The following is a 134,984-nucleotide window of genomic DNA, read 5'->3' as shown; positions in this document are numbered from 1 at the left end:
TGTTCAACTCCATGAAGAAGTAACTTCTAGTGCCACACCTATCACCATCATTAGGGTGTTGTATATGCCATTTTCAAGAAATTATATGAAGAGTGATATCGCCTACTTTTCACGTAATAGTTATCTTTTTACATATATATGGATTTAGCGTGTTCTAAAAAAACACCCAGTAACTGAGGCCTGTGAACTCCTCCCTTGAAACAACAAGGGCAAAAGGCGCACCCCCTGCTGCTTTAGCAGCGTCCCGAACACAAAGGAGACGGGCATCGTAGAGGTTACTTACTCACAAGCCTTTGCTTGAAAAGTTATAATGTTTGGATTGACCACCACCGTGAAGGAATATTTTCCAACATTATGGTATTAAACGTTAGCTTGATGATAGAATGTGCTGTTATATGGCGGTGCAGCCCAGGAGCAAAAGGTTTTCATAGTGACTATTTGGCAGAAATCTTGACTTAAAGCTTTCGTGACTGCAGGAATTAATATTATTGGGTCTTTCGGAAAAGTCACGAAGATCGGTTGAAAGAAAAATAATGTTTTTTGATCACAACACAAGCAATCGTGATCAGGTGGAGGAGAGAGGGGGAAAGCTGCTGATGCAGACTGTTTTAAAAGGTTTGAAATGGGTGTAGCCCAAGGGTCATAAACGAAGTGGGCAGGGCTAGTTATGTTAATGTGACCGGACAGTGGCCTCCACAATGAGGGAGCGGAGGCGGCTATGTTAATGTAAGATATTAGAATGTTAATGGCAGATCGCAGAGCAGCAATGTCGAGCTCGGCGTGCGAGGTGGCTGTGTTAGTGTGGGAAATTTAACCTGACCACCCAGCTCGACGACGCTAACTGACTGCATAGCTGGCTGACTATCCAGCAGTGGCGGCGTCGGGCGATGACAAAGATGACAGCAGCGACGACGTCGACGACGAGGACGACTTCCACGGCGAGACGACCCTGATTCCCACGGACAGCCCCGAGCTCCCTCTCTCGCCCCCTTTTATACTTCCAGCGGGATCTGGCCACGCCCTGGCCACGCCCCCCTTCTCGAACCTTCTAGCTGGTTCTGAGAGCTCAAACATGGATCGCTTCCATGACCCTTGACCCAGTTCTTCCCCTTGGGTGGAAACACCCGCAATTGCTACTTCTAGTCGCCAGTCGGCTCTGATACACTACATTTGCATGGGCAATATTGTTGGTGTTTTGATGATAATGTGTTCGGGGAAGTTGACATTAAAGTTACTTAGATTAAAAACAGGTTTCTGTGTGCTTCTTTCCTAAACTCGTGCATCATTGTCGTAATAACGAACTGTATCCTGCGGTGAGATCTGAATCCCAAGACCTGACACAATTGCACAGGTAATTGTTAAAGCGAAGAACCAATAACGTTAAAGCAAGAATCGTACATGTTGAAGCAAGAATCATTGGCATTATCACGATTGGTGAAACATAGCCCGAGACAACGAGAGAGCCAATAGTACATTTTTATTTCATAATTTTACCTATTTTTTATTTATTATATTTTTTAAATCACAATATTTGCAACAGGGAAAAAAGGTGATATGATCTACGACCCCCAGGAACAGGTTTGTAGATTTGCTGAGCATTTCTGTGAGGTCTTAGGGGAGGGTAAGTCCCTCAGCCTGGAAAACATCATCGGGAAAAATAGGAATGACCATGCTGAGGCTGTCGTGCCTCAGATATTGGAAGAAGTAGTCATCTTGATTTGATGCTTTCGTGACTGCAGGAATAAATACTGTTTGGTTATTTAGGTAAAATCACGAGCAATAGTCATCAGATATTCACCTGATGACGATTGCATGTGTTGAGATCGAAACGTCGTTATTTATTTTGTTTTATTTCCACCTACGTAACTTTACCGAAAGAACCAAAGAGTATAGAAGAAGTCATCTCCTGTGAGTGGCTGGCTAAGGTGCTATCTGTTGAAGAAGTACAGAAGGTGATCCAAAATCTGAGAACAAGAAAAGCACCAGCCAGAGATGATCTCCCAAGCGAAATTCTGAGGGATGGTGGCGTTTGTGAGAAAACTTACATGACATCATAATAACAGTCTGGACAAGCTGACGGGTTCTGCAGGATTGGAAGGATGCCCTACAGGGGCAATTCCCTCTTCAGTGTTGCGGGAGAGGTCCTGGCAAGGATTAATCAGCCAGGCATGCTGAGGTGAGGCTTGTGGAGCCCAATGTGGTTTCAGGAAAGGGCCGTATGCACAGATGCTATATTTTCTGTCCGTCTGCTACAACAGAGGTGTAGGGTATTCCAACAAAACCTACATCTCTCCTTAATTGACCTGGTCAAGGCCTATGATACTATCAGTAGGCCTGGGCTCTCGGTTGTTCTTCTATGCTTTTGAAGTCCGTGACTCTCTGCTCAAAATTATTAAAGGTCTTCATGAATGTGGGCAGGCCCTAGTAAAACTACGTGGCCAGGAGTCGGAGCTTTTCGCTGTTCACCTTGGGGTATGACAGGAATGTCCTCTGGTTCTAACATTATTTAACATCTATTTCTACCACGTAGTTTGTGATGCCAACGATGGCCGTACCGGAGGAATTTCTCTCTGGTACAGATACAATGGGAGGCTGATCGATGCCCACGTGAGGTCAAGGGATGGCTCCCTACTGGTCAACCATGTTATGTATTCCGATGATCTGGTGATTTCTGCTTACTCAGAGAAGGAGTTGGAGGCGCTGCTGCTTAATTTGGAGCTTGCCACTAAGAGGTGGGGCCTTACCATCAGCCCCACCAAAACTAGGCACCTGCCTGGCTATTTTGTGCAATTGGACAATTCACCCCCACAGCTCGCAATTGTTGATGGGGCAGTTGTGGAGAGAGTGGAGAGTTTCCCATACCTGGGCAGTGAGCACATGACCAGCTTCGGATTCACAGCAGATGTCTCACTCTGAATCAGTCGAGCGGCATTATCTTTTCATTGGTTATGTAATGTTCTGTGGAAGCTACCTGGTCTGTTGCTCCACACGAACCTTCCCATCGGCTCGGCCAGTCATGCCATCCCTTCTTTACGCTTGCGAAACGTGGACCCCCCCTTACGGAACATCTTGCCAGGTTAGAAACATAAGGCTGACCTGCCTATGATCCATCCTGGGTTTAAACAGGGTGGATTGTGTGAGGAGCTCACAAAAAATCTTTAAAGATCTGGAAAAAATCCATCGGTGAGCTCTTCTGGCACGCAAGGCTGCATTAGCTGGTTCATGTAGCCCGCATGCCCAGCCACCAAATGCCTAAACAGCTTTTATTCGGCCGGATAGAGGAGGCTAAACGGCGTGGCAAAGGTGAAAAAAGAGATCGAGTCATGTGGTACAAGAGGATGCGGAGCTGAGTGGACTTGCCGATGGCTGGTACCAGCGGTGTCAAGATGGGCATCTAAGGAGGAGGCTTGTTAAGAATGCTATTGGGCAATTGCACTCCAGCAACAACGGAGGGCAGAGGAGCGATGCTCACAACAACACGCGGAGCACTGGGTGGCTCAAACACAAGAAGCTTGCACATAAAAGGGCACAGATGGTGCATCAGCCAGTCATCTCAGTTAGTCGACCCATGGCACCCACTGGATCTGCCCCGTGATCACCTGCCAGCGGGAGTTCGAAATTTCACGTGGCCTCAAGGTGCACATAGCCTGGCGCGAGCGCGGTGGTGATGTCACCGCCGCTTAGTGGCGAAAGGCGGTTGTTGTTGTGCACGTGCAAGCACACGTGTGTGTGTGAAAGTTTCCTTCCCCCGCACCTTCGATTAGCACGGTTGACTACGCATGGTGCGAAATAAGTTGAACGTGCATACACACGTGTCACAGCATGGAAAGAGGTGGCGGCGGCTGATTACAGAGGCCTTCATCCAGCAGCGGATAGTCCCTGGCAGATGGTGATGATGATAGCAGTAGTGGCGAGGGTGAGATATCACACACAAACGCACGCACGCGCGTGCGTGTTTTGGTTCCAAATCGAGAAATGCAATAAGCGGACAGGGTCACACTAACTCCATCACGTGTTCTCTGTGTTGCTGTCAAAGTGAGCGCGTGAGAGCGCGATAGTGTAGCGGTTAGCTCTACGCCACGCTGCGAACCCGACGACCCGAGTTCAAATCACGGCCAACATTGGCTATTTCGAGAATCTAAACTGGCCCTGAGCCTCCGCGAAGTCGCCTCAGTCTCAAATGAGTACCTGGGACATAAAATCATCGCTGCTGGGGAGACAAAGGCGACCGGGAGTGGTGCTGACCACCCACCCCCTCATGTGCCATGCCGGCCTTCATACGTGCTCGCGAACAGCTCTTGCCCCTACAGTCTATTACAGGCTATACAGGGGCAGTCATGTGCGGTAAGGCGAGGCAGGGGAGTCAGAGCCTCACCTGTCAAACTGCAATGAAAATAGCTTCACTTCAAGTACAAAAAAATCATGAAATAGAATAAATAATATGATTTCCACACTGATCTGTGTTATAAATATAATTTCTGTATGAAGCCAATAATTTTTATAGTTATAATCGCCAATTTTGCTGAGCTCTGCTGCAAATGCAGGAAGAGACGAGATGTGAGGCAGCGACGAGCTCAGCCTCCCCTCTGATTGCGCAACCCCTCAGAAACTGGATGGAGCGCAGGCAATAAGCGCATGCCTGTTACTATCTCAGTATGTCACCAATGTAATGTTTGTAGACCCCTTCATTGTATGTAACCTTTCATAGTCCAGGTAACTTATTTCACGTATTATGTGTATAAAGATATTTAGGCTCGCTGGTCTCGTCATGAAACTGCATTGAAAAAGCACCAGGGGAGGCAGCTATCACATCTGCCTCACTGAGGGGGACGTGTCAGACACGCCCCCCTCAATGATGACACGCCCCCTCACTAAGGACACGCCCTCCTCATTGAGGGCACGCCCCCTCGGTGAGGATACGCCCCCCTCAGTGAGGACACACGCCCTCAGTGAGGACACTCCACCCCTCAGTTTGGAGATCTGGCACTGATACTAGCCAGTGCCTCCCCACCCATTGACCTCACCGCACGTCACTGCTAAATATCACCACTAAGGGAGATGAAGGCGGGTGGGCGTGGTAGTGCTGGCCACCCACCTCCTCGTGTGCCACAGTGCCGGCCTTCATAGGCGCTGCTACTTCTCGCTCTAACAGCCACTTGACCCCGGCAGTCTGTTAAAGGCTACACGAGGGATCTTTGTCTTTCTTGTTTGTGCTCGTGCGTGTTGACTGTGACGTCACATGTGGGAGGTCTGGACCAAGTTAGAAATAGAGGACCACGTGACTCAAGTAATGTTTAAAAGAGGAGACGGGGGAGAGGATTCCAGTGACTTGGTGACGAACGCTGAGCACCGACAACCTCCGATTAGCAGGACGCTCAGCTGCTACATACGGTGGTCCGAAAGAAAATTCAGCGTACCGTAAGTATAAAGACTCACACAGAGATCCATAGAATCATCACACCAGACCCAAAGAATCATCACACGCTGACCCATAGACTCACAAAAAGACCCATAGACTCACATAGAGACGAGTAAACTCACACATAGACCCACAAACTCACATAGACCCCCAGACTCACACAGACCCATAGATGCACACAGAGATCCATAGCTTGACACAGAAACCCATAGACTCACTGGGAGACCCATAGACTCATCACACATACACCCACAGACTCACACAGGGACCCGTAGACTCACACAGACCTATAGACGCACACAAAAATTCAAAGTCGCACACAGAGACCCGTAGACTCACATAAAGACGAGTTAACTCACACATAGACCCACAGACTCACGCAAAGGCCATAAACTCCTCAACCAGTCGCACAGACTCACACAGAGAGCCATAGACTCACAAAACGACCTTAGACTCACAAAGAGACCCATAGACTCAAACAGAGACCCACAGACTCACAGAAAGACCCATAGACTCACAAAGAGACCCATAAACTCACATAGAGACGAGCAGACTCACACAATGACCCACAGACTCGCACAGAGACGAGTACATTTTCACGTGACGATGATAACACTACATCATTGAACTTTCATTTGTGAGGGGCAGTGCGCTTGTGAAAAAAAGAGCGACTATATAGCAGCTCATTTGTAATTCACTTGGTAAGATAAAATAATAGTTCGTAGTTTAGATCCATCCTGTATACCGGGCAAGCTAGTTAACATCTCGCCACTGCTGTCCCCAGATGTCCATCTCGGCCCTGCCGCTGTTGCTGCTGCTGCTGGTGGTGGGAGCCCAGCAGGAGAGGACCATCTGCGCGGGCATCAACGGGATCCCCGGGCAGCCCGGAGCCCCAGGGCAGCACGGGACTCCTGGGGCCCCTGGGAGGGACGGCAGAGACGGTGAGGGGTCGGGTCCCAGAGACTCCCCACGGTGCGCTCGTGGTGCGACGCGATCACTCGCTCGCGCACTCGTTCACTCGCTCATTCATTCACTCACTCGTTCGCTCAATCGTTCACCCGCTCACTCATTCGCTCACACGTTCACTCACTCAATAGTTCACTCACTCATTCACTCAATCGTTCACTCGCTCATTCTCGTAGGAGAGTGGTTCGTGTGGAGTAGAGTGAGGTGAGAGGGGAGAGGCAGGAGAGTGCGTGGAGGGGAGTGGAGTGAATTGAGAGTGGCTTGAGGAGTGGACGAGCCATGCTTTGTTCTTCTCGCAGGCGCTACCGGAGCACCCGGAGCCAAGGGAGACGTCGGGGCTCGAGGCTTGACTGGGGACCCAGGTGGGACTGTGACACTGACTCGTGTGCTCCTAGCAGCTGATTCCATATACTTATTTGATTTACCAAGTAATCCTCACTGAGCTATGTGTAGTGGCATAACGTGCGCAGAGATTGCAAACAACATTTGCATTTATGTACGGGTTGCAGACAGTGAGGTCACCTCAGGACGAGCAGGTGCAGGCGCGTGGCCTGGGTGACAGCAGACAGAGAGACGCCAGCAATTAGTGACCGAGGCAACGATTGGCTGGCTGCAAATTCAAACGCGGGGTAGGCGCTACGGAGGCGCGAGACAGTGGCGATAAGGTGGAGAACACTTTCAAGAGACGCCAGAGGACGCCGGCTTAATGAGGGCCATCTGAGGGCACTTAATGAGGAGGGCGATAAATGGGGAACGTGTGAAGCAACGGGGTTAAGTTGGTTGGAGATGAAGCAGTGAACACTTTTCAAGAGAAGTCCGGGACCTTGCCCTCCACACCTCGTCCTCGCCAGCGGTGATGGCTGAGCCCCCGCTGGTGGGCACGGGCAAGACACGCTAGCAGAGGAGAGGTGAGCAGAATCTTTAGCCTGAGTGTGATAGGCTAAAGGGGTGAGAAGCTATCAGAGTATACAGATAGAGTGCCCGTGACAGGCTAGGAGAGCGGGGAGTAACAGGCTAGTGGAGCAAGAGAGAGTAAGCTCGAAGTAGCAGGCTAGCGGAGGAAAAAAGCAAGAGTTCGCTACAAGAGTGCGTGTTGCTGAACGTGAGGAGCATCCGTGTGGGATGCTGCCAATAAAGTAACACAGCAAAAATAGACGAAGTTTTAGACGTGAATAACCACCACACGACAAATGTAACTCTTGTTCAGAAGCGACCTGGCCACACGTAATGATAGCTCGACGAAGTGGACTCATCATCACGTGGACATTTAGTCAACTAAATCAATTTCTAAATATGGAAGGAAGAAAATTCAGAGGATTCGGTGAAAAATTCACACAACCACGGGGAGAGACGCATGCAAACTCCATTATAACAGCAGGTGTCAGGATTGTGATCAAGCACACGACGTCCTGTAAACCAAGTGAGGTAGTTAAGATCTAGCCACCGACAGGCCGCATGTGCCACGGAGCGATTCATCACTTCTCTTATTATTTTTACGTGAAGTTAAAAGACACGAGAAGGGGCCAAGCAACTCAATATAATCGAGGTAGGAAATAACCGAGCTCACTGCTCTATTTATTTCACTGCGGTAGCTTGGAGATGTTAACTCCCTCGTCTGGTACACAGGAGGTCGTCGATTCGATCACAACCCTGACAATTCCTGATGTTAATTCGGTGTTTGCATGTTCTCTCCGTGGTCATGTAATTTTTTCTTCGGGTCCTCTCGTTTTCCCTTCAACGTTTAGACTTCAGAGTATTTGGCTGCTACAAAATGCCACGTGATGATATCAGCCTTTTCATTGTCGACAGGCAGGTCACTTCTAAAAAAATGGCAACACAGCAGCTCAGTGGACCTTACACCTGGTAAAATAACAAATAGTTTAGTTCCAAGTTTAGTCATGGGTCTCTATGTATCTTCATGTTTTGGAAATTAGAGCTCACTCGGTATACCGTGTATAGCTGTAACATCACCCTATGCTCTGGAAAATATACCTCATTAGGTACACCGTGTATAGCCAGAACATGACCCACATATTCTGGAAAACAGAACTTACTCAGTACACCATGTAGAGCTGAAACACGTGTTCCATACAGACACGTCATGCAAGGTTTTCCTGTAAAAAAACAAAGACATTTGTCACAGGACACGACTCAATTGTTGGGATAAACACACAAAAATCAAAGATCCTCTATATAGCCTTATCAAACTGTTGTCGCAAGTGCTGTTCGTGAGCACCGATGCGTTTGGACCGTGTGGTCCACCTAGGTCTGCCGGGAAAGCTGGGCCCTCTTGGCCAACCGGGGCGCGTGGGGACTTCGGGAGTCCCAGGTGAGCAGGGCGAAAGAGGCGAGAAAGGCGAGCGGGGAGAGAGCGGCGTGGGGCCCAGGTCGGCCTTCTCCGCGAAGGTGGACGCTTACACGCCGGCGGCCGGCTCCCCCGTGACGTTCAACGTCATCATCACCAACCCGCAGGGCCACTACAATGCCGGCACGGGGAAGTTCACCTGCGCTCACCCAGGCGTCTACTATTTCACGCTGTCCGCGCATTCCCAAGAACACTATCTCGTGGTTATGATCATGAAAAACGGGAAGGTCATCTCTAAGGTGTGCGGTGAAAAATACGACGCAATAAGCGGCAGCGTCGTGCTGAGTCTCAAGGCCGGAGACGAGGTTTGGCTGGAGTTGGAGGCTCCGTACATTAATTTGTTCTTCAACGTGCACAGAGACGCCGTGTTCAGCGGCTTTTTCCTGTACCCTGAGTGAATCGTTTTTGTTTCCATCAGCGCATCTGAGAAAACAGATTGGGAACACATTCACTCACACGCACACGCATGCACCCACCCCCACCCCCCCCCCCCCACGTATTAAACAAAGCTTTTGGGCAATATCTCGGAAAAATACCCAGCAAAAATCTGCAAATGTGCTCGGCTTGCCCAATGCTGTGGTAATGACTGCTAATTTTCGGAAGGGAAATTTTCTCACCAGAGGAAAAATAGGCCCGGCACTTTTCTCAGCCACCTTTCTCCTTGTCCTCCAGGGTGTCTGGGCGATATATTAATCGGTTAGACAACGCAGAGAGGCATAGCAGCTTGCACCAACTGAAAAAGTCCTGAAACCTCAGCAATTTTCCCATCCGGCATCGGCAGTGAAGGAGGAAATATTTCAATTCCAGCTGATAGCTGTGAGGGTTGCTCATTTCTAACAAGGGAGAGAGAGGAGTTCGGATCCATTTTCTCTCCCGTGCAATTCCTCAATTTTTTTTATTTCACGGCAACAGAAAGAAGGACAATAGCTTGATCTGGAATTCTGATCATTTTAACAAGATTTGGAATGTATTGATTATGCCTTGGTTCGTTATGCACAAGGACGTGAACAAACTGTGGCGGATAATACTTCATTGACAACCAAGTACAACCAACTCTTAAAACTCTCAGCGACTGTAATAGCACGCGAGTACAAAACCCTGCAGTTCACCGACTTCACCCAACGACCCCGCGTGTCGACAATGACGGAACACCGCATCGACTTAAACAGATAGAGACCACCGCGAGGAACGTTCACAACAACCCTGACGCACGCCTCCACTCCTGGGTGACGAGGCAACGCACCAGAAGCCCAGGATATGCAAATTCACCGTCGAGGTCGACTACATAGTCATGGGTGCGACAAGGATGTCCTCTCACTCCCACATTATTCAACATCTATTTTGAACACGCAGTTCATGAAGCCTTCAATAGCTGTACCGGAGAAATTTAAACTTGGTAAAGATGCAATGGGAGGCTGATCGATGCCCGGGTGCGGTCAAGGGATGGCTCCCTGTTGGTCAACCACGTTATGTATGCCGATGATTTGGTAATTGCTGCTCATTCAGAGGAGGAGTTGGAGACACTGCTGCTTAATCTGGAGCTTGCCGCTAAGAGGTGGGGCCTTACAATCAGCCCCACCAATACTAAGCAACTGCCTGGGTATTTTGTACCATCGGACACTCCACGGCCACAACTCCCAATCGGTGATGGGGTAGTTGTGGAGAGAGTGGAAAGTTTCCCATACCTGGCGAGTGTGCTCATGACCGGCTCTTGTTTAGCAGCAGAGGTCTCACTCCGAATCAGTCGAGCGGCAATATATTTTAATCGGTTGCATAACGCTGTGTGGAAGCTACCTGGTCTGTCGCTCCGCACAAAGCTTCAGGTCTTCTCGGCCACAGTCATTCCCTCCCTTTTCCATGCTTGCGAAACGTGAACACCCCTAATGGAACATCTTCGCCCGTGATAAATATTTAGGCTGGCCTGCTTACGATCCATCCTGGGTTGAACCAGGCTGGATTGTGTAAGGAGCTCAAAAATCTTTGAAAGATGTGGACAAAGTCCCATCGGTGAGCTCCTCCGGCAGGCAAGGCTACGTTGGCTGGGCCATGTAGCCTGCATGCCTAGTCACCGCATGCCTTAACAGCTTTTGTTCGGCCGGATAGAGGGGGGTAAACAGGCGTGGCATGGGCTAGAGAAAAGATGGAGTGATGTGGTACAGGAGGACGCGGAGCTGAGTGGACTTGCCGATGACTGGTACCAGCGGTGTCAAGATCGGCCTCTGTGGAGGAGGCTTGTGAAGGACGCTACTGGGCAGTGGAGACAATCACCCTCTTGCAACAACGGAGGGTGGAGGACCGATGCTCACAATATCGAGCGAAGCACCGGGTGGCTAAATCACAGCAAGTTGGCATAGTAGGGGGCATCAGCCAGTCGTCTCAGTCAGTCAACCCGTGGCACCTGCTGGGTCTGCCCCATGACCTCCTGCCAGCAGGCGTTCGACACTTCACGTGGCCTCAAGGTGCACATAGCCTGGCACAAGCGTCGTGGTGACATCACCGTCACTTAGTGGCGAATGGCGGTTGGTGTTGTTGTGTGCATGTTCATGTGTTGTGTGTATATATATGATATGTGCATGTGTATGTATCTGTATGTTTCTTTGTTCCTGTGTGTGTACATGTGTGTGCATGTTCATGTTTCCAGCAAAAACCACCACCTATCTCCTCACTGGTGCCAGATGGTAACGCTGTGGTGGATGTGAGCAATGCCATCCAGGAAAGGACAATTCCAAAATTGCCGATACCCGTTAATGGTGGTTGTAGCCACCATAGGTCCAAAACCAGGGTTTTGGACGGGTGTGAGGGGATGATACAATACATATACCACTAAAATACATGTAAAAAATCTAACTAATCTTGTTCCGGAGGTCCCGGGGGGAAAAGTATCTATGACAACTCCTGGCCAAACCCAATTTGTTGGAGCCAGAGGTCTGAATCATTACCATTGGGGTTCCTCCAGAAACAGCAAGAAGCCATTGCGAGTGGCCACGTGGAATGTTCAAACGCTCACTGTGGAGGAAAGGCTGCCACTCCTCTGTCGGGAGCTGGACTGGTACCACCTGGATCTCTGCGGCATTCAGGAGGTCCGGTGGACTGGCTCCAGCCACTATGAGGGGTGGACAGTCCTCTACTCGGGGCAGAAGACTGCCAAACAACAGGGAGTGCATTTTCTTCTGAACAAAAGAATGTAGGGGGTATGGGAGCATAGAGGTGAGGTGTGGGAAACTGGAAGCCCCAGGCCACTGTGAGCTCTCCTTCCCTTCAATCAAAGGCAAGGTATGGTGGTCGTGGTTATTTATGCCCCCACCAAAGATGAACATCAGTGGAGGGATGCAGGCAAGGCCGATGAATCAGATGCCTTTACAGACCTCCTGTTACAGGTGCTAGCTAAAGTGACCCCTTGAGATATAGTCTTCTTGTTAGGTGGCTTTGAGTCACGAGTGGGTCATGATGCTGGCACCTGGTCTGGAGTGATTGGAAGTCATCGGACAGATCATCTAAAAAACAACGGTTGGAGGCTGCTATTTTTTTGTGCAGCCCATGGGCTTGTAATTACCAACACGCTGTTCCAGCATCGGTGCATTCACACAGCATCATGGATGCATACCGGGTCCAATCAAGAACATCTGCTGGACTACATAATGATGGAAAAGTGGATACGCGCCCATTTCCTTGACACCAGGCCCAAACGTGAGGCTGATCTGCCTACTGACCATCGGCTTATCATTTCTAAGATGTGCATGCTATTCTTCCACTCCGGTAGTGGGTGTACATCCAGGGACCTATTCGAACAAAGAGCGGCCTGGTCTCAGCTATCTCATGAAAGTTGCAAGTGAGAATTTCATGATCACTTGTAGCTGGGGTTTGGACCTTCCACCATTCCTGATGCCGAGGGGAAATGGGCGAGTTATTGGACTGTGGCTCATGCAGCTGCAATGGCTGCTTTGGCTGCACTGTCCAAATCTCCCCAGAGACCCTGGCGGACAGAGGAGGTGTTCAGGCTGGCTGAGAGAATGAGGAGGCTTACCACAGCCTTCTCTCATAGATTTGGAGAACCATACAGCGCTGCAAAGATGGGTGTTGGTCACGGGTTGCTGAGGAGATGGAGTCTGCCTCAGTAATACCCGATCACAAATAACTGTTCAACTCCATGAAGAAGTAACTTCTAGTGCCACACCTATCACCATCATTAGGGTGTTGTATATGCCATTTTCAAGAAATTATATGAAGAGTGATATCGCCTACTTTTCACGTAATAGTTATCTTTTTACATATATATGGATTTAGCGTGTTCTAAAAAAACACCCAGTAACTGAGGCCTGTGAACTCCTCCCTTGAAACAACAAGGGCAAAAGGCGCACCCCCTGCTGCTTTAGCAGCGTCCCGAACACAAAGGAGACGGGCATCGTAGAGGTTACTTACTCACAAGCCTTTGCTTGAAAAGTTATAATGTTTGGATTGACCACCACCGTGAAGGAATATTTTCCAACATTATGGTATTAAACGTTAGCTTGATGATAGAATGTGCTGTTATATGGCGGTGCAGCCCAGGAGCAAAAGGTTTTCATAGTGACTATTTGGCAGAAATCTTGACTTAAAGCTTTCGTGACTGCAGGAATTAATATTATTGGGTCTTTCGGAAAAGTCACGAAGATCGGTTGAAAGAAAAATAATGTTTTTTGATCACAACACAAGCAATCGTGATCAGGTGGAGGAGAGAGGGGGAAAGCTGCTGATGCAGACTGTTTTAAAAGGTTTGAAATGGGTGTAGCCCAAGGGTCATAAACGAAGTGGGCAGGGCTAGTTATGTTAATGTGACCGGACAGTGGCCTCCACAATGAGGGAGCGGAGGCGGCTATGTTAATGTAAGATATTAGAATGTTAATGGCAGATCGCAGAGCAGCAATGTCGAGCTCGGCGTGCGAGGTGGCTGTGTTAGTGTGGGAAATTTAACCTGACCACCCAGCTCGACGACGCTAACTGACTGCATAGCTGGCTGACTATCCAGCAGTGGCGGCGTCGGGCGATGACAAAGATGACAGCAGCGACGACGTCGACGACGAGGACGACTTCCACGGCGAGACGACCCTGATTCCCACGGACAGCCCCGAGCTCCCTCTCTCGCCCCCTTTTATACTTCCAGCGGGATCTGGCCACGCCCTGGCCACGCCCCCCTTCTCGAACCTTCTAGCTGGTTCTGAGAGCTCAAACATGGATCGCTTCCATGACCCTTGACCCAGTTCTTCCCCTTGGGTGGAAACACCCGCAATTGCTACTTCTAGTCGCCAGTCGGCTCTGATACACTACATTTGCATGGGCAATATTGTTGGTGTTTTGATGATAATGTGTTCGGGGAAGTTGACATTAAAGTTACTTAGATTAAAAACAGGTTTCTGTGTGCTTCTTTCCTAAACTCGTGCATCATTGTCGTAATAACGAACTGTATCCTGCGGTGAGATCTGAATCCCAAGACCTGACACAATTGCACAGGTAATTGTTAAAGCGAAGAACCAATAACGTTAAAGCAAGAATCGTACATGTTGAAGCAAGAATCATTGGCATTATCACGATTGGTGAAACATAGCCCGAGACAACGAGAGAGCCAATAGTACATTTTTATTTCATAATTTTACCTATTTTTTATTTATTATATTTTTTAAATCACAATATTAGCAACAGGGAAAAAAGGTGATATGATCTACGACCCCCAGGAACAGGTTTGTAGATTTGCTGAGCATTTCTGTGAGGTCTTAGGGGAGGGTAAGTCCCTCAGCCTGGAAAACATCATCGGGAAAAATAGGAATGACCATGCTGAGGCTGTCGTGCCTCAGATATTGGAAGAAGTAGTCATCTTGATTTGATGCTTTCGTGACTGCAGGAATAAATACTGTTTGGTTATTTAGGTAAAATCACGAGCAATAGTCATCAGATATTCACCTGATGACGATTGCATGTGTTGAGATCGAAACGTCGTTATTTATTTTGTTTTATTTCCACCTACGTAACTTTACCGAAAGAACCAAAGAGTATAGAAGAAGTCATCTCCTGTGAGTGGCTGGCTAAGGTGCTATCTGTTGAAGAAGTACAGAAGGTGATCCAAAATCTGAGAACAAGAAAAGCACCAGCCAGAGATGATCTCCCAAGCGAAATTCTGAGGGATGGTGGCGTTTGTGAGAAAACTTACATGACATCATAATAACAGTCTGGACAAGCTGACGGGTTCTGCAGGATTGGAAGGATGCCCTACAGGGGCAATTCCCTCTTCAGTGTTGCGGGAGAGGTCCTGGCAAGGATTAATCAGCCAGGCATGCTGAGGTGAGGCTTGTGGAGCCCAATGTGGTTTCAGGAAAGGGCCGTATGCACAGATGCTATATTTTCTGTCCGTCTGCTACAACAGAGGTGTAGGGTATTCCAACAAAACCTACATCTCTCCTTAATTGACCTGGTCAAGGCCTATGATACTATCAGTAGGCCTGGGCTCTCAGTTGTTCTTCTATGCTTTTGAAGTCCGTGACTCTCTGCTCAAAATTATTAAAGGTCTTCATGAATGTGGGCAGGCCCTAGTAAAACTACGTGGCCAGGAGTCGGAGCTTTTCGCTGTTCACCTTGGGGTATGACAGGAATGTCCTCTGGTTCTAACATTATTTAACATCTATTTCTACCACGTAGTTTGTGATGCCAACGATGGCCGTACCGGAGGAATTTCTCTCTGGTACAGATACAATGGGAGGCTGATCGATGCCCACGTGAGGTCAAGGGATGGCTCCCTACTGGTCAACCATGTTATGTATTCCGATGATCTGGTGATTTCTGCTTACTCAGAGAAGGAGTTGGAGGCGCTGCTGCTTAATTTGGAGCTTGCCACTAAGAGGTGGGGCCTTACCATCAGCCCCACCAAAACTAGGCACCTGCCTGGCTATTTTGTGCAATTGGACAATTCACCCCCACAGCTCGCAATTGTTGATGGGGCAGTTGTGGAGAGAGTGGAGAGTTTCCCATACCTGGGCAGTGAGCACATGACCAGCTTCGGATTCACAGCAGATGTCTCACTCTGAATCAGTCGAGCGGCATTATCTTTTCATTGGTTATGTAATGTTCTGTGGAAGCTACCTGGTCTGTTGCTCCACACGAACCTTCCCATCGGCTCGGCCAGTCATGCCATCCCTTCTTTACGCTTGCGAAACGTGAACCCCCCCTTACGGAACATCTTGCCAGGTTAGAAACATAAGGCTGACCTGCCTATGATCCATCCTGGGTTTAAACAGGGTGGATTGTGTGAGGAGCTCACAAAAAATCTTTAAAGATCTGGAAAAAATCCATCGGTGAGCTCTTCTGGCACGCAAGGCTGCATTAGCTGGTTCATGTAGCCCGCATGCCCAGCCACCAAATGCCTAAACAGCTTTTATTCGGCCGGATAGAGGAGGCTAAACGGCGTGGCAAAGGTGAAAAAAGAGATCGAGTCATGTGGTACAAGAGGATGCGGAGCTGAGTGGACTTGCCGATGGCTGGTACCAGCGGTGTCAAGATGGGCATCTAAGGAGGAGGCTTGTTAAGAATGCTATTGGGCAATTGCACTCCAGCAACAACGGAGGGCAGAGGAGCGATGCTCACAACAACACGCGGAGCACTGGGTGGCTCAAACACAAGAAGCTTGCACATAAAAGGGCACAGATGGTGCATCAGCCAGTCATCTCAGTTAGTCGACCCATGGCACCCACTGGATCTGCCCCGTGATCACCTGCCAGCGGGAGTTCGAAATTTCACGTGGCCTCAAGGTGCACATAGCCTGGCGCGAGCGCGGTGGTGATGTCACCGCCGCTTAGTGGCGAAAGGCGGTTGTTGTTGTGCACGTGCAAGCACACGTGTGTGTGTGTGAAAGTTTCCTTCCCCCGCACCTTCGATTAGCACGGTTGACTACGCATGGTGCGAAATAAGTTGAACGTGCATACACACGTGTCACAGCATGGAAAGAGGTGGCGGCGGCTGATTACAGAGGCCTTCATCCAGCAGCGGATAGTCCCTGGCAGATGGTGATGATGATAGCAGTAGTGGCGAGGGTGAGATATCACACACAAACGCACGCACGCGCGTGCGTGTTTTGGTTCCAAATCGAGAAATGCAATAAGCGGACAGGGTCACACTAACTCCATCACGTGTTCTCTGTGTTGCTGTCAAAGTGAGCGCGTGAGAGCGCGATAGTGTAGCGGTTAGCTCTACGCCACGCTGCGAACCCGACGAACCGAGTTCAAATCACGGCCAACATTGGCTATTTCGAGAATCTAAACTGGCCCTGAGCCTCCGCGAAGTCGCCTCAGTCTCAAATGAGTACCTGGGACATAAAATCATCGCTGCTGGGGAGACAAAGGCGACCGGGAGTGGTGCTGACCACCCACCCCCTCATGTGCCATGCCGGCCTTCATACGTGCTCGCGAACAGCTCTTGCCCCTACAGTCTATTACAGGCTATACAGGGGCAGTCATGTGCGGTAAGGCGAGGCAGGGGAGTCAGAGCCTCACCTGTCAAACTGCAATGAAAATAGCTTCACTTCAAGTACAAAAAAATCATGAAATAGAATAAATAATATGATTTCCACACTGATCTGTGTTATAAATATAATTTCTGTATGAAGCCAATAATTTTTATAGTTATAATCGCCAATTTTGCTGAGCTCTGCTGCAAATGCAGGAAGAGACGAGATGTGAGGCAGCGACGAGCTCAGCCTCCCCTCTGATTGCGCAACCCCTCAGAAACTGGATGGAGCGCAGGCAATAAGCGCATGCCTGTTACTATCTCAGTATGTCACCAATGTAATGTTTGTAGACCCCTTCATTGTATGTAACCTTCCATAGTCCAGGTAACTTATTTCATGTATTATGTGTATAAAGATATTTAGGCTCGCTGGTCTCGTCATGAAACTGCATTGAAAAAGCACCAGGGGAGGCAGCTATCACATCTGCCTCACTGAGGGGGACGTGTCAGACACGCCCCCCTCAATGATGACACGCCCCCTCACTAAGGACACGCCCTCCTCATTGAGGGCACGCCCCCTCGGTGAGGATACGCCCCCCTCAGTGAGGACACACGCCCTCAGTGAGGACACTCCACCCCTCAGTTTGGAGATCTGGCACTGATACTAGCCAGTGCCTCCCCACCCATTGACCTCACCGCACGTCACTGCTAAATATCACCACTAAGGGAGATGAAGGCGGGTGGGCGTGGTAGTGCTGGCCACCCACCCCCTCGTGTGCCACAGTGCCGGCCTTCATAGGCGCTGCTACTTCTCGCTCTAACAGCCACTTGACCCCGGCAGTCTGTTAAAGGCTACACGAGGGATCTTTGTCTTTCTTGTTTGTGCTCGTGCGTGTTGACTGTGACGTCACATGTGGGAGGTCTGGACCAAGTTAGAAATAGAGGACCACGTGACTCAAGTAATGTTTAAAAGAGGAGACGGGGGAGAGGATTCCAGTGACTTGGTGACGAACGCTGAGCACCGACAACCTCCGATTAGCAGGACGCTCAGCTGCTACATACGGTGGTCCGAAAGAAAATTCAGCGTACCGTAAGTATAAAGACTCACACAGAGATCCATAGAATCATCACACCAGACCCAAAGAATCATCACACGCTGACCCATAGACTCACAAAAAGACCCATAGACTCACATAGAGACGAGTAAACTCACACATAGACCCACAAACTCACATAGACCCCCAGACTCACACAGACCCATAGATGCACACAGAGATCCATAGCTTGACACAGAAACCCATAGACTCACTGGGAGACCCATAGACTCATCACACATACACCCACAGACTCACACAGGGACCCGTAGACTCACACAGACCTATAGACGCACACAAAAATTCAAAGTCGCACACAGAGACCCGTAGACTCACATAAAGACGAGTTAACTCACACATAGACCCACAGACTCACGCAAAGGCCATAAACTCCTCAACCAGTCGCACAGACTCACACAGAGAGCCATAGACTCACAAAACGACCTTAGACTCACAAAGAGACCCATAGACTCAAACAGAGACCCACAGACTCACAGAAAGACCCATAGACTCACAAAGAGACCCATAAACTCACATAGAGACGAGCAGACTCACACAATGACCCACAGACTCGCACAGAGACGAGTACATTTTCACGTGACGATGATAACACTACATCATTGAACTTTCATTTGTGAGGGGCAGTGCGCTTGTGAAAAAAAGAGCGACTATATAGCAGCTCATTTGTAATTCACTTGGTAAGATAAAATAATAGTTCGTAGTTTAGATCCATCCTGTATACCGGGCAAGCTAGTTAACATCTCGCCACTGCTGTCCCCAGATGTCCATCTCGGCCCTGCCGCTGTTGCTGCTGCTGCTGGTGGTGGTGGTGGGAGCCCAGCAGGAGAGGACCATCTGCGCGGGCATCAACGGGATCCCCGGGCAGCCCGGAGCCCCAGGGCAGCACGGGACTCCTGGGGCCCCTGGGAGGGACGGCAGAGACGGTGAGGGGTCGGGTCCCAGAGACTCCCCACGGTGCGCTCGTGGTGCGACGCGATCACTCGCTCGCGCACTCGTTCACTCGCTCATTCATTCACTCACTCGTTCGCTCAATCGTTCACCCGCTCACTCATTCGCTCACACGTTCACTCACTCAATAGTTCACTCACTCATTCACTCAATCGTTCACTCGCTCATTCACGTAGGAGAGTGGTTCGTGTGGAGTAGAGTGAGGTGAGAGGGGAGAGGCAGGAGAGTGCGTGGAGGGGAGTGGAGTGAATTGAGAGTGGCTTGAGGAGTGGACGAGCCATGCTTTGTTCTTCTCGCAGGCGCTACCGGAGCACCCGGAGCCAAGGGAGACGTCGGGGCTCGAGGCTTGACTGGGGACCCAGGTGGGACTGTGACACTGACTCGTGTTCTCCTAGCAGCTGATTCCATATACTTATTTGATTACCAAGTAATCCTCACTGAGCTATGTGTAGTGGCATAACGTGCGCAGAGTTTGCAAACAGCATTTGCATTTATGTACGGGTTGCAGACAGTGAGGTCACCTCAGGACGAGCAGGTGCAGGCGCGTGGCCTGGGTGACAGCAGACAGAGAGACGCCAGAAATTAGTGAACAAGGCAGCGATTGGCTGGCTGCAAATGCAAACGCGGGGTAGGCACCACGGAGGCGCGAGACAGTGGAGATAAGGGGGAGAACACTTTCAAGAGGACGCCAGAGGACGCCGGCTTAATGAGGGCCATCTGAGGGCACTTAATGAGGAGGGAGATTAAAGGGGAACGTGTGAAGCAACGGGGTTGAGTTGGTTGGAGATGAAGCAGTGTACAGTATTCAAGAGAAGTCTGGGACCTTGCCCTCCACACCTCGTCCTCCCCAGCGGTGATGGCTGAGCCCCCGCTGGTGAGCACGGGCAAGACACGCTAGCAGAGGAGAGGCGAGCAGAATCTTTAGCCTGAGTGTGATAGGCTAAAGGGGTTAGAAGCTAGCAGAGTATACAATTAGAATGTCTGTGACAGGTTAGGAGAGCGGGGAGTAACAGGCTAGTGGAGCAAGAGAGAGTAAGCTCGAAGTAGCAGGCTAGCGGAGGAAAAAAGCAAGAGTTCGCTACAGGAGTGCGTGTTGTTGAACGTGAGGAGCATCTGTGTGGGATTCTGTGAATAAAGTAACACAGGAAAAAATGACGAAGTTTTCCATGTGAATAAACACCACACTACAAATGTAGCTCTTGGTCAGAAGCGACCTGGCCACACGTAATGATAGCTCGATGAAGCGGGCTTTTCATCACGTGGACATTTAGTCAACTAAATAAATTTCTAAGTATGGAAGGAAGAAAATTCGGAGGATCCGGTGAAAAATCCACGCAACCACGGGGAGAGACGCATGCAAACTCCAAATAAACAGCAGGTGTCAGGATTGTGATCAAGCACACGACGTCCTGTAAACCAAGTGAGGTAGTTAAGATCTAGCCACCGACAGGCTGCATGTGTCACAGAGCGATTCATCACTTCTCTTATTATTTTTACGTGAAGTTAAAAGACACGAGAAGGGGCCAAGCAACTCAATATAATCGAGGTAGGAAATAACCGAGCTCACTGCTCTATTTATTTCACTGCGGTAGCTTGGAGATGTTAACTCCCTCGTCTGGTACACAGGAGGTCGTCGATTCGATCACAACCCTGACAATTCCTGATGTTAATTCGGTGTTTGCATGTTCTCTCCGTGGTCATGTAATTTTTTCTTCGGGTCCTCTCGTTTTCCCTTCAACGTTTAGACTTCAGAGTATTTGGCTGCTACAAAATGCCACGTGATGATATCAGCCTTTTCATTGTCGACAGGCAGGTCGCTTCTGAAAAAATGGCAACACAGCAGCTCAGTGGACCTTACACCTGGTAAAATAACAAATAGTTTAGTTCCAAGTTTAGTCATGGGTCTCTATGTATCTTCATGTTTTGGAAATTAGAGCTCACTCGGTATACCGTGTATAGCTGTAACATCACCCTATGCTCTGGAAAATATACCTCATTAGGTACACCGTGTATAGCCAGAACATGACCCACATATTCTGGAAAACAGAACTTACTCAGTACACCATGTAGAGCTGAAACACGTGTTCCATACAGACACGTCGTGCAAGGTTTTCCTGTAAAAAAACAAAGACATTTGTCACAGGACACGACTCAATTGTTGGGATAAACACACAAAAATCAAAGATCCTCTATATAGCCTTATCAAACTGTTGTCGCAAGTGCTGTTCGTGAGCACCGATGCGTTTGGACCGTGTGGTCCACCTAGGTCTGCCGGGAAAGCTGGGCCCTCTTGGCCAACCGGGGCGCGTGGGGACTTCGGGAGTCCCAGGTGAGCAGGGCGAAAGAGGCGAGAAAGGCGAGCGGGGAGAGAGCGGCGTGGGGCCCAGGTCGGCCTTCTCCGCGAAGGTGGACGCTTACACGCCGGCGGCCGGCTCCCCCGTGACGTTCAACGTCATCATCACCAACCCGCAGGGCCACTACAACCCCGGTACGGGGAAGTTCACCTGCGCCCACCCAGGCGTCTACTATTTCACGCTGTCCGCGCATTCCCAAGAACACTATCTCGTGGTTATGATCATGAAAAACGGGAAGGTCATCTCTAAGGTGTGCGGTGAAAAATACGACGCAATAAGCGGCAGCGTCGTGCTGAGTCTCAAGGCCGGAGACGAGGTTTGGCTGGAGTTGGAGGCTCCGTACATTAATTTGTTCTTCAACGTGCACAGAGACGCCGTGTTCAGCGGCTTTTTCCTGTACCCTGAGTGAATCGTTTTTGTTTCCATCAGCGCATCTGAGAAAACAGATTGGGAACACATTCACTCACACGCACACGCATGCACCCACCCCCCCCCCCCCCCACGTATTAAACAAAGCTTTTGGGCAATATCTCGGAAAAATACCCAGCAAAAATCTGCAAATGTGCTCGGCTTGCCCAATGCTGTGGTAATGACTGCTAATTTTCGGAAGGGAAATTTTCTCACCAGAGGAAAAATAGGCCCGGCACTTTTCTCAGCCACCTTTCTCCTTGTCCTCCAGGGTGTCTGGGCGATATATTAATCGGTTAGACAACGCAGAGAGGCATAGCAGCTTGCACCAACTGAAAAAGTCCTGAAACCTCAGCAATTTTCCCATCCGGCATCGGCAGTGAAGGAGGAAATATTTCAATTCCAGCTGATAGCTGTGAGGGTTGCTCATTTCTAACAAGGGAGAGAGAGGAGTTCGGATCCATTTTCTCTCCCGTGCAATTCCTCAATTTTTTTATTTCACGGCAACAGAAAGAAGGACAATAGCTTGATCTGGAATTCTGATCATTTTAACAAGATTTGGAATGTATTGATTATGCCTTGGTTCGTTATGCACAAGGACGTGAACAAACTGTGGCGGATAATACTTCATTGACAACCAAGTACAACCAACTCTTAAAACTCTCAGCGACTGTAATAGCACGCGAGTACAAAACCCTGCAGTTCACCGACTTCACCCAACGACCCCGCGTGTCGACAATGACGGAACACCGCATCGACTTAAACAGATAGAGACCACCGCGAGGAACGTTCACAACAACCCTGACGCACGCCTCCACTCCTGGGTGACGAGGCAACGCACCAGAAGCCCAGGATATGCAAATTCACCGTCGAGGTCGACTACATAGTCATGGGTGCGACAAGGATGTCCTCTCACTCCCACATTATTCAACATCTATTTTGAACACGCAGTTCATGAAGCCTTCAATAGCTGTACCGGAGAAATTTAAACTTGGTAAAGATGCAATGGGAGGCTGATCGATGCCCGGGTGCGGTCAAGGGATGGCTCCCTGTTGGTCAACCACGTTATGTATGCCGATGATTTGGTAATTGCTGCTCATTCAGAGGAGGAGTTGGAGACACTGCTGCTTAATCTGGAGCTTGCCGCTAAGAGGTGGGGCCTTACAATCAGCCCCACCAATACTAAGCAACTGCCTGGGTATTTTGTACCATCGGACACTCCACGGCCACAACTCCCAATCGGTGATGGGGTAGTTGTGGAGAGAGTGGAAAGTTTCCCATACCTGGCGAGTGTGCTCATGACCGGCTCTTGTTTAGCAGCAGAGGTCTCACTCCGAATCAGTCGAGCGGCAATATATTTTAATCGGTTGCATAACGCTGTGTGGAAGCTACCTGGTCTGTCGCTCCGCACAAAGCTTCAGGTCTTCTCGGCCACAGTCATTCCCTCCCTTTTCCATGCTTGCGAAACGTGAACACCCCTAATGGAACATCTTCGCCCGTGATAAATATTTAGGCTGGCCTGCTTACGATCCATCCTGGGTTGAACCAGGCTGGATTGTGTAAGGAGCTCAAAAATCTTTGAAAGATGTGGACAAAGTCCCATCGGTGAGCTCCTCCGGCAGGCAAGGCTACGTTGGCTGGGCCATGTAGCCTGCATGCCCAGTCACCGCATGCCTTAACAGCTTTTGTTCGGCCGGATAGAGGGGGGTAAACAGGCGTGGCATGGGCTAGAGAAAAGATGGAGTGATGTGGTACAGGAGGACGCGGAGCTGAGTGGACTTGCCGATGACTGGTACCAGCGGTGTCAAGATCGGCCTCTGTGGAGGAGGCTTGTGAAGGACGCTACTGGGCAGTGGAGACAATCACCCTCTTGCAACAACGGAGGGTGCAGGACCGATGCTCACAATATCGAGCGAAGCACCGGGTGGCTAAATCACAGCAAGTTGGCATAGTAGGGGGCATCAGCCAGTCGTCTCAGTCAGTCAACCCGTGGCACCTGCTGGGTCTGCCCCATGACCTCCTGCCAGCAGGCGTTCGACACTTCACGTGGCCTCAAGGTGCACATAGCCTGGCACAAGCGTCGTGGTGACATCACCGTCACTTAGTGGCGAATGGCGGTTGGTGTTGTTGTGTGCATGTTCATGTGTTGTGTGTATATATATGATATGTGCATGTGTATGTATCTGTATGTTTCTTTGTTCCTGTGTGTGTACATGTGTGTGCATGTTCATGTTTCCAGCAAAAACCACCACCTATCTCCTCACTGGTGCCAGATGGTAACGCTGTGGTGGATGTGAGCAATGCCATCCAGGAAAGGACAATTCCAAAATTGCCGATACCCGTTAATGGTGGTTGTAGCCACCATAGGTCCAAAACCAGGGTTTTGGACGGGTGTGAGGGGATGATACAATACATATACCACTAAAATACATGTAAAAAATCTAACTAATCTTGTTCCGGAGGTCCCGGGGGGAAAAGTATCTATGACAACTCCTGGCCAAACCCAATTTGTTGGAGCCAGAGGTCTGAATCATTACCATTGGGGTTCCTCCAGAAACAGCAAGAAGCAATTGCGAGTGGCCACGTGGAATGTTCAAACGCTCACTGCGGAGGAAAGGCTGCCACTCCTCTGTCGGGAGCTGGACTGGTACCACCTGGATCTCTGCGGCATTCAGGAGGTCCGGTGGACTGGCTCCAGCCACTATGAGGGGTGGACAGTCCTCTACTCGGGGCAGAAGACTGCCAAACAACAGGGAGTGCATTTTCTTCTGAACAAAAGAATGTAGGGGGTATGGGAGCATAGAGGTGAGGTGTGGGAAACTGGAAGCCCCAGGCCACTGTGAGCTCTCCTTCCCTTCAATCAAAGGCAAGGTATGGTGGTCGTGGTTATTTATGCCCCCACCAAAGATGAACATCAGTGGAGGGATGCAGGCAAGGCCGATGAATCAGATGCCTTTACAGACCTCCTGTTACAGGTGCTAGCTAAAGTGACCCCTTGAGATATAGTCTTCTTGTTAGGTGGCTTTGAGTCACGAGTGGGTCATGATGCTGGCACCTGGTCTGGAGTGATTGGAAGTCATCGGACAGATCATCTAAAAAACAACGGTTGGAGGCTGCTATTTTTTTGTGCAGCCCATGGGCTTGTAATTACCAACATGCTGTTCCAGCATCGGTGCATTCACACAGCATCATGGATGCATACCGGGTCCAATCAAGAACATCTGCTGGACTACATAATGATGGAAAAGTGGATACGCGCCCATTTCCTTGACACCAGGCCCAAACGTGAGGCTGATCTGCCCACTGACCATCGGCTTATCATTTCTAAGATGTGCATGCTATTCTTCCACTCCGGTAGTGGGTGTACATCCAGGGACCTATTCGAACAAAGAGCGGCCTGGTCTCAGCTATCTCATGAAAGTTGCAAGTGAGAATTTCATGATCACTTGTAGCTGGGGTTTGGACCTTCCACCATTCCTGATGCCGAGGGGAAATGGGCGAGTTATTGGACTGTGGCTCATGCAGCTGCAATGGCTGCTTTGGCTGCACTGTCCAAATCTCCCCAGAGACCCTGGCGGACAGAGGAGGTGTTCAGGCTGGCTGAGAGAATGAGGAGGCTTACCACAGCCTTCTCTCATAGATTTGGAGAACCATACAGCGCTGCAAAGATGGGTGTTGGTCACGGGTTGCTGAGGAGATGGAGTCTGCCTCAGTAATACCCGATCACAAATAACTGTTCAACTCCATGAAGAAGTAACTTCTAGTGCCACACCTATCACCATCATTAGGGTGTTGTATATGCCATTTTCAAGAAATTATATGAAGAGTGATATCGCCTACTTTTCACGTAATAGTTATCTTTTTACATATATATGGATTTAGCATGTTCTAAAAAAACACCCAGTAACTGAGGCCTGTGAACTCCTCCCTTGAAACAACAAGGGCAAAAGGCGCACCCCCTGCTGCTTTAGCAGCGTCCCGAACACAAAGGAGACGGGCATCGTAGAGGTTACTTACTCACAAGCCTTTGCTTGAAAAGTTATAATGTTTGGATTGACCACCACCGTGAAGGAATATTTTCCAACATTATGGTATTAAACGTTAGCTTGATGATAGAATGTGCTGTTATATGGCGGTGCAGCCCAGGAGCAAAAGGTTTTCATAGTGACTATTTGGCAGAAATCTTGACTTAAAGCTTTCGTGACTTCAGGAATTAATATTATTGGGTCTTTCGGAAAAGTCACGAAGATCGGTTGAAAGAAAAATAATGTTTTTTGATCACAACACAAGCAATCGTGATCAGGTGGAGGAGAGAGGGGGAAAGATGCTGATGCAGACTGTTTTAAAAGGTTTGAAATGGGTGTAGCCCAAGGGTCATAAACGAAGTGGGCAGGGCTAGTTATGTTAATGTGACCGGACAGTGGCCTCCACAATGAGGGAGCGGAGGCGGCTATGTTAATGTAAGATATTAGAATGTTAATGGCAGATCGCAGAGCAGCAATGTCGAGCTCGGCGTGCGAGGTGGCTGTGTTAGTGTGGGAAATTTAACCTGACCACCCAGCTCGACGACGCTAACTGACTGCATAGCTGGCTGACTATCCAGCAGTGGCGGCGTCGGGCGATGACAAAGATGACAGCAGCGACGACGTCGACGACGAGGACGACTTCCACGGCGAGACGACCCTGATTCCCACGGACAGCCCCGAGCTCCCTCTCTCGCCCCCTTTTATACTTCCAGCGGGATCTGGCCACGCCCTGGCCACGCCCCCCTTCTCGAACCTTCTAGCTGGTTCTGAGAGCTCAAACATGGATCGCTTCCATGACCCTTGACCCAGTTCTTCCCCTTGGGTGGAAACACCCGCAATTGCTACTTCTAGTCGCCAGTCGGCTCTGATACACTACATTTGCATGGGCAATATTGTTGGTGTTTTGATGATAATGTGTTCGGGGAAGTTGACATTAAAGTTACTTAGATTAAAAACAGGTTTCTGTGTGCTTCTTTCCTAAACTCGTGCATCATTGTCCTAATAACGAACTGTATCCTGCGGTGAGATCTGAATCCCAAGACCTGACACAATTGCACAGGTAATTGTTAAAGCGAAGAACCAATAACGTTAAAGCAAGAATCGTACATGTTGAAGCAAGAATCATTGGCATTATCACGATTGGTGAAACATAGCCCGAGACAACGAGAGAGCCAATAGTACATTTTTATTTCATAATTTTACCTATTTTTTATTTATTATATTTTTTAAATCACAATATTTGCAACAGGGAAAAAAGGTGATATGATCTACGACCCCCAGGAACAGGTTTGTAGATTTGCTGAGCATTTCTGTGAGGTCTTAGGGGAGGGTAAGTCCCTCAGCCTGGAAAACATCATCGGGAAAAATAGGAATGACCATGCTGAGGCTGTCGTGCCTCAGATATTGGAAGAAGTAGTCATCTTGATTTGATGCTTTCGTGACTGCAGGAATAAATACTGTTTGGTTATTTAGGTAAAATCACGAGCAATAGTCATCAGATATTCACCTGATGACGATTGCATGTGTTGAGATCGAAACGTCGTTATTTATTTTGTTTTATTTCCACCTACGTAACTTTACCGAAAGAACCAAAGAGTATAGAAGAAGTCATCTCCTGTGAGTGGCTGGCTAAGGTGCTATCTGTTGAAGAAGTACAGAAGGTGATCCAAAATCTGAGAACAAGAAAAGCACCAGCCAGAGATGATCTCCCAAGCGAAATTCTGAGGGATGGTGGCGTTTGTGAGAAAACTTACATGACATCATAATAACAGTCTGGACAAGCTGACGGGTTCTGCAGGATTGGAAGGATGCCCTACAGGGGCAATTCCCTCTTCAGTGTTGCGGGAGAGGTCCTGGCAAGGATTAATCAGCCAGGCATGCTGAGGTGAGGCTTGTGGAGCCCAATGTGGTTTCAGGAAAGGGCCGTATGCACAGATGCTATATTTTCTGTCCGTCTGCTACAACAGAGGTGTAGGGTATTCCAACAAAACCTACATCTCTCCTTAATTGACCTGGTCAAGGCCTATGATACTATCAGTAGGCCTGGGCTCTCAGTTGTTCTTCTATGCTTTTGAAGTCCGTGACTCTCTGCTCAAAATTATTAAAGGTCTTCATGAATGTGGGCAGGCCCTAGTAAAACTACGTGGCCAGGAGTCGGAGCTTTTCGCTGTTCACCTTGGGGTATGACAGGAATGTCCTCTGGTTCTAACATTATTTAACATCTATTTCTACCACGTAGTTTGTGATGCCAACGATGGCCGTACCGGAGGAATTTCTCTCTGGTACAGATACAATGGGAGGCTGATCGATGCCCACGTGAGGTCAAGGGATGGCTCCCTACTGGTCAACCATGTTATGTATTCCGATGATCTGGTGATTTCTGCTTACTCAGAGAAGGAGTTGGAGGCGCTGCTGCTTAATTTGGAGCTTGCCACTAAGAGGTGGGGCCTTACCATCAGCCCCACCAAAACTAGGCACCTGCCTGGCTATTTTGTGCAATTGGACAATTCACCCCCACAGCTCGCAATTGTTGATGGGGCAGTTGTGGAGAGAGTGGAGAGTTTCCCATACCTGGGCAGTGAGCACATGACCAGCTTCGGATTCACAGCAGATGTCTCACTCTGAATCAGTCGAGCGGCATTATCTTTTCATTGGTTATGTAATGTTCTGTGGAAGCTACCTGGTCTGTTGCTCCACACGAACCTTCCCATCGGCTCGGCCAGTCATGCCATCCCTTCTTTACGCTTGCGAAACGTGGACCCCCCCTTACGGAACATCTTGCCAGGTTAGAAACATAAGGCTGACCTGCCTATGATCCATCCTGGGTTTAAACAGAGTGGATTGTGTGAGGAACTCACAAAAAATCTTTAAAGATCTGGAAAAAATCCATCGGTGAGCTCTTCTGGCACGCAAGGCTGCATTAGCTGGTTCATGTAGCCCGCATGCCCAGCCACCAAATGCCTAAACAGCTTTTATTCGGCCGGATAGAGGAGGCTAAACGGCGTGGCAAAGGTGAAAAAAGAGATCGAGTCATGTGGTACAAGAGGATGCGGAGCTGAGTGGACTTGCCGATGGCTGGTACCAGCGGTGTCAAGATGGGCATCTAAGGAGGAGGCTTGTTAAGAATGCTATTGGGCAATTGCACTCCAGCAACAACGGAGGGCAGAGGAGCGATGCTCACAACAACACGCGGAGCACTGGGTGGCTCAAACACAAGAAGCTTGCACATAAAAGGGCACAGATGGTGCATCAGCCAGTCATCTCAGTTAGTCGACCCATGGCACCCACTGGATCTGCCCCGTGATCACCTGCCAGCGGGAGTTCGAAATTTCACGTGGCCTCAAGGTGCACATAGCCTGGCGCGAGCGCGGTGGTGATGTCACCGCCGCTTAGTGGCGAAAGGCGGTTGTTGTTGTGCACGTGCAAGCACACGTGCGTGTGTGTGTGAAAGTTTCCTTCCCCCGCACCTTCGATTAGCACGGTTGACTACGCATGGTGCGAAATAAGTTGAACGTGCATACACACGTGTCACAGCATGGAAAGAGGTGGCGGCGGCTGATTACAGAGGCCTTCATCCAGCAGCGGATAGTCCCTGGCAGATGGTGATGATGATAGCAGTAGTGGCGAGGGTGAGATATCACACACAAACGCACGCACGCGCGTGCGTGTTTTGGTTCCAAATCGAGAAATGCAATAAGCGGACAGGGTCACACTAACTCCATCACGTGTTCTCTGTGTTGCTGTCAAAGTGAGCGCGTGAGAGCGCGATAGTGTAGCGGTTAGCTCTACGCCACGCTGCGAACCCGACGACCCGAGTTCAAATCACGGCCAACATTGGCTATTTCGAGAATCTAAACTGGCCCTGAGCCTCCGCGAAGTCGCCTCAGTCTCAAATGAGTACCTGGGACATAAAATCATCGCTGCTGGGGAGACAAAGGCGACCGGGAGTGGTGCTGACCACCCACCCCCTCATGTGCCATGCCGGCCTTCATACGTGCTCGCGAACAGCTCTTGCCCCTACAGTCTATTACAGGCTATACAGGGGCAGTCATGTGCGGTAAGGCGAGGCAGGGGAGTCAGAGCCTCACCTGTCAAACTGCAATGAAAATAGCTTCACTTCAAGTACAAAAAAATCATGAAATAGAATAAATAATATGATTTCCACACTGATCTGTGTTATAAATATAATTTCTGTATGAAGCCAATAATTTTTATAGTTATAATCGCCAATTTTGCTGAGCTCTGCTGCAAATGCAGGAAGAGACGAGATGTGAGGCAGCGACGAGCTCAGCCTCCCCTCTGATTGCGCAACCCCTCAGAAACTGGATGGAGCGCAGGCAATAAGCGCATGCCTGTTACTATCTCAGTATGTCACCAATGTAATGTTTGTAGACCCCTTCATTGTATGTAACCTTCCATAGTCCAGGTAACTTATTTCACGTATTATGTGTATAAAGATATTTAGGCTCGCTGGTCTCGTCATGAAACTGCATTGAAAAAGCACCAGGGGAGGCAGCTATCACATCTGCCTCACTGAGGGGGACGTGTCAGACACGCCCCCCTCAATGATGACACGCCCCCTCACTAAGGACACGCCCTCCTCATTGAGGGCACGCCCCCTCGGTGAGGATACGCCCCCCTCAGTGAGGACACACGCCCTCAGTGAGGACACTCCACCCCTCAGTTTGGAGATCTGGCACTGATACTAGCCAGTGCCTCCCCACCCATTGACCTCACCGCACGTCACTGCTAAATATCACCACTAAGGGAGATGAAGGCGGGTGGGCGTGGTAGTGCTGGCCACCCACCCCCTCGTGTGCCACAGTGCCGGCCTTCATAGGCGCTGCTACTTCTCGCTCTAACAGCCACTTGACCCCGGCAGTCTGTTAAAGGCTACACGAGGGATCTTTGTCTTTCTTGTTTGTGCTCGTGCGTGTTGACTGTGACGTCACATGTGGGAGGTCTGGACCAAGTTAGAAATAGAGGACCACGTGACTCAAGTAATGTTTAAAAGAGGAGACGGGGGAGAGGATTCCAGTGACTTGGTGACGAACGCTGAGCACCAACAACCTCCGATTAGCAGGACGCTCAGCTGCTACATACGGTGGTCCGAAAGAAAATTCAGCGTACCGTAAGTATAAAGACTCACACAGAGATCCATAGAATCATCACACCAGACCCAAAGAATCATCACACGCTGACCCATAGACTCACAAAAAGACCCATAGACTCACATAGAGACGAGTAAACTCACACATAGACCCACAAACTCACATAGACCCCCAGACTCACACAGACCCATAGATGCACACAGAGATCCATAGCTTGACACAGAAACCCATAGACTCACTGGGAGACCCATAGACTCATCACACATACACCCACAGACTCACACAGGGACCCGTAGACTCACACAGACCTATAGACGCACACAAAAATTCAAAGTCGCACACAGAGACCCGTAGACTCACATAAAGACGAGTTAACTCACACATAGACCCACAGACTCACGCAAAGGCCATAAACTCCTCAACCAGTCGCACAGACTCACACAGAGAGCCATAGACTCACAAAACGACCTTAGACTCACAAAGAGACCCATAGACTCAAACAGAGACCCACAGACTCACAGAAAGACCCATAGACTCACAAAGAGACCCATAAACTCACATAGAGACGAGCAGACTCACACAATGACCCACAGACTCGCACAGAGACGAGTACATTTTCACGTGACGATGATAACACTACATCATTGAACTTTCATTTGTGAGGGGCAGTGCGCTTGTGAAAAAAAGAGCGACTATATAGCAGCTCATTTGTAATTCACTTGGTAAGATAAAATAATAGTTCGTAGTTTAGATCCATCCTGTATACCGGGCAAGCTAGTTAACATCTCGCCACTGCTGTCCCCAGATGTCCATCTCGGCCCTGCCGCTGTTGCTGCTGCTGGTGGTGGTGGGAGCCCAGCAGGAGAGGACCATCTGCGCGGGCATCAACGGGATCCCCGGGCAGCCCGGAGCCCCAGGGCAGCACGGGACTCCTGGGGCCCCTGGGAGGGACGGCAGAGACGGTGAGGGGTCGGGTCCCAGAGACTCCCCAAGGTGCGCTCGTGGTGCGACGCGATCACTCGCTCGCGCACTCGTTCACTCGCTCATTCATTCACTCACTCGTTCGCTCAATCGTTCACCCGCTCACTCATTCGCTCACACGTTCACTCACTCAATAGTTCACTCACTCATTCACTCAATCGTTCACTCGCTCATTCTCGTAGGAGAGTGGTTCGTGTGGAGTAGAGTGAGGTGAGAGGGGAGAGGCAGGAGAGTGCGTGGAGGGGAGTGGAGTGAATTGAGAGTGGCTTGAGGAGTGGACGAGCCATGCTTTGTTCTTCTCGCAGGCGCTACCGGAGCACCCGGAGCCAAGGGAGACGTCGGGGCTCGAGGCTTGACTGGGGACCCAGGTGGGACTGTGACACTGACTCGTGTGCTCCTAGCAGCTGATTCCATATACTTATTTGATTTACCAAGTAATCCTCACTGAGCTATGTGTAGTGGCATAACGTGCGCAGAGATTGCAAACAACATTTGCATTTATGTACGGGTTGCAGACAGTGAGGTCACCTCAGGACGAGCAGGTGCAGGCGCGTGGCCTGGGTGACAGCAGACAGAGAGACGCCAGCAATTAGTGACCGAGGCAACGATTGGCTGGCTGCAAATTCAAACGCGGGGTAGGCGCTACGGAGGCGCGAGACAGTGGCGATAAGGTGGAGGACGCCGGCTTAATGAGGGCCATCTGAGGGCACTTAATGAGGAGGGCGATAAATGGGGAACGTGTGAAGCAACGGGGTTAAGTTGGTTGGAGATGAAGCAGTGAACACTTTTCAAGAGAAGTCCGGGACCTTGCCCTCCACACCTCGTCCTCGCCAGCGGTGATGGCTGAGCCCCCGCTGGTGGGCACGGGCAAGACACGCTAGCAGAGGAGAGGCGAGCAGAATCTTTAGCCTGAGTGTGATAGGCTAAAGGGGTGAGAAGCTATCAGAGTATACAGATAGAGTGTCCGTGACAGGCTAGGAGAGCGGGGAGTAACAGGCTAGTGGAGCAAGAGAGAGTAAGCTCGAAGTAGCAGGCTAGCGGAGGAAAAAAGCAAGAGTTCGCTACAAGAGTGCGTGTTGCTGAACGTGAGGAGCATCCGTGTGGGATGCTGCCAATAAAGTAACACAGCAAAAATAGACGAAGTTTTAGACGTGAATAACCACCACACGACAAATGTAACTCTTGTTCAGAAGCGACCTGGCCACACGTAATGATAGCTCGACGAAGTGGACTCATCATCACGTGGACATTTAGTCTACTAAATCAATTTCTAAATATGGAAGGAAGAAAATTCAGAGGATTCGGTGAAAAATTCACGCAACCACGGGGAGAGACGCATGCAAACTCCATTATAACAGCAGGTGTCAGGATTGTGATCAAGCACACGACGTCCTGTAAACCAAGCGAGGTAGTTAAGATCTAGCCACCGACAGGCTGCATGTGTCACAGAGCGATTCATCACTTCTCTTATTATTTTTACGTGAAGTTAAAAGACACGAGAAGGGGCCAAGCAACTCAATATAATCGAGGTAGGAAATAACCGAGCTCACTGCTCTATTTATTTCACTGCGGTAGCTTGGAGATGTTAACTCCCTCGTCTGGTACACAGGAGGTCGTCGATTCGATCACAACCCTGACAATTCCTGATGTTAATTCGGTGTTTGCATGTTTTCTCCGTGGTCATGTAATTTTTTCTTCGGGTCCTCTCGTTTTCCCTTCAACGTTTAGACTTCAGAGTATTTGGCTGCTACAAAATGCCACGTTATGATATCAGCCTTTTCATTGTCGACAGGCAGGTCACTTCTAAAAAAATGGCAACACAGCAGCTCAGTGGACCTTACACCTGGTAAAATAACAAGTAGTTTAGTTCCAAGTTTAGTCATGGGTCTCTATGTATCTTCATGTTTTGTAAAGTAGAGCTCACTCGGTATACCGTGTATAGCTGTAACATCACCCTATGCTCTGGAAAATATACCTCATTAGGTACACCGTGTATAGCCAGAACATGACCCACATATTCTGGAAAACAGAACTTACTCAGTACACCATGTAGAGCTGAAACACGTGTTCCATACAGACACGTCGTGCAAGGTTTTCCTGTAAAAAAACAAAGACATTTGTCACAGGACACGACTCAATTGTTGGGATAAACACACAAAAATCAAAGATCCTCTATATAGCCTTATCAAACTGTTGTCGCAAGTGCTGTTCGTGAGCACCGATGCGTTTGGACCGTGTGGTCCACCTAGGTCTGCCGGGAAAGCTGGGCCCTCTTGGCCAACCGGGGCGCGTGGGGACTTCGGGAGTCCCAGGTGAGCAGGGCGAAAGAGGCGAGAAAGGCGAGCGGGGAGAGAGCGGCGTGGGGCCCAGGTCGGCCTTCTCCGCGAAGGTGGACGCTTACACGCCGGCGGCCGGCTCCCCCGTGACGTTCAACGTCATCATCACCAACCCGCACGGCCATTACAATGCCGGCACGGGGAAGTTCACCTGCGCCCACCCAGGCGTTTACTATTTCACGCTGTCCGCGCATTCCCAAGAACACTATCTCGTGGTTATGATCATGAAAAACGGGAAGGTCATCTCTAAGGTGTGCGGTGAAAAATACGACGCAATAAGCGGCAGCGTCGTGCTGAGTCTCAAGGCCGGAGACGAGGTTTGGCTGGAGTTGGAGGCTCCGTACATTAATTTGTTCTTCAACGTGCACAGAGACGCCGTGTTCAGCGGCTTTTTCCTGTACCCTGAGTGAATCGTTTTTGTTTCCATCAGCGCATCTGGGAAAACAGATTGGGAACACATTCACTCACACGCATGCACCCCCCCCCCCCCCCGTGTTAAACAAAGCTTTTGGGCAATATCTCGGAAAAATACACAGCAAAAATCTGCAAATGTGCTCGGCTTGCCCAATGCTGTGGTAATGACTGCTAATTTTCGGAAGGGAAATTTTCTCACCAGAGGAAAAATAGGCCCGGCACTTTTCTCAGCCACCTTTCTCCTTGTCCTCCAGGGTGTCTGGGCGATATATTAATCGGTTAGACAACGCAGAGAGGCATAGCAGCTTGCACCAACTGAAAAAGTCCTGAAACCTCAGCAATTTTCCCATCCGGCATCGGCAGTGAAGGAGGAAATATTTCAATTCCAGCTGATAGCTGTGAGGGTTGCTCATTTCTAACAAGGGAGAGAGAGGAGTTCGGATCCATTTTCTCTCCCATGCAATTCCTCAATTTTTTTTATTCCACGGCAACAGAAAGAAGGACAATAGCTTGATCTGGAATTCTGATCATTTTAACAAGATTTTGAATGTATTGATTATGTTTTGGTTCGTTATGCACAAGGACGTGAACAAACTGTGGCGGATAATACTTCATTGACAACCAAGTACAACCATCTCTTAAAACTCTCAGCGACTGTAATAGCACGCGAGTACAAAACCCTGCAGTTCACCGACTTCACCCAACGACCCCGCGTGTCGACAATGACGGAACACCGCATCGACTTAAACAGATAGAGACCACCGCGAGGAACGTTCACAACAACCCTGACGCACGCCTCCACTCCTGGGTGACGAGGCAACGCACCAGAAGCCCAGGATATGCAAATTCACCGTCGAGGTCGACTACATAGTCATGGGTGCGACAAGGATGTCCTCTCACTCCCACATTATTCAACATCTATTTTGAACACGCAGTTCATGAAGCCTTCAATAGCTGTACCGGAGAAATTTAAACTTGGTAAAGATGCAATGGGAGGCTGATTGATGCCCGGGTGCGGTCAAGGGATGGCTCCCTGTTGGTCAACCACGTTATGTATGCCGATGATTTGGTAATTGCTGCTCATTCAGAGGAGGAGTTGGAGACACTGCTGCTTAATCTGGAGCTTGCCGCTAAGAGGTGGGGCCTTACAATCAGCCCCACCAATACTAAGCAACTGCCTGGGTATTTTGTACCATCGGACACTCCACGGCCACAACTCCCAATCGGTGATGGGGTAGTTGTGGAGAGAGTGGAAAGTTTCCCATACCTGGCGAGTGTGCTCATGACCGGCTCTTGTTTAGCAGCAGAGGTCTCACTCCGAATCAGTCGAGCGGCAATATATTTTAATCGGTTGCATAACGCTGTGTGGAAGCTACCTGGTCTGTCGCTCCGCACAAAGCTTCAGGTCTTCTCGGCCACAGTCATTCCCTCCCTTTTCCATGCTTGCGAAACGTGAACACCCCTAATGGAACATCTTCGCCCGTGATAAATATTTAGGCTGGCCTGCTTACGATCCATCCTGGGTTGAACCAGGCTGGATTGTGTGAGGAGCTCAAAAATCTTTGAAAGATGTGGACAAAGTCCCATCGGTGAGCTCCTCCGGCAGGCAAGGCTACGTTGGCTGGGCCATGTAGCCTGCATGCCCAGTCACCGCATGCCTTAACAGCTTTTGTTCGGCCGGATAGAGGGGGGTAAACAGGCGTGGCATGGGCTAGAGAAAAGATGGAGTGATGTGGTACAGGAGGACGCGGAGCTGAGTGGACTTGCCGATGACTGGTACCAGCGGTGTCAAGATCGGCCTCTGTGGAGGAGGCTTGTGAAGGACGCTACTGGGCAGTGGAGACAATCACCCTCTTGCAACAACGGAGGGTGGAGGACCGATGCTCACAATATCGAGCGGAGCACCGGGTGGCTAAATCACAGCAAGTTGGCATAGTAGGGGGCATCAGCCAGTCGTCTCAGTCAGTCAACCCGTGGCACCTGCTGGGTCTGCCCCGTGACCTCCTGCCAGCAGGCGTTCGACACTTCACGTGGCCTCAAGGTGCACATAGCCTGGCACAAGCGTCGTGGTGACATCACCGTCACTTAGTGGCGAATGGCGGTTGGTGTTGTTGTGTGCATGTTCATGTGTTGTGTGTATCTATATGATATGTGCATGTGTATGTATCTGTATGTTTCTTTGTTCCTGTGTGTGTACATGTGTGTGCATGTTCATGTTTCCAGCAAAAACCACCACCTATCTCCTCACTGGTGCCAGATGGTAACGCTGTGGTGGATGTGAGCAATGCCATCCAGGAAAGGACAATTCCAAAATTGCCGATACCCGTTAATGGTGGTTGTAGCCACCATAGGTCCAAAACCAGGGTTTTGGACGGGTGTGAGGGGATGATACAATACATATACCACTAAAATACATGTAAAAAATCTAACTAATCTTGTTCCGGAGGTCCCGGGGGGAAAAGTATCTATGACAACTCCTGGCCAAACCCAATTTGTTGGAGCCAGAGGTCTGAATCATTACCATTGGGGTTCCTCCAGAAACAGCAAGAAGCAATTGCGAGTGGCCACGTGGAATGTTCAAACGCTCACTGTGGAGGAAAGGCTGCCACTCCTCTGTCGGGAGCTGGACTGGTACCACCTGGATCTCTGCGGCATTCAGGAGGTCCGGTGGACTGGCTCCAGCCACTATGAGGGGTGGACAGTCCTCTACTCGGGGCAGAAGACTGCCAAACAACAGGGAGTGCATTTTCTTCTGAACAAAAGAATGGAGGGGGTATGGGAGCATAGAGGTGAGGTGTGGGAAACTGGAAGCCCCAGGCCACTGTGAGCTCTCCTTCCCTTCAATCAAAGGCAAGGTATGGTGGTCGTGGTTATTTATGCCCCCACCAAAGATGAACATCAGTGGAGGGATGCAGGCAAGGCCGATGAATCAGATGCCTTTACAGACCTCCTGTTAAAGGTGCTAGCTAAAGTGACCCCTTGAGATATAGTCTTCTTGTTAGGTGGCTTTGAGTCACGAGTGGGTCATGATGCTAGCACCTGGTCTGGAGTGATTGGAAGTCATCAGACAGATCATCTAAAAAACAACGGTTGGAGGCTGCTATTTTTTTGTGCAGCCCATGGGCTTGTAATTACCAACACACTGTTCCAGCATCGGTGCATTCACACAGCATCATGGATGCATACCGGGTCCAATCAAGAACATCTGCTGGACTACATAATGATGGAAAAGTGGATACGCGCCCATTTCCTTGACACCAGGCCCAAACGTGAGGCTGATCTGCCCACTGACCATCGGCTTATCATTTCTAAGATGTGCATGCTATTCTTCCACTCCGGTAGTGGGTGTACATCCAGGGACCTATTCGAACAAAGAGCGGCCTGGTCTCAGCTATCTCATGAAAGTTGCAAGTGAGAATTTCATGATCACTTGTAGCTGGGGTTTGGACCTTCCACCATTCCTGATGCCGAGGGGAAATGGGCGAGTTATTGGACTGTGGCTCATGCAGCTGCAATGGCTGCTTTGGCTGCACTGTCCAAATCTCCCCAGATACCCTGGCGGACAGAGGAGGTGTTCAGGCTGGCTGAGAGAATGAGGAGGCTTACCACAGCCTTCTCTCATAGATTTGGAGAACCATACAGCGCTGCAAAGATGGGTGTTGGTCACGGGTTGCTGAGGAGATGGAGTCTGCCTCAGTAATACCCGATCACAAATAACTGTTCAACTCCATGAAGAAGTAACTTCTAGTGCCACACCTATCACCATCATTAGGGTGTTGTATATGCCATTTTCAAGAAATTATATGAAGAGTGATATCGCCTACTTTTCACGTAATAGTTATCTTTTTACATATATATGGATTTAGCGTGTTCTAAAAAAACACCCAGTAACTGAGGCCTGTGAACTCCTCCCTTGAAACAACAAGGGCAAAAGGCGCACCCCCTGCTGCTTTAGCAGCGTCCCGAACACAAAGGAGACGGGCATCGTAGAGGTTACTTACTCACAAGCCTTTGCTTGAAAAGTTATAATGTTTGGATTGACCACCACCGTGAAGGAATATTTTCCAACATTATGGTATTAAACGTTAGCTTGATGATAGCATGTGCTGTTATATGGCGGTGCAGCCCAGGAGCAAAAGGTTTTCATAGTGACTATTTGGCAGAAATCTTGACTTAAAGCTTTCGTGACTGCAGGAATTAATATTATTGGGTCTTTCGGAAAAGTCACGAAGATCGGTTGAAAGAAAAATAATGTTTTTTGATCACAACACAAGCAATCGTGATCAGGTGGAGGAGAGAGGGGGAAAGCTGCTGATGCAGACTGTTTTAAAAGGTTTGAAATGGGTGTAGCCCAAGGGTCATAAACGAAGTGGGCAGGGCTAGTTATGTTAATGTGACCGGACAGTGGCCTCCACAATGAGGGAGCGGAGGCGGCTATGTTAATGTGAGATATTAGCATGTTAATGGCAGATCGCAGAGCAGCAATGTCGAGCTCGGCGTGCGAGGTGGCTGTGTTAGTGTGGGAAATTTAACCTGACCACCCAGCTCGACGACGCTAACTGACTGCATAGCTGGCTGACTATCCAGCAGTGGCGGCGTCGGGCGATGACAAAGATGACAGCAGCGACGACGTCGACGACGAGGACGACTTCCACGGCGAGACGACCCTGATTCCCACGGACAGCCCCGAGCTCCCTCTCTCGCCCCCTTTTATACTTCCAGCGGGATCTGGCCACGCCCTGGCCACGCCCCCCTTCTCGAACCTTCTAGCTGGTTCTGAGAGCTCAAACATGGATCGCTTCCATGACCCTTGACCCAGTTCTTCCCCTTGGGTGGAAACACCCGCAATTGCTACTTCTAGTCGCCAGTCGGCTCTGATACACTACATTTGCATGGGCAATATTGTTGGTGTTTTGATGATAATGTGTTCGGGGAAGTTGACATTAAAGTTACTTAGATTAAAAACAGGTTTCTGTGTGCTTCTTTCCTAAACTCGTGCATCATTGTCGTAATAACGAACTGTATCCTGCGGTGAGATCTGAATCCCAAGACCTGACACAATTGCACAGGTAATTGTTAAAGCGAAGAACCATTAACGTTAAAGCAAGAATCGTACATGTTGAAGCAAGAATCATTGGTATTATCACGATTGGTGAAACATAGCCCGAGACAACGAGAGAGCCAATAGTACATTTTTATTTCATAATTTTACCTATTTTTTATTTATTATATTTTTTAAATCACAATATTTGCAACAGGGAAAAAAGGTGATATGATCTACGACCCCCAGGAACAGGTTTGTAGATTTGCTGAGCATTTCTGTGAGGTCTTAGGGGAGGGTAAGTCCCTCAGCCTGGAAAACATCATCGGGAAAAATAGGAATGACCATGCTGAGGCTGTCGTGCCTCAGATATTGGAAGAAGTAGTCATCTTGATTTGATGCTTTCGTGACTGCAGGAATAAATACTGTTTGGTTATTTAGGTAAAATCACGAGCAATAGTCATCAGATATTCACCTGATGACGATTGCATGTGTTGAGATCGAAACGTCGTTATTTATTTTGTTTTATTTCCACCTACGTAACTTTACCGAAAGAACCAAAGAGTATAGAAGAAGTCATCTCCTGTGAGTGGCTGGCTAAGGTGCTATCTGTTGAAGAAGTACAGAAGGTGATCCAAAATCTGAGAACAAGAAAAGCACCAGCCAGAGATGATCTCCCAAGCGAAATTCTGAGGGATGGTGGCGTTTGTGAGAAAACTTACATGACATCATAATAACAGTCTGGACAAGCTGACGGGTTCTGCAGGATTGGAAGGATGCCCTACAGGGGCAATTCCCCCTTCAGTGTTGCGGGAGAGGTCCTGGCAAGGATTAATCAGCCAGGCATGCTGAGGTGAGGCTTGTGGAGCCCAATGTGGTTTCAGGAAAGGGCCGTATGCACAGATGCTATATTTTCTGTCCGTCTGCTACAACAGAGGTGTAGGGGATTCCAACAAAACCTACATCTCTCCCTAATTGACCTGGTCAAGGCCTATGATACTATCAGTAGGCCTGGGCTCTCGGTTGTTCTTCTATGCTTTTGAAGTCCGTGACTCTCTGCTCAAAATTATTAAGGGTCTTCATGAATGTGGGCAGGCCCTAGTAAAACTACGTGGCCAGGAGTCGGAGCTTTTCGCTGTTCACCTTGGGGTATGATAGGAATGTCCTCTGGTTCTAACATTATTTAACATCTATTTCTACCACGTAGTTTGTGATGCCAACGATGGCCGTACCGGAGGAATTTCTCTCTGGTACAGATACAATGGGAGGCTGATCGATGCCCACGTGAGGTCAAGGGATGGCTCCCTACTGGTCAACCATGTTATGTATTCCGATGATCTGGTGATTTCTGCTTACTCAGAGAAGGAGTTGGAGGCGCTGCTGCTTAATTTGGAGCTTGCCACTAAGAGGTGGGGCCTTACCATCAGCCCCACCAAAACTAGGCACCTGCCTGGCTATTTTGTGCAATTGGACAATTCACCCCCACAGCTCGCAATTGTTGATGGGGCAGTTGTGGAGAGAGTGGAGAGTTTCCCATACCTGGGCAGTGAGCACATGACCAGCTTCGGATTCACAGCAGATGTCTCACTCTGAATCAGTCGAGCGGCATTATCTTTTCATTGGTTATGTAATGCTCTGTGGAAGCTACCTGGTCTGTTGCTCCACACGAACCTTCCCATCGGCTCGGCCAGTCATGCCATCCCTTCTTTACGCTTGCGAAACGTGGACCCCCCCTTACGGAACATCTTGCCAGGTTAGAAACATTAGGCTGACCTGCCTATGATCCATCCTGGGTTTAAACAGGGTGGATTGTGTGAGGAGCTCACAAAAAATCTTTAAAGATCTGGAAAAAATCCATCGGTGAGCTCTTCTGGCACGCAAGGCTGCATTAGCTGGTTCATGTAGCCCGCATGCCCAGCCACCAAATGCCTAAACAGCTTTTATTCGGCCGGATAGAGGAGGCTAAACGGCGTGGCAAAGGTGAAAAAAGAGATCGAGTCATGTGGTACAAGAGGATGCGGAGCTGAGTGGACTTGCCGATGGCTGGTACCAGCGGTGTCAAGATGGGCATCTAAGGAGGAGGCTTGTTAAGAATGCTATTGGGCAATTGCACTCCAGCAACAACGGAGGGCAGAGGAGCGATGCTCACAACAACACGCGGAGCACTGGGTGGCTCAAACACAAGAAGCTTGCACATAAAAGGGCACAGATGGTGCATCAGCCAGTCATCTCAGTTAGTCGACCCATGGCACCCACTGGATCTGCCCGTGATCACCTGCCAGCGGGAGTTCGAAATTTCACGTGGCCTCAAGGTGCACATAGCCTGGCGCGAGCGCGGTGGTGATGTCACCGCCGCTTAGTGGCGAAAGGCGGTTGTTGTTGTGCACGTGCAAGCACACGTGTGTGTGTGTGAAAGTTTCCTTCCCCCGCACCTTCGATTAGCACGGTTGACTACGCATGGTGCGAAAGAAGTTGAACGTGCATACACACGTGTCACAGCATGGAAAGAGGTGGCGGCGGCTGATTACAGAGGCCTTCATCCAGCAGCGGATAGTCCCTGGCAGATGGTGATGATGATAGCAGTAGTGGCAAGGGTGAGATATCACACACAAACGCACGCACGCGCGTGCGTGTTTTGGTTCCAAATCGAGAAATGCAATAAGCGGACAGGGTCACACTAACTCCATCACGTGTTCTCTGTGTTGCTGTCAAAGTGAGCGCGTGAGAGCGCGATAGTGTAGCGGTTAGCTCTACGCCACGCTGCGAACCCGACGACCCGAGTTCAAATCACGGCCAACATTGGCTATTTCGAGAATCTAAACTGGCCCTGAGCCTCCGCGAAGTCGCCTCAGTCTCAAATGAGTACCTGGGACATAAAATCATCGCTGCTGGGGAGACAAAGGCGACCGGGAGTGGTGCTGACCACCCACCCCCTCATGTGCCATGCCGGCCTTCATACGTGCTCGCGAACAGCTCTTGCCCCTACAGTCTATTACAGGCTATACAGGGGCAGTCACGTGCGGTAAGGCGAGGCAGGGGAGTCAGAGCCTCACCTGTCAAACTGCAATGAAAATAGCTTTACTTCAAGTACAAAAAAAATCATGAAATAGAATAAATAGTATGATTTCCACACTGATCTGTGTTATAAATATAATTTCTGTATGAAGCCAATAATTTTTATAGTTAAAATCGCCAATTTTGCTGAGCTCTGCTGCAAATGCAGGAAGAGACGAGATGTGAGGCAGCGACGAGCTCAGCCTCCCCTCTGATTGCACAACCCCTCAGAAACTGGATGGAGCGCAGGCAATAAGCGCATGCCTGTTACTATCTCAGTATGTCACCAATGTAATGTTTGTAGACCCCTTCATTGTATGTAACCTTCCATAGTCCAGGTAACTTATTTCACGTATTATGTGTATAAAGATATTTAGGCTCGCTGGTCTCGTCATGAAACTGTATTGAAAAAGCACCAGGGGAGGCAGCTATCACATCTGCCTCACTGACGGGGACGTGTCAGACACGCCCCCCTCAATGATGACACGCCCCCTCACTAAGGACACGCCCTCCTCAGTGAGGGCACGCCCCCTCGGTGAGGATACGCCCCCCTCAGTGAGGACACACGCCCTCAGTGAGGACACTCCACCCCTCAGTTTGGAGATCTGGCACTGATACTAGCCAGTGCCTCCCCACCCATTGACCTCACCGCACGTCACTGCTAAATATCACCACTAAGGGAGATGAAGGCGGATGGGCGTGGTAGTGCTGGCCACCCACCCCCTCGTGTGCCACAGTGCCGGCCTTCATAGGCGCTGCTACTTCTCGCTCTAACAGCCACTTGACCCCGGCAGTCTGTTAAAGGCTACACGAGGGATCTTTGTCTTTCTTGTTTGTGCTCGTGCGTGTTGACTGTGACGTCACATGTGGGAGGTCTGGACCAAGTTAGAAATGGAGGACCACGTGACTCAAGTAATGTTTAAAAGAGGAGACGGGGGAGAGGATTCCAGTGACTTGGTGACGAACGCTGAGCACCGACAACCTCCGATTAGCAGGACGCTCAGCTGCTACATACGGTGGTCCGAAAGAAAATTCAGCGTACCGTAAGTATAAAGACTCACACAGAGATCCATAGACTCATCACACCAGACCCAAAGAATCATCACACGCTGACCCATAGACTCACAAAAAGACCCATAGACTCACATAGAGACGAGTAAACTCACACATAGACCCACAAACTCACATAGACCCCCAGACTCACACAGACCCATAGATGCACACAGAGATCCATAGCTTGACACAGAAACCCATAGACTCACAAAGAGACCCATAGACTCAAACAGAGACCCACAGACTCACAGAAAGACCCATAGACTCACAAAGAGACCCATAAAATCACATAGAGACGAGCAGACTCACACAATGACCCACAGACTCGCACAGAGACGAGTACATTTTCACGTGACGATGATAACACTACATCATTGAACTTTCATTTGTGAGGGGCAGTGCGCTTGTGAAAAAAAGAGCGACTATATAGCAGCTCATTTGTAATTCACTTGGTAAGATAAAATAATAGTTCGTAGTTTAGATCCATCCTGTATACCGGTCAAGCTAGTTAACATCTCGCCACTGCTGTCCCCAGATGTCCATCTCGGCCCTGCCGCTGTTGCTGCTGCTGCTGGTGGTGGTGGGAGCCCAGCAGGAGAGGACCATCTGCGCGGGCATCAACGGGATCCCCGGGCAGCCCGGAGCCCCAGGGCAGCACGGGACCCCTGGGGTCCCTGGGAGGGACGGCAGAGACGGTGAGGGGTCGGGTCCCAGAGACTCCCCACGGTGCGCTCGTGGTGCGACGCGATCACTCGCTCGCGCACTCGTTCACTCGCTCATTCATTCACTCACTCGTTCGCTCAATCGTTCACCCGCTCACTCATTCGCTCACACGTTCACTCACTCAATAGTTCACTCACTCATTCACTCAATCGTTCACTCGTTCATTCTCGAAGGAGAGTGGTTCGTGTGGAGTAGAGTGAGGTGAGAGGGGAGAGGCAGGAGAGTGCGTGGAGGGGAGTGGAGTGAATTGAGAGTGGCTTGAGGAGTGGACGAGCCATGCTTTGTTCTTCTCGCAGGCACTACCGGAGCACCCGGAGCCAAGGGAGACGTCGGGGCTCGAGGCTTGACTGGGGACCCAGGTGGGACTGTGACACTGACTCGTGTGCTCCTAGCAGCTGATTCCATATACTTATTTGATTTACCAAGTAATCCTCACTGAGCTATGTGTAGTGGCATAACGTGCGCAGAGATTGCAAACAACATTTGCATTTATGTACGGGTTGCAGACAGTGAGGTCACCTCAGGACGAGCAGGTGCAGGCGCGTGGCCTGGGTGACAGCAGACAGAGAGACGCCAGCAATTAGTGACCGAGGCAACGATTGGCTGGCTGCAAATTCAAACGCGGGGTAGGCGCTACGGAGGCGCGAGACAGTGGCGATAAGGTGGAGGACGCCGGCTTAATGAGGGCCATCTGAGGGCACTTAATGAGGAGGGCGATAAATGGGGAACGTGTGAAGCAACGGGGTTAAGTTGGTTGGAGATGAAGCAGTGAACACTTTTCAAGAGAAGTCCGGGACCTTGCCCTCCACACCTCGTCCTCGCCAGCGGTGATGGCTGTGCCCCCGCTGGTGGGCACGGGCAAGACACGCTAGCAGAGGAGAGGCGAGCAGAATCTTTAGCCTGAGTGTGATAGGCTAAAGGGGTGAGAAGCTATCAGAGTATACAGATAGAGTGTCCGTGACAGGCTAGGAGAGCGGGGAGTAACAGGCTAGTGGAGCAAGAGAGAGTAAGCTCGAAGTAGCAGGCTAGCGGAGGAAAAAAGCAAGAGTTCGCTACAAGAGTGCGTGTTGCTGAACGTGAGGAGCATCCGTGTGGGATGCTGCCAATAAAGTAACACAGCAAAAATAGACGAAGTTTTAGACGTGAATAACCACCACACGACAAATGTAACTCTTGTTCAGAAGCGACCTGGCCACACGTAATGATAGCTCGACGAAGTGGACTCATCATCACGTGGACATTTAGTCAACTAAATCAATTTCTAAATATGGAAGGAAGAAAATTCAGAGGATTCGGTGAAAAATTCACACAACCACGGGGAGAGACACATGCAAACTCCATTATAACAGCAGGTGTCAGGATTGTGATCAAGCACACGACGTCCTGTAAACCAAGTGAGGTAGTTAAGATCTAGCCACCGACAGGCCGCATGTGCCACGGAGCGATTCATCACTTTTCTTATTATTTTTACGTGAAGTTAAAAGACACCAGAAGGGGCCAAGCAACTCAATATAATCGAGGTAGGAAATGACCGAGCTCACTGCTCTATTTATTTCACTGTGGTTGCTTGGAGATGTTAACTCCCTCGTCTGGTACACAGGAGGTCGTCGATTCGATCACAACCCTGACAATTCCTGATGTTAATTCGGTGTTTGCATGTTCTCTCCGTGGTCATGTAATTTTTTCTTCGGGTCCTCTCGTTTTCCCTTCAACGTTTAGACTTCAGAGTATTTGGCTGCTACAAAATGCCACGTGATGATATCAGCCTTTTCATTGTCGACAGGCAGGTCACTTCTAAAAAAATGGCAACACAGCAGCTCAGTGGACCTTACACCTGGTAAAATAACAAATAGTTTAGTTCCAAGTTTAGTCATGGGTCTCTATGTATCTTCATGTTTTGGAAATTAGAGCTCACTCGGTATACCGTGTATAGCTGTAACATCACCCCATGCTCTGGAAAATATACCTCATTAGGTACACCGTGTATAGCCAGAACATGACCCCCATATTCTGGAAAACAGAACTCACTCAGTACACCGTGTAGACCTGAAACACATGTTCCATACAGACACGTCGTGCAAGGTTTTCCTGCAAAATAGCAAAGACGGTTGTCACAGGACACGACTCAATTGTTGGGATGAACACACAAAATCAAAGATCCTCTATATAGCCTTATCAGACTGTTGTCGCAAGTGCTGTTCGTGAGCACCGATGAAGGCCGGCACGCCTTTGTCTCCAAAGTGGCGTTGTTAACACATCACACTTGGTAATAATTTGAGGATGAGTCGACCGAGGGAATGAGTCCCAGGACCGGTTCAGATAATCATCACTCGTGTTGACCATGTGCGGGAATCGAATTCGGGTCTCTGCCGAGTTCATAGCGCTAACCGCTACACTACCGTGGGGTGACACATACACATGCACACGCCGTGCGTTTGGACCGTGTGGTCCACCTAGGTCTGCCGGGAAAGCTGGGCCCTCTTGGCCAACCGGGGCGCGTGGGGACTTCGGGAGTCCCAGGTGAGCAGGGCGAAAGAGGCGAGAAAGGCGAGCGGGGAGAGAGCGGCGTGGGGCCCAGGTTGGCCTTCTCCGCGAAGGTGGACGCTTACACGCCGGCGGCCGGCTCCCCCGTGACGTTCAACGTCATCATCACCAACCCGCAGGGCCACTACAACCCCGGTACGGGGAAGTTCACCTGCGCCCACCCAGGCGTCTACTATTTCATGCTGTACATGCATGCCCATGAAAAGCACCTCGTGGTTATGATCATGAAAAACGGGAAGGTCATCTCTAAGGTGTGCGGTGAAAAATACGACGCAATAAGCTGCAGCGTCGTGCTGAGTCTCAAGGCCGGAGACGAGGTTTGGCTGGAGTTGGAGGCTCCGCACATTAATTTGTTCTTCAACGTGCACAGAGACGCCGTGTTCAGCGGCTTTTTCCTGTACCCTGAGTGAATCGTTTTTGTTTCCATCAGCGCATCTGGGAAAACAGATTGGGAATACATTCACTCACACGCACACGCATGCACCCCCCCCCCCCCCCCCCGTGTTAAACAAAGCTTTTGGGCAATATCTCGGAAAAATACCCAGCAATAATCTGCAAATGTGCTCGGCTTGCCCAATGCTGTGGTAATGACTGCTAATTTTCGGATGTGAAATTTTCTCACCAGAGGAAAAATAGGCCCGGCACTTTTCTCAGCCACCTTTCTCCTTGTCATCCAGGGTGTCTGGGCGATATATGAATCGGTTAGACAACGCAGAGAGGCATAGCAGCTTGCAACAACTGAAAAAGTCTTGAAACCTAAACAATTTTCCCATCCGGCATCGGCAGTGAAGGAGGAAATATTTCAATTCCAGTTGATAGCTGTGAGGGTTGCTCATTTCTAACATGGGAGAGAGAGGAGTTCGGATCCATTTTCTCTCCCGTGCAATTTCCTCAATTTTTTTTATTCCACGGCAACAGAAAGAAGGACAATAACTCGATCTGGAATTCTGATCATTTTAACAAGATTTGGAATGTCGTGACTATGCCTTGGTTCGTTATGCACAAGGACGTGAACAAACTGTGGCAGATAATACTTCATTGACAACCAAGTACAACCAACTCTTAAAACTCTCAGCGACTGTAATAGCACGCGAGTACAAAACCCTGCAGTTCACCGACTTCACACAACGACCCCGCGTGTCGACAAGGACGGAACACCGCATCGACTTAAACAGATAGAGACCACCGCGAGGAACGTTCGCAACAACCCTGACGCACGCCTCCACTCCTGGGTGACGAGGCAACGCACCAGAAGCCCAGGATATGCAAATTAACCGTCGAGTTCGACTACAGCGTCATGGGTGCGACAGGGATGTCCTCTCGCTCCCACATTATTTAACATCTATTTTGAACACGTAGTTCATGAAGCCTTCAATAGCTGTACCGGAGAAATTTCCACTTGGTAAAGATGCAATGGGAGGCTGATCGATGCCCGGGTGCGGTCAAGGGATGGCTCCCTATTGGTCAACCACGTTATGTATGCCGATGATTTGGTAATTGCTGCTCATTCAGAGGAGGAGTTGGAGACACTGCTGCTGAAACTGGAGCGTGCCGCTAAGAGGTGGGGCCTTACAATCAGCCCCACCAATACTAAGCAACTGCCTGGGTATTTTGTACCATCGGACACTCCACGGCCACAACTCCCAATCGGTGATGGGGTAGTTGTGGAGAGAGTGGAGAGTTTCCCATACCTGGCGAGTGTGCTCATGACCGGATCTTGTTTAGCAGCAGAGGTCTCACTCCGAATCAGTCGAGCGGCAATATATTTTAATCGGTTGCATAATGCTGTGTGGAAGCTACCTGGTCTGTCGCTCCGCATGAAGCTTCAGGTCGTCTCGGCCATGGTCATTCCCTTCCTTTTCCATGCTTGCGAAACGTGAACACCCCTAATGGAACATCTTCGCCAGTGAGAAATATTGAGGTTGGCCTGCCTACGATCCATCCTGGGTTTAACCAGGCTGGATTGTGTGAGGAGCTCAAAAATCTTTGAAAGATGTGGACAAAGTCCCATCGGTGAGCTCCTCCGGCAGGCAAGGCTGCTTTGGCTGGGCCATGTACCCTGCATGCCTAGTCACCACATGCCTTAACAGCTTTTGTTCGGCCGGATAGAGGGGGCTAAAGAGGCGTGGCATGGTCTAGAGAAAAGATGGAGTGATGTGGTAGAGGAGGACGCGGAGCTGAGTCGACTTGCCGATGACTGGTACCAGCGGTGTCAAGATCGGCCTCTGTGGAGGAGGCTCGTGAAGGACGCTACTGGGCAGTTGGAGACAGTCACCCTCTAGCAACAACGCAGGGTGCAGGACCGATGCTCACAACATTGAGCGGAGCACCGGGTGGCTAAATCACAGCAAGTTGGCATAGTAGGGGGCATCAGCCAGTCGTCTCAGTCAGCCAACCAGTGGCACCTGCTGGGTCTGCCCCGTGACCTCCTGCCAGCAGGCGTTCGACACTTCACGTGGCCTCAAGGTGCACCTAGCCTGGCACAAGCGTCGTGGTGACATCACCGTCACTTAGTGGCGAATGGCGGTTGGTGTTGTTGTGTGCATGTTCATGCGTTGTGTGTATCTATATGATATGTGCATGTGTATGTATCTGTATGTTTCTTTGTTCATGTGTGTGTACATGTGTGTGCATGTTCATGTTTCCAGCAAAAACCACCACCTATCTCCTCACTGGTGCCAGATGGTAACGCTGTGGTGGATGTGAGCAATGCCATCCAGGAAAGGCCAATTCCAAAATCGCCGATACCCGTTCATGGTGGTTGTAGCCACCATATGTCCAAAACCAGGATTTTGGACGGGTGTGAGGGGATGATACAATACAAATACCACTAAAATACATGTAAAAAAATCTAACTAATCTTGTACCGGAGGTCCCGGGGGGAAAAGTATCTATGACAACTCCTGCCCAAACCCGATTTGGTGGAGCCAGAGGTCTGAATCATTACCATTGGGGTTCCTCCAGAAACAGCAAGAAGCCATTGCGAGTGGCCACGTGGAATGTTCAAACGCTCACTGTGGAGGAAAGCGTGCCACTCCTCTGTCGGGAGCTGGACTGATACCACCTGGATCTCTGCGGCATTCAGGAGGTCCCGTGGACTGGTTCCAGCCACTATGAGGGGTGGACAGTGCTCTACTCGGGGCAGAAGACTGCCAAACAACAGGGAGTGCATTTTCTTCTGAACAAAAGAATGTAGGGGGTATAGGAGCATAGAGGTGAGGTGTGGGAAACTGGAAGCCCCAGGCCACTGTGGGCTCTCTTTCCCTTCAATCAAAGGCAAGGTATGGTGGTCGTGGTTATTTATGCCCCCACCAAAGATGAACATCAGTGGAGGGATGCAGGCAAGGCCGATGAATCAGATGCCTTTACAGACCTCCTGTTACAGGTGCTAGCTAAAGTGACCCCTTGAGATATAGTCTTCTTGTTAGGTGGCTTTGAGTCTCGAGTGGGTCATGATGCTGGCACCTGGTCTGGAGTGATTGGCAGTCATCGGACAGATCAGCTAAAACACAACAGTTGGAGGCTGCTATATTTTTGTGCAGCCCATGGTCTTGTAGTTTCCAACACGCTGTTCCAGCATCGGTGCATCCACACAACATCATGGATGCATACCGGGTCCAATCAAGAACATTTGCTGGACTACATGATGATGGAAAAGTGGATACGCGCCCATTTCCTTGACACCAGGCCCTAACGTGAGGCTGATCTGCCCACTGATCATCGGCTTATCATTTCTAGGATGCGCATGCCATTCTTCCACTCCGGTAGTGGGTGTACATCCAGGAACCTATTCGAACAAACAGCGGCCTGGTCTCAGCTATCTAATGAAAGTTGAAAGTGAGAATTTCATGATCACTTGCAGCTGGGGTTTGGATCTTCCACCATTCCTGATGCCGAGGGGAAATGGGCGAGTTATTGGACTGTGGCTCATGCAGCTGCAATGGCTGCTTTGGGTGCACTGTCCAAATCTCCCCAGAGACCCTGGCGGACAGAGGAGGTGTTCAGGCTGGCTGATAAAAAACGAAGTCCACTTTCACAGTCTACAGCAACCCATGTCAGAGAATGAGGAGGCTTACCACAGCATTCTCTCATAGATTCGGAGAGCCATACAGCGCTGCAAAGATGGGTGTTGGTCACGGGTTGCTGAGGAGATGGAGTCTGCCTCAGTAATACTCGATCACAAATCACTGTTCAACTCCATGAAAAAGTAACTTCTAGTGCCACACCTATCACCATCATTAGGGTGTTGTATATGCCATTTTCAAAAAATTTTATGAAGAGTGATATCGCCTACTTTTTACGTAATAGTTATCTTTTCACACATATGGATTTAGCGTGTTCTAAAAAAACATCCAGTAACTGAGGCCTGTGAACTCCTCCCTTGAAACAACAAAGGCAAAAGGCGCACCCCCTGCTGCTTTAGCAGCGTCCCGAACACAAGGGAGACGGGCATCGTAGAGGTTACTTACTCACAAGCCTTTGCTTGAAAAGTTGTAATGTTTGGATTTACCACCACCGCGTAGGACTATTTTCCAACATTATGGTATTAAACGTTAGCTTGATGATAGAATGTGCTGTTATATCCGGTGCAGCCCAGGAGCAAATAGTTTTTATAGTGACTAATTGGCAAAAATCTTGACTTAAAGATTTCGTGACTGCAGGAATTAATATTCTTGGGTCTTTCGGTAAAGTCACGAAGATCGGTTGAAAGAAAAATAAAAAAATTTTATCACAACACAAGCAATCGTCATCAGGTGGAGGAGAGAGTGGGAAAGCTGCTGAGGCAGACTGTTTTAAAAGGTTTGAAATGGGTGTAGCCCAAGGGTCATAAACGAAGTGGGCAGGGCTAGTTATGTTAATGTGACCGGACAGTGGCCTCCACGACGAGTGAGCGGAGGTGGCTATGTTAATGTGATATATTAGAATGTTAATGGCAGATCGCAGAGCAGCAATGCCGAGCTCGGCGTGCGAGGTGGCTGTGTTAGTGTGGGAAATTTAACCTGACAACCCAGCTCGACGACGCTAACTGACTGCATAGCTGGCTGACTATCCAGCAGTGGCGGCGTCGGGCGATGACAAAGATGACAGCAGCGATGGCGACCACGAGGACGACTTCCACGGCGAGAGGACCCTGATTCCCACAGACAGCCACTGAGCTCCGTCTCTCGCACCCTTTTATACTTCCAGCGGGATCTGGCCACGCCCTGGCCACGCCCCCCTTCTCGAACCTTCTAGCTGGTTCTGAGAGCTCAAACATGGATCGCTTCCATGACCCTTGACCCAGTTCTTCCCCTTGGGTGGGAACACCCGCAATTGCTACTTCTAGTCGCCAGTCGGCTCTGATACACTACATTTGCATGGGCAATGTTGTTGGTGTTTTGATGATAAGGTGTTCGGGGAAGTTGAGATTAAAGTTGCTTAGATTAAAAACAGGTTTCTGTGTGCTTCTTTCCTAAACTCGTGCATCATTGTCGTAATAACGAACTGTATCCTGCGGTGAGATCTGAATCCCAAGACCTGACACAATTGCACAGGTAATTGTTAAAGCAAAGAACCATTAACGTTAAAGCGAGAATCGTACATGTTGAAGCAAGAATCATTGACATTATCACGATTGGTGAAACATAGCCCGAGACAACGAGAGAGCCAATAGTACATTTTTATTTCATTATTTTACCTATTTTTTAGTTATTATATTTTTTTAATCACAATATTTACAACAGGGAAAAAAGGTGATATGATCTACGACCCCCAGGAACAGGTTTGTAGATTTGCTGAGCATTTCTGTGAGGTCTTAGGGGAGTGTAAGTCCCTCAGCCTGGAAAACATCATCGGGAAAAATAGGAATGACCATGCTGAGGCTGTCATGCCTCAGATATTGGAAGAAGTAGTCATCTTGATTTGATGCTTTCGTGACTGCAGGAATCAATACTGTTTGCTTATTTAGGTAAAATCACGAGCAATCGTTATCAGATGTTCACCTGATGACGATTGCTTGTGTTGCGATCGAAACGTCATTTATTTTGTTTTATTTCCACCTACGTAACTTTACCGAAAGAACCAAAGAGTATAGAAGAAGTCATCTCCTGTGAGTGGCTGGCTAAGGTGCTATCTGTTGAAGAAGTACAGAAGGTGATCCAAAATCTGAGAACAAGAAAAGCACCAGCCAGAGATGATCTCCCAAGCGAAATTCTGAGGGATGGTGGCGTTTATGAGAAAACCTACATGACATCATAATAACAGTCTGGACAAGCAGACGGGTTTTGCAGGATTGGAAGGATGCCCTACAGGGGCAATTCCCTCTTCAGTGTTGCGGGAGAGGTCCTGGCAAGGATTAATCAGCCAGGCATGCTGAGGTGAGGCTTGTGGAGCCCAATGTGGATTCAGGAAAGGGCCGTACTGCACAGATGCCATGTTTTCTGTCCGTCTGCTACAACAGAGGTGTAGGGAATTCCAACAAAACCTACATCTCTCCTTAATTGACCTGGTCAAGGCCTATGATACTATCAGTAGGCCTGGGCTCTCGGTTGTTCTTCTATGCTTTTGAAGTCCGTGACTCTCTGCTCAAAATTGTTAAGGGTCTTCATGAATGTGGGCAGGCCCTAGTAAAACTACGTGGCCAGGAGTCGGAGCTTTTCGCTGTTCACCTTGGGGTATGACAGGAATGTACTCTGGTTCTAACATTATTTAACATCTATTTCTACCACGTAGTTCGTGATGCCAACGATGGCCGTACCGGAGGAATTTCTCTCTGGTACAGATACAATGGGAGGCTGATCGATGCCCACGTGAGGTCAAGGGATGGCTCCCTATTGGTCAACCATGTTATGTATTCCGATGATCTGGTGATTTCTGCTTACTCAGAGAAGGAGTTGGAAGCGCTGCTGCTTAATTTGGAGCTTGCCACTAAGAGGTGGGGCCTTACCATCAGCCCCACCAAAACTAGGCACCTGCCTGGCTATTTTGTGCAATTGGACAATTCACCCCCACAGCTCGCAATTGTTGATGGGGCAGTTGTGGAGAGAGTGGAGAGTTTCCCATACCTGGGCAGTGAGCACATGACCAGCTTCGGATTCACAGCAGATGTCTCACTCTGAATTAGTCGAGCGGCATTATCTTTTCATTGGTTATGTAATGCTCTGTGGAAGCTACCTGGTCTGTTACTCCACACGAACCTTCCCATCGGCTCGGCCTGTCATGCCATCCCTTCTTTACGCTTGCGAAACGTGGACCCCCCCTTACGGAACATCTTGCCTGGTTAGAACCATTAGGCTGACCTGCCTATGATCCATCCTGGGTTTAAACAGGGTGGATTGTGTGAGGAGCTCACAAAAAATCTTTAAAGATCTGGAAAAAATCCATCGGTGAGCTCTTCTGGCACGCAAGGCTGCATTAGCTGGTTCATGTAGCCCGCATGCCCAGCCACCAAATGCCTAAACAGCTTTTATTCGGCCGGATAGAGGAGGCTAAACGGCGTGGCAAGGGTGAAAAATAGAGATCGAGTCATGTGGTACAAGAGGATGCGAAGCTGAGTGGACTTGCCGATGGCTGGTGCCATCGGTGTCAAGATGGGCATCTAAGGAGGAGGCTTGTTAAGAATGCTATTGGGCAGTTCCACTCCAGCAACAACCGAGGGCAGAGGAGCGATGCTCACAACAACACGTGGAGCACTGGGTGGCTCAAACACAAGAAGCTTGCACATAAAAGGGCACAGATGGTACATCAGCCAGTCATCTCAGTTAGTCGACCCATGGCACCCACTGGATCTGCCCCGTGATCACCTGCCAGCGGGAGTTCGAAATTTCACGTGGCCTCAAGGTGCATATAGCCTGGCGCAAGCGCGGTGGTGATGTCACCGCCGCTTAGTGGCGAAAGGCGGTTGTTGTGCACGCGCAAGCACACGTGTGTGTGTGTGAAAGTTTCCTTCCCCCGCACCTTCGATTAGCACGGTTGACTACGTATGTTGCGAAAAAAGTTGAACGTGCATACACACGTGTCACAGCATGGAAAGAGGTGGCGGCGGCTGATTACAGAGGCCTTCATCCAGCAGCGGATAGTCCCTGGCTGATGGTGATGACGGTAGCAGTAGAGGCGAGGGTGAGATATCACACACACGAGCCCGCGCGTGCGTGTTTTGGTCACAATTCGAGAAATGCAATAAGCGGACAGGATCAAACTAACTCCATCGCGTGTTCTCAGTGTGTTTCTATCAAAGTGAGTGTATAAGGAGCGGTAGTGTAGCGGTTAGGTCTACGCCATACTGGGAACCCGGCGAACCGAGTTCAAATCACGGCCAACATCGGTGATTTCGAGTATCTAAACTGGCCCGCAGCCTCCGCGAAGTCGCCTGTCTCAAGTGAGTAGCTGGTGCGGGATGTAAAATCATCGCCGCTAGGGAGACAAAGGCAACCGGGCGTGGTGCTGACCACCCACCCCCTCATGTGCCATGCCGGCCTTCATACGTGCTCGCGAACAGCTCTTGCCCCTACAGTCTATTACAGGCTATACAGGGGCAGTCACGTGCGGTAAGGCGAGGCAGGGGAGGCAGAGCCTCACCTGTCATACTGCAATGGAAATAGCTTTACTTCAAGTACAAAAAAAAATCATTAAATAGAATGAAAAGTATGATTTCCACACTGATCTGTGTTATAAATATAATTTCTGTATGAATCCAATAATTTTCATAGTCAAAATCGCCAATTTTGCCGAGCTCTGCTGCAAATGCAGGAAGAGACGAGAGGTGAGGCAGCGACGAGCTCAGCCTCCCCTCTGATTGCGCAACCACTCAGAAACTGGATGGAGCGCAGGCAATAAGCGCATGCCTGTTACTATCTCAGTATGTCACCAATGTAATGTTTGTAGACCCCTTCATTGCATGTCCTCGCCTTCCATAGTCCAGGTAACTTATTTCCCGTATTATGTGTATAGAGATATTTAGACTCGCTGGTCTCGTCATGAAACTGCATTGAAAAAGCACCAGGGGAGGCAGCTATCACATCTGCCTCACTGAGGGGGACGTGTCAGACACGCCCCCCTCAATGAGGACACGCCCCTTCACTAAGGACACGCCCTCCTCAGTAAGGGAACGCCCCCTCAGTGAGGATACGCCCCCCTCAGTGAGGACACACCCCCTCAGTGAGGACACGCCACCCCTCAGTGTGTAGATCTGGCTCTGATACTAGCCAGTGCCTCCCCACCCATTGACCTCACCGCACGTCACTGCTAAATATCACCACTAAGGGAGATGAAGGCGGGTGGGCGTGGTAGTGCTGGCCACCCACCCCCTCGTGTGCCACAGTACCAGCCTTCATAGGCGCTGCTACTTCTCGCTCTAACAGCCACTTGACCCCGGCAGTCTGTTACAGGCTACACGGGGGATCTTTGTCTTTCTTGTTTGTCCGCGCGCGTGTTGACTGTGACGTAACGCGTGGGAGGTCTGGACTAAGTTGGAAATGGAGGACCACGTGACTCAAGCAATGTTTAAAAGAGGAGACGGGGGAGAGGATTCCAGTGACTTGGTGACGAACGCTGAGCACCGACAACCTCCGATTAGCAGGACGCTCAGCTGCTACGTACGGTGGTCCGAAAGAAAATTCAGCGTACCGTAAGTATAAAGACTCACACAGAGATCCATAGACTCATCACACCAGACCCAAAGAATCATCACACACAGACCCATAGACTCAAAAAAAGGTCCCATAGACTCACATAGAGACGAGTAAACTCACACATAGACCCACAAACTCACACATAGACCCCCAGACTCACACAGACCCATAGATGCACACAGAGATCCATAGCTTGACACAGAAACCCATAGACTCACACGGAAACCCATAGACTCATCACACATACACCCACAGACTCACACAGGGACCCGTAGACTCACAAAACGACCTTACACTCACAAAGAGACACATAGACTCAAACAGAGACCCACAGACTCACAGAAAGACCCATAGACTCACAAAGAGACCCATAAACTCACATAGAGACGAGTAGACTCACACAAGGACCCACAGACTCGCACAGAGACGAGTACATTTTCACGTGACGATGATACATCATTGAACTTTCATTTGTGATGGGCAGGGCGCTTGTGAAAAAAAGAGCGACTATATAGCAGCTCATTTGTAAATTACTTGGTAAGATAAAATTATAGTTCGTAGTTTAAATCCATCCTGTATACCAGGCGAGCTAGTTAACATCTCGCCAATGCTGCCCCCAGATGTCCATCTCGGCCCTGCCACTGTTGCTGCTGCTGCTGCTGGAGGTGGTGGTGGTGGGAGCCCAGCAGGAGAGGACCATCTGCGCGGGCATCAACGGGATCCCCGGGCAGCCCGGAGCCCCGGGGCAGCACGGGACCCCTGGGGCCCCTGGGAGGGACGGCAGAGACGGTGAGGGGTCGGGGTCCCAGAGACCCCCCACGGTGCGCTCGTGGTGCGACGCGATCACTCGCTCGCTCACTCGTTCACTCGCTCACTCATTCACTCACTCGTTCACTCAATCGTTCACTCGTTCACTCATTCGCTCACACGTTCACTCACTCAATAGTTCACTCACTCAATAGTTCACTCACTCATTCACTCAATCGTTCACTCGCTCATTCTCGTAGGAGAGTGTCTCGTGTGGAGTGGAGTGAGATGAGCGGGGAGAGACAGGAGAGTGCGTGGAGGCGAGTGATGTGAATTGAGAGTGGCTTGAGGAGTGGACGAGCCATGCTTTGTTCTTCTCGCAGGCACTACCGGAGCACCCGGAGCCAAGGGAGACGTCGGGGCTCGAGGCTTGACTGGGGACTCAGGTGGGACTGTGACACTGACTCGTGTGGTCCTAGCAGCTGATTCCATATATTTATTTTATTACCAAGTAATCCTCACTAAGCTATGTGTAGTGGCATAACGTGCGTAGAGATTGCAAACAGCATTTGCATTCATGTACGGGTTGCAGACAGTGAGGTCACCTCCGGACGAGTAGGTGAAGGCGTGTGGCCTGGGTGACAGCAGACAGAGAGACGCCAGCAATTAGAGAAAGAGGCAGCGATTGGCTGGCTGCAAATTCAAACGCGGGGTAGGTGCCACGGAGGCGAGAGATAGTGGAGATAAGGGGGAGAACACTTTCAAGAGACGCCAGAGGATGCCGGCTTAATGAGGCCCATCTGAGGGCACTTAATGATGAGGGGGATAAAAGGGGAACGTGTGAAGCAACGGGGTTGAGTTGGTTGGAGATGAAGCAGTGAACAGTATTCAAGAGAAGTCCGGGACCTTGCCCTCCACACCTCGTCCTCCCCAGCGGTGATGGCTGAGCCCCCGCTGGTGAGCACAGGCAAGACACGCTAGCAGAGGAGAGGCGAGCATAATCTTTAGCCTGAGTGTGATAGGCTAAAGGGGTTAGAAGCGAGCAGAGCATACAATTAGAGTGTCTGTGACAGGTTAGGAGAGCGGGGAGTAACAGGCTAGTGGAGCAAGAGAGAGTAAGCTCGAAGTAGCAGGCTAACGGAGGAAGAGAGGAAGAGTTCGCTACAAGAGTGCGTGTTGTTGAACGTGAGGAGCATCTGTGTGGGATTCTGTGAATAAAGTAACACAGGAAAAAATGACGAAGTTTTCCACGTGAATAAACACCACACTACAAATGTAGCTCTTGGTCAGAAGCGACCTGGCCACACGTAATGTTAGCTCGATGAAGCGGGCTTTTCATCACGTGGACATTTAGTCAACTAAATACATTTCTAAGTATGGAAGGATGAAAATTCGGAGGATCCGGTGAAAAATCCACGCAACCACGGGGAGAGACGCATGCAAACTCCAAATAAACAGCAGGTGTCAGGATTGCGATCAAGCACACGACCTCCTGTAAACCAAGCGAGGTAGTTAATGTCTAGCCACCAACAGGCTGCATGTGCCATGGAGCAATTCATCACTTCTCTTATTATTTTTTACGCGAAGTTAAAAGACACCAGAAGGGGCCAATCAACTCAATATAATCGAGGTAGGAAATGACCGAGCTCACTGTTCTATTTAATTCACTACGGTTGCTTGGAGATGTTAACTCCCTCGTCTGGTACACAGGAAGTCGTCGATTCGAACACAACCCTGACGATTCCTGATGTTTATTTGGCGTTTGTATGTTCTCTCCATGGTCATGTGGATTTTTCTTCAGGTCCTCTCGTTTTCCCTTCAACGTTTAGACTTTAGAGTATTTGGCTGCTACAATATGCCACGTGATGATATCAGCCTTTTAATTGTCGACAGGCAGGTCGCTTCTAAAAATATGGCAACACAGCAGCTCAGTGGACCTTATACCTGGTAAAATAACAAGTAGTTTAGTTCCAAGTTTAGTCCATGGGCTCTATGTGTTCTTATGTTTTGGAAAGTATAGCTCACTAGGTATACCGTGTATAGCTGTAACATCACCCCATGCTCTGGAAAATATACCTCATTAGGTACACCGTGTATAGCCAGAACATGACCCCCATATTCTGGAAAACAGAACTCACTCAGTACACCATGTAGAGCTGAAACACGTGTTCCATACAGACACGTCGGGCAAGGTTTTCCTGTAGAAAATTCAAAGACGGTTGTCACAGGACACGACTCAATTGTTGGGATAAACACAAAAATCAAAGACCCCCTATATGGCCTTATCAGACTGTTGTGGCAAGTGCTGTTCGTGAGCACCGATGAAGGCCGGCACGCCTTTGTCTCCAAAGTGGCGTTGTTAACACATCACACTTGGTAATAATTTGAGGATGAGTCGACCGAGGGAAGGAGTCCCAGGACCGGTTCAGATAATCATCACTCGTGTTGACCATGAGCGGGAATCGAACTCGGGTCTCTGCCGAGTGTATAGCGGTAACCGCTACACTACCGTGGGGTGACACATACACATGCACACGCCGTGCGTTTGGACCGTGTTGTCCACCTAGGTCTGCCGGGAAAGCTGGGCCCTCTTGGCCAACCGGGGCGTGTGGGGACTCCGGGAGTCCCAGGTGAGCAGGGCGACAGAGGCGAGAAAGGCGAGCGGGGAGAGAGCGGCGTGGGGCCCAGGTCGGCCTTCTCCGCGAAGGTGGGCGCTTACACGCCGGCGGCCGGCTCCCCCGTGACGTTCAACGTCATCATCACCAACCCGCAAGGCCACTACAATGCCGGCACGGGGAAGTTCACCTGCGCCCACCCAGGCGTCTACTATTTCATGCTGTACATGCATGCCCATGAAAAGCACCTCGTGGTTATGATCATGAAAAACGGGAAGGTCATCTCTAAGGTGTGCGGTGAAAAATACGACGCAATAAGCGGCAGCGTCGTGCTGAGTCTCAAGGCCGGAGACGAGGTTTGGCTGGAGTTGGAGGCTCCGCACATTAATTTGTTCTTCAACGTGCACAGAGACGCCGTGTTCAGCGGCTTTTTCCTGTACCCTGAGTGAATCGTTTTTGTTTCCATCAGCGCATCTGGGAAAACAGATTGGGAACACATTCACTCACACGCACGCGCATGCACCCCCCCCCCCCCCGTGTTAAACAAAGCTTTTGGGCAACATCTCAGAAAAGTACCCAGCAAAAATCTGCAAATGTGCTCGGCTTGCCCAATGCTGAGGTAATGACTGCTAATTTTCGGATGGGAAATTTTCTCACCAGAAGAAAAATAGGCCCGGCACTTTTCTCAGCCACCTTTCTCCTTGTCCTCCAGGGTGTCTGGGCGATATATTAATCGGTTAGACAACGCAGAGAGGCACAGCAGCTTGCACCAACTGAAAAAGTCCTGAAACCTCAGCAATTTTCCCATCCGGCATCGGCAGTGAAGGAGGAAATATTTCAATTCCAGCTGATAGCTGTGAGGGTTGCTCATTTCTAACAAGGGAGAGAGAGGAGTTCGGATCCATTTTCTCTCCCATGCAATTCCTCAATTTTTTTTTTATTCCACGGCAACAGAAAGAAGGACAATAGCTTGATCTGGAATTCTGATCATTTTAACAAGATTTGGAATGTATTGATTATGCCTTGGTTCGTTATGCACAAGGACGTGAACAAACTGTGGCGGATAATACTTCATTGACAACCAAGTACAACCAACTCTTAAAACTCTCAGCGACTGTAATAGCACGCGAGTACAAAACCCTGCAGTTCACCGACTTCACCCAACGACCCCGCGTGTCGACAAGGACGGAACACCGCATCGACTTAAACAGATAGAGACCACCGCGAGGAACGTTCACAACAACCCTGACGCACGCCTCCACTCCTGGGTGACGAGGCAACGCACCAGAAGCCCAGGATATGCAAATTCACCGTCGAGGTCGACTACATAGTCATGGGTGCGACAAGGATGTCCTCTCACTCCCACATTATTCAACATCTATTTTGAACACGCAGTTCATGAAGCCTTCAATAGCTGTACCGGAGAAATTTAAACTTGGTAAAGATGCAATGGGAGGCTGATCGATGCCCGGGTGCGGTCAAGGGATGGCTCCCTGTTGGTCAACCACGTTATGTATGCCGATGATTTGGTAATTGCTGCTCATTCAGAGGAGGAGTTGGAGACACTGCTGCTTAATCTGGAGCTTGCCGCTAAGAGGTGGGGCCTTACAATCAGCCCCACCAATACTAAGCAACTGCCTGGGTATTTTGTACCATCGGACACTCCACGGCCACAACTCCCAATCGGTGATGGGGTAGTTGTGGAGAGAGTGGAAAGTTTCCCATACCTGGCGAGTGTGCTCATGACCGGCTCTTGTTTAGCAGCAGAGGTCTCACTCCGAATCAGTCGAGCGGCAATATATTTTAATCGGTTGCATAACGCTGTGTGGAAGCTACCTGGTCTGTCGCTCCGCACAAAGCTTCAGGTCTTCTCGGCCACAGTCATTCCCTCCCTTTTCCATGCTTGCGAAACGTGAACACCCCTAATGGAACATCTTCGCCCGTGATAAATATTTAGGCTGGCCTGCTTACAATCCATCCTGGGTTGAACCAGGCTGGATTGTGTGAGGAGCTCAAAAATCTTTGAAAGATGTGGACAAAGTCCCATCGGTGAGCTCCTCCGGCAGGCAAGGCTACGTTGGCTGGGCCATGTAGCCTGCATGCCCAGTCACCGCATGCCTTAACAGCTTTTGTTCGGCCGGATAGAGGGGGGTAAACAGGCGTGGCATGGGCTAGAGAAAAGATGGAGTGATGTGGTACAGGAGGACGCGGAGCTGAGTGGACTTGCCGATGACTGGTACCAGCGGTGTCAAGATCGGCCTCTGTGGAGGAGGCTTGTGAAGGACGCTACTGGGCAGTGGAGACAATCACCCTCTTGCAACAACGGAGGGTGGAGGATCGATGCTCTCAATATCGAGCGGAGCACCGGGTGGCTAAATCACAGCAAGTTGGCATAGTAGGGGGCATCAGCCAGTCGTCTCAGTCAGTCAACCCGTGGCACCTGCTGGGTCTGCCCCGTGACCTCCTGCCAGCAGGCGTTCGACACTTCACGTGGCCTCAAGGTGCACCTAGCCTGGCACAAGCGTCGTGGTGACATCACCGTCACTTAGTGGCGAATGGCGGTTGGTGTTGTTGTGTGCATGTTCATGTGTTGTGTGTATCTATATGATATGTGCATGTGTATGTATCTGTATGTTTCTTTGTTCCTGTGTGTGTACATGTGTGTGCATGTTCATGTTTCCAGCAAAAACCACCACCTATCTCCTCACTGGTGCCAGATGGTAACGCTGTGGTGGATGTGAGCAATGCCATCCAGGAAAGGACAATTCCAAAATTGCCGATACCCGCTAATGGTGGTTGTAGCCACCATAGGTCCAAAACCAGGGTTTTGGACGGGTGTGAGGGGATGATACAATACATATACCACTAAAATACATGTAAAAAATCTAACTAATCTTGTTCCGGAGGTCCCGGGGGGAAAAGTATCTATGACAACTCCTGGCCAAACCCAATTTGTTGGAGCCAGAGGTCTGAATCATTACCATTGGGGTTCCTCCAGAAACAGCAAGAAGCAATTGCGAGTGGCCACGTGGAATGTTAAAACGCTCACTGTGGAGGAAAGGCTGCCACTCCTCTGTCGGGAGCTGGACTGGTACCACCTGGATCTCTGCGGCATTCAGGAGGTCCGGTGGACTGGCTCCAGCCACTATGAGGTGTGGACAGTCCTCTACTCGGGGCAGAAGACTGCCAAACAACAGGGAGTGCATTTTCTTCTGAACAAAAGAATGTAGGGGGTATGGGAGCATAGAGGTGAGGTGTGGGAAACTGGAAGCCCCAGGCCACTGTGAGCTCTCCTTCCCTTCAATCAAAGGCAAGGTATGGTGGTCGTGGTTATTTATGCCCCCACCAAAGATGAACATCAGTGGAGGGATGCAGGCAAGGCCGATGAATCAGATGCCTTTACAGACCTCCTGTTACAGGTGCTAGCTAAAGTGACCCCTTGAGATATAGTCTTCTTGTTAGGTGGCTTTGAGTCACGAGTGGGTCATGATGCTGGCACCTGGTCTGGAGTGATTGGAAGTCATCGGACAGATCATCTAAAAAACAACGGTTGGAGGCTGCTATTTTTTTGTGCAGCCCATGGGCTTGTAATTACCAACACACTGTTCCAGCATCGGTGCATTCACACAGCATCATGGATGCATACCGGGTCCAATCAAGAACATCTGCTGGACTACATAATGATGGAAAAGTGGATACGCGCCCATTTCCTTGACACCAGGCCCAAACGTGAGGCTGATCTGCCCACTGACCATCGGCTTATCATTTCTAAGATGTGCATGCTATTCTTCCACTCCGGTAGTGGGTGTACATCCAGGGACCTATTCGAACAAAGAGCGGCCTGGTCTCAGCTATCTCATGAAAGTTGCAAGTGAGAATTTCATGATCACTTGTAGCTGGGGTTTGGACCTTCCACCATTCCTGATGCCGAGGGGAAATGGGCGAGTTATTGGACTGTGGCTCATGCAGCTGCAATGGCTGCTTTGGCTGCACTGTCCAAATCTCCCCAGAGACCCTGGCGGACAGAGGAGGTGTTCAGGCTGGCTGAGAGAATGAGGAGGCTTACCACAGCCTTCTCTCATAGATTTGGAGAACCATACAGCGCTGCAAAGATGGGTGTTGGTCACGGGTTGCTAAGGAGATGGAGTCTGCCTCAGTAATACCCGATCACAAATAACTGTTCAACTCCATGAAGAAGTAACTTCTAGTGCCACACCTATCACCATCATTAGGGTGTTGTATATGCCATTTTCAAGAAATTATATGAAGAGTGATATCGCCTACTTTTCACGTAATAGTTATCTTTTTACATATATATGGATTTAGCGTGTTCTAAAAAAACACCCAGTAACTGAGGCCTGTGAACTCCTCCCTTGAAACAACAAGGGCAAAAGGCGCACCCCCTGCTGCTTTAGCAGCGTCCCGAACACAAAGGAGACGGGCATCGTAGAGGTTACTTACTCACAAGCCTTTGCTTGAAAAGTTATAATGTTTGGATTGACCACCACCGTGAAGGAATATTTTCCAACATTATGGTATTAAACGTTAGCTTGATGATAGAATGTGCTGTTATATGGCGGTGCAGCCCAGGAGCAAAAGGTTTTCATAGTGACTATTTGGCAGAAATCTTGACTTAAAGCTTTCGTGACTGCAGGAATTAATATTATTGGGTCTTTCGGAAAAGTCACGAAGATCGGTTGAAAGAAAAATAATGTTTTTTGATCACAACACAAGCAATCGTGATCAGGTGGAGGAGAGAGGGGGAAAGCTGCTGATGCAGACTGTTTTAAAAGGTTTGAAATGGGTGTAGCCCAAGGGTCATAAACGAAGTGGGCAGGGCTAGTTATGTTAATGTGACCGGACAGTGGCCTCCACAATGAGGGAGCGGAGGCGGCTATGTTAATGTGAGATATTAGCATGTTAATGGCAGATCGCAGAGCAGCAATGTCGAGCTCGGCGTGCGAGGTGGCTGTGTTAGTGTGGGAAATTTAACCTGACCACCCAGCTCGACGACGCTAACTGACTGCATAGCTGGCTGACTATCCAGCAGTGGCGGCGTCGGGCGATGACAAAGATGACAGCAGCGACGACGTCGACGACGAGGACGACTTCCACGGCGAGACGACCCTGATTCCCACGGACAGCCCCGAGCTCCCTCTCTCGCCCCCTTTTATACTTCCAGCGGGATCTGGCCACGCCCTGGCCACGCCCCCCTTCTCGAACCTTCTAGCTGGTTCTGAGAGCTCAAACATGGATTGCTTCCATGACCCTTGACCCAGTTCTTCCCCTTGGGTGGAAACACCCGCAATTGCTACTTCTAGTCGCCAGTCGGCTCTGATACACTACATTTGCATGGGCAATATTGTTGGTGTTTTGATGATAATGTGTTCGGGGAAGTTGACATTAAAGTTACTTAGATTAAAAACAGGTTTCTGTGTGCTTCTTTCCTAAACTCGTGCATCATTGTCGTAATAACGAACTGTATCCTGCGGTGAGATCTGAATCCCAAGACCTGACACAATTGCACAGGTAATTGTTAAAGCTAAGAACCATTAACGTTAAAGCAAGAATCGTACATGTTGAAGCAAGAATCATTGGCATTATCACGATTGGTGAAACATAGCCCGAGACAACGAGAGAGCCAATAGTACATTTTTATTTCATAATTGTACCTATTTTTTATTTATTATATTTTTTAAATCACAATATTTGCAACAGGGAAAAAAGGTGATATGATCTACGACCCCCAGGAACAGGTTTGTAGATTTGCTGAGCATTTCTGTGAGGTCTTAGGGGAGGGTAAGTCCCTCAGCCTGGAAAACATCATCGGGAAAAATAGGAATGACCATGCTGAGGCTGTCGTGCCTCAGATATTGGAAGAAGTAGTCATCTTGATTTGATGCTTTCGTGACTGCAGGAATAAATACTGTTTGGTTATTTAGGTAAAATCACGAGCAATAGTCATCAGATATTCACCTGATGACGATTGCATGTGTTGAGATCGAAACGTCGTTATTTATTTTGCTTTATTTCCACCTACGTAACTTTACCGAAAGAACCAAAGAGTATAGAAGAAGTCATCTCCTGTGAGTGGCTGGCTAAGGTGCTATCTGTTGAAGAAGTACAGAAGGTGATCCAAAATCTGAGAACAAGAAAAGCACCAGCCAGAGATGATCTCCCAAGCGAAATTCTGAGGGATGGTGGCGTTTGTGAGAAAACTTACATGACATCATAATAACAGTCTGGACAAGCTGACGGGTTCTGCAGGATTGGAAGGATGCCCTACAGGGGCAATTCCCTCTTCAGTGTTGCGGGAGAGGTCCTGGCAAGGATTAATCAGCCAGGCATGCTGAGGTGAGGCTTGTGGAGCCCAATGTGGTTTCAGGAAAGGGCCGTATGCACAGATGCTATATTTTCTGTCCGTCTGCTACAACAGAGGTGTAGGGGATTCCAACAAAACCTACATCTCTCCTTAATTGACCTGGTCAAGGCCTATGATACTATCAGTAGGCCTGGGCTCTCGGTTGTTCTTCTATGCTTTTGAAGTCCGTGACTCTCTGCTCAAAATTATTAAGGGTCTTCATGAATGTGGGCAGGCCCTAGTAAAACTACGTGGCCAGGAGTCGGAGCTTTTCGCTGTTCACCTTGGGGTATGACAGGAATGTCCTCTGGTTCTAACATTATTTAACATCTATTTCTACCACGTAGTTTGTGATGCCAACGATGGCCGTACCGGAGGAATTTCTCTCTGGTACAGATACAATGGGAGGCTGATCGATGCCCACGTGAGGTCAAGGGATGGCACCCTACTGGTCAACCATGTTATGTATTCCGATGATCTGGTGATTTCTGCTTACTCAGAGAAGGAGTTGGAGGCGCTGCTGCTTAATTTGGAGCTTGCCACTAAGAGGTGGGGCCTTACCATCAGCCCCACCAAAACTAGGCACCTGCCTGGCTATTTTGTGCAATTGGACAATTCACCCCCACAGCTCGCAATTGTTGATGGGGCAGTTGTGGAGAGAGTGGAGAGTTTCCCATACCTGGGCAGTGAGCACATGACCAGCTTCGGATTCACAGCAGATGTCTCACTCTGAATCAGTCGAGCGGCATTATCTTTTCATTGGTTATGTAATGCTCTGTGGAAGCTACCTGGTCTGTTGCTCCACACGAACCTTCCCATCGGCTCGGCCAGTCATGCCATCCCTTCTTTACGCTTGCGAAACGTGGACCCCCCCTTACGGAACATCTTGCCAGGTTAGAAACATTAGGCTGACCTGCCTATGATCCATCCTGGGTTTAAACAGGGTGGATTGTGTGAGGAGCTCACAAAAAATCTTTAAAGATCTGGAAAAAATCCATCGGTGAGCTCTTCTGGCACGCAAGGCTGCATTAGCTGGTTCATGTAGCCCGCATGCCCAGCCACCAAATGCCTAAACAGCTTTTATTCGGCCGGATAGAGGAGGCTAAACGGCGTGGCAAAGGTGAAAAAAGAGATCGAGTCATGTGGTACAAGAGGATGCGGAGCTGAGTGGACTTGCCGATGGCTGGTACCAGCGGTGTCAAGATGGGCATCTAAGGAGGAGGCTTGTTAAGAATGCTATTGGGCAATTGCACTCCAGCAACAACGGAGGGCAGAGGAGCGATGCTCACAACAACACGCGGAGCACTGGGTGGCTCAAACACAAGAAGCTTGCACATAAAAGGGCACAGATGGTGCATCAGCCAGTCATCTCAGTTAGTCGACCCATGGCACCCACTGGATCTGCCCGTGATCACCTGCCAGCGGGAGTTCGAAATTTCACGTGGCCTCAAGGTGCACATAGCCTGGCGCGAGCGCGGTGGTGATGTCACCGCCGCTTAGTGGCGAAAGGCGGTTGTTGTTGTGCACGTGCAAGCACACGTGTGTGTGTGTGAAAGTTTCCTTCCCCCGCACCTTCGATTAGCACGGTTGACTACGCATGGTGCGAAAGAAGTTGAACGTGCATACACACGTGTCACAGCATGGAAAGAGGTGGCGGCGGCTGATTACAGAGGCCTTCATCCAGCAGCGGATAGTCCCTGGCAGATGGTGATGATGATAGCAGTAGTGGCAAGGGTGAGATATCACACACAAACGCACGCACGCGCGTGCGTGTTTTGGTTCCAAATCGAGAAATGCAATAAGCGGACAGGGTCACACTAACTCCATCACGTGTTCTCTGTGTTGCTGTCAAAGTGAGCGCGTGAGAGCGCGATAGTGTAGCGGTTAGCTCTACGCCACGCTGCGAACCCGACGACCCGAGTTCAAATCACGGCCAACATTGGCTCTTTCGAGAATCTAAACTGGCCCTGAGCCTCCGCGAAGTCGCCTCAGTCTCAAATGAGTACCTGGGACATAAAATCATCGCTGCTGGGGAGACAAAGGCGACCGGGAGTGGTGCTGACCACCCACCCCCTCATGTGCCATGCCGGCCTTCATACGTGCTCGCGAACAGCTCTTGCCCCTACAGTCTATTACAGGCTATACAGGGGCAGTCACGTGCGGTAAGGCGAGGCAGGGGAGTCAGAGCCTCACCTGTCAAACTGCAATGAAAATAGCTTTACTTCAAGTACAAAAAAAATCATGAAATAGAATAAATAGTATGATTTCCACACTGATCTGTGTTATAAATATAATTTCTGTATGAAGCCAATAATTTTTATAGTTAAAATCGCCAATTTTGCTGAGCTCTGCTGCAAATGCAGGAAGAGACGAGATGTGAGGCAGCGACGAGCTCAGCCTCCCCTCTGATTGCGCAACCCCTCAGAAACTGGATGGAGCGCAGGCAATAAGCGCATGCCTGTTACTATCTCAGTATGTCACCAATGTAATGTTTGTAGACCCCTTCATTGTATGTAACCTTCCATAGTCCAGGTAACTTATTTCACGTATTATGTGTATAAAGATATTTAGGCTCGCTGGTCTCGTCATGAAACTGTATTGAAAAAGCACCAGGGGAGGCAGCTATCACATCTGCCTCACTGACGGGGACGTGTCAGACACGCCCCCCTCAATGATGACACGCCCCCTCACTAAGGACACGCCCTCCTCAGTGAGGGCACGCCCCCTCGGTGAGGATACGCCCCCCTCAGTGAGGACACACGCCCTCAGTGAGGACACTCCACCCCTCAGTTTGGAGATCTGGCACTGATACTAGCCAGTGCCTCCCCACCCATTGACCTCACCGCACGTCACTGCTAAATATCACCACTAAGGGAGATGAAGGCGGATGGGCGTGGTAGTGCTGGCCACCCACCCCCTCGTGTGCCACAGTGCCGGCCTTCATAGGCGCTGCTACTTCTCGCTCTAACAGCCACTTGACCCCGGCAGTCTGTTAAAGGCTACACGAGGGATCTTTGTCTTTCTTGTTTGTGCTCGTGCGTGTTGACTGTGACGTCACATGTGGGAGGTCTGGACCAAGTTAGAAATGGAGGACCACGTGACTCAAGTAATGTTTAAAAGAGGAGACGGGGGAGAGGATTCCAGTGACTTGGTGACGAACGCTGAGCACCGACAACCTCCGATTAGCAGGACGCTCAGCTGCTACATACGGTGGTCCGAAAGAAAATTCAGCGTACCGTAAGTATAAAGACTCACACAGAGATCCATAGACTCATCACACCAGACCCAAAGAATCATCACACGCTGACCCATAGACTCACAAAAAGACCCATAGACTCATATAGAGACGAGTAAACTCACACATAGACCCACAAACTCACATAGACCCCCAGACTCACACAGACCCATAGATGCACACAGAGATCCATAGCTTGACACAGAAACCCATAGACTCACTGGGAGACCCATAGACTCATCACACATACACCCACAGACTCACACAGGGACCCGTAGACTCACACAGACCTATAGACGCACACAAAAATTCAAAGTCGCACACAGAGACCCGTAGACTCACATAAAGACGGGTTAACTCACACATAGACCCACAGACTCACGCAAAGGCCATAAACTCCTCAACCAGTCGCACAGACTCACACAGAGAGCCATAGACTCACAAAACGACCTTAGACTCACAAAGAGACCCATAGACTCAAACAGAGACCCACAGACTCACAGAAAGACCCATAGACTCACAAAGAGACCCATAAACTCACATAGAGACGAGCAGACTCACACAATGACCCACAGACTCGCACAGAGACGAGTACATTTTCACGTGACGATGATAACACTACATCATTGAACTTTCATTTGTGAGGGGCAGTGCGCTTGTGAAAAAAAGAGCGACTATATAGCAGCTCATTTGTAATTCACTTGGTAAGATAAAATAATAGTTCGTAGTTTAGATCCATCCTGTATACCTGGCGAGCTAGTTAACATCTCGCCACTGCTGTCCCCAGATGTCCATCTCGGCCCTGCCGCTGTTGCTGCTGCTGCTGGTGGTGGTGGGAGCCCAGCAGGAGAGGACCATCTGCGCGGGCATCAACGGGATCCCCGGGCAGCCCGGAGCCCCAGGGCAGCACGGGACTCCTGGGGTCCCTGGGAGGGACGGCAGAGACGGTGAGGGGTCGGGTCCCAGAGACTCCCCACGGTGCGCTCGTGGTGCGACGCGATCACTCGCTCGCGCACTCGTTCAATCGCTCATTCATTCACTCACTCGTTCGCTCAATCGTTCACCCGCTCACTCATTCGCTCACACGTTCACTCACTCAATAGTTCACTCACTCATTCACTCAATCGTTCACTCGCTCATTCTCGTAGGAGAGTGGTTCGTGTGGAGTAGAGTGAGGTGAGAGGCAGGAGAGTGTGTGGAGGGGAGTGGAGTGAGATGAGAGGGGAGAGACAGGAGAGTGCGTGGAGGCGAGTGGTGTGAATTGAGAGTGGCTTGAGGAGTGGACGAGCCATGCTTTGTTCTTCTCGCAGGCGCTACCGGAGCACCCGGAGCCAAGGGAGACGTCGGGGCTCGAGGCTTGACTGGGGACCCAGGTGGGACTGTGACACTGACTCGTGTTCTCCTAGCAGCTGATTCCATATACTTATTTGATTACCAAGTAATCCTCACTGAGCTATGTGTAGTGGCATAACGTGCGCAGAGTTTGCAAACAGCATTTGCATTTATGTACGGGTTGCAGACAGTGAGGTCACCTCAGGACGAGCAGGTGCAGGCGCGTGGCCTGGGTGACAGCAGACAGAGAGACGCCAGAAATTAGTGAACAAGGCAGCGATTGGCTGGCTGCAAATGCAAACGCGGGGTAGGCACCACGGAGGCGCGAGACAGTGGAGATAAGGGGGAGAACACTTTCAAGAGGACGCCAGAGGACGCCGGCTTAATGAGGGCCATCTGAGGGCACTTAATGAGGAGGGAGATTAAAGGGGAACGTGTGAAGCAACGGGGTTGAGTTGGTTGGAGATGAAGCAGTGTACAGTATTCAAGAGAAGTCTGGGACCTTGCCCTCCACACCTCGTCCTCCCCAGCGGTGATGGCTGAGCCCCCGCTGGTGGGCACGGGCAAGACACGCTAGCAGAGGAGAGGCGAGCAGAATCTTTAGCCTGAGTGTGATAGGCTAAAGGGGTGAGAAGCTATCAGAGTATACAGATAGAGTGTCCGTGACAGGCTAGGAGAGCGGGGAGTAACAGGCTAGTGGAGCAAGAGAGAGTAAGCTCGAAGTAGCAGGCTAGCGGAGGAAAAAAGCAAGAGTTCGCTACAAGAGTGCGTGTTGCTGAACGTGAGGAGCCGTGTGGGATGCTGCCAATAAAGTAACACAGCAAAAATAGACTAAGTTTTAGACGTGAATAACCACCACACGACAAATGTAACTCTTGTTCAGAAGCGACCTGGCCACACGTAATGTTAGCTCGACGAAGTGGACTCATCATCACGTGGACATTTAGTCTACTAAATCAATTTCTAAATATGGAAGGAAGAAAATTCAGAGGATTCGGTGAAAAATTCACGCAACCACGGGGAGAGACGCATGCAAACTCCATTATAACAGCAGGTGTCAGGATTGTGATCAAGCACACGACGTCCTGTAAACCAAGTGAGGTAGTTAAGATCTAGCCACCGACAGGCTGCATGTGTCACAGAGCGATTCATCACTTCTCTTATTATTTTTACGTGAAGTTAAAAGACACGAGAAGGGGCCAAGCAACTCAATATAATCGAGGTAGGAAATAACCGAGCTCACTGCTCTATTTATTTCACTGCGGTAGCTTGGAGATGTTAACTCCCTCGTCTGGTACACAGGAGGTCGTCGATTCGATCACAACCCTGACAATTCCTGATGTTAATTCGGTGTTTGCATGTTCTCTCCGTGGTCATGTAATTTTTTCTTCGGGTCCTCTCGTTTTCCCTTCAACGTTTAGACTTCAGAGTATTTGGCTGCTACAAAATGCCACGTGATGATATCAGCCTTTTCATTGTCGACAGGCAGGTCACTTCTAAAAAAATGGCAACACAGCAGCTCAGTGGACCTTACACCTGGTAAAATAACAAATAGTTTAGTTCCAAGTTTAGTCATGGGTCTCTATGTATCTTCATGTTTTGGAAATTAGAGCTCACTCGGTATACCGTGTATAGCTGTAACATCACCCCATGCTCTGGAAAATATACCTCATTAGGTACACCGTGTATAGCCAGAACATGACCCCCATATTCTGGAAAACAGAACTCACTCAGTACACCGTGTAGACCTGAAACACGTGTTCCATACAGACACGTCGGGCAAGGTTTTCCTGCAAAATAGCAAAGACGGTTGTCACAGGACACGACTCAATTGTTGGGATGAACACACAAAATCAAAGATCCTCTATATAGCCTTATCAGACTGTTGTCGCAAGTGCTGTTCGTGAGCACCGATGAAGGCCGGCACGCCTTTGTCTCCAAAGTGGCGTTGTTAACACATCACACTTGGTAATAATTTGAGGATGAGTCGACCGAGGGAATGAGTCCCAGGACCGGTTCAGATAATCATCACTCGTGTTGACCATGTGCGGGAATCGAACTCGGGTCTCTGCCGAGTTCATAGCGCTAACCGCTACACTACCGTGGGGTGACACATACACATGCACACACCGTGCGTTTGGACCGTGTGGTCCACCTAGGTCTGCCGGGAAAGCTGGGCCCTCTTGGCCAACCGGGGCGCGTGGGGACTTCGGGAGTCCCAGGTGAGCAGGGCGAAAGAGGCGAGAAAGGCGAGCGGGGAGAGAGCGGCGTGGGGCCCAGGTCGGCCTTCTCCGCGAAGGTGGACGCTTACACGCCGGCGGCCGGCTCCCCCGTGACGTTCAACGTCATCATCACCAACCCGCAGGGCCACTACAATGCCGGCACGGGGAAGTTCACCTGTGCCCACCCAGGCGTCTACTATTTCACGCTGTCCGCGCATTCCAAAGAACATTATCTCGTGGTTATGATCATGAAAAACGGGAAGGTCATCTCTAAGGTGTGCGGTGAAAAATACGACGCAATAAGCGGCAGCGTCGTGCTGAGTCTCAAGGCCGGAGACGAGGTTTGGCTGGAGTTGGAGGCTCCGCACATTAATTTGTTCTTCAACGTGCACAGAGACGCCGTGTTCAGCGGCTTTTTCCTGTACCCTGAGTGAATCGTTTTTGTTTCCATCAGCGCATCTGGGAAGACAGATTGGGAACACATTCACTCACATGCACGCGCATGCACCCCCCCCCCCCACCCCCCCGTATTAAACAAAGCTTTTGGGCAATATCTCGGAAAAATACCCAGCAAAAATCTGCAAATGTGCTCGGCTTGCCCAATGCAGTGGTAATGACTGCTAATTTTCGGATGTGAAATTTTCTCACCAAGGAAAAATAGGCCCGGCACTTTTCTCAGCCACCTTTCTCCTTGTCAGCCAGGGTGTCTGGGCGATATATGAATCGGTTAAACAACGCAGAGAGGCATAGCAGCTTGCACGAACTGAAAAAGTCCTGAAACCTCAACAATTTTCCCATCCGGCATCGGCAGTGAAGGAGGAAATATTTCAATTCCAGCTGATAGCTGTGAGGGTTGCTCATTTCTAACAAGGGAGAGAGAGGAGTTCGGATCCATTTTCTCTCCCGTGCAATTCCTCATTTTTTTTTGTTATTCCACGGCAACAGAAAGAAGGACAATAGCTTGATCTGGAATTCTGATCATTTTAACAAGATTTGGAATGTATTGACTATGCCTTGGTTCGTTATGCACAAGGACGTGAACAAACTGTGGCGGATAATACTTCATTGACAACCAAGTACAACCAACTCTTAAAACTCTCAGCGACTGTAATAGCACGCGAGTACAAAACCCTGCAGTTCACCGACTTCACCCAACGACCCCGCGTGTCGACAATGACGGAACACCGCATCGACTTAAACAGATAGAGACCACCGCGAGGAACGTTCACAACAACCCTGACGCACGCCTCCACTCCTGGGTGACGAGGCAACGCACCAGAAGCCCAGGATATGCAAATTCACCGTCGAGGTCGACTACATAGTCATGGGTGCGACAAGGATGTCCTCTCACTCCCACATTATTCAACATCTATTTTGAACACGCAGTTCATGAAGCCTTCAATAGCTGTACCGGAGAAATTTAAACTTGGTAAAGATGCAATGGGAGGCTGATCGATGCCCGGGTGCGGTCAAGGGATGGCTCCCTATTGGTCAACCACGTTATGTATGCCAATGATTTGGTAATTGCTGCTCATTCAGAGGAGGAGTTGGAGACACTGCTGCTAAATCTGGAGCTTGCCGCTAAGAGGTGGGGCCTTACAATCAGCCCCACCAATACTAAGCAACTGCCTGGGTATTTTGTACCATCGGACACTCCACGGCCACAACTCCCAATCGGTGATGGGGTAGTTGTGGAGAGAGTGGAAAGTTTCCCATACCTGGCGAGTGTGCTCATGACCGGCTCTTGTTTAGCAGCAGAGGTCTCGCTCCGAATCAGTCGAGCGGCAATATATTTTAATCGGTTGCATAACGCTGTGTGGAAGCTACCTGGTCTGTCGCTCCGCACAAAGCTTCAGGTCTTCTCGGCCACAGTCATTCCCTCCCTATTCCATGCTTGCGAAACGTGAACACCCCTAATGGAACATCTTCGCCGGTGATAAATATTTAGGCTGGCCTGCTTACGATCCATCCTGGGTTGAACCAGGCTGGATTGTGTGAGGAGCTCAAAAATATTTGAAAGATGTGGACAAAGTCCCATCGGTGAGCTCCTCCGGCAGGCAAGGCTACGTTGGCTGGGCCATGTAGCCTGCATGCCCATTCACCGCATGCCTTAACAGCTTTTGTTCGGCCGGATAGAGGGGGCTAAACAGGCGTGGCATGGTCTAGAGAAAAGATGGAGTGATGTGGTACAGGAGGACGCGGAGCTGAGTGGACTTGCCGATGACTGGTACCAGCGGTGTCAAGATCGGCCTCTGTGGAGGAGGCTTGTGAAGGACGCTACTGGGCAGTGGAGACAATCACCCTCTTGCAACAACGGAGGGTGGAGGACCGATGCTCACAATATCGAGCGGAGCACCGGGTGGCTAAATCACAGCAAGTTGGCATAGTAGGGGGCATCAGCCAGTCGTCTCAGTCAGTCAACCCGTGGCACCTGCTGGGTCTGCCCCGTGACCTCCTGCCAGCAGGCGTTCGACACTTCACGTGGCCTCAAGGTGCACATAGCCTGGCACAAGCGTCGTGGTGACATCACCGTCACTTAGTGGCGAATGGCGGTTGGTGTTGTTGTGTGCATGTTCATGTGTTGTGTGTATCTATATGATATGTGCATGTGTATGTATCTGTATGTTTCTTTGTTCCTGTGTGTGTACATGTGTGTGCATGTTCATGTTTCCAGCAAAAACCACCACCTATCTCCTCACTGGTGCCAGATGGTAACGCTGTGGTGGATGTGAGCAATGCCATCCAGGAAAGGACAATTCCAAGATTGCCGATACCCGTTAATGGTGGTTGCAGCCACCATAGGTCCAAAACCAGGGTTTTGGACGGGTGTGAGGGGATAATACAATACATATACCACTAAAATACATGAAAAAAATCTAACTAATCTTGTTCCGGAGGTCCCGGGGGGAAAAGTATCTATGACAACTCCTGGCCAAACCCAATTTGGTGGAGCCAGAGGTCTGAATCATTACCATTGGGGTTCCTCCAGAAACAGCAAGAAGCCATTGCGAGTGGCCACACGGAATGTTCAAACGCTCACTGTGGAGGTAAGGCTGCCACTCCTCTGTTGGGAGCTGGACTGGTACCACCTGGATCTCTGCGGCATTCAGGAGGTCCGGTGGACTGGCTCCAGCCACTATGAGGGGTGGACAGTCCTCTACTCGGGGCAGAAGACTGCCAAACAACAGGGAGTGCATTTTCTTCTGAACAAAAGAATGTAGGGGGTATGGGAGCATAGAGGTGAGGTGTGGGAAACTGGAAGCCCCAGGCCACTGTGAGCTCTCCTTCCCTTCAATCAAAGGCAAGGTATGGTGGTCGTGGTTATTTATGCCCCCACCAAAGATGAACATCAGTGGAGGGATGCAGGCAAGGCCGATGAATCAGATGCCTTTACAGACCTCCTGTTAGAGGTGCTAGCTAAAGTGACCACTTGAGATATAGTCTTCTTGTTAGGTGGCTTTAAGTCTCGAGTGGGTCATGATGCTGGCACCTGGTCTGGAGTGATTGGAAGTCATCGGACAGATCAGCTAAAAAACAACGGTTGGAGGCTGCTATATTTTTGTGCAGCCCATGGGCTTGTAATTACCAACACGCTGTTCCAGCATCGGTGCATCCACACAGCATCATGGATGCATACCGGGTCCAATCAAGAACATCTGCTGGACTACATAATGATGGAAAAGTGGATACGCGCCCATTTCCTTGACACCAGGCCCTAAAGTGAGGCTGATCTGCCCACTGACCATCGGCTTATCATTTCTAAGATGCGCATGCCATTCTTCCACTCCGGTAGTGGGTGTACATCCAGGAACCTATTCGAACAAACAGCGGCCTGGTCTCAGCTATCTCATGAAAGTTGCAAGTGAGAATTTCATGATCACTTGTAGCTGGGGTTTGGACCTTCCACCATTCCTGATGCCGAGGGGAAATGGGCGAGTTATTGGACTGTGGCTCATGCAGCTGCAATGGCTGCTTTGGCTGCACTGTCCAAATCTCCCCAGAGACCCTGGCGGACATAGGAGGTGTTCAGGCTGCCTGAGAGAATGAGGAGGCTTACCACAGCCTTCTCTCATAGATTTGGAGAACCATACAGCGCTGCAAAGATGGGTGTTGGTCACGGGTTGCTGAGGAGATGGAGTCTGCCTCAGTAATACCCGATCACAAATAACTGTTCAACTCCATGAAGAAGTAACTTCTAGTGCCACACCTATCACCATCATTAGGGTGTTGTATATGCCATTTTCAAGAAATTATATGAAGAGTGATATCGCCTACTTTTCACGTAATAGTTATCTTTTTACATATATATGGATTTAGCGTGTTCTAAAAAAACACCCAGTAACTGAGGCCTGTGAACTCCTCCCTTGAAACAACAAGGGCAAAAGGCGCACCCCCTGCTGCTTTAGCAGCGTCCCGAACACAAAGGAGACGGGCATCGTAGAGGTTACTTACTCACAAGCCTTTGCTTGAAAAGTTATAATGTTTGGATTGACCACCACCGTGAAGGAATATTTTCCAACATTATGGTATTAAACGTTAGCTTGATGATAGAATGTGCTGTTATATGGCGGTGCAGCCCAGGAGCAAAAGGTTTTCATAGTGACTATTTGGCAGAAATCTTGACTTAAAGCTTTCGTGACTGCAGGAATTAATATTATTGGGTCTTTCGGAAAAGTCACGAAGATCGGTTGAAAGAAAAATAATGTTTTTTGATCACAACACAAGCAATCGTGATCAGGTGGAGGAGAGAGGGGGAAAGCTGCTGATGCAGACTGTTTTAAAAGGTTTGAAATGGGTGTAGCCCAAGGGTCATAAACGAAGTGGGCAGGGCTAGTTATGTTAATGTGACCGGACAGTGGCCTCCACAATGAGGGAGTGGAGGCGGCTATGTTAATGTGAGATATTAGCATGTTAATGGCAGATCGCAGAGCAGCAATGTCGAGTTCGGCGTGCGAGGTGGCTGTGTTAGTGTGGGAAATTTAACCTGACCACCCAGCTCGACGACGCTAACTGACTGCATAGCTGGCTGACTATCCAGCAGTGGCGGCGTCGGGCGATGACAAAGATGACAGCAGCGACGACGTCGACGACGAGGACGACTTCCACGGCGAGACGACCCTGATTCCCACGGACAGCCCCGAGCTCCCTCTCTCGCCCCCTTTTATACTTCCAGCGGGATCTGGCCACGCCCTGGCCACGCCCCCCTTCTCGAACCTTCTAGCTGGTTCTGAGAGCTCAAACATGGATCGCTTCCATGACCCTTGACCCAGTTCTTCCCCTTGGGTGGAAACACCCGCAATTGCTACTTCTAGTCGCCAGTCGGCTCTGATACACTACATTTGCATGGGCAATATTGTTGGTGTTTTGATGATAATGTGTTCGGGGAAGTTGACATTAAAGTTACTTAGATTAAAAACAGGTTTCTGTGTGCTTCTTTCCTAAACTCGTGCATCATTGTCGTAATAACGAACTGTATCCTGCGGTGAGATCTGAATCCCAAGACCTGACACAATTGCACAGGTAATTGTTAAAGCGAAGAACCATTAACGTTAAAGCAAGAATCGTACATGTTGAAGCAAGAATCATTGGCATTATCACGATTGGTGAAACATAGCCCGAGACAACGAGAGAGCCAATAGTACATTTTTATTTCATAATTTTACCTATTTTTTATTTATTATATTTTTTAAATCACAATATTTGCAACAGGGAAAAAAGGTGATATGATCTACGACCCCCAGGAACAGGTTTGTAGATTTGCTGAGCATTTCTGTGAGGTCTTAGGGGAGGGTAAGTCCCTCAGCCTGGAAAACATCATCGGGAAAAATAGGAATGACCATGCTGAGGCTGTCGTGCCTCAGATATTGGAAGAAGTAGTCATCTTGATTTGATGCTTTCGTGACTGCAGGAATAAATACTGTTTGGTTATTTAGGTAAAATCACGAGCAATAGTCATCAGATATTCACCTGATGACGATTGCATGTGTTGAGATCGAAACGTCGTTGTTTATTTTGTTTTATTTCCACCTACGTAACTTTACCGAAAGAACCAAAGAGTATAGAAGAAGTCATCTCCTGTGAGTGGCTGGCTAAGGTGCTATCTGTTGAAGAAGTACAGAAGGTGATCCAAAATCTGAGAACAAGAAAAGCACCAGCCAGAGATGATCTCCCAAGCGAAATTCTGAGGGATGGTGGCGTTTGTGAGAAAACTTACATGACATCATAATAACAGTCTGGACAAGCTGACAGGTTCTGCAGGATTGGAAGGATGCCCTACAGGGGCAATTCCCTCTTCAGTGTTGCGGGAGAGGTCCTGGCAAGGATTAATCAGCCAGGCATGCTGAGGTGAGGCTTGTGGAGCCCAATGTGGTTTCAGGAAAGGGCCGTATGCACAGATGCTATATTTTCTGTCCGTCTGCTACAACAGAGGTGTAGGGGATTCCAACAAAACCTACATCTCTCCTTAATTGACCTGGTCAAGGCCTATGATACTATCAGTAGGCCTGGGCTCTCGGTTGTTCTTCTATGCTTTTGAAGTCCGTGACTCTCTGCTCAAAATTATTAAGGGTCTTCATGAATGTGGGCAGGCCCTAGTAAAACTACGTGGCCAGGAGTCGGAGCTTTTCGCTGTTCACCTTGGGGTATGACAGGAATGTCCTCTGGTTCTAACATTATTTAACATCTATTTCTACCACGTAGTTTGTGATGCCAACGATGGCCGTACCGGAGGAATTTCTCTCTGGTACAGATACAATGGGAGGCTGATCGATGCCCACGTGAGGTCAAGGGATGGCTCCCTACTGGTCAACCATGTTATGTATTCCGATGATCTGGTGATTTCTGCTTACTCAGAGAAGGAGTTGGAGGCACTGCTGCTTAATTTGGAGCTTGCCACTAAGAGGTGGGGCCTTACCATCAGCCCCACCAAAACTAGGCACCTGCCTGGCTATTTTGTGCAATTGGACAATTCGCCCCCACAGCTCGCAATTGTTGATGGGGCAGTTGTGGAGAGAGTGGAGAGTTTCCCATACCTGGGCAGTGAGCACATGACCAGCTTCGGATTCACAGTAGATGTCTCACTCTGAATCAGTCGAGCGGCATTATCTTTTCATTGGTTATGTAATGCTCTGTGGAAGCTACCTGGTCTGTTGCTCCACACGAACCTTCCCATCGGCTCGGCCAGTCATGCCATCCCTTCTTTACGCTTGCGAAACGTGGACCCCCCCTTACGGAACATCTTGCCAGGTTAGAAACATTAGGCTGACCTGCCTATGATCCATCCTGGGTTTAAACAGGGTGGATTGTGTGAGGAGCTCACAAAAAATCTTTAAAGATCTGGAAAAAATCCATCGGTGAGCTCTTCTGGCACGCAAGGCTGCATTAGCTGGTTCATGTAGCCTGCATGCCCAGCCACCAAATGCCTAAACAGCTTTTATTCGGCCGGATAGAGGAGGCTAAACGGCGTGGCAAAGGTGAAAAAAGAGATCGAGTCATGTGGTACAAGAGGATGCGGAGCTGAGTGGACTTGCCGATGGCTGGTACCAGCGGTGTCAAGATGGGCATCTAAGGAGGAGGCTTGTTAAGAATGCTATTGGGCAATTGCACTCCAGCAACAACGGAGGGCAGAGGAGCGATGCTCACAACAACACGCGGAGCACTGGGTGGCTCAAACACAAGAAGCTTGCACATAAAAGGGCACAGATGGTGCATCAGCCAGTCATCTCAGTTAGTCGACCCATGGCACCCACTGGATCTGCCCGTGATCACCTGCCAGCGGGAGTTCGAAATTTCACGTGGCCTCAAGGTGCACATAGCCTGGCGCAAGCGCGGTGGTGATGTCACCGCCGCTTAGTGGCGAAAGGCGGTTGTTGTTGTGCACGTGCAAGCACACGTGTGTGTGTGTGAAAGTTTCCTTCCCCCGCACCTTCGATTAGCACGGTTGACTACGCATGGTGCGAAAGAAGTTGAACGTGCATACACACGTGTCACAGCATGGAAAGAGGTGGCGGCGGCTGATTACAGAGGCCTTCATCCAGCAGCGGATAGTCCCTGGCAGATGGTGATGATGATAGCAGTAGTGGCAAGGGTGAGATATCACACACAAAAGCAACGCACGCGCGTGCGTGTTTTGGTTCCAAATCGAGAAATTCAATAAGCGGACAGGGTCACACTAACTCCATCACGTGTTCTCTGTGTTGCTGTCAAAGTGAGCGCGTGAGAGCGCGATAGTGTAGCGGTTAGCTCTACGCCACGCTGCGAACCCGACGACCCGAGTTCAAATCACGGCCAACATTGGCTATTTCGAGAATCTAAACTGGCCCTGAGCCTCCGCGAAGTCGCCTCAGTCTCAAATGAGTACCTGGGACATAAAATCATCGCTGCTGGGGAGACAAAGGCGACCGGGAGTGGTGCTGACCACCCACCCCCTCATGTGCCATGCCGGCCTTCATACGTGCTCGCGAACAGCTCTTGCCCCTACAGTCTATTACAGGCTATACAGGGGCAGTCACGTGCGGTAAGGCGAGGCAGGGGAGTCAGAGCCTCACCTGTCAAACTGCAATGAAAATAGCTTTACTTCAAGTACAAAAAAAATCATGAAATAGAATAAATAGTATGTTTTCCACACTGATCTGTGTTATAAATATAATTTCTGTATGAAGCCAATAATTTTTATAGTTAAAATCGCCAATTTTGCTGAGCTCTGCTGCAAATGCAGGAAGAGACGAGATGTGAGGCAGCGACGAGCTCAGCCTCCCCTCTGATTGTGCAACCCCTCAGAAACTGGATGGAGCGCAGGCAATAAGCGCATGCCTGTTACTATCTCAGTATGTCACCAATGTAATGTTTGTAGACCCCTTCATTGTATGTAACCTTCCATAGTCCAGGTAACTTATTTCACGTATTATGTGTATAAAGATATTTAGGCTCGCTGGTCTCGTCATGAAACTGTATTGAAAAAGCACCAGGGGAGGCAGCTATCACATCTGCCTCACTGACGGGGACGTGTCAGACACGCCCCCCTCAATGATGACACGCCCCCTCACTAAGGACACGCCCTCCTCAGTGAGGGCACGCCCCCTCGGTGAGGATACGCCCCCCACAGTGAGGACACACGCCCTCAGTGAGGACACTCCACCCCTCAGTTTGGAGATCTGGCACTGATACTAGCCAGTGCCTCCCCACCCATTGACCTCACCGCACGTCACTGCTAAATATCACCACTAAGGGAGATGAAGGCGGATGGGCGTGGTAGTGCTGGCCACCCACCCCCTCGTGTGCCACAGTGCCGGCCTTCATAGGCGCTGCTACTTCTCGCTCTAACAGCCACTTGACCCCGGCAGTCTGTTAAAGGCTACACGAGGGATCTTTGTCTTTCTTGTTTGTGCTCGTGCGTGTTGACTGTGACGTCACATGTGGGAGGTCTGGACCAAGTTAGAAATGAAGGACCACGTGACTCAAGTAATGTTTAAAAGAGGAGATGGGGGAGAGGATTCCAGTGACTTGGTGACGAACGCTGAGCACCGACAACCTCCGATTAGCAGGACGCTCAGCTGCTACATACGGTGGTCCGAAAGAAAATTCAGCGTACCGTAAGTATAAAGACTCACACAGAGATCCATAGACTCATCACACCAGACCCAAAGAATCATCACACGCTGACCCATAGACTCACAAAAAGACCCATAGACTCACATAGAGACGAGTAAACTCACACATAGACCCACAAACTCACATAGACCCCCAGACTCACACAGACCCATAGATGCACACAGAGATCCATAGCTTGACACAGAAACCCATAGACTCACTGGGAGACCCATAGACTCATCACACATACACCCACAGACTCACACAGGGACCCGTAGACTCACACAGACCTATAGACGCACACAAAAATTCAAAGTCGCACACAGAGACCCGTAGACTCACATAAAGACGGGTTAACTCACACATAGACCCACAGACTCACGCAAAGGCCATAAACTCCTCAACCAGTCGCACAGACTCACACAGAGAGCCATAGACTCACAAAACGACCTTAGACTCACAAAGAGACCCATAGACTCAAACAGAGACCCACAGACTCACAGAAAGACCCATAGACTCACAAAGAGACCCATAAACTCACATAGAGACGAGCAGACTCACACAATGACCCACAGACTCGCACAGAGACGAGTACATTTTCACGTGACGATGATAACACTACATCATTGAACTTTCATTTGTGAGGGGCAGTGCGCTTGTGAAAAAAAGAGCGACTATATAGCAGCTCATTTGTAATTCACTTGGTAAGATAAAATAATAGTTCGTAGTTTAGATCCATCCTGTATACCGGGCAAGCTAGTTAACATCTCGCCACTGCTGTCCCCAGATGTCCATCTCGGCCCTGCCGCTGTTGCTGCTGCTGCTGGTGGTGGTGGTGGGAGCCCAGCAGGAGAGGACCATCTGCGCGGGCATCAACGGGATCCCCGGGCAGCCCGGAGCCCCAGGGCAGCACGGGACTCCTGGGGCCCCTGGGAGGGACGGCAGAGACGGTGAGGGGTCGGGTCCCAGAGACTCCCCACGGTGCGCTCGTGGTGCGACGCGATCACTCGCTTGCGCACTCGTTCACTCGCTCATTCATTCACTCACTCGTTCGCTCTATCGTTCACCCGCTCACTCATTCGCTCACACGTTCACTCACTCAATAGTTCACTCACTCATTCACTCAATCGTTCACTCGCTCATTCTCGAAGGAGAGTGGTTCGTGTGGAGTAGAGTGAGGTGAGAGGGGAGAGGCAGGAGAGTGCGTGGAGGGGAGTGGAGTGAATTGAGAGTGGCTTGAGGAGTGGACGAGCCATGCTTTGTTCTTCTCGCAGGCACTACCGGAGCACCCGGAGCCAAGGGAGACGTCGGGGCTCGAGGCTTGACTGGGGACCCAGGTGGGACTGTGACACTGACTCGTGTGCTCCTAGCAGCTGATTCCATATACTTATTTGATTTACCAAGTAATCCTCACTGAGCTATGTGTAGTGGCATAACGTGCGCAGAGATTGCAAACAACATTTGCATTTATGTACGGGTTGCAGACAGTGAGGTCACCTCAGGACGAGCAGGTGCAGGCGCGTGGCCTGGGTGACAGCAGACAGAGAGACGCCAGCAATTAGTGACCGAGGCAACGATTGGCTGGCTGCAAATTCAAACGCGGTGTAGGCGCTACGGAGGCGCGAGACAGTGGCGATAAGGTGGAGGACGCCGGCTTAATGAGGGCCATCTGAGGGCACTTAATGAGGAGGGCGATAAATGGGGAACGTGTGAAGCAACGGGGTTAAGTTGGTTGGAGATGAAGCAGTGAACACTTTTCAAGAGAAGTCCGGGACCTTGCCCTCCACACCTCGTCCTCGCCAGCGGTGATGGCTGAGCCCCCGCTGGTGGGCACGGGCAAGACACGCTAGCAGAGGAGAGGCGAGCAGAATCTTTAGCCTGAGTGTGATAGGCTAAAGGGGTGAGAAGCTATCAGAGTATACAGATAGAGTGTCCGTGACAGGCTAGGAGAGCGGGGAGTAACAGGCTAGTGGAGCAAGAGAGAGTAAGCTCGAAGTAGCAGGCTAGCGGAGGAAAAAAGCAAGAGTTCGCTACAAGAGTGCGTGTTGCTGAACGTGAGGAGCATCCGTGTGGGATGCTGCCAATAAAGTAACACAGCAAAAATAGACGAAGTTTTAGACGTGAATAACCACCACACGACAAATGTAACTCTTGTTCAGAAGCGACCTGGCCACACGTAATGTTAGCTCGACGAAGTGGACTCATCATCACGTGGACATTTAGTCTACTAAATCAATTTCTAAATATGGAAGGAAGAAAATTCAGAGGATTCGGTGAAAAATTCACGCAACCACGGGGAGAGACGCATGCAAACTCCATTATAACAGCAGGTGTCAGGATTGTGATCAAGCACACGACGTCCTGTAAACCAAGTGAGGTAGTTAAGATCTAGCCACCGACAGGCTGCATGTGTCACAGAGCGATTCATCACTTCTCTTATTATTTTTACGTGAAGTTAAAAGACACGAGAAGGGGCCAAGCAACTCAATATAATCGAGGTAGGAAATAACCGAGCTCACTGCTCTATTTATTTCACTGCGGTAGCTTGGAGATGTTAACTCCCTCGTCTGGTACACAGGAGGTCGTCGATTCGATCACAACCCTGACAATTCCTGATGTTAATTCGGTGTTTGCATGTTCTCTCCGTGGTCATGTAATTTTTTCTTCGGGTCCTCTCGTTTTCCCTTCAACGTTTAGACTTCAGAGTATTTGGCTGCTACAAAATGCCACGTGATGATATCAGCCTTTTCATTGTCGACAGGCAGGTCACTTCTAAAAAAATGGCAACACAGCAGCTCAGTGGACCTTACACCTGGTAAAATAACAAATAGTTTAGTTCCAAGTTTAGTCATGGGTCTCTATGTATCTTCATGTTTTGGAAATTAGAGCTCACTCGGTATACCGTGTATAGCTGTAACATCACCCCATGCTCTGGAAAATATACCTCATTAGGTACACCGTGTATAGCCAGAACATGACCCCCATATTCTGGAAAACAGAACTCACTCAGTACACCGTGTAGACCTGAAACACATGTTCCATACAGACACGTCGGGCAAGGTTTTCCTGCAAAATAGCAAAGATGGTTGTCACAGGACACGACTCAATTGTTGGGATGAACACACAAAATCAAAGATCCTCTATATAGCCTTATCAGACTGTTGTCGCAAGTGCTGTTCGTGAGCACCGATGAAGGCCGGCACGCCTTTGTCTCCAAAGTGGCGTTGTTAACACATCACACTTGGTAATAATTTGAGGATGAGTCGACCGAGGAAAGGAGTCCAAGGACCGTTTCAGATAATCATCACTCGTGTTGACCATGAGCGGGAATCGAACTCGGGTCTCTGCCGAGTGTATAGCGCTAACCGCTACACTACCGTGGGGTGACACATACTCATGCACACGCCGTGCGTTTGGACCGTGTTGTCCACCTAGGTCTGCCGGGAAAGCTGGGCCCTCTTGGCCAACCGGGGCGCGAGGGGACTCCGGGAGTCCCAGGTGAGCAGGGCGACAGAGGCGAGAAAGGCGAGCGGGGAGAGAGCGGCGTGGGGCCCAGGTCGGCCTTCTCCGCGAAGGTGGACGCTTACACGCCGGCGGCCGGCTCCCCCGTGACGTTCAACGTCATCATCACCAACCCGCAGGGCCACTACAATGCCGGCACGGGGAAGTTCACCTGCGCCCACCCAGGCGTCTACTATTTCACGCTGTCCGCGCATTCCAATGAACACTATCTCGTGGTTATGATCATGAAAAACGGGAAGGTCATCTCTAAGGTGTGCGGTGAAAAATACGACGCAATAAGCGGCAGCGTCGTGCTGAGTCTCAAGGCCGGAGACGAGGTTTGGCTGGAGTTGGAGGCTCCGTACATTAATTTGTTCTTCAACGTGCACAGAGACGCCGTGTTCAGCGGCTTTTTCCTGTACCCTGAGTGAATCGGTTTTGTTTCCATCAGCGCATCTGGGAAAACAGATTGGGAACACATTCACTCACACGCACACGCATGCACCCCCCCTTCCCCCCCGTGTTAAACAAAGCTTTTGGGCAACATCTCAGAAAAATACCCAGCAAAAATCTGCAAATGTGCTCGGCTTGCCCAATGCTGAGGTAATGACTGCTAATTTTCGGATGGGAAATTTTCTCACCAGAAGAAAAATAGGCCCGGCACTTTTCTCAGCCACCTTTCTCCTTGTCATCCAGGGTGTCTGGGCGATATATGAATCGGTTTGACAACGCAGAGAGGCATAGCAGCTTGCACCAACTGAAAAAGTCCTGAAACCTCAACAATTTTCCCATCCGGCATCGGCAGTGAAGGAGGAAATATTTCAATTCCAGCTGATAGCTGTGAGGGTTGCTCATTTCTAACAAGGGAGAGAGAGGAGTTTGGATCCATTTTCTCTCCCGTGCAATTCCTCAATTTTTTTTTATTCCACGGCAACAGATAGAAGGACAATAGCTCGATCTGGAATTCTGATCATTTTAACAAGATTTGGAATGTATTGACTATGCCTTGGTTCGTTATGCACAAGGACGTGAACAAACTGTGGCGGATAATATTTCATTGACAACCAAGTACAACCAACTCTTAAAACTCTCAGCGACTGTCATAGCACGCGAGTACAAAACCCTGCAGTTCACCGACTTCACCCAACGACCCTGCGTGTCGACAATGACGGAACACCGCATCGACTTAAACAGATAGAGACCACCACGAGGAACGTTCACAACAACCCTGACGCACGCCTCCACTCCTGGGTGACGAGGCAACGCACCAGAAGCCCAGGATATGCAAATTCACCGTCGAGGTCGACTACATAGTCATGGGTGCGACAAGGATGTCCTCTCGCTCCCACATTATTGAACATCTATTTTGAAAACGTAGTTCATGAAGCCTTCAATAGCTGTACCGGAGAAATTTCCACTTGGTAAAGATGCAATGGGAGGCTGATCGATGCCCGGGTGCGGTCAAGGGATGGCTCCCTATTGGTCAACCACGTTATGTATGCCGATGATTTGGTAATTGCTGCTCATTCAGAGGAGGAGTTGGAGACACTGCTGCTTAATCTGGAGCTTGCCGCTAAGAGGTGGGGCCTTACAATCAGCCCCACCAATACTAAGCAACTGCCTGGGTATTTTGTACCATCGGACACTCCACGGCCACAACTCCCAATCGGTGATGGGGTAGTTGTGGAGAGAGTGGAGAGTTTCCCATACCTGGCGAGTGTGCTCATGACCGGCTTTTGTTTAGCAGCAGAGGTCTCACTCCGAATCAGTCGAGCGGCAATATATTTTAATCGGTTGCATAACGCTGTGTGGAAGCTACCTGGTCTGTCGCTCCGCACAAAGCTTCAGGTCTTCTCGGCCACAGTCATTCCCTCCCTTTTCCATGCTTGCGAAACGTGAACACCCCTAATGGAACATCTTCGCCGGTGAGAAATATTTAGGCTGAACTGCTTACGATCCATCCTGGGTTGAACCAGGCTGGATTGTGTGAGGAGCTCAAAAATCTTTGAAAGATGTGGACAAAGTCCCATCGGTGAGCTCCTCCGGCAGGCAAGGCTACGTTGGCTGGGCCATGTAGCCTGCATGCCCATTCACCGCATGCCTTAACTGCTGTTGTTCGGCCGGATAGAGGGGGCTAAACAGGCGTGGCATGGGCTAGAGAAAAGATGGAGTGATGTGGTACAGGAGGACGCGGAGCTGAGTGGACTTGCCGATGACTGGTACCAGCGGTGTCAAGATCGGCCTCTGTGGAGGAGGCTTGTGAAGGACGCTACTGGGCAGTGGAGACAGTGACCCTCTAGCAACAACGGAGGGTGGAGGACCGATGCTCACAACATCGAGCGGAGCACCGGGTGGCTAAATCACAGCAAGTTGGCATAGTAGGGGGCATCAGCCAGTCGTCTCAGTCAGTCAACCCGTGGCACCTGCTGGGTCTGCCCCGTGACCTCCTGCCAGCAGGCGTTCGACACTTCACGTGGCCTCAAGGTGCACCTAGCCTGGCACAAGCGTCGTGGTGACATCACCGCCACTTAGTGGCGAATGGCGGTTGGTGTTGTTGTGTGCATGTTCATGTGTTGTGTGTATCTATATGATATGTGCATGTGTATGTATCTGTATGTTTCTTTGTTCATGTGTGTGTACATGTGTGTGCATGTTCATGTTTCCAGCAAAAACCACCACCTATCTCCTCACTGGTGCCAGATGGTAACGCTGTGGTGGATGTGAGCAATGCCATCCAGGAAAGGCCAATTCCAAAATCGCCGATACCCGTTAATGGTGGTTGTAGCCACCATAGGTCCAAAATCAGGGTTTTGGACGGGTGTGAGGGGATGATACAATACATATACCACTAAAATACATGTAAAAAAATCTAACTAATCTTGTACCGGAGGTCCCGGGGGGAAAAGTATCTATGGCAACTCCTGGCCAAACCCAATTTGGTGGAGCCAGAGGTCTGAATAATTACCATTGGGGTTCCTCCAGAAACAGCAAGAAGCCATTGCGAGTGGCCACGTGGAATGTTCAAACGCTCACTGTGGAGGAAAGGCTGCCACTCCTCTGTTGGGAGCTGGACTGGTACCACCTGGATCTCTGCGGCATTCAGGAGGTCCGGTGGACTGGCTCCAGCCACTATGAGGGGTGGACAGTCCTCTACTCGGGGTAGAAGACTGCCAAACAACAGAGAGTGCATTTTCTTCTGAACAAAAGAATGTAGGGGGTATGGGAGCATAGAGGTGAGGTGTGGGAAACTGGAAGCCTCAGGCCACTGTGGGCTCTCCTTCCCTTCAATCAAAGGCAAGGTATGGTGGTCGTGGTTATTTATGCCCCCACCAAAGATGAACATCAGTGGAGGGATGCAGGCAAGGCCGATGAATCAGCTGCCTTTTATGACCTCCTGTTACAGGTGCTAACTAAAGTGACCCCTCGCGATATAGTCTTCTTGTTGTGTGGCTTTGAGTCTCGAGTGGGTAATGATGCTGGCACCTGGTCTGGAGTGATTGGCAGTCATCGGACAGATCAGCTAAAACACAACAGTTGGAGGCTGTTATATTTTTGTGCAGCCCATGGTCTTGTTGTTTCCAACACGCTGTTCCAGCATCGGTGCATCCACACAACATCATGGATGCATACCGGGTCCAATTAAGAACATTTGCTGGACTACATAATGATGGAAAAGTGGATACGCGCCCATTTCCTTGACACCAGGCCCTAACGTGAGGCTGATCTGCCCACTGACCATCGGCTTATTATTTCTAGGATGCGCATGCCATTCTTCCACTCCGGTAGTGGGTGTACATCCAGGAACCTATTCGAACAAACAGCGACCTGGTCTCAGCTATCTAATGAAAGTTGCAAGTGAGAATTTCATGATCACTTGCAGCTGGGGTTTGGATCTTCCACCATTCCTGATGCCGAGGGGAAATGGGCGAGTTATTGGACTGTGGCTCATGCAGCTGCAATGGCTGCTTTGGGTGCACTGTCCAAATCTCCCTAGAGACCCTGGCGGACAGAGGAGGTGTTCAGGCTGGCTGATAAAAAACGAAGTCCACTTTCACAGTCTACAGCAACCCATGTCAGAGAATGAGGAGGCTTGCCACAACATTCTCTCATAGATTTGGAGAGCCATACGGCGCTGCAAAGATGGGTGTTGGTCACGGGTTGCTGAGGAGATGGAGTCTGCCTCAGTAATACTCGATCACAAATCACTGTTCAACTCCATGAAAAAGTAACTTCTAGTGCCACACCTATCACCATCATTAGGGTGTTGTATATGCCATTTTCAATTTTTTTTATGAAGAGTGATATCACCTACTTTTTACGTTATAGTTATCTTTTCACACATATGGATTTAGCGTGTTCTAAAAAAACACCCAGTAACTGAAGCCTGTGAACTCCTCCCTTGAAACAACAAAGGCAAAGGCGCACCCCCTGCTGCTTTAGCAGCGTCCCGAACACAAAGGAGACGGGCATCGTAGAGGTTACTTACTCACAAGCCTTTGCTTGAAAAGTTGTAATGTTTGGATTTACCACCACCGCGTAGGACTATTTTCCAACATTATGGTATTAAACGTTAGCTTGATGATAGAATGTGCTGTTATATGGCGGTGCAGCCCAGGAGCAAATAGTTGTTATAGTGACTATTTGGCAAAAATCTTGACTTAAAGCTTTCGTGACTGCAGGAATTAATATTCTTGGGTCTTTCGGTAAAGTCACGAAGATCGGTTGAAAGAAAAATAATATTTTTTGATCACAACACAAGCAATCGTCATCAGGTGGAGGAGAGAGTGGGAAAGCTGCTGAGGCAGACTGTTTTAAAAGGTTTGAAATGGGTGTAGCCCAAGGGTCATAAACGAAGTGGGCAGGGCTAGTTATGTAAATGTGACCGGACAGTGGCCTCCACGACGAGGGAGCGGAGGTGGCTATGTTAATGTGATATATTAGAATGTTAATGGCAGATCGCAGAGCAGCAATGCCGAGCTCGGCGTGCGAGGTGGCTGTGTTAGTGTGGGAAATTTAACCTGACAACCCAGCTCGACGACGCTAACTGACTGCATAGCTGGCTGACTATCCAGCAGTGGCGGCGTCGGGCGATGACAAAGATGACAGCAGCGATGGCGACGACGAGGACGACTTCCACAGCGAGACGACCCTGATTCCCACGACAGCCACTGAGCTCCGTCTCTCGCACCCTTTTATACTTCCAGCGGGATCTGGCCACGCCCTGGCCACGCCCCCCTTCTCGAACCTTCTAGCTGGTTCTGAGAGCTCAAACATGGATCGCTTCCATGACCCTTGACCCAGTTCTTCCCCTTGGGTGGGAACACCCGCAATTGCTACTTCTAGTCGCCAGTCGGCTCTGATACACTACATTTGCATGGGCAATGTTGTTGGTGTTTTGATGATAAGGTGTTCGGGGAAGTTGAGATTAAAGTTGCCTAGATTAAAAACAGGTTTCTGTGTGCTTCTTTCCTAAACTCGTGCATCATTGTCCTAATAACGAACTGTATCCTGTGGTGAGATCTGAATCCCTAGACCTGACACAATTGCACAGGTAATTGTTAAAGCGAAGAACCATTAACGTTAAAGCGAGAATTGTACATGTTGAAGCGAGAATCATTGATATTATCACGATTGGTGAAACATAGCCCGAGACAACGAGAGAGCCAATAGTACATTTTTATTTCATTATTTTACCTATTTTTTATTTGTTATATTTTTTTAATCACAATATTTACAACAGGGAAAAAAGGTGATATGATCTACGACCCCCAGGAACAGGTTTGTAGATTTGATGAGCATTTCTGTGAGGTCTTAGGGGAGGGTAAGTCCCTCAGCCTGGAAAACATCATCGGGAAAAATAGGAATGACCATGCTGAGGCTGTCGTGCCTCATATATTGGAAGAAGTAGTCATCTTGATCTGATGCTTTCGTGACTGCAGGAATCCATACTGTTTGGTTATTTAGGTAAAATCACGAGCAATAGTCATCAGATGTTCACCTGATGACGATTGCTTGTGTTGCGATCGAAATGTCGTTATTTATTTTGTTTTATTTCGACCTACGTAACTTTACCGAAAGAACCAAAGAGTATAGAAGAAGTCATCTCCTGTGAGTGGCTGGCTAAGGTGCTATCTGTTTAGGAAGTCCAGAAGGTGATCCAAAATCTGAGAACAAGAAAAGCACCAGCCAGAGATGATCTCCCAAGCGAAATTCTGAGGGATGGTGGCATTTGTGAGAAAAACCTACATGACATCATATTAACAGTCTGGACAAGCAGACGGGTTCTGCAGGATTGGAAGGATGCCCTACAGGGGCAATTCCCTCTTCAGTGTTGCGGGAGAGGTCCTGGCAAGGATTAATCAGCCAGGCATGCTGAGGTGAGGCTTGTGGAGCCCAATGTGGTTTCAGGAAAGGGCGGTACTGCACATATGCCATATTTTCTGTCCGTCTGCCACAACAGAGGTGTAGGGAATTCCAACAAAACCTACATCTCTCCTTAATTGACCTGGTCAAGCCTATGATTCTATCAGTAGGCCTGGGCTCTGGGTTGTTCTTCTATGCTTTTGAAGTCCGTGACTCTCTGCTCACAATTATTAAGGGTCTTCATGAATGTGGGCAGGCCCTAGTAAAACTACGTGGCCAGGAGTCGGAGCTTTTCGCTGTTCACCTTGGGGTATGACAGGAATGTCCTCTGGTTCTAACATTATTTAACATCTATTTCTACCACGTAGTTCGTGATGCCAATGATGGCCATACCGGAGGAATTTCTATCTGGTACAGATACAATGGGAGGCTGATCGATGCCCACGTGAGGTCAAGGGATGGCTCCCTATTGGTCAACCATGTTATGTATTCCGATGATCTGGTGATTTCTGCTTACTCAGAGGAGAAGTTGGAGGCGCTGCTGCTCAATCTGGAGCTTGCCACTAAGAGGTGGGGCCTTACCATCAGCCCCACCATAACTAGGCACCTGCCTGGCTATTTTGTGCCATTGGACAATTCACCCCCACAACTCGCAATTGTTGATGGGGCAGTTGTGGAGAGAGTGGAGAGTTCCCCATACGTGGGCAGTGAGCACATGACCAGCTTCGGATTCACAGCAGATGTCTCACTCTGAATCAGTCGAGCGGCATTATCTTTTCATTGGATATGTAATGCTTTGTGGAAGCTACCTGGTCTGTTGCTCCACACGAAGCTTCCCATCGGCTCGGCCACTCATGCCATCCCTTCTTTACGCTTGCGAAACGTGGACCTCCCCTTACGGAACATCTTGCCAGGTTAGAAACATTAGGCTGACCTGCCTATGATCCATCCTGGGTTTAAACAGGGTGGATTGTGTGTGGAGCTCACAAAAAACTTTAAAGATCTGGAAAAAGTCTATCGGTGAGCTCTTCTGGCACACAAGGCTGCATTAGCTGGTTCATGTAGCCCGCATGCCCAGCCACCAAATGCCTAAACAGCTTTTATTCGGCCGGATAGAGGAGGCTAAACGGCGTGGCAAGGGTAATAAAAGAGATCGAGTCATGTGGTACAAGAGGATGCGGAGCTGAGTGGACTTGCCAATGGCTGGTACCAGCGGTGTCAAGATGGGCATCTAAGGAGGAGGCTTGTTAAGAATGCTATTGGGCAGTTGTAGGCAGTTGCACTCCAGCAACAACGGAGGGCAGAGGAGCGATGCTCACAACAACACGCGGAGCACTGTGTGGCTCAAACACAAGAAGCTTGCACATAAAAGGGCACAGATGGTGCATCAGCCAGTCATCTCAGTTAGTCGACCCATGGCACCAACTGGATCTGCCCCGTGACCTCCTGCCAGCAGGAGTTCGAAATTTCACGTGGCCTCAAGGTGCACATAGCCTGGCGCAAGCGCGGTGGTGATGTCACCGCCGCTTAGTGGCGAAAGGCGGTTGTTGTTGTGCACGCGCAAGCACACGTGTGTGTGTGTGAAAGTTTCCTTCCCCCGCACCTTCGATTAGCACGGTTGACTACGTATGTTGCGAAAGAAGTTGAACGTGCATACACACGTGTCACAGCATGGAAAGAGGTGGCGGCGGCTGATTACAGAGGCCTTCATCCAGCAGCGGATAGTCCCTGGCTGATGGTGATGATGGTAGCAGTAGAGGCGAGGGTGAGATATCACACACACAAGCCCGCGCGTGCGTGTTTTGGTCACAATTCGAGAAATGCAATAAGCGGACAGGATCAAACTAACTCCATCACGTGTTCTCAGTGTGTTTCTATCAAAGTGAGTGTATAAGGAGCGGTAGTGTAGCGGTTAGCTCTACGCCATACTGGGAACCCGGCGAACCGAGTTCAAATAACGGCCAACATCGGTGATTTCGAGTATCTAAACTGGCCCGCAGCCTCCGCGAAGTCGCCTGTCTCAAGTGAGTAGCTTGTGCGGGACGAAAAAAATCATTGCCGCTGGGGAGACAAAGGCAACCGGGCGTGGTGCTGACCACCCACCCCCTCATATGCCATGCCGGCCTTCATACGTGCTCGCGAACAGCTCTTGCCCCTACAGTCTATTACAGGCTATACAGGGGCAGTCACGTGCGGTAAGGCGAGGCAGGGGAGGCAGAGCCTCACCTGTCATACTGCAATGGAAATAGCTTTACTTCAAGTACAAAAAAATCATTAAATAGAATGAATAGTATGATTTCCACACTGATCTGTGTTATAAATATAATTTCTGTATGAATCCAATAATTTTCATAGTCAAAATCGCCAATTTTGCCGAGCTCTGCTGCAAATGCAGGAAGAGACGAGAGGTGAGGCAGCGACGAGCTCAGCCTCCCCTCTGATTGCGCAACCCCTCAGAAACTGGATGGAGCACAGGCAATAAGCGCATGCCTGTTACTATCTCAGTATGTCACCAATGTAATGTTTGTAGACCCCTTCATTGCATGTCCTCGCCTTCCATAGTCCAAGTAACTTATTTCCCGTATTATGTGTATAGAGATATTTAGACTCGCTGGTCTCGTCATGAAACTGCATTGAAAAAGCACCAGGGGAGGCAGCTATCACATCTGCCTCACTGAGGGGGACGTGTCAGACACGCCCCCCTCAATTAGGACACGCCCCCTCACTAGGACACGCCCTCCTCAGTGAGGGCACGCCCCCTCGTTGAGGATACGCCCACCTCAGTGAGGACACACCCCCTCAGTGAGGAAACGCCACCCCTCAGTTTGGAGATCTGGCTTTGATACTGGCCAGTGCCTCCCCACCCATTGACCTCACCGCACGTCAATGCTAAATATCACCACTAAGGGAGATGAAGGCGGATGGGCGTGGTAGTGCTGGCCACCCACCCCCTCGTGTGCCACAGTGCCGGCCTTCATAGGCGCTGCTACTTCTCGCTCTAACAGCCACTTGACCCCGGCAGTCTGTTACAGGCTACACGGGGGATCTTTGTCTTTCTTGTTTGTGCGCGCGCGTGTTGACTGTGACGTCACACGTGGGAGGTTTGGACTAAGTTGGAAATGGAGGACCACGTGACTCAAGTAATGTTTAAAAGAGGAGACGGGGGAGAGGATTCCAGTGACTTGGTGACGAACGCTGAGCACCGACAACCTCCGATTAGCAGGACGCTCAGCTGCTTCGTACGGTGGTCCGAAAGAAAATTCAGCATACCGTAAGTATAAAGACGCACACAGAGATCCATAGACTCATCACACCAGACCCAAAGAATCATCACATACAGACCCATAGACTCAAAAAAGACCCATAGACTCACATAAAGACGAGTAAACTCACACATAGACCCACAAACTCACACATAGACCCCCAGACTCACACAGACCCATAGATGCACACAGAGATCAATAGCTTGACACAGAAACACATAGACTCACACGGAGACCCATAGACTCATCACACATATACCCACAGACTCACGCAGGGACCCGTAGACGCAAACAGACCTATAGACGCACACAAAAATTCAAAGCCGCACACAGAGACCCGTAGACTCACATAAAGACGAGTTGACTCACACGTAGACCCACAGACTCACGCAAAAGCCATAAACTCTTCAAACAGAGTCGCACAGACTCACACAGAGACCCATAGACTCACAAAACGACCTTAGACTCACAAAGAGACCCATACACTCAAATAGAGACCCACAGACTCACAGAAAGACCCATAGACTCACAAAGAGAGCCATAAACTCACATAGAGACGAGCAGACTCACACAAGGACCCACAGACTCGCACAGAGACGAGTACATTTTCACGTGACGATGATAAGCCTACATCATTGAACTTTCATTTGTGATGGGCAGGGCGCTTGTGAAAAAAAGAGTGACTATATAGCAGCTCATTTGTAAATTACTTGGTAAGATAAAATTATAGTTCGTAGTTTAAATCCATCCTGTATACCAGGCGAGCTAGTTAACATCTCGCCACTGCTGCCCCCAGATGTCCATCTCGGTCCAGCCGCTGTTGCTGCTGCTGCTGCTGGTGGTGGTGGGAGCCCAGCAGGAGAGGACCATCTGCGCTGGCATCAACGGGATCCCCGGGCAGCCCGGAGCCCCGGGGCAGCACGGGACTCCTGGGGCCCCTGGGAGGGACGGCAGAGACGGTGAGGGGTCGGGTCCCAGAGACCCCCCACGGTGAGCTCGTGGTGCGACGCGATCACTCGCTCGCTCACTCGTTCACTCGCTCACTCATTCACTCACTTGTTCACTCAATCGTTCACTCGCTCACTCATTCGCTCACACGTTCACTCACTCAATAGTTCACTCACTCATTCACTCACTCATTCACTCAATCGTTCACTCGCTCATTCTCGTAGGAGAGTGTCTCGTGTGGAGTGGAGTGAGATGAGAGGGGAGAGGCAGGAGAGTGTGTGGAGGGGAGTGGAGTGAGATGAGAGGGGAGAGACAGGAGAGTGCGTGGAGGCGAGTGATGTGAATTGAGAGTGGCTTGAGGAGTGGACGAGCCATGCTTTGTTCTTCTCGCAGGCACTACCGGAGCACCCGGAGCCAAGGGAGACATCGGGGCTCGAGGCTTGACTGGGGACCCAGGTGGGACTGTGACACTGACTCGTGTGCTCCTAGCAGCTGTTTCCATATATTTATTTGATTACCAAGTAATCCTCACTGAGCTATGTGTAGTGGCATAACGTGCGCAGAGTTTGCAAACAACATTTGCATTTATGTACGGGTTGCAGACAGTGAGGTCACCTCAGGACGAGCAGGTGCAGGCGCGTGGCCTGGGTGACAGCAGACAGAGAGACGCCAGCAATTAGTGACCGAGGCAACGATTGGCTGGCTGCAAATTCAAACGCGGGGTAGGCGCCACGGAGGCGAGAGACAGTGGCGATAAGGGGGATAACACTTTCAAGAGACGCCAGAGGACGCCGGCTTAATGAGGGCCATCTGAGGGCACTTAATGAGGAGCGGGATGAAAGGGGAACGTGTGAAGCAACGGGGTTAAGTTGGTTGGAGATGAAGCAGTGAACACTTTTCAAGAGAAGTCCGGGACCTTGCCCTCCACACCTCGTCCTCGCCAGCGGTGATGGCTGAGCCCCCGCTGGTGGGCACGGGCAAGACACGCTAGCAGAGGAGAGGCGAGCAGAATCTTTAGCCGGAGTGTAATAGGCTAAAGGGGTGAGAAGCTAGCAGAGTATACAGATAGAGTGTCCGTGACAAGCTAGGAGAGCGGGGAGTAACAGGCTAGTGGAGCAAGAGAGAGTAAGCTCGAAGTAGCAGGCTAGCGGAGGAAAAAAGCAAGAGTTCGCTACAGGAGTGCGTGTTGTTGAATGTGAGGAGCATCCGTGTGGGATGCTGCCAATAAAGTAACACAGCAAAAATAGACGAAGTTTTCCACGTGAATAACCACCACACGACAAATGTAACTTTTGTTCAGAAGCGACCTGGCCACACGTAATGATAGCTCGACGAAGGGGACTTATCATCACGTGGACATTTAGTCAACTAAATCAATTTCTAAGTATGGAAGGAAGAAAATTCGGAGGATTCGGTGAAAAATCCACGCAACCACGGGGAGAGACGCATGCAAACTCCATTATAACAGCAGGTGTCAGGATTGTGATCAAGCACACGACGTCCTGTAAACCAAGCGAGGTAGTTAAGATCTAGCCACCGACAGGCCGCATGTGCCACGGAGCGATTCATCACTTCTCTTATTATTTTTTACGTGAAGTTAAAAGACACCAGAAGGGGCCAAGCAACTCAATATAATCGAGGTAGGAAATAACCGAGCTCACTGCTCTATTTATTTCACTGCGGTTGCTTGGAGATGTTAACTCCCTCATCTGGTACACAGGAGGTCGTCGATTCGAACACAACCCTGACGATTCCTGATGTTTATTCGGCGTTTGTATGTTCTCTCCATGGTCATGTGGATTTTTCTTCAGGTCCTCTGGTTTTCCCTTCAACGTTTAGACTTTAGAGTATTTGGCTGCTACAATATGCCACGTGATGATATCAGCCTTTTCATTGTCGACAGGCAGGTAGCTTCTAAAAATATGGCAACACAGCAGCTCAGTGGACCTTATACCTGGTAAAATAACAAGTAGTTTAGTTCCAAGTTTAGTCCATGGGCTCTATGTGTTCTTATGTTTTGGAAAGTATAGCTCACTAGGTATACCGTGTATAGCTGTAACATCACCCCATGCTCTGGAAAATATAACTCATTAGGTACACCGTGTATAGCCAGAACATGACCCCCATATTCTGGAAAACAGAACTTACTCAGTACACCATGTAGAGCTGAAACACGTGTTCCATACAGACACGTCGTGCAAGGTTTTCCTGTAAAAAAACAAAAGACATTTGTCACAGGACACGACTCAATTGTTGGGATAAACACACAAAAATCAAAGATCCTCTATATAGCCTTATCAAACTGTTGTCACAAGTGCTGTTCGTGAGCACCGATGAAGGCCGGCACGCCTTTGTCTCCAAAGTGGCGTTGTTAACACATCACACTTGATAATAATTTGAGGATGAGTCGACCGAGGGAATGAGTCCCAGGACCGGTTGAGATAATCATCACTCGTGTTGACCATGAGTGGTAATCGAACTCGGGTCTCTGCCGAGTTCATAGCGCTAACCGCTACACTACCGTGGGGTGACACATACACATGCACACGCCGTGCGTTTGGACCGTGTTGTCCACCTAGGTCTGCCGGGAAAGCTGGGCCCTCTTGGCCAACCGGGGCGTGTGGGGACTCCGGGAGTCCCAGGTGAGCAGGGCGACAGAGGCGAGAAAGGCGAGCGGGGAGAGAGCGGCGTGGGGCCCAGGTCGGCCTTCTCCGCGAAGGTGGGCGCTTACACGCCGGCGGCCGGCTCCCCAATGACGTTCAACGTCATCATCACCAACCCGCAGGGCCACTACAACCCCGGTACGGGGAAGTTCACCTGCGCCCACCCAGGCGTCTACTATTTCACGCTGTACATGCATGCCCATGAAAAGCACCTCGTGGTTATGATCATGAAAAACGGGGAGGTCATCTCTAAGGTGTGCGGTGAAAAATACGACGCAATAAGCGGCAGCGTCGTGCTGAGTCTCAAGGCTGGAGGCGAGGTTTGGCTGGAGTTGGAGGCTCCGCACATTAATTTGTTCTTCAACGTGCATAGAGACGCCGTGTTCAGCGGCTTTTTCCTGTACCCTGAGTGAATCGTTTTTGTTTCCATCAGCGCATCTGGGAAGACAGATTCGGAACACATTAACACGCATGCACCCCCCCCCCCCCCCCCCCACGTGTTAAACAAAGCTTTTGGGCAACATCTCAGAAAAATACCCAGCAAATATCTGCAAATGTGCTCGGCTTGCCTAATGCCGTGGTAATGACTGCTTTTTTTCGGATGGGAAATTTTCTCACCAGAGGAAACATAGGCCCGGCACTTTTCTCAGCCACCTTTCTCCTTGTCATCCAGGGTGTCTGGGCGATATATGAATCGGTTAGACAACGCAGAGAGGCATAGCAGCTTGCACCAACTGAAAAAGTCCTGAAACCTCAGCAATTTTCCCATCCGGCATCGGCAGTGAAGGAGGAAATATTTCAATTCCAGCTGATAGCTGTGAGGGTTGCTCATTTCTAACAAGGGAGAGAGAGGAGTTCGGATCCATTTTCTCTCCCGTGCAATTCCTCATTTTTTTTTTATTCCACGGCAACAGAAAGAAGGACAATAGCTTGATCTGGAATTCTGATCATTTTAACAAGATTTGGAATGTATTGACTATGCCTTGGTTCGTTATGCACAAGGACGTGAACAAACTGTGGCGGATAATACTTCATTGACAACCAAGTACAACCAACTCTTAAAACTCTCAGCGACTGTAATAGCACGCGAGTACAAAACCCTGCAGTTCACCGACTTCACCCAACGACCCCGCGTGTTGACAATGACGGAAAACCGCATCGACTTAAACAGATAGAGACCACCGCGAGGAACGTTCACAACAACCCTGACGCACGCCTCCACTCCTGGGTGACGAGGCAACGCACCAGAAGCCCAGGATATGCAAATTCACCGTCGAGGTCGACTACATAGTCATGGGTGCGACAAGGATGTCCTCTCACTCCCACATTATTCAACATCTATTTTGAACACGCAGTTCATGAAGCCTTCAATAGCTGTACCGGAGAAATTTAAACTTGGTAAAGATGCAATGGGAGGCTGATCGATGCCCGGGTGCGGTCAAGGGATGGCTCCCTATTGGTCAACCACGTTATGTATGCCGATGATTTGGTAATTGCTGCTCATTCAGAGGAGGAGTTGGAGACACTGCTGCTTAATCTGGAGCTTTCCGCTAAGAGGTGGGGCCTTACAATCAGCCCCACCAATACTTGTGAAGGACGCTACTGGGCAGTGGAGACAATCACCCTCTTGCAACAACGGAGGGTGGAGGACCGATGCTCACAATATCGAGCGGAGCACCGGGTGGCTAAATCACAGCAAGTTGGCATAGTAGGGGGCATCAGCCAGTCGTCTCAGTCAGTCAACCCGTGGCACCTGCTGGGTCTGCCCCGTGACCTCCTGCCAGCAGGCGTTCGACACTTCACGTGGCCTCAAGGTGCACATAGCCTGGCACAAGCGTCGTGGTGACATCACCGTCACTTAGTGGCGAATGGCGGTTGGTGTTGTTGTGTGCATGTTCATGTGTTGTGTGTATCTATATGATATGTGCATGTGTATGTATCTGTATGTTTCTTTGTTCCAGTGTGTGTACATGTGTGTGCATGTTCATGTTTCCAGCAAAAACCACCACCTATCTCCTCACTGGTGCCAGATGGTAACGCTGTGGTGGATGTGAGCAATGCCATCCAGGAAAGGACAATTCCAAGATTGCCGATACCCGTTAATGGTGGTTGCAGCCACCATAGGTCCAAAACCAGGGTTTTGGACGGGTGTGAGGGGATAATACAATACATATACCACTAAAATACATGAAAAAAATCTAACTAATCTTGTTCCGGAGGTCCCGGGGGGAAAAGTATCTATGACAACTCCTGGCCAAACCCAATTTGGTGGAGCCAGAGGTCTGAATCATTACCATTGGGGTTCCTCCAGAAACAGCAAGAAGCCATTGCGAGTGGCCACGTGGAATGTTCAAACGCTCACTGTGGAGGAAAGGCTGCCACTCCTCTGTCGGGAGCTGGACTGGTACCACCTGGATCTCTGCGGCATTCAGGAGGTCCGGTGGACTGGCTCCAGCCACTATGAGGGGTGGACAGTCCTCTACTTGGGGCAGAAGACTGCCAAACAACAGGGAGTGCATTTTCTTCTGAACAAAAGAATGTAGGGGGTATGGGAGCATAGAGGTGAGGTGTGGGAAACTGGAAGCCCCAGGCCACTGTGAGCTCTCCATCCCTTCAATCAAAGGCAAGGTATGGTGGTCGTGGTTATTTATGCCGCCACCAAAGATGAACATCAGTGGAGGGATGCAGGCAAGGCCGATGAATCAGATGCCTTTACATACCTCCTGTTACAGGTGCTAGCTAAAGTGACCCCTTGAGATATAGTCTTCTTGTTAGGTGGCTTTGAGTCACGAGTGGGTCATGATGCTGGCACCTGGTCTGGAGTGATTGGAAGTCATCAGACAGATCATCTAAAAAACAACGGTTTTAGGCTGCTATTTTTTTGTGCAGCCCATGGGCTTGTAATTACCAACACGCTGTTCCAGCATCGGTGCATTCACACAGCATCATGGATGCATACCGGGTCCAATCAAGAACATCTGCTGGACTACATAATGATGGAAAAGTGGATACGCGCCCATTTCCTTGACACCAGGCCCAAACGTGAGGCTGATCTGCCCACTGACCATCGGCTTATCATTTCTAAGATGCGCATGCCATTCTTCCACTCCGGTAGTGAGTGTACATCCAGGAACCTATTCGAACAAACAGCGGCCTGGTCTCAGCTATCTCATGAAAGTTGCAAGTGAGAATTTCATGATCACTTGTAGCTGGGGTTTGGACCTTCCACCATTCCTGATGCCGAGGGGAAATGGGCGAGTTATTGGACTGTGGCTCATGCAGCTGCAATGGCTGCTTTGGCTGCACTGTCCAAATCTCCCCAGAGACCCTGGCGGACAGAGGAGGTGTTCAGGCTGGCTGAGAAAAAACGAAGTCCACTTTCACAGTCTGCAGCAACCCATGTGAGAGAATGAGGAGGCTTACCACAGCCTTCTCTCATAGATTTGGAGAACCATACAGCGCTGCAAAGATGGGTGTTGGTCACGGGTTGCTGAGGAGATGGAGTCTGCCTCAGTAATACCCGATCACAAATAACTGTTCAACTCCATGAAGAAGTAACTTCTAGTGCCACACCTATCACCATCATTAGGGTGTTGTATATGCCATTTTCAAGAAATTATATGAAGAGTGATATCGCCTACTTTTCACGTAATAGTTATCTTTTTACATATATATGGATTTAGCGTGTTCTAAAAAAACACCCAGTAACTGAGGCCTGTGAACTCCTCCCTTGAAACAACAAAGGCAAAAGGCGCACCCCCTGCTGCTTTAGCAGCGTCCCGAACACAAAGGAGACAGGCATCGTAGAGGTTACTTACTCACAAGCCTTTGCTTGAAAAGTTATAATGTTTGGATTGACCACCACCGTGAAGGAATATTTTCCAACATTATGGTATTAAACGTTAGCTTGATGATAGAATGTGCTGTTATATGGCGGTGCAGCCCAGGAGCAAAAGGTTTTCATAGTGACTATTTGGCAGAAATCTTGACTTAAAGCTTTCGTGACTGCAGGAATTAATATTATTGGGTCTTTCGGAAAAGTCACGAAGATCGGTTGAAAGAAAAATAATATTTTTTGATCACAACACAAGCAATCGTCATCAGGTGGAGGAGAGAGGGGGAAAGCTGCTGATGCAGACTGTTTTAAAAGGTTTTTAATGGGTCTAGCCCAAGGGTCATAAACGAAGTGGGCAGGGCTAGTTATGTTAATGTGACCGGACAGTGGCCTCCACGACGAGGGAGCGGAGGCGGCTATGTTAATGTGAGATATTAGCATGTTAATGGCAGATTGCAGAGCAGCAATGTCGAGCTCGGCGTGCGAGGTGGCTGTGTTAGTGTGGGAAATTTAACCTGACCACCCAGCTCGACGACGCTAACTGACTGCATAGCTGGCTGACTATCCAGCAGTGGCGGCGTCGGGCGATGACAAAGATGACAGCAGCGACGACGTCGACGACGAGGACGACTTCCACGGCGAGACGACCCTGATTCCCACGGACAGCCCCGAGCTCCCTCTCTCGCCCCCTTTTATACTTCCAGCGGGATCTGGCCACGCCCTGGCCACGCCCCCCTTCTCGAACCTTCTAGCTGGTTCTGAGAGCTCAAACATGGATCGCTTCCATGACCCTTGACCCAGTTCTTCCCCTTGGGTGGAAACACCCGCAATTGCTACTTCTAGTCGCCAGTCGGCTCTGATACACTACATTTGCATGGGCAATATTGTTGGTGTTTTGATGATAATGTGTTCGGGGAAGTTGACATTAAAGTTACTTAGATTAAAAACAGGTTTCTGTGTGCTTCTTTCCTAAACTCGTGCATCATTGTCGTAATAACGAACTGTATCCTGCAGTGATATCTGAATCCCAAGACCTGACACAATTGCACAGGTAATTGTTAAAGCGAAGAACCATTAACGTTAAAGCAAGAATCGTACATGTTGAAGCAAGAATCATTGGCATTATCACGATTGGTGAAACATAGCCCGAGACAACGAGAGAGCCAATAGTACATTTTTATTTCATAATTTTACCTATTTTTTATTTATTATATTTTTCAAATCACAATATTTGCAACAGGGAAAAAAGGTGATATGATCTACGACCCCCAGGAACAGGTTTGTAGATTTGCTGAGCATTTCTGTGAGGTCTTAGGGGAGGGTAAGTTCCTCAGCCTGGAAAACATCATCGGGAAAAATAGGAATGACCATGCTGAGGCTGTCGTGCCTCAGATATTGGAAGAAGTAGTCATCTTGATTTGATGCTTTCGTGACTGCAGGAATCAATACTGTTTGGTTATTTAGGTAAAATCACGAGCAATAGTCATCAGATGTTCACCTGATGACGATTGCATGTGTTGAGATCGAAACGTCGTTATTTATTTTGTTTTATTTCCACCTACGTAACTTTACCGAAAGAACCAAAGAGTATAGAAGAAGTCATCTCCTATGAGTGGCTAGCTAAGGTGCTATCTGTTGAAGAAGTACAGAAGGTGATCCAAAATCTGAGAACAAGAAAAGCACCAGCCAGAGATGATCTCCCAAGCGAAATTCTGAGGGATGGTGGCGTTTGTGAGAAAACTGACCTACATAACATCATAATAACAGTCTGGACAAGCTGACGGGTTCTGCAGGATTGGAAGGATGCCCTACAGGGGCAATTCCCTCTTCAGTGTTGCGGGAGAGGTCCTGGCAAGGATTAATCAGCCAGGCATGCTGAGGTGAGGCTTGTGGAGCCCAATGTGGTTTCAGGAAAGGGCTGTATGCACAGATGCTATATTTTCTGTCCGTCTGCTACAACAGAGGTGTAGGGGATTCCAACAAAACCTACATCTCTCCTTAATTAACCTGGTCAAGGCCTATGATACTATCAGTAGGCCTGGGCTCTCGGTTGTTCTTCTATGCTTTTGAAGTCCGTGACTCTCTGCTCAAAATTATTAAGGAGCTTCATGAATGTGGGCAGGCCCTAGTAAAACTACGTGGCCAGGAGTCGGAGCTTTTCGCTGTTCACCTTGGGGTATGACAGGAATGTCCTCTGGTTCTAACATTATTTAACATCTATTTCTACCACGTAGTTTGTGATGCCAACGATGGCCGTACCGGAGGAATTTCTCTCTGGTACAGATACAATGGGAGGCTGATCGATGCCCACGTGAGGTCAAGGGATGGCTCCCTACTGGTCAACCATGTTATGTATTCCGATGATCTGGTGATTTCTGCTTACTCAGAGAAGGAGTTGGAGGCGCTGCTGCTTAATTTGGAGCTTGCCACTAAGAGGTGGGGCCTTACCATCAGCCCCACCAAAACTAGGCACCTGCCTGGCTATTTTGTGCAATTGGACAATTCACCCCCACAGCTCGCAATTGTTGATGGGGCAGTTGTGGAGAGAGTGGAGAGTTTCCCATACCTGGGCAGTGAGCACATGACCAGCTTCGGATTCACAGCAGATGTCTCACTCTGAATCAGTCGAGCGGCATTATCTTTTCATTGGTTATGTAATGCTCTGTGGAAGCTACCTGGTCTGTTGCTCCACACGAACCTTCCCATCGGCTCGGCCAGTCATGCCATCCCTTCTTTACGCTTGCGAAACGTGGACCCCCCCTTACGGAACATCTTGCCAGGTTTGAAACATTAGGCTGACCTGCCTATGATCCATCCTGGGTTTAAACAGGGTGGATTGTGAGGAGCTCACAAAAAATCTTTAAAGATCTGGAAAAAATCCATCGGTGAGCTCTTCTGGCACGCAAGGCTGCATTAGCTGGTTCATGTAGCCCGCATGCCCAGCCACCAAATGCCTAAACAGCTTTTATTCGGCCGGATAGAGGAGGCTAAACGGCGTGGCAAAGGTGAAAAAAGAGATCGAGTCATGTGGTACAAGAGGATGCGGAGCTGAGTGGACTTGCCGATGGCTGGTACCAGCGGTGTCAAGATGGGCATCTAAGGAGGAGGCTTGTTAAGAATGCTATTGGGCAATTGCATTCCAGCAACAACGGAGGGCAGAGGAGCGATGCTCACAACAACACGCGGAGCACTGGGTGGCTCAAACACAAGAAGCTTGCACATAAAAGGGCACAGATGGTGCATCAGCCAGTCATCTCAGTTAGTCGACCCATGGCACCCACTGGATCTGCCCCGTGATCACCTGCCAGCGGGAGTTCGAAATTTCACGTGGCCTCAAGGTGCACATAGCCTGGCGCGAGCGCGGTGGTGATGTCACCTCCGCTTAGTGGCGAAAGGCGGTTGTTGTTGTGCACGTGCAAGCACACGTGTGTGTGTGAAAGTTTCCTTCCCCCGCACCTTCGATTAGCACGGTTGACTACGCATGGTGCGAAATAAGTTGAACGTGCATACACACGTGTCACAGCATGGAAAGAGGTGGCGGCGACTGATTACAGAGGCCTTCATCCAGCAGTGGATAGTCCCTGGCTGATGGTGATGATGATAGCAGTAGTGGCGAGGGTGAGATATCACAAACAAACGCACGCACGCGCGTGCGTGTTTTGGTTCCAAATCGAGAAATGCAATAAGCGGACAGGGTCACACTAACTCCATCACGTGTTCTCTGTGTTGCTGTCAAAGTGAGCGCGTGAGAGTGCGGTAGTGTAGCGGTTAGCTCTACGCCACGCTGCGAACCCGACGACCCGAGTTCAAATCACGGCCAACATTGGCTATTTCGAGAATCTAAACTGGCCCTGAGCCTCCGCGAAGTCGCCTCAGTCTCAAATGAGTACCTGGGACATAAAATCATCGCTGCTGGGGAGACAAAGGCGACCGGGCGTGGTGCTGACCACCCACCCCCTCATGTGCTATGCCGGCCTTCACACGTGCTCGCGAACAGCTCTTGCCCCTACAGTCTATTACAGGCTATACAGGGGCAGTCAACGTGCGGTAAGGCGAGGCAGGGGAGGCAGAGCCTCACCTGTCATACTGCAATGAAAATAACTTTTCTTCAAGTACAAAAAAGAATAATAAAATAGAATAAATTGTATGATTTCCGCACTGATCTGTGTTATAAATATAATTTATGTATGAATCCAATAATTTTTATAGTCAAAATCGCCAATTTTGCCGAGCTCTGCTGCAAATGCAGGAAGAGACGAGAGGTGAGGCAGCGACGAGCTCAGCCTCCCCTCTGATTGCGCAACCCCTCAGAAACTGGATGGAGCGCAGGCAATAAGCGCGTGCCTGTTACTATCTCAGTATGTTACCAATGTAATGTTTGTAGACCCCTTCATTGCATGTCCTCGCCTTCCATAGTCCAGGTAACTTATTTCCCGTATTATGTGTATAGAGATATTTAGGCTCGCTGGTCTCGTCATGAAACTGCATTGAAAAAGCACCGGGGGAGGCAGCTATCACATCTGCCTCACTGAGGGGGACGTGTCAGACACGCCCCCCTCAATGAGGACATGCCCCCTCACTAAGGACACGCCCTCCTCAGTGAGGGCACGCCCCCTCGGTGAGGATACGCCCCTCTCAGTGAGGACACACCCCCTCAGTGAGGACACGCCACCCCTCAGTTTGGAGATCTGGCTCTGATACTAGCCCGTGCCTCCCCACCCATTGACCTCACCGCACGTCACTGCTAAATATCACCACTAAGGGAGATGAAGGCGGGTGGGCGTGGTAGTGCTGGCCACCCACCCCGTCGTGTGCCACAGTGCCGGCCTTCATAGGCGCTGCTACTTCTCGCTCTAACAGCCACTTGACCCCGGCAGTCTGTTAAAGGCTACACGAGGGATCTTTGTCTTTCTTGTTTGTGCTCGTGCGTGTTGACTGTGACGTCACATGTGGGAGGTCTGGACCAAGTTAGAAATGGAGGACCACGTGACTCAAGTAATGTTTAAAAGAGGAGACGGGGGAGAGGATTCCATTGACTTGGTGACGAACGCTGAGCACCGACAACCTCCGAATAGCAGGACGCTCAGCTGCTACATACGGTGGTCCGAAAGAAAATTCAGCGTACCGTAAGTATAAAGACTCACACAGAGATCCATAGAATCATCACACCAGACCCAAAGAATCATCACACGCTGACCCATAGACTCACAAAAAGACCCATAGACTCACATAGAGACGAGTAAACTCACACATAGACCCACAAACTCACATAGACCCCCAGACTCACACAGACCCATAGATGCACACAGAGATCCATAGCTTGACACAGAAACCCATAGACTCACTGGGAGACCCATAGACTCATCACACATACACCCACAGACTCACACAGGGACCCGTAGACTCACACAGACCTATAGACGCACACAAAAATTCAAAGTCGCACACAGAGACCCGTAGACTCACATAAAGACGAGTTAACTCACACATAGACCCACAGACTCACGCAAAGGCCATAAACTCCTCAACCAGTCGCACAGACTCACACAGAGAGCCATAGACTCACAAAACGACCTTAGACTCACAAAGAGACCCATAGACTCAAACAGAGACCCACAGACTCACAGAAAGACCCATAGACTCACAAAGAGACCCATAAACTCACATAGAGACGAGCAGACTCACACAATGACCCACAGACTCGCACAGAGACGAGTACATTTTCACGTGACGATGATAACACTACATCATTGAACTTTCATTTGTGAGGGGCAGTGCGCTTGTGAAAAAAAGAGCGACTATATAGCAGCTCATTTGTAATTCACTTGGTAAGATAAAATAATAGTTCGTAGTTTAGATCCATCCTGTATACCGGGCAAGCTAGTTAACATCTCGCCACTGCTGTCCCCAGATGTCCATCTCGGCCCTGCCGCTGTGGCTGCTGCTGCTGGTGGTGGTGGTGGGAGCCCAGCAGGAGAGGACCATCTGCGCGGGCATCAACGGGATCCCCGGGCAGCCCGGAGCCCCGGGGCAGCACGGGACTCCTGGGGCCCCTGGGAGGGACGGCAGAGACGGTGAGGGGTCGGGTCCCAGAGACCCCCCACGCTGCGCTCGTGGTGCGACGGGATCACTCGCTCGCTCACTCACTCATTCACTCACTCGTTCACTCAATCGTTCACTCGCTCACTCATTCGCTCACACGTTCACTCACTCAATAGTTCACTCACTCATTCACTCACTCATTCGCTCAATCGTTCACTTGCTCATTCTCGTAGGAGAGTGTTTCGTGTGGAGTAGAGTGAGATGAGAGGGGAGAGACAGGAGAGTGCGTGGAGGCAAGTGGTGTGAATTGAGAGTTGGCTTGAGGAGTGGACGAGCCATGCTTTGTTCTTCTCGCAGGCACTACCGGAGCACCCGGAGCCAAGGGAGACGTCGGGGCTCGAGGCTTGACTGGGGACCCAGGTGGGACTGTGACACTGACTCGTGTGCTCCTAGCAGCTGTTTCCATATATTTATTTGATTACCAAGTAATCCTCACTGAGCTATGTGTAGTGGCATAACGTGCGCAGAGATTGCAACCAGCATTTGCATTTATGTACGGGCTTGCAAACAGTGAGGTCACGTCAGGACGAGCAGGTGCAGGCGCGTGGCCTGGGTGACAGCAGACAGAGAGACGCCAGAAATTAGTGAACAAGGCAGCGATTGGCTGGCTGCAAATTCAAACGCGGGGTAGGCGCTACGGAGGCGCGAGACAGTGGCGATAAGGCGGAGAACACTTTCAAGAGACGCCAGAGGACGCCGGCTTAATGAGGCCCATCTGAGGGCACTTAATGAGGAGGGAGATTAAAGGGGAACGTGTGAAGCAACGGGGTTGAGTTGGTTGGAGATGAAGCAGTGAACACTTTTCAAGAGAAGTTCGGGACCTTGCCCTCCACACCTCGTTCTGCCCAGCGGTGATGGCTGAGCCCCCGCTGGTGGGCACGGGCAAGACACGCTAGCAGAGGAGAGGCGAGCAGAATCTTTAGCCTGAGTGTGATAGGCTAAAGGGGTGAGAAGCTATCAGAGTATACAGATAGAGTGTCCGTGACAGGCTAGGAGAGCGGGGAGTAACAGGCTAGTGGAGCAAGAGAGAGTAAGCTCGAAGTAGCAGGCTAGCGGAGTGCGTGTTGTTGAATGTGAGGAGCATCCGTGTGGGATGCTGCGAATAAAGTAACACAGGAAAAAATGACGAAGTTTTCCACGTGAATAAACACCACAAGACAAATGTAACTCTTGTTCAGAAGCGACCTGGCCACACGTAATGATAGCTCGACGAAGTGGACTTATCATCACGTGGACATTTAGTCAACTAAATCAATTTCTAAGTATGGAAGGAAGAAAATTCGGAGGATTCGGTGAAAAATCCACGCAACCACGGGGAGAGACGCATGCAAACTCCATTATAACAGCAGGTGTCAGGATTGTGATCAAGCACACGACGTCCTGTAAACCAAGTGAGGTAGTTAAGATCTAGCCACCGACAGGCTGCATGTGTCACGGAGCGATTCATCACTTCTCTTATTATTTTTTACGTGAAGTTAAAAGACACCAGAAGGGGCCAAGCAACTCAATATAATCGAGGTAGGAAATAACCGAGCTCACTGCTCTATTTATTTCACTGCGGTTGCTTGGAGATGTTAACTCCCTCGTCTGGTACACAGGAGGTCGTCGATTCGAACACAACCCTGACGATTCCTGATGTTAATTCGGCGTTTGCATGTTCTCTCCGTGGTCATGTAAATTTTTCTTCGGGTCCTCTGGTTTTCCCTTCAACGTTTAGACTTTAGAGTATTTGGCTGCTACAAAATGCCACGTGATGATATCAGCCTTTTCATTGTCGACAGGCAGGTCACTTCTAAAAAAATGGCAACACAGCAGCTCAGTGGACCTTACACCTGGTAAAATAACAAATAGTTTAGTTCCAAGTTTAGTCATGGGTCTCTATGTATCTTCTTGTTTTGGAAATTAGAGCTCACTCGGTATACCGTGTATAGCTGTAACATCACCCCATGCTCTGGAAAATATACCTCATTAGGTACACCGTGTATAGCCAGAACATGACCCCCATATTCTGGAAAACAGAACTCACTCAGTACACCGTGTAGACCTGAAACACATGTTCCATACAGACACGTCGGGCAAGGTTTTCCTGCAAAATAGCAAAGACGGTTGTAACAGGACACGACTCAATTGTTGGGATGAACACACAAAATCAAAGATCCTCTATATAGCCTTATCAGACTGTTGTCGCAAGTGCTGTTCGTGAGCACCGATGAAGGCCGGCACGCCTTTGTCTCCAAAGTGGCGTTGTTAACACATCACACTTGGTAATAATTTGAGGATGAGTCGACCGAGGGAATGAGTCCCAGGACCGGTTCAGATAATCATCACTCGTGTTGACCATGTGCGGGAATCGAACTCGGGTCTCTGCCGAGTTCATAGCGCTAACCGCTACACTACCGTGGGGTGACACATACACATGCACACACCGTGCGTTTGGACCGTGTGGTCCACCTAGGTCTGCCGGGAAAGCTGGGCCCTCTTGGCCAACCGGGGCGCGTGGGGACTTCGGGAGTCCCAGGTGAGCAGGGCGAAAGAGGCGAGAAAGGCGAGCGGGGAGAGAGCGGCGTGGGGCCCAGGTCGGCCTTCTCCGCGAAGGTGGACGCTTACACGCCGGCGGCCGGCTCCCCCGTGACGTTCAACGTCATCATCACCAACCCGCAGGGCCACTACAATGCCAGCACGGGGAAGTTCACCTGTGCCCACCCAGGCGTCTACTATTTCACGCTGTCCGCGCATTCCAAAGAACATTATCTCGTGGTTATGATCATGAAAAACGGGAAGGTCATCTCTAAGGTGTGCGGTGAAAAATACGACGCAATAAGCGGCAGCGTCGTGCTGAGTCTCAAGGCCGGAGACGAGGTTTGGCTGGAGTTGGAGGCTCCGCACATTAATTTGTTCTTCAACGTGCACAGAGACGCCGTGTTCAGCGGCTTTTTCCTGTACCCTGAGTGAATCGTTTTTGTTTCCATCAGCGCATCTGGGAAGACAGATTGGGAACACATTCACTCACATGCACGTGCATGCACCCCCCCCCCACCCCCCCCCCCCGTATTAAACAAAGCTTTTGGGCAATATCTCGGAAAAATACCCAGCAAAAATCTGCAATTGTGCTCGGCTTGCCCAATGCAGTGGTAATGACTGCTAATTTTCGGACGTGAAATTTTCTCACCAAGGAAAAATAGGCCCGGCACTTTTCTCAGCCACCTTTCTCCTTGTCAGCCAGGGTGTCTGGGCGATATATGAATCGGTTAAACAACGCAGAGAGGCATAGCAGCTTGCACAAACTGAAAAAGTCCTGAAACCTCAACAATTTTCCCATCCGGCATCGGCAGTGAAGGAGGAAATATTTCAATTCCAGCTGATAGCTGTGAGGGTTGCTCATTTCTAACAAGGGAGAGAGAGGAGTTCGGATCCATTTTCTCTCCCGTGCAATTCCTCATTTTTTTTTGTTATTCCACGGCAACAGAAAGAAGGACAATAGCTTGATCTGGAATTCTGATCATTTTAACAAGATTTGGAATGTATTGACTATGCCTTGGTTCGTTATGCACAAGGACGTGAACAAACTGTGGCGGATAATACTTCATTGACAACCAAGTACAACCAACTCTTAAAACTCTCAGCGACTGTAATAGCACGCGAGTACAAAACCCTGCAGTTCACCGACTTCACCCAACGACCCCGCGTGTCACCAATGACGGAACACCGCATCGACTTAAACAGATAGAGACCACTGCGAGGAACGTTCACAACAACCCTGACGCACGCCTCCACTCCTGGGTGACGAGGCAACGCACCAGAAGCCCAGGATATGCAAATTCACCGTCGAGGTCGACTACATAGTCATGGGTGCGACAAGGATGTCCTCTCACTCCCACATTATTCAACATCTATTTTGAACACGCAGTTCATGAAGCCTTCAATAGCTGTACCGGAGAAATTTAAACTTGGTAAAGATGCAATGGGAGGCTGATCGATGCCCGGGTGCGGTCAAGGGATGGCTCCCTATTGGTCAACCACGTTATGTATGCCAATGATTTGGTAATTGCTGCTCATTCAGAGGAGGAGTTGGAGACACTGCTGCTAAATCTGGAGCTTGCCGCTAAGAGGTGGGGCCTTACAATCAGCCCCACCAATACTAAGCAACTGCCTGGGTATTTTGTACCATCGGACACTCCACGGCCACAACTCCCAATCGGTGATGGGGTAGTTGTGGAGAGAGTGGAAAGTTTCCCATACCTGGCGAGTGTGCTCATGACCGGCTCTTGTTTAGCAGCAGAGGTCTCGCTCCGAATCAGTCGAGCGGCAATATATTTTAATCGGTTGCATAACGCTGTGTGGAAGCTACCTGGTCTGTCGCTCCGCACAAAGCTTCAGGTCTTCTCGGCCACAGTCATTCCCTCCCTATTCCATGCTTGCGAAACGTGAACACCCCTAATGGAACATCTTCGCCGGTGATAAATATTTAGGCTGGCCTGCTTACGATCCATCCTGGGTTGAATCAGGCTGGATTGTGTGAGGAGCTCAAAAATATTTGAAAGATGTGGACAAAGTCCCATCGGTGAGCTCCTCCGGCAGGCAAGGCTACGTTGGCTGGGCCATGTAGCCTGCATGCCCAGTCACCGCATGCCTTAACAGCTTTTGTTCGGCCGGATAGAGGGGGCTAAACAGGCGTGGCATGGTCTAGAGAAAAGATGGAGTGATGTGGTACAGGAGGACGCGGAGCTGAGTGGACTTGCCGATGACTGGTACCAGCGGTGTCAAGATCGGCCTCTGTGGAGGAGGCTTGTGAAGGACGCTACTGGGCAGTGGAGACAATCACCCTCTTGCAACAACGGAGGGTGGAGGACCGATGCTCACAATATCGAGCGGAGCACCGGGTGGCTAAATCACAGCAAGTTGGCATAGTAGGGGGCATCAGCCAGTCGTCTCAGTCAGTCAACCCGTGGCACCTGCTGGGTCTGCCCCGTGACCTCCTGCCAGCAGGCGTTCGACACTTCACGTGGCCTCAAGGTGCACATAGCCTGGCACAAGCGTCGTGGTGACATCACCGTCACTTAGTGGCGAATGGCGGTTGGTGTTGTTGTGTGCATGTTCATGTGTTGTGTGTATCTATATGATATGTGCATGTGTATGTATCTGTATGTTTCTTTGTTCCTGTGTGTGTACATGTGTGTGCATGTTCATGTTTCCAGCAAAAACCACCACCTATCTCCTCACTGGTGCCAGATGGTAACGCTGTGGTGGATGTGAGCAATGCCATCCAGGAAAGGACAATTCCAAGATTGCCGATACCCGTTAATGGTGGTTGCAGCCACCATAGGTCCAAAACCAGGGTTTTGGACGGGTGTGAGGGGATGATACAATACATATACCACTAAAATACATGAAAAAAATCTAACTAATCTTGTTCCGGAGGTCCCGGGGGGAAAAGTATCTATGACAACTCCTGGCCAAACCCAATTTGGTGGAGCCAGAGGTCTGAATCATTACCATTGGGGTTCCTCCAGAAACAGCAAGAAGCCATTGCGAGTGGCCACGCGGAATGTTCAAACGCTCACTGTGGAGGTAAGGCTGCCACTCCTCTGTTGGGAGCTGGACTGGTACCACCTGGATCTCTGCGGCATTCAGGAGGTCCGGTGGACTGGCTCCAGCCACTATGAGGGGTGGACAGTCCTCTACTCGGGGCAGAAGACTGCCAAACAACAGGGAGTGCATTTTCTTCTGAACAAAAGAATGTAGGGGGTATGGGAGCATAGAGGTGAGGTGTGGGAAACTGGAAGCCCCAGGCCACTGTGAGCTCTCCTTCCCTTCAATCAAAGGCAAGGTATGGTGGTCGTGGTTATTTATGCCCCCACCAAAGATGAACATCAGTGGAGGGATGCAGGCAAGGCCGATGAATCAGATGCCTTTACAGACCTCCTGTTAGAGGTGCTAGCTAAAGTGACCACTTGAGATATAGTCTTCTTGTTAGGTGGCTTTGAGTCTCGAGTGGGTCATGATGCTGGCACCTGGTCTGGAGTGATTGGAAGTCATCGGACAGATCAGCTAAAAAACAACGGTTGGAGGCTGCTATATTTTTGTGCAGCCCATGGGCTTGTAATTACCAACACGCTGTTCCAGCATCGGTGCATCCACACAGCATCATGGATGCATACCGGGTCCAATCAAGAACATCTGCTGGACTACATAATGATGGAAAAGTGGATACGCGCCCATTTCCTTGACACCAGGCCCTAAAGTGAGGCTGATCTGCCCACTGACCATCGGCTTATCATTTCTAAGATGCGCATGCCATTCTTCCACTCCGGTAGTGGGTGTACATCCAGGAACCTATTCGAACAAACAGCGGCCTGGTCTCAGCTATCTCATGAAAGTTGCAAGTGAGAATTTCATGATCACTTGTAGCTGGGGTTTGGACCTTCCACCATTCCTGATGCCGAGGGGAAATGGGCGAGTTATTGGACTGTGGCTCATGCAGCTGCAATGGCTGCTTTGGCTGCACTGTCCAAATCTCCCCAGAGACCCTGGCGGACAGAGGAGGTGTTCAGGCTGCCTGAGAGAATGAGGAGGCTTACCACAGCCTTCTCTCATAGATTTGGAGAACCATACAGCGCTGCAAAGATGGGTGTTGGTCACGGGTTGCTGAGGAGATGGAGTCTGCCTCAGTAATACCCGATCACAAATAACTGTTCAACTCCATGAAGAAGTAACTTCTAGTGCCACACCTATCACCATCATTAGGGTGTTGTATATGCCATTTTCAAGAAATTATATGAAGAGTGATATCGCCTACTTTTCACGTAATAGTTATCTTTTTACATATATATGGATTTAGCGTGTTCTAAAAAAACACCCAGTAACTGAGGCCTGTGAACTCCTCCCTTGAAACAACAAAAGCAAAAGGCGCACCCCCTGCTGCTTTAGCAGCGTCCCGAACACAAAGGAGACGGGCATCGTAGAGGTTACTTACTCACAAGCCTTTGCTTGAAAAGTTATAATGTTTGGATTGACCACCACCGTGAAGGAATATTTTCCAACATTATGGTATTAAACGTTAGCTTGATGATAGAATGTGCTGTTATATGGCGGTGCAGCCCAGGAGCAAAAGGTTTTCATAGTGACTATTTGGCAGAAATCTTGACTTAAAGCTTTCGTGACTGCAGGAATTAATATTATTGGGTCTTTCGGAAAAGTCACGAAGATCGGTTGAAAGAAAAATAATGTTTTTTGATCACAACACAAGCAATCGTGATCAGGTGGAGGAGAGAGGGGGAAAGCTGCTGATGCAGACTGTTTTAAAAGGTTTGAAATGGGTGTAGCCCAAGGGTCATAAACGAAGTGGGCAGGGCTAGTTATGTTAATGTGACCGGACAGTGGCCTCCACAATGAGGGAGCGGAGGCGGCTATGTTAATGTGAGATATTAGCATGTTAATGGCAGATCGCAGAGCAGCAATGTCGAGCTCGGCATGCGAGGTGGCTGTGTTAGTGTGGGAAATTTAACCTGACCACCCAGCTCGACGACGCTAACTGACTGCATAGCTGGCTGACTATCCAGCAGTGGCGGCGTCGGGCGATGACAAAGATGACAGCAGCGACGACGTCCACGACGAGGACGACTTCCACGGCGAGACGACCCTGATTCCCACGGACAGCCCCGAGCTCCCTCTCTCGCCCCCTTTTATACTTCCAGCGGGATCTGGCCACGCCCTGGCCACGCCCCCCTTCTCGAACCTTCTAGCTGGTTCTGAGAGCTCAAACATGGATCGCTTCCATGACCCTTGACCCAGTTCTTCCCCTTGGGTGGAAACACCCGCAATTGCTACTTCTAGTCGCCAGTCGGCTCTGATACACTACATTTGCATGGGCAATATTGTTGGTGTTTTGAGGATAATGTGTTCGGGGAAGTTGACATTAAAGTTACTTAGATTAAAAACAGGTTTCTGTGTGCTTCTTTCCTAAACTCGTGCATCATTGTCGTAATAACGAACTGTATCCTGCGGTGAGATCTGAATCCCAAGACCTGACACAATTGCACAGGTAATTGTTAAAGCGAAGAACCATTAACGTTAAAGCAAGAATCGTACATGTTGAAGCAAGAATCATTGGCATTATCACGATTGGTGAAACATAGCCCGAGACAACGAGAGAGCCAATAGTACATTTTTATTTCATAATTTTACCTATTTTTTATTTATTATATTTTTTAAATCACAATATTTGCAACAGGGAAAAAAGGTGATATGATCTACGACCCCCAGGAACAGGTTTGTAGATTTGCTGAGCATTTCTGTGAGGTCTTAGGGGAGGGTAAGTCCCTCAGCCTGGAAAACATCATCGGGAAAAATAGGAATGACCATGCTGAGGCTGTCGTGCCTCAGATATTGGAAGAAGTAGTCATCTTGATTTGATGCTTTCGTGACTGCAGGAATAAATACTGTTTGGTTATTTAGGTAAAATCACGAGCAATAGTCATCAGATATTCACCTGATGACGATTGCATGTGTTGAGATCGAAACGTCGTTGTTTATTTTGTTTTATTTCCACCTACGTAACTTTACCGAAATAACCAAAGAGTATAGAAGAAGTCATCTCCTGTGAGTGGCTGGCTAAGGTGCTATCTGTTGAAGAAGTACAGAAGGTGATCCAAAATCTGAGAACAAGAAAAGCACCAGCCAGAGATGATCTCCCAAGCGAAATTCTGAGGGATGGTGGCGTTTGTGAGAAAACTTACATGACATCATAATAACAGTCTGGACAAGCTGACGGGTTCTGCAGGATTGGAAGGATGCCCTACAGGGGCAATTCCCTCTTCAGTGTTGCGGGAGAGGTCCTGGCAAGGATTAATCAGCCAGGCATGCTGAGGTGAGGCTTGTGGAGCCCAATGTGGTTTCAGGAAAGGGCCGTATGCACAGATGCTATATTTTCTGTCCGTCTGCTACAACAGAGGTGTAGGGGATTCCAACAAAACCTACATCTCTCCTTAATTGACCTGGTCAAGGCCTATGATACTATCAGTAGGCCTGGGCTCTCGGTTGTTCTTCTATGCTTTTGAAGTCCGTGACTCTCTGCTCAAAATTATTAAGGGTCTTCATGAATGTGGGCAGGCCCTAGTAAAACTACGTGGCCAGGAGTCGGAGCTTTTCGCTGTTCACCTTGGGGTATGACAGGAATGTCCTCTGGTTCTAACATTATTTAACATCTATTTCTACCACGTAGTTTGTGATGCCAACGATGGCCGTACCGGAGGAATTTCTCTCTGGTACAGATACAATGGGAGGCTGATCGATGCCCACGTGAGGTCAAGGGATGGCTCCCTACTGGTCAACCATGTTATGTATTCCGATGATCTTGTGATTTCTGCTTACTCAGAGAAGGAGTTGGAGGCGCTGCTGCTTAATTTGGAGCTTGCCACTAAGAGGTGGGGCCTTACCATCAGCCCCACCAAAACTAGGCACCTGCCTGGCTATTTTGTGCAATTGGACAATTCGCCCCCACAGCTCGCAATTGTTGATGGGGCAGTTGTGGAGAGAGTGGAGAGTTTCCCATACCTGGGCAGTGAGCACATGACCAGCTTCGGATTCACAGCAGATGTCTCACTCTGAATCAGTCGAGCGGCATTATCTTTTCATTGGTTATGTAATGCTCTGTGGAAGCTACCTGGTCTGTTGCTCCACACGAACCTTCCCATCGGCTCGGCCAGTCATGCCATCCCTTCTTTACGCTTGCGAAACGTGGACCCCCCCTTACGGAACATCTTGCCAGGTTAGAAACATTAGGCTGACCTGCCTATGATCCATCCTGGGTTTAAACAGGGTGGATTGTGTGAGGAGCTCACAAAAAATCTTTAAAGATCTGGAAAAAATCCATCGGTGAGCTCTTCTGGCACGCAAGGCTGCATTAGCTGGTTCATGTAGCCCGCATGCCCAGCCACCAAATGCCTAAACAGCTTTTATTCGGCCGGATAGAGGAGGCTAAACGGCGTGGCAAAGGTGAAAAAAGAGATCGAGTCATGTGGTACAAGAGGATGCGGAGCTGAGTGGACTTGCCGATGGCTGGTACCAGCGGTGTCAAGATGGGCATCTAAGGAGGAGGCTTGTTAAGAATGCTATTGGGCAATTGCACTCCAGCAACAACGGAGGGCAGAGGAGCGATGCTCACAACAACACGCGGAGCACTGGGTGGCTCAAACACAAGAAGCTTGCACATAAAAGGGCACAGATGGTGCATCAGCCAGTCATCTCAGTTAGTCGACCCATGGCACCCACTGGATCTGCCCGTGATCACCTGCCAGCGGGAGTTCGAAATTTCACGTGGCCTCAAGGTGCACATAGCCTGGCGCGAGCGCGGTGGTGATGTCACCGCCGCTTAGTGGCGAAAGGCGGTTGTTGTTGTGCACGTGCAAGCACACGTGTGTGTGTGTGAAAGTTTCCTTCCCCCGCACCTTCGATTAGCACGGTTGACTACGCATGGTGCGAAAGAAGTTGAACGTGCATACACACGTGTCACAGCATGGAAAGAGGTGGCGGCGGCTGATTACAGAGGCCTTCATCCAGCAGCGGATAGTCCCTGGCAGATGGTGATGATGATAGCAGTAGTGGCAAGGGTGAGATATCACACACAAAAGCAACGCACGCGCGTGCGTGTTTTGGTTCCAAATCGAGAAATTCAATAAGCGGACAGGGTCACACTAACTCCATCACGTGTTCTCTGTGTTGCTGTCAAAGTGAGCGCGTGAGAGCGCGATAGTGTAGCGGTTAGCTCTACGCCACGCTGCGAACCCGACGACCCGAGTTCAAATCACGGCCAACATTGGCTATTTCGAGAATCTAAACTGGCCCTGAGCCTCCGCGAAGTCGCCTCAGTCTCAAATGAGTACCTGGGACATAAAATCATCGCTGCTGGGGAGACAAAGGCGACCGGGAGTGGTGCTGACCACCCACCCCCTCATGTGCCATGCCGGCCTTCATACGTGCTCGCGAACAGCTCTTGCCCCTACAGTCTATTACAGGCTATACAGGGGCAGTCACGTGCGGTAAGGCGAGGCAGGGGAGTCAGAGCCTCACCTGTCAAACTGCAATGAAAATAGCTTTACTTCAAGTACAAAAAAAATCATGAAATAGAATAAATAGTATGATTTCCACACTGATCTGTGTTATAAATATAATTTCTGTATGAAGCCAATAATTTTTATAGTTAAAATCGCCAATTTTGCTGAGCTCTGCTGCAAATGCAGGAAGAGACGAGATGTGAGGCAGCGACGAGCTCAGCCTCCCCTCTGATTGCGCAACCCCTCAGAAACTGGATGGAGCGCAGGCAATAAGCGCATGCCTGTTACTATCTCAGTATGTCACCAATGTAATGTTTGTAGACCCCTTCATTGTATGTAACCTTCCATAGTCCAGGTAACTTATTTCACGTATTATGTGTATAAAGATATTTAGGCTCGCTGGTCTCGTCATGAAACTGTATTGAAAAAGCACCAGGGGAGGCAGCTATCACATCTGCCTCACTGACGGGGACGTGTCAGACACGCCCCCCTCAATGATGACACGCCCCCTCACTAAGGACACGCCCTCCTCAGTGAGGGCACGCCCCCTCGGTGAGGATACGCCCCCCTCAGTGAGGACACACGCCCTCAGTGAGGACACTCCACCCCTCAGTTTGGAGATCTGGCACTGATACTAGCCAGTGCCTCCCCACCCATTGACCTCACCGCACGTCACTGCTAAATATCACCACTAAGGGAGATGAAGGCGGATGGGCGTGGTAGTGCTGGCCACCCACCCCCTCGTGTGCCACAGTGCCGGCCTTCATAGGCGCTGCTACTTCTCGCTCTAACAGCCACTTGACCCCGGCAGTCTGTTAAAGGCTACACGAGGGATCTTTGTCTTTCTTGTTTGTGCTCGTGCGTGTTGACTGTGACGTCATATGTGGGAGGTCTGGACCAAGTTAGAAATGGAGGACCACGTGACTCAAGTAATGTTTAAAAGAGGAGACGGGGGAGAGGATTCCAGTGACTTGGTGACGAACGCTGAGCACCGACAACCTCCGATTAGCAGGACGCTCAGCTGCTACATACGGTGGTCCGAAAGAAAATTCAGCGTACCGTAAGTATAAAGACTCACACAGAGATCCATAGACTCATCACACCAGACCCAAAGAATCATCACACGCTGACCCATAGACTCACAAAAAGACCCATAGACTCACATAGAGACGAGTAAACTCACACATAGACCCACAAACTCACATAGACCCCCAGACTCACACAGACCCATAGATGCACACAGAGATCCATAGCTTGACACAGAAACCCATAGACTCACTGGGAGACCCATAGACTCATCACACATACACCCACAGACTCACACAGGGACCCGTAGACTCACACAGACCTATAGACGCACACAAAAATTCAAAGTCGCACACAGAGACCCGTAGACTCACATAAAGACGGGTTAACTCACACATAGACCCACAGACTCACGCAAAGGCCATAAACTCCTCAACCAGTCGCACAGACTCACACAGAGAGCCATAGACTCACAAAACGACCTTAGACTCACAAAGAGACCCATAGACTCAAACAGAGACCCACAGACTCACAGAAAGACCCATAGACTCACAAAGAGACCCATAAACTCACATAGAGACGAGCAGACTCACACAATGACCCACAGACTCGCACAGAGACGAGTACATTTTCACGTGACGATGATAACACTACATCATTGAACTTTCATTTGTGAGGGGCAGTGCGCTTGTGAAAAAAAGAGCGACTATATAGCAGCTCATTTGTAATTCACTTGGTAAGATAAAATAATAGTTCGCAGTTTAGATCCATCCTGTATACCGGGCAAGCTAGTTAACATCTCGCCACTGCTGTCCCCAGATGTCCATCTCGGCCCTGCCGCTGTTGCTGCTGCTGCTGGTGGTGGTGGTGGTGGGAGCCCAGCAGGAGAGGACCATCTGCGCGGGCATCAACGGGATCCCCGGGCAGCCCGGAGCCCCAGGGCAGCACGGGACTCCTGGGGCCCCTGGGAGGGACGGCAGAGACGGTGAGGGGTCGGGTCCCAGAGACTCCCCACGGTGCGCTCGTGGTGCGACGCGATCACTCGCTCGCGCACTCGTTCACTCGCTCATTCATTCACTCACTCGTTCGCTCAATCGTTCACCCGCTCACTCATTCGCTCACACGTTCACTCACTCAATAGTTCACTCATTCATTCACTCAATCGTTCACTCGCTCATTCTCGAAGGAGAGTGGTTCGTGTGGAGTAGAGTGAGGTGAGAGGGGAGAGGCAGGAGAGTGCGTGGAGGGGAGTGGAGTGAATTGAGAGTGGCTTGAGGAGTGGACGAGCCATGCTTTGTTCTTCTCGCAGGCACTACCGGAGCACCCGGAGCCAAGGGAGACGTCGGGGCTCGAGGCTTGACTGGGGACCCAGGTGGGACTGTGACACTGACTCGTGTGCTCCTAGCAGCTGATTCCATATACTTATTTGATTTACCAAGTAATCCTCACTGAGCTATGTGTAGTGGCATAACGTGCGCAGAGATTGCAAACAACATTTGCATTTATGTACAGGTTGCAGACAGTGAGGTCACCTCAGGACGAGCAGGTGCAGGCGCGTGGCCTGGGTGACAGCAGACAGAGAGACGCCAGCAATTAGTGACCGAGGCAACGATTGGCTGGCTGCAAATTCAAACGCGGTGTAGGCGCTACGGAGGCGCGAGACAGTGGCGATAAGGTGGAGGACGCCGGCTTAATGAGGGCCATCTGAGGGCACTTAATGAGGAGGGCGATAAATGGGGAACGTGTGAAGCAACGGGGTTAAGTTGGTTGGAGATGAAGCAGTGAACACTTTTCAAGAGAAGTCCGGGACCTTGCCCTCCACACCTCGTCCTCGCCAGCGGTGATGGCTGAGCCCCCGCTGGTGGGCACGGGCAAGACACGCTAGCAGAGGAGAGGCGAGCAGAATCTTTAGCCTGAGTGTGATAGGCTAAAGGGGTGAGAAGCTATCAGAGTATACAGATAGAGTGTCCGTGACAGGCTAGGAGAGCGGGGAGTAACAGGCTAGTGGAGCAAGAGAGAGTAAGCTCGAAGTAGCAGGCTAGCGGAGGAAAAAAGCAAGAGTTCGCTACAAGAGTGCGTGTTGCTGAACGTGAGGAGCATCCGTGTGGGATGCTGTGAATAAAGTAACACAGCAAAAATAGACGAAGTTTTAGACGTGAATAACCACCACACGACAAATGTAACTCTTGTTCAGAAGCGACCTGGCCACACGTAATGATAGCTCGACGAAGTGGACTCATCATCACGTGGACATTTAGTCTACTAAATCAATTTCTAAATATGGAAGGAAGAAAATTCAGAGGATTCGGTGAAAAATTCACGCAACCACGGGGAGAGACGCATGCAAACTCCATTATAACAGCAGGTGTCAGGATTGTGATCAAGCACACGACGTCCTGTAAACCAAGTGAGGTAGTTAAGATCTAGCCACCGACAGGCTGCATGTGTCACAGAGCGATTCATCACTTCTCTTATTATTTTTACGTGAAGTTAAAAGACACCAGAAGGGGCCAAGCAACTCAATATAATCGAGGTAGGAAATAACCGAGCTCACTGCTCTATTTATTTCACTGCGGTAGCTTGGAGATGTTAACTCCCTCGTCTGGTACACAGGAGGTCGTCGATTCGATCACAACCCTGACAATTCCTGATGTTAATTCGGTGTTTGCATGTTCTCTCCGTGGTCATGTAATTTTTTCTTCGGGTCCTCTCGTTTTCCCTTCAACGTTTAGACTTCAGAGTATTTGGCTGCTACAAAATGCCACGTGATGATATCAGCCTTTTCATTGTCGACAGGCAGGTCACTTCTAAAAAAATGGCAACACAGCAGCTCAGTGGACCTTACACCTGGTAAAATAACAAATAGTTTAGTTCCAAGTTTAGTCATGGGTCTCTATGTATCTTCATGTTTTGGAAATTAGAGCTCACTCGGTATACCGTGTATAGCTGCAACATCACCCTATGCTCTGGAAAATATACCTCATTAGGTACACCGTGTATAGCCAGAACATGACCCACATATTCTGGAAAACAGAACTTACTCAGTACACCATGTAGAGCTGAAACACGTGTTCCATACAGACACGTCGTGCAAGGTTTTCCTGTAAAAAAACAAAGACATTTGTCACAGGACACGACTCAATTGTTGGGATAAACACACAAAAATCAAAGATCCTCTATATAGCCTTATCAAACTGTTGTCGCAAGTGCTGTTCGTGAGCACCGATGCGTTTGGACCGTGTGGTCCACCTAGGTCTGCCGGGAAAGCTGGGCCCTCTTGGCCAACCGGGGCGCGTGGGGACTTCGGGAGTCCCAGGTGAGCAGGGCGAAAGAGGCGAGAAAGGCGAGCGGGGAGAGAGCGGCGTGGGGCCCAGGTCGGCCTTCTCCGCGAAGGTGGACGCTTACACGCCGGCGGCCGGCTCCCCCGTGACGTTCAACGTCATCATCACCAACCCGCAAGGCCACTACAATGCCGGCACGGGGAAGTTCACCTGCGCCCACCCAGGCGTTTACTATTTCACGCTGTCCGCGCATTCCCAAGAACACTATCTCGTGGTTATGATCATGAAAAACGGGAAGGTCATCTCTAAGGTGTGCGGTGAAAAATACGACGCAATAAGCGGCAGCGTCGTGCTGAGTCTCAAGGCCGGAGACGAGGTTTGGCTGGAGTTGGAGGCTCCGTACATTAATTTGTTCTTCAACGTGCACAGAGACGCCGTGTTCAGCGGCTTTTTCCTGTACCCTGAGTGAATCGTTTTGTTTCCATCAGCGCATCTGAGAAAACAGATTGGGAACACATTCACTCACACGCACACGCATGCACCCACCCCCACCCCCCCCCCCCCCCCCCACGTATTAAACAAAGCTTTTGGGCAATATCTCGGAAAAATACCCAGCAAAAATCTGCAAATGTGCTCGGCTTGCCCAATGCTGAGGTAATGACTGCTAATTTTCGGATGGGAAATTTTCTCACCAGAAGAAAAATAGGCCCGGCACTTTTCTCAGCCACCTTTCTCCTTGTCCTCCAGGGTGTCTGGGCGATATATTAATCGGTTAGACAACGCAGAGAGGCATAGCAGCTTGCACCAACTGAAAAAGTCCTGAAACCTCAGCAATTTTCCCATCCGGCATCGGCAGTGAAGGAGGAAATATTTCAATTCCAGCTGATAGCTGTGAGGGTTGCTCATTTCTAACAAGGGAGAGAGAGGAGTTCGGATCCATTTTCTCTCCCGTGCAATTCCTCAATTTTTTTTATTTCACGGCAACAGAAAGAAGGACAATAGCTTGATCTGGAATTCTGATCATTTTAACAAGATTTGGAATGTATTGATTATGCCTTGGTTCGTTATGCACAAGGACGTGAACAAACTGTGGCGGATAATACTTCATTGACAACCAAGTACAACCAACTCTTAAAACTCTCAGCGACTGTAATAGCACGCGAGTACAAAACCCTGCAGTTCACCGACTTCACCCAACGACCCCGCGTGTCGACAATGACGGAACACCGCATCGACTTAAACAGATAGAGACCACCGCGAGGAACGTTCACAACAACCCTGACGCACGCCTCCACTCCTGGGTGACGAGGCAACGCACCAGAAGCCCAGGATATGCAAATTCACCGTCGAGGTCGACTACATAGTCATGGGTGCGACAAGGATGTCCTCTCACTCCCACATTATTCAACATCTATTTTGAACACGCAGTTCATGAAGCCTTCAATAGCTGTTCCGGAGAAATTTAAACTTGGTAAAGATGCAATGGGAGGCTGATCGATGCCCGGGTGCGGTCAAGGGATGGCTCCCTGTTGGTCAACCACGTTATGTATGCCGATGATTTGGTAATTGCTGCTCATTCAGAGGAGGAGTTGGAGACACTGCTGCTTAATCTGGAGCTTGCCGCTAAGAGGTGGGGCCTTACAATCAGCCCCACCAATACTAAGCAACTGCCTGGGTATTTTGTACCATCGGACACTCCACGGCCACAACTCCCAATCGGTGATGGGGTAGTTGTGGAGAGAGTGGAAAGTTTCCCATACCTGGCGAGTGTGCTCATGACTGGCTCTTGTTTAGCAGCAGAGGTCTCACTCCGAATCAGTCGAGCGGCAATATATTTTAATCGGTTGCATAACGCTGTGTGGAAGCTACCTGGTCTGTCGCTCCGCACAAAGCTTCAGGTCTTCTCGGCCACAGTCATTCCCTCCCTTTTCCATGCTTGCGAAACGTGAACACCCCTAATGGAACATCTTCACCCGTGATAAATATTTAGGCTGGCCTGCTTACGATCCATCCTGGGTTGAACCAGGCTGGATTGTGTAAGGAGCTCAAAAATCTTTGAAAGATGTGGACAAAGTCCCATCGGTGAGCTCCTCCGGCAGGCAAGGCTACGTTGGCTGGGCCATGTAGCCTGCATGCCCAGTCACCGCATGCCTTAACAGCTTTTGTTCGGCTGGATAGAGGGGGGTAAACAGGCGTGGCATGGGCTAGAGAAAAGATGGAGTGATGTGGTACAGGAGGACGCGGAGCTGAGTGGACTTGCCGATGACTGGTACCAGCGGTGTCAAGATCGGCCTCTGTGGAGGAGGCTTGTGAAGGACGCTACTGGGCAGTGGAGACAATCACCCTCTTGCAACAACGGAGGGTGCAGGACCGATGCTCACAATATCGAGCGAAGCACCGGGTGGCTAAATCACAGCAAGTTGGCATAGTAGGGGGCATCAGCCAGTCGTCTCAGTCAGTCAACCCGTGGCACCTGCTGGGTCTGCCCCATGACCTCCTGCCAGCAGGCGTTCGACACTTCACGTGGCCTCAAGGTGCACATAGCCTGGCACAAGCGTCGTGGTGACATCACCGTCACTTAGTGGCGAATGGCGGTTGGTGTTGTTGTGTGCATGTTCATGTGTTGTGTGTATATATATGATATGTGCATGTGTATGTATCTGTATGTTTCTTTGTTCCTGTGTGTGTACATGTGTGTGCATGTTCATGTTTCCAGCAAAAACCACCACCTATCTCCTCACTGGTGCCAGATGGTAACGCTGTGGTGGATGTGAGCAATGCCATCCAGGAAAGGACAATTCCAAAATTGCCGATACCCGTTAATGGTGGTTGTAGCCACCATAGGTCCAAAACCAGGGTTTTGGACGGGTGTGAGGGGATGATACAATACATATACCACTAAAATACATGTAAAAAATCTAACTAATCTTGTTCCGGAGGTCCCGGGGGGAAAAGTATCTATGACAACTCCTGGCCAAACCCAATTTGTTGGAGCCAGAGGTCTGAATCATTACCATTGGGGTTCCTCCAGAAACAGCAAGAAGCAATTGCGAGTGGCCACGTGGAATGTTCAAACGCTCACTGTGGAGGAAAGGCTGCCACTCCTCTGTCGGGAGCTGGACTGGTACCACCTGGATCTCTGCGGCATTCAGGAGGTCCGGTGGACTGGCTCCAGCCACTATGAGGGGTGGACAGTCCTCTACTCGGGGCAGAAGACTGCCAAACAACAGGGAGTGCATTTTCTTCTGAACAAAAGAATGTAGGGGGTATGGGAGCATAGAGGTGAGGTGTGGGAAACTGGAAGCCCCAGGCCACTGTGAGCTCTCCTTCCCTTCAATCAAAGGCAAGGTATGGTGGTCGTGGTTATTTATGCCCCCACCAAAGATGAACATCAGTGGAGGGATGCAGGCAAGGCCGATGAATCAGATGCCTTTACAGACCTCCTGTTACAGGTGCTAGCTAAAGTGACCCCTTGAGATATAGTCTTCTTGTTAGGTGGCTTTGAGTCACGAGTGGGTCATGATGCTGGCACCTGGTCTGGAGTGATTGGAAGTCATCGGACAGATCATCTAAAAAACAACGGTTGGAGGCTGCTATTTTTTTGTGCAGCCCATGGGCTTGTAATTACCAACACGCTGTTCCAGCATCGGTGCATTCACACAGCATCATGGATGCATACCGGGTCCAATCAAGAACATCTGCTGGACTACATAATGATGGAAAAGTGGATACGCGCCCATTTCCTTGACACCAGGCCCAAACGTGAGGCTGATCTGCCCACTGACCATCGGCTTATCATTTCTAAGATGTGCATGCTATTCTTCCACTCCGGTAGTGGGTGTACATCCAGGGACCTATTCGAACAAAGAGCGGCCTGGTCTCAGCTATCTCATGAAAGTTGCAAGTGAGAATTTCATGATCACTTGTAGCTGGGGTTTGGACCTTCCACCATTCCTGATGCCGAGGGGAAATGGGCGAGTTATTGGACTGTGGCTCATGCAGCTGCAATGGCTGCTTTGGCTGCACTGTCCAAATCTCCCCAGAGACCCTGGCGGACAGAGGAGGTGTTCAGGCTGGCTGAGAGAATGAGGAGGCTTACCACAGCCTTCTCTCATAGATTTGGAGAACCATACAGCGCTGCAAAGATGGGTGTTGGTCACGGGTTGCTGAGGAGATGGAGTCTGCCTCAGTAATACCCGATCACAAATAACTGTTCAACTCCATGAAGAAGTAACTTCTAGTGCCACACCTATCACCATCATTAGGGTGTTGTATATGCCATTTTCAAGAAATTATATGAAGAGTGATATCGCCTACTTTTCACGTAATAGTTATCTTTTTACATATATATGGATTTAGCGTGTTCTAAAAAAACACCCAGTAACTGAGGCCTGTGAACTCCTCCCTTGAAACAACAAGGGCAAAAGGCGCACCCCCTGCTGCTTTAGCAGCGTCCCGAACACAAAGGAGACGGGCATCGTAGAGGTTACTTACTCACAAGCCTTTGCTTGAAAAGTTATAATGTTTGGATTGACCACCACCGTGAAGGAATATTTTCCAACATTATGGTATTAAACGTTAGCTTGATGATAGAATGTGCTGTTATATGGCGGTGCAGCCCAGGAGCAAAAGGTTTTCATAGTGACTATTTGGCAGAAATCTTGACTTAAAGCTTTCGTGACTGCAGGAATTAATATTATTGGGTCTTTCGGAAAAGTCACGAAGATCGGTTGAAAGAAAAATAATGTTTTTTGATCACAACACAAGCAATCGTGATCAGGTGGAGGAGAGAGGGGGAAAGCTGCTGATGCAGACTGTTTTAAAAGGTTTGAAATGGGTGTAGCCCAAGGGTCATAAACGAAGTGGGCAGGGCTAGTTATGTTAATGTGACCGGACAGTGGCCTCCACAATGAGGGAGCGGAGGCGGCTATGTTAATGTAAGATATTAGAATGTTAATGGCAGATCGCAGAGCAGCAATGTCGAGCTCGGCGTGCGAGGTGGCTGTGTTAGTGTGGGAAATTTAACCTGACCACCCAGCTCGACGACGCTAACTGACTGCATAGCTGGCTGACTATCCAGCAGTGGCGGCGTCGGGCGATGACAAAGATGACAGCAGCGACGACGTCGACGACGAGGACGACTTCCACGGCGAGACGACCCTGATTCCCACGGACAGCCCCGAGCTCCCTCTCTCGCCCCCTTTTATACTTCCAGCGGGATCTGGCCACGCCCTGGCCACGCCCCCCTTCTCGAACCTTCTAGCTGGTTCTGAGAGCTCAAACATGGATCGCTTCCATGACCCTTGACCCAGTTCTTCCCCTTGGGTGGAAACACCCGCAATTGCTACTTCTAGTCGCCAGTCGGCTCTGATACACTACATTTGCATGGGCAATATTGTTGGTGTTTTGATGATAATGTGTTCGGGGAAGTTGACATTAAAGTTACTTAGATTAAAAACAGGTTTCTGTGTGCTTCTTTCCTAAACTCGTGCATCATTGTCGTAATAACGAACTGTATCCTGCGGTGAGATCTGAATCCCAAGACCTGACACAATTGCACAGGTAATTGTTAAAGCGAAGAACCAATAACGTTAAAGCAAGAATCGTACATGTTGAAGCAAGAATCATTGGCATTATCACGATTGGTGAAACATAGCCCGAGACAACGAGAGAGCCAATAGTACATTTTTATTTCATAATTTTACCTATTTTTTATTTATTATATTTTTTAAATCACAATATTTGCAACAGGGAAAAAAGGTGATATGATCTACGACCCCCAGGAACAGGTTTGTAGATTTGCTGAGCATTTCTGTGAGGTCTTAGGGGAGGGTAAGTCCCTCAGCCTGGAAAACATCATCGGGAAAAATAGGAATGACCATGCTGAGGCTGTCGTGCCTCAGATATTGGAAGAAGTAGTCATCTTGATTTGATGCTTTCGTGACTGCAGGAATAAATACTGTTTGGTTATTTAGGTAAAATCACGAGCAATAGTCATCAGATATTCACCTGATGACGATTGCATGTGTTGAGATCGAAACGTCGTTATTTATTTTGTTTTATTTCCACCTACGTAACTTTACCGAAAGAACCAAAGAGTATAGAAGAAGTCATCTCCTGTGAGTGGCTGGCTAAGGTGCTATCTGTTGAAGAAGTACAGAAGGTGATCCAAAATCTGAGAACAAGAAAAGCACCAGCCAGAGATGATCTCCCAAGCGAAATTCTGAGGGATGGTGGCGTTTGTGAGAAAACTTACATGACATCATAATAACAGTCTGGACAAGCTGACGGGTTCTGCAGGATTGGAAGGATGCCCTACAGGGGCAATTCCCTCTTCAGTGTTGCGGGAGAGGTCCTGGCAAGGATTAATCAGCCAGGCATGCTGAGGTGAGGCTTGTGGAGCCCAATGTGGTTTCAGGAAAGGGCCGTATGCACAGATGCTATATTTTCTGTCCGTCTGCTACAACAGAGGTGTAGGGTATTCCAACAAAACCTACATCTCTCCTTAATTGACCTGGTCAAGGCCTATGATACTATCAGTAGGCCTGGGCTCTCGGTTGTTCTTCTATGCTTTTGAAGTCCGTGACTCTCTGCTCAAAATTATTAAAGGTCTTCATGAATGTGGGCAGGCCCTAGTAAAACTACGTGGCCAGGAGTCGGAGCTTTTCGCTGTTCACCTTGGGGTATGACAGGAATGTCCTCTGGTTCTAACATTATTTAACATCTATTTCTACCACGTAGTTTGTGATGCCAACGATGGCCGTACCGGAGGAATTTCTCTCTGGTACAGATACAATGGGAGGCTGATCGATGCCCACGTGAGGTCAAGGGATGGCTCCCTACTGGTCAACCATGTTATGTATTCCGATGATCTGGTGATTTCTGCTTACTCAGAGAAGGAGTTGGAGGCGCTGCTGCTTAATTTGGAGCTTGCCACTAAGAGGTGGGGCCTTACCATCAGCCCCACCAAAACTAGGCACCTGCCTGGCTATTTTGTGCAATTGGACAATTCACCCCCACAGCTCGCAATTGTTGATGGGGCAGTTGTGGAGAGAGTGGAGAGTTTCCCATACCTGGGCAGTGAGCACATGACCAGCTTCGGATTCACAGCAGATGTCTCACTCTGAATCAGTCGAGCGGCATTATCTTTTCATTGGTTATGTAATGTTCTGTGGAAGCTACCTGGTCTGTTGCTCCACACGAACCTTCCCATCGGCTCGGCCAGTCATGCCATCCCTTCTTTACGCTTGCGAAACGTGGACCCCCCCTTACGGAACATCTTGCCAGGTTAGAAACATAAGGCTGACCTGCCTATGATCCATCCTGGGTTTAAACAGGGTGGATTGTGTGAGGAGCTCACAAAAAATCTTTAAAGATCTGGAAAAAATCCATCGGTGAGCTCTTCTGGCACGCAAGGCTGCATTAGCTGGTTCATGTAGCCCGCATGCCCAGCCACCAAATGCCTAAACAGCTTTTATTCGGCCGGATAGAGGAGGCTAAACGGCGTGGCAAAGGTGAAAAAAGAGATCGAGTCATGTGGTACAAGAGGATGCGGAGCTGAGTGGACTTGCCGATGGCTGGTACCAGCGGTGTCAAGATGGGCATCTAAGGAGGAGGCTTGTTAAGAATGCTATTGGGCAATTGCACTCCAGCAACAACGGAGGGCAGAGGAGCGATGCTCACAACAACACGCGGAGCACTGGGTGGCTCAAACACAAGAAGCTTGCACATAAAAGGGCACAGATGGTGCATCAGCCAGTCATCTCAGTTAGTCGACCCATGGCACCCACTGGATCTGCCCCGTGATCACCTGCCAGCGGGAGTTCGAAATTTCACGTGGCCTCAAGGTGCACATAGCCTGGCGCGAGCGCGGTGGTGATGTCACCGCCGCTTAGTGGCGAAAGGCGGTTGTTGTTGTGCACGTGCAAGCACACGTGTGTGTGTGTGAAAGTTTCCTTCCCCCGCACCTTCGATTAGCACGGTTGACTACGCATGGTGCGAAATAAGTTGAACGTGCATACACACGTGTCACAGCATGGAAAGAGGTGGCGGCGGCTGATTACAGAGGCCTTCATCCAGCAGCGGATAGTCCCTGGCAGATGGTGATGATGATAGCAGTAGTGGCGAGGGTGAGATATCACACACAAACGCACGCACGCGCGTGCGTGTTTTGGTTCCAAATCGAGAAATGCAATAAGCGGACAGGGTCACACTAACTCCATCACGTGTTCTCTGTGTTGCTGTCAAAGTGAGCGCGTGAGAGTGCGGTAGTGTAGCGGTTAGCTCTACGCCACGCTGCGAACCCGACGACCCGAGTTCAAATCACGGCCAACATTGGCTATTTCGAGAATCTAAACTGGCCCTGAGCCTCCGCGAAGTCGCCTCAGTCTCAAATGAGTACCTGGGACATAAAATCATCGCTGCTGGGGAGACAAAGGCGACCGGGCGTGGTGCTGACCACCCACCCCCTCATGTGCTATGCCGGCCTTCATACGTGCTCGCGAACAGCTCTTGCCCCTACAGTCTATTACAGGCTATACAGGGGCAGTCAACGTGCGGTAAGGCGAGGCAGGGGAGGCAGAGCCTCACCTGTCATACTGCAATGAAAATAACTTTTCTTCAAGTACAAAAAAGAATAATAAAATAGAATAAATTGTATGATTTCCGCACTGATCTGTGTTATAAATATAATTTATGTATGAATCCAATAATTTTTATAGTCAAAATCGCCAATTTTGCCGAGCTCTGCTGCAAATGCAGGAAGAGACGAGAGGTGAGGCAGCGACGAGCTCAGCCTCCCCTCTGATTGCGCAACCCCTCAGAAACTGGATGGAGCGCAGGCAATAAGCGCGTGCCTGTTACTATCTCAGTATGTTACCAATGTAATGTTTGTAGACCCCTTCATTGCATGTCCTCGCCTTCCATAGTCCAGGTAACTTATTTCCCGTATTATGTGTATAGAGATATTTAGGCTCGCTGGTCTCGTCATGAAACTGCATTGAAAAAGCACCGGGGGAGGCAGCTATCACATCTGCCTCACTGAGGGGGACGTGTCAGACACGCCCCCCTCAATGAGGACATGCCCCCTCACTAAGGACACGCCCTCCTCAGTGAGGGCACGCCCCCTCGGTGAGGATACGCCCCTCTCAGTGAGGACACACCCCCTCAGTGAGGACACGCCACCCCTCAGTTTGGAGATCTGGCTCTGATACTAGCCCGTGCCTCCCCACCCATGACCTCACCGCACGTCACTGCTAAATATCACCACTAAGGGAGATGAAGGCGGGTGGGCGTGGTAGTGCTGGCCACCCACCCCGTCGTGTGCCACAGTGCCGGCCTTCATAGGCGCTGCTACTTCTCGCTCTAACAGCCACTTGACCCCGGCAGTCTGTTAAAGGCTACACGAGGGATCTTTGTCTTTCTTGTTTGTGCTCGTGCGTGTTGACTGTGACGTCACATGTGGGAGGTCTGGACCAAGTTAGAAATGGAGGACCACGTGACTCAAGTAATGTTTAAAAGAGGAGACGGGGGAGAGGATTCCATTGACTTGGTGACGAACGCTGAGCACCGACAACCTCCGATTAGCTGGACGCTCAGCTGCTACATACGGTGGTCCGAAAGAAAATTCAGCGTACCGTAAGTATAAAGACTCACACAGAGATCCATAGAATCATCACACCAGACCCAAAGAATCATCACACGCTGACCCATAGACTCACAAAAAGACCCATAGACTCACATAGAGACGAGTAAACTCACACATAGACCCACAAACTCACATAGACCCCCAGACTCACACAGACCCATAGATGCACACAGAGATCCATAGCTTGACACAGAAACCCATAGACTCACTGGGAGACCCATAGACTCATCACACATACACCCACAGACTCACACAGGGACCCGTAGACTCACAC

At 49.7% G+C, this 134,984-nt stretch overlaps 6 protein-coding genes across 8 annotated transcripts; all 6 read left to right on the top strand.

The window, feature by feature from the left end:
- The first annotated feature begins 19,091 nt into the window (after positions 1–19,091).
- LOC142906521 (complement C1q tumor necrosis factor-related protein 5-like) lies at positions 19,092–22,108 on the top strand. The gene is made up of 3 exons (XM_076054524.1): positions 19,092–19,254; positions 19,579–19,641; positions 21,546–22,108. Exons 1-3 carry the CDS (start codon positions 19,092–19,094, stop codon positions 22,040–22,042), a joined length of 723 nt encoding a protein of 240 aa, XP_075910639.1. The 3' UTR covers positions 22,043–22,108.
- Positions 22,109–30,329: 8,221 nt separating this feature from the next.
- Positions 30,330–34,944, top strand: LOC142906520 (complement C1q tumor necrosis factor-related protein 2-like). Its single transcript, XM_076054523.1, has 3 exons — positions 30,330–32,139; positions 32,464–32,526; positions 34,408–34,944. The coding sequence occupies exons 1-3, from the start codon at positions 31,983–31,985 to the stop codon at positions 34,902–34,904; spliced, it is 717 nt and encodes a 238-aa protein (XP_075910638.1). The 5' UTR covers positions 30,330–31,982; the 3' UTR covers positions 34,905–34,944.
- Positions 34,945–56,088: 21,144 nt separating this feature from the next.
- On the top strand, positions 56,089–80,254 carry LOC142906500 (complement C1q tumor necrosis factor-related protein 2-like). 3 transcript variants are annotated; one of them, XM_076054393.1, is made up of 4 exons: positions 56,089–56,927; positions 57,552–57,720; positions 58,062–58,124; positions 73,381–80,254. In XM_076054393.1, the coding sequence occupies exons 2-4, from the start codon at positions 57,552–57,554 to the stop codon at positions 73,875–73,877; spliced, it is 729 nt and encodes a 242-aa protein (XP_075910508.1). In that variant the 5' UTR covers positions 56,089–56,927; the 3' UTR covers positions 73,878–80,254. The 3 variants fall into 3 exon arrangements, with proteins under 3 accessions (XP_075910508.1, XP_075910509.1, XP_075910507.1); XM_076054394.1 differs by lacking the exon at positions 73,381–80,254 and adding an exon at positions 60,246–65,951 and having other exon boundaries at positions 56,089–56,903; XM_076054392.1 differs by lacking the exon at positions 73,381–80,254 and adding an exon at positions 60,246–65,951.
- Positions 80,255–82,567: 2,313 nt separating this feature from the next.
- Positions 82,568–91,979, top strand: LOC142906499 (complement C1q tumor necrosis factor-related protein 5-like). Its single transcript, XM_076054391.1, has 3 exons — positions 82,568–83,981; positions 84,306–84,368; positions 86,467–91,979. The coding sequence occupies exons 1-3, from the start codon at positions 83,819–83,821 to the stop codon at positions 86,961–86,963; spliced, it is 723 nt and encodes a 240-aa protein (XP_075910506.1). The 5' UTR covers positions 82,568–83,818; the 3' UTR covers positions 86,964–91,979.
- A 17,536-nt stretch (positions 91,980–109,515) lies between these two features.
- Positions 109,516–112,723, top strand: LOC142906519 (complement C1q tumor necrosis factor-related protein 5-like). The gene is made up of 3 exons (XM_076054522.1): positions 109,516–109,678; positions 109,971–110,066; positions 112,162–112,723. Exons 1-3 carry the CDS (start codon positions 109,516–109,518, stop codon positions 112,656–112,658), a joined length of 756 nt encoding a protein of 251 aa, XP_075910637.1. The 3' UTR covers positions 112,659–112,723.
- A 9,879-nt stretch (positions 112,724–122,602) lies between these two features.
- Positions 122,603–125,533, top strand: LOC142905340 (complement C1q tumor necrosis factor-related protein 5-like). The gene is made up of 3 exons (XM_076054521.1): positions 122,603–122,768; positions 123,093–123,155; positions 125,037–125,533. The coding sequence occupies exons 1-3, from the start codon at positions 122,603–122,605 to the stop codon at positions 125,531–125,533; spliced, it is 726 nt and encodes a 241-aa protein (XP_075910636.1).
- The last annotated feature ends 9,451 nt before the right edge of the window (positions 125,534–134,984 follow it).

The sequence above is a fragment of the Petromyzon marinus genome, chromosome 66 (assembly GCF_048934315.1).
Source record: "Petromyzon marinus isolate PM22_M1 ecotype Great Lakes invasive population chromosome 66, UKy_Petmar_22M1.pri1.0, whole genome shotgun sequence".
Classification (NCBI taxonomy): domain Eukaryota; kingdom Metazoa; phylum Chordata; class Hyperoartia; order Petromyzontiformes; family Petromyzontidae; genus Petromyzon; species Petromyzon marinus.
The sequence above is the reverse complement of the archived record's forward strand: the minus strand, read 5'-3'. Positions and strand labels throughout refer to the sequence as shown.

What these genes read in the sequence shown, in the direction of transcription:
- LOC142906521 (XM_076054524.1), top strand. Translation starts at nt 19,092, where the DNA reads ATGTCCATCTCGGCCCTGCCGCTGTTGCTGCTGCTGCTGGTGGTGGTG. An exon ending in TGGGAGGGACGGCAGAGACG is followed by an intron (nt 19,255 to 19,578) that starts GTGAGGGGTCGG and finishes TTCTTCTCGCAG; the next exon opens with GCGCTACCGGAGCACCCGGA. An exon ending in AGGCTTGACTGGGGACCCAG is followed by an intron (nt 19,642 to 21,545) that starts GTGGGACTGTGA and finishes TGGTCCACCTAG; the next exon opens with GTCTGCCGGGAAAGCTGGGC.
- LOC142906520 (XM_076054523.1), top strand. Translation starts at nt 31,983, where the DNA reads ATGTCCATCTCGGCCCTGCCGCTGTTGCTGCTGCTGGTGGTGGTGGGA. An exon ending in TGGGAGGGACGGCAGAGACG is followed by an intron (nt 32,140 to 32,463) that starts GTGAGGGGTCGG and finishes TTCTTCTCGCAG; the next exon opens with GCGCTACCGGAGCACCCGGA. An exon ending in AGGCTTGACTGGGGACCCAG is followed by an intron (nt 32,527 to 34,407) that starts GTGGGACTGTGA and finishes TGGTCCACCTAG; the next exon opens with GTCTGCCGGGAAAGCTGGGC.
- LOC142906500 (XM_076054393.1), top strand. Translation starts at nt 57,552, where the DNA reads ATGTCCATCTCGGCCCTGCCACTGTTGCTGCTGCTGCTGCTGGAGGTG. An exon ending in TGGGAGGGACGGCAGAGACG is followed by an intron (nt 57,721 to 58,061) that starts GTGAGGGGTCGG and finishes TTCTTCTCGCAG; the next exon opens with GCACTACCGGAGCACCCGGA. An exon ending in AGGCTTGACTGGGGACTCAG is followed by an intron (nt 58,125 to 73,380) that starts GTGGGACTGTGA and finishes TGGTCCACCTAG; the next exon opens with GTCTGCCGGGAAAGCTGGGC.
- LOC142906499 (XM_076054391.1), top strand. Translation starts at nt 83,819, where the DNA reads ATGTCCATCTCGGCCCTGCCGCTGTTGCTGCTGCTGCTGGTGGTGGTG. An exon ending in TGGGAGGGACGGCAGAGACG is followed by an intron (nt 83,982 to 84,305) that starts GTGAGGGGTCGG and finishes TTCTTCTCGCAG; the next exon opens with GCACTACCGGAGCACCCGGA. An exon ending in AGGCTTGACTGGGGACCCAG is followed by an intron (nt 84,369 to 86,466) that starts GTGGGACTGTGA and finishes TTGTCCACCTAG; the next exon opens with GTCTGCCGGGAAAGCTGGGC.
- LOC142906519 (XM_076054522.1), top strand. Translation starts at nt 109,516, where the DNA reads ATGTCCATCTCGGCCCTGCCGCTGTGGCTGCTGCTGCTGGTGGTGGTG. An exon ending in TGGGAGGGACGGCAGAGACG is followed by an intron (nt 109,679 to 109,970) that starts GTGAGGGGTCGG and finishes AGTTGGCTTGAG; the next exon opens with GAGTGGACGAGCCATGCTTT. An exon ending in AGGCTTGACTGGGGACCCAG is followed by an intron (nt 110,067 to 112,161) that starts GTGGGACTGTGA and finishes TGGTCCACCTAG; the next exon opens with GTCTGCCGGGAAAGCTGGGC.
- LOC142905340 (XM_076054521.1), top strand. Translation starts at nt 122,603, where the DNA reads ATGTCCATCTCGGCCCTGCCGCTGTTGCTGCTGCTGCTGGTGGTGGTG. An exon ending in TGGGAGGGACGGCAGAGACG is followed by an intron (nt 122,769 to 123,092) that starts GTGAGGGGTCGG and finishes TTCTTCTCGCAG; the next exon opens with GCACTACCGGAGCACCCGGA. An exon ending in AGGCTTGACTGGGGACCCAG is followed by an intron (nt 123,156 to 125,036) that starts GTGGGACTGTGA and finishes TGGTCCACCTAG; the next exon opens with GTCTGCCGGGAAAGCTGGGC.